Source organism: Mustelus asterias, chromosome 24 (assembly GCF_964213995.1).
Source record: "Mustelus asterias chromosome 24, sMusAst1.hap1.1, whole genome shotgun sequence".
NCBI classification, from domain to species: domain Eukaryota; kingdom Metazoa; phylum Chordata; class Chondrichthyes; order Carcharhiniformes; family Triakidae; genus Mustelus; species Mustelus asterias.
In genome coordinates this window covers 47,188,629-47,332,205 of record NC_135824.1, presented here as the reverse complement: position 1 = coordinate 47,332,205, position 143,577 = coordinate 47,188,629, and the positions used below count along the sequence as shown (strand labels likewise).

At 49.4% G+C, this 143,577-nt stretch overlaps 4 protein-coding genes across 5 annotated transcripts in view; 2 read left to right on the top strand and 2 right to left on the bottom strand.

The window, feature by feature from the left end:
- LOC144511096 (nesprin-2) overlaps positions 1-7,333 on the top strand; it is a 30,742-nt gene extending 23,409 nt beyond the window's left edge. Inside the window, exons 9-10 of the mRNA XM_078241074.1 lie at positions 2,873-2,966; positions 7,329-7,333. Coding sequence (XP_078097200.1) covers positions 2,873-2,966; positions 7,329-7,333 — 99 coding nt within the window. The remainder of the gene's footprint in view (positions 1-2,872; positions 2,967-7,328) is intronic.
- Positions 7,334-36,452: 29,119 nt separating this feature from the next.
- On the bottom strand, positions 36,453-68,664 carry LOC144511072 (transmembrane protein 229B-like). Of its 2 annotated transcripts, none has more exons than XM_078241046.1 (3): positions 68,446-68,664; positions 42,525-42,618; positions 36,453-37,789 (listed from the first exon to the last, which is right to left on the bottom strand). In XM_078241046.1, the coding sequence occupies exons 2-3, from the start codon at positions 42,555-42,557 to the stop codon at positions 37,244-37,246; spliced, it is 579 nt and encodes a 192-aa protein (XP_078097172.1). In that variant the 5' UTR covers positions 42,558-42,618; positions 68,446-68,664; the 3' UTR covers positions 36,453-37,243. The 2 variants fall into 2 exon arrangements, with proteins under 2 accessions (XP_078097172.1, XP_078097173.1); XM_078241047.1 differs by lacking the exon at positions 68,446-68,664 and adding an exon at positions 43,870-44,021.
- A 7,051-nt stretch (positions 68,665-75,715) lies between these two features.
- paf1 (PAF1 homolog, Paf1/RNA polymerase II complex component) lies at positions 75,716-113,311 on the top strand. Its single transcript, XM_078241651.1, has 14 exons — positions 75,716-75,888; positions 86,928-86,957; positions 91,171-91,263; positions 97,270-97,391; positions 98,794-98,860; positions 99,266-99,367; positions 100,380-100,485; positions 101,572-101,640; positions 103,551-103,654; positions 105,279-105,395; positions 106,355-106,483; positions 107,299-107,410; positions 111,667-111,748; positions 112,567-113,311. Exons 1-14 carry the CDS (start codon positions 75,845-75,847, stop codon positions 113,010-113,012), a joined length of 1,623 nt encoding a protein of 540 aa, XP_078097777.1. The 5' UTR covers positions 75,716-75,844; the 3' UTR covers positions 113,013-113,311.
- Positions 113,312-119,243: 5,932 nt separating this feature from the next.
- On the bottom strand, positions 119,244-131,423 carry LOC144511361 (uncharacterized). The gene is made up of 5 exons (XM_078241650.1): positions 131,341-131,423; positions 127,170-127,285; positions 125,518-125,653; positions 122,840-123,171; positions 119,244-120,260 (listed from the first exon to the last, which is right to left on the bottom strand). The coding sequence occupies exons 2-5, from the start codon at positions 127,279-127,281 to the stop codon at positions 120,184-120,186; spliced, it is 657 nt and encodes a 218-aa protein (XP_078097776.1). The 5' UTR covers positions 127,282-127,285; positions 131,341-131,423; the 3' UTR covers positions 119,244-120,183.
- Positions 131,424-143,577: the final 12,154 nt, after the last annotated feature.

Below are 143,577 nucleotides of genomic sequence, written 5' to 3'. Positions count from 1 at the left end.
AAATGACCCTGGTAATTATAGGCCGGTTAGTCTTACTTCGGTGGTCGGTAAGTTGATGGAAAAGGTCCTCAGGGATAGGATTTACGACCATTTAGAAGGATGCAGCTTAATCCGGGTTAGTCAGCACGGATTTGTGAAGGGCAAGTCTTGCCTCACAAATTTGATAGAATTTTTTGAGGAGGTAACTAAGTGTGTAGATGAAGGTAGTGCAGTTGATGTCATATACATGGATTTTAATAAGGCGTTTGATAAAGTCCCCCACAGTCGGCTTATGAAGAAAGTAAGGATGTGTGGGATAGAGGGAAGTTTGGCCGATTGGATAGGTAACTGGCTATCTAACAGAAGACCGAGGGTGGTGGTGGATGGAAAATTTTCGGACTGGAAACCGGATACCAGCGGAGTGCCACAGGGATCAGTGCTTGGTCCTCTGCTCTTTGTAATTTTTATAAATGACTTGGAGAAGGGGGCTGAAGGGTGGATCAGTAAATTTGCTGATGACACCAAGATTGGTGGAGTAGTGGATGAGGTGGAGGGCTGTTGTAGGCTGCAAAGAGATATAGATAGGATGCAGAGCTGGGCTGAAAAATGGCAAATGGAGTTTAACCCTGACAAATGCGAGGTGATTCATTTTGGTAGGACAAATTTAAATGTGGATTACAGGGTCAAAGGTAGGGTTCTGAAGAATGTGGAGGAACAGAGAGATCTTGGGGTTCATATCCATAGATCTCTGAAGGTTGCCACTCAAGTGGATAGAGCCGTGAAGAAGGCCTATAGTGTGTTGGCATTCATTAACAGGGGGTTGGAGTTTAAGAGCCGTGGGGTCATGCTGCAACTGTACAGGACCTTGGTGAGACCACATTTGGAATATTGTGTGCAGTTCTGGTCACCTCACTACAAGAAGGATGTGGAGACACTGGAAAGAGTACAAAGGAGATTTACCAGGATGCTGCCTGGTTTGGAGGGTAGGTCTTATGAGGAAAGGTTGAGGGAACTTGGGCTTTTCTCTTTGGAGCGGAGGAGGTTGAGAGGAGACTTGATAGAGGTTTATAAGATGATGAGGGGGATAGATAGAGTGAACGTTCAAAGACTATTTCCTCGGGTGAATGGAGTGGTAACTAGGGGGCATAACTATAGGGTTCATGGTGGGAGATATAGGAAGGATGTCCGAGGTGGGTTTTTTTTACTCAGAGTGGTTGGGGTGTGGAATGGACTGCCTGCAGGGATAGTGGAGTCAGACACTTGAGGAACATTTAAGAAGCGATTGGATAGGCACATGGAATACTTCGGGATGATAGAACATAGAACATAGAACATAGAAAGCCACAGCACAAACAGGCCCTTCGGCCCACAGGTTGCGCCGATCACATCCCCACCTCTAGGCCTATCTATAGCCCTCAATCCCATTAAATCCCATGTACTCATCCAGAAGTCTCTTAAAAGACCCCAAAGAGTTTGCCTCCACCACCACCGACGTCAGCCGATTCCACTCACCCACCACCCTCTGAGTGAAAAACTTACCCCTGACATCTCCTCTGTACCTACCCCCCAGCACCTTAAACCTGTGTCCTCTCGTAGCAACCATTTCAGCCCTTGGAAATAGCCTCTGAGAGTCTACCCTATCCAGACCTCTCAACATCTTGTAAACCTCTATCAGGTCACCTCTCATCCTTCGTCTCTCCAGGGAGAAGAGACCAAGCTCCCTCAACCTATCCTCATAAGGCATGCCCCCCAATCCAGGCAACATCCTTGTAAATCTCCTCTGCACCCTTTCAATGGCTTCAACATCTTTCCTGTAATGAGGTGACCAGAACTGCGCGCAGTACTCCAAGTGGGGTCTAACCAGGGTCCTATAAAGCTGCAGCATTATCTCCCGACTCCTAAACTCAATCCCTCGATTAATGAAGGCCAGTACGCCGTACGCCTTCTTGACCGCATGATAGGGAGGAAATAGCTTGATCTGGGTTTCAGACAAAGCTCGGCACAACATCGTGGGCCGAAGGGCCTGTTCTGTGCTGTACTGTCATGAGAGAACGTGAAGGTATCTGCTTTGGCAGGAAGAATAGTAAAGCAAATTGTTATTTAAATTGGGAAATACTTCAGAATGGAGTGCAGGGGGATCTGGGTGTCCTCGCATCTGAATCACAAACAGGTCAGTGCAGGTACAGCAAGTACAGTGCAGGGTGGCATAGTGGTTAGCACTGCTGCCTCACAGCGCCAGGGACCCAGGTTCGATTCCCGGTTTGGGTGACTGGCTGTGTGGAGTTTGCATGTTCTACCTGTGTCTGTGTGGGTTTCCTCCAGGTGCTCCAGTTTCCTCCCACAGTCTGAAAGATGTGCTGGTTAGGGTGCATTGACCCAAACGGGTGCCGGGTGTGGCGACTAGGGGAATTTCACAGTAACTTCATTGCAGTGTTAATGTAAGCCTTACTTGTGACTAATAAATTTTTAATTAGGAAGGCAAATGGGATGACCTTTATTGCAAAGAGTAGGGAGCTGGTCGGCAGGTTGCCCGCTCTGAATAAATTTAGCATCTATTAAGAGGGAGAATCCCACCTGATAGACACTACCAGCAGAAAACCCTCCAGGTTTTCCCACCCTGCTGGCATGGGCACTTAGTACCAATTTGGAAGACTTGCAGCCTAGGGTTTTTAATCACCAATCAAATTTAACCTTCCCATTCATTGGTTTGTGATGGTTTGATTGTGATGTCTCAATCATTGGTCAAGTTTTAACATTGACAATTCGATAGCACAACTAGTGTAGTGACGCACCTGAAAATGGTCTCTATCTGCCTGTGTGTGTCAGTGTCTGGCTGCCTCTCTTTCTCGCTGTCTGTGCGCTCCTCAGGACCACTATCTGTTTTTGTCCCCAGGTGGATGTGGCCTGCCAGTGTGACTCTGAAGTTAACCTGACCCCTGGTCCTCTGTTCATCGAGAAGCAAGTGTTCGGTGACAGGCTCCTCCAGGGTAAGGGGATTCTCTCTTTTCTTTTCTTCTCTGTTTTTTTCTCTCTTTCGTGCCCCCATCCACCACTCGGCTGACACCAAGCACTGGACTCATTGAGGTCAGATATGGGATTCTAAGGGAATGTTCAAAGTTCCTTTGGCCCACCATTCACCACAATGTCTCTGCTCCTGGCCCCAGCTTTTGTGATCCTAATCCCCAATTAGACCATGACTCTCTCTCCTTGGAGCAGCCTGAACCCAGCTCCTGTACACACGCAGGTCAGATTTGGTTGGGCCATTCGAAACACGACCGGCCTGTGCCACTTAACATTAACCCCACTCTCTTACACTCTCCCTCTGTCACCCTGGAAAGTTTTCCTTTAGAGTTCTTTATGCAAAAATCCCTTGAATTGGCACAGTGGTTAGCACTGCTGCCTCACAGCACCAGGGGCCCAGGTTCGATTCCTGGCTTGGGTCACTGTCTGTGGGGAGTCTGTACGCTCTCCCCGTGTCTGCATGGGTTTCCTTCCACATTCTGAATGTTCTGGTTAGGTGCATTAACCCAAACGGGCACAAGTGTGGCGACTAGGAATTTCACAGTAGCTCCTTTGCAGTGTTAATGTAAGACTTGTGACTAATAAATAAACTTTACGTTATTCAATTGATGACTTGAATCAAAAGGGCAATAAATGCTTGGCCTAGCCAGTAACACTCCTAGCCCAAGAAATAATTAAGAGATCTGTTTCAGGCAGCTCTCTGGGGAGGATTCTCCGGCCCCACATAGACGCAAATCCCGTTCTGGTCAGAGACTCGAGGGGCCCAATACAACTTGTGCTGGGGAGAACTCACTTTGAGATTCTTCCTGACCACCCCACCTGCGACATGATCACCCTGGGGCGAGGGCCTGAGCCAGATTAGCATCTTCAAATCCAACTTCAAACATGGAAACACCATTCAGCCCTTCGAGCCTGCTCTGCCATTCATTAAGATCATGGCTGATCGTCCAACTCAATAGCCTAATCCTGCTTTCTCTCCATGACCTTTGATCCCATTCCCCCCAAGCGCTATATCCAGCTGCCTCTTGGATACATTCAATGTTTTGGCATCAACTACTTCCTGTGGTAATGAATTCCACAGGCTCACCACTCTTTGGGTGAAGAAATGTCTCCTCATCTCCATCCTAAATGGTCTACCCTGAATCCTCAGACTGTGACCCCTGGTTCTGGACTCCCCCACCATCGGGAATATCCTCCCTGCATCTATCCTGTCTAGTCCTGTTAGAATTTTATCAGTCTCTCTGAGATTCCCCCTTCTCATTCGTCTGAACTCCAGTGAAAACAATCCTAACCTAGTCAATCTCACCTCATCCATCCCCAGAATCAGCCTGGTAAACCTTCGCTGCACTCCCTCAAGAGCCAGACAATCCTTCCTCAGAAAAGGAGAACTGCACACAACACTCTAGGTGTGGCCTTGCCAAGGCCCTGTATAATTGCAACAACACATCCCTGCTCCTGTACTCGAAACCTCTCGCAATGAAGGCCAGCATACCACTTACCTTCTTTACCCATCTGCTGCACCTGCATGCTTACCTTCAGCGACTGGTGCACAAGGACACCCAGGTCCCGCTGCACACTCCCCTCTCCCCAATTTACAGCCATTCAGGTAGTAATCTGCCGCCTTGTTTTTGCTTCCAAAGTGAATAACCTCACATTTATCCAAATTCTACTGCATCTGCCATTGATTTGCCCACTCACCCAACCTGTCCAGATCATTAAAAAGGACATAGAACAGTACAGGCCCTTTGGCCCTCGATGTTGTGCTGAGCTTTGTCCAAAACCAAGATCAAGCTATCCCACTCCCTATCATCCTGGTGTGCTCCATGTGCCTATCCAATAATCGATTGAAATTTCCTAAAGTGTCCGACTCCACTATCACAGCAGGCAGTCCATTCCACACCCCAACCACTGAGTAAAGAACCTACCTCGTACATCCCTCCTATATCTCCCACCATGAACCTTATAGTTATGCCCCCTAGTAACAGCTACATTCACCCGAGGAAATAGTCTCTGAACGTCCACTCTATCTATCCCCCTTATCTTATAAACCTCTATTAAGTTGCCTCTCATCCTCCTCCGCTCTAAAGGGAAAAGCCCCAGCTCCCTCAACCTCTCCTCACAAGACCTACCCTCCAAACCAGGCAGCATCCCGGTAAATCTCCTCTGCACTCTCTCCAATGCTTCCACATCCTCCTTATAGTGAGGTGACCAGAACTGCACACAATATTCCAAATGTGGTCTCACCAAGGTCCTGTACAGTTGCAGCATAACCCCACGGCTCTTAAACTCAAACCCCCTGTTAATAAACACTGACACACTACAGGCCTTCTTGACGGCTCTATCCACTTGAGTGGCAACCTTCAGAGATCTGTGGATATGAACCCCAAGATCTCTGTTCCTCCACATTCCTCAGAACCCTGCCGTTGACCCTGTAATCCACATTCAAATTTGTCCTACCAAAATGAATCACCTCGCACTATTTTCAGATTCTGAAGGATCTCTGCATCCTCGTCACAGTTCACCCTCCCACCCAACTTGGTATCATCTGCAAACTTTGAGATGTTACATTTTGTTCCCTCATCCAAATCATTAATATATATTGTGAATAGCTGGGGTCCCAGCACCGATCCCTGTGGCACCCCACTAGTTACTGCCTGCCAATTTTCCTACTTTGTTTCCTCTCTGCCAGCCAGTTTTCTATCCCTCTCAATACACTCCCCACCTCCCCCCACTGCCCCAATCCCATGCTCTTTAATCTTGCATGAAAATCTCTTATGCGAGACTTTGTCGAACGCTTTCTGAAAGTCCAAATATACCACATCTACTGGCTCCCCCTTGTCAACTCTACTAGTTACATCTTCAAAGAATTCCAACAGATTTGTCGAGCATGATTTCCTCTCCATAAATCCACGCTGACTCTGTCTGATCCTGCCACTGCTTTCTAAATGCTCTGCTATAAAGTCCTTGATAATGGATTCGAGAATTTTCCCCACTACCAATGTTAAGCTGACTGGTCTATAATTCCCTGTTTCCTCTCTACTTCCCTCTTTGAATATTGGAGTGACATTAGCTACCCTCCAATCTGCAGGGACTGTTCCAGAGTCTATAGAATCCTGGAAGATGACCACCAATGCATCCACTATTTCTAGAGCCACTTCCTTAAATACTCCAGGATGTAAGTTATCAGACCCTGGGGATTTATTTGCCTTCAATCCCATCAATTTTCCCAGTACCATTTCTCAACTAATATTGATCTCTCTCTGCTCTTCCCTCTCTCTAAATCTTGCATTCTCCAACATTTCTGGCATCTGATTTGTGTCCTCTTTTGTAAAGACAGAACCAAAGTATGTATTCAGTTGCTCGGCCATTTCATTGTCCCCTATTATACATTCCCCCATTTCTGTCTGCAGGGGACCTACATTTGTCTTCACCAACCTCTTTCTCTTCACGTATCTTAGTGTCAGTCTTTATGTTCTCTGCAAGCTTACTTTTGTATTGTATTTTCCTCTTAATCAATCCCTTGGTCCTTCTTTGCTGAATTCTAAACTGCTCCCAATCCTCAGACCTACTATTTTTCTTGGTCAATCTGTATACTTCCCCGGATCAGATACTCTCTCTAATTTCCTTTGTAAGCAGTGGATTGGCCCTCTTACCCATTTTGCATTTGTGCCAGACAGGAATAAACATTTACTGCAGTTCTCCCATGCGTTCCTTGAACGTTTGCCATTGTCTATCCACTGTCATCCCTATAAGTAACGTCCCAGTCTATCAAGGCCAACTCGTGCCTCATATCCTCATAGATTCCTTTATTAAAATTCAACACCCTAGCTTCCGAATCAACTACTTCACTCTCCGTCTTGGTTTTTAAAAATTCTATCGTGTTATGGTCACTCATCCAAGGGGTCTTGCACAGCTAGATTGGCAATGATTCCCTTCTCATTACATAGTACTCGGTCTAAGAGGGCCTGCTCTCTAGTTGGTTCCTCCACAAATTGGTCAAGAAAACCATTTCATATACACTCCAGGAATTCCTCCTCTATAACATTGTTGCTAATTTGATTTGCCCGGTCTATGTGCAGATTAAAATCAGTAAGAGTTTTAACACCAGGTTAAAGTCCAACAGGTTTATTTGGTAGCAACTACCATATTTGCTACCAAATAAACCTGTTGGACTTTAACCTGGTGTTGTTAAAACTCTTACTGTGTTCACCCCAGTCCAACGCTGGCATCTCCACATCAGATTAAAATCACCCATGATCACCGATATTCCCAGATCACAAGCATCTCTAATTTCATGTTTAATACCATTCCCAACATCTCCACTGCAGTTTAGTGGGTGTCATATCATAGAAATCATAGAACCCTACAGTGCAGAAAGAGGCCCTTCGGCCCATCGAGTCTGCACCGACCACAATCCCACCCAAGCCCTACCCCCCCCATATCCCTACATATTTACCCACTAATCCCTCTAACCTACGCATCTCAGGACACTAAGGGCAATTTTAGCAAACCAATCAACCTAACCCGCACATCTTTGGACTGTGGGAGGAAACCCACGCAGACATGAGGAGAATGTGCAAACTCCACACAGACATTGACCCAAGCCGGGAATCGAACCCAGGTCCCTGGAGCTGTGAAGCAGCAGTGCTAACCACTGTGCTACCATGCCGCCCTTAACCACTATGCTACTGTGCCGCCCCCCACATGTTTTTTTTTGCCCCTTGGTATTTCTCAACTCTACCCATACAGACTCCACGTTGTCAGAGCTAATATGCTTTCTCACTATTGTTAATTTCCTCTTTGACCAGCAATGCCACTCCAACACCTTTTTTCCTTTTTGCCTGTCCTTCCTAAATACTGAATGCCCTGGGACAGTCAGTTCCCATTCCTGGTCACCCTTCAACCATGTCGCCATAATCCCAATGATATCGTACCTGTTTACATCTATCAATTTTAAGCCCAATTCACCCTCCCGCTGGCAGGACTCACCACTGATCTCCCCAAAAGCAGGAGCCATTGGAGGCCCTGGGTGGCTAAGGCACAGACAACCTGGCACTGCCAAGGGGAACTGATGGGGGAGCGTGAAAGGGGGCACATCAGTGACCCCATAGCAGGGTGTTGCTCACTGGTAGCTAGGATTTTTTTGGGAGGGGGGCAGGGAGGTGGGGGGTCCAGGGAGGGAGGCCGGGGAATCCATAGGGTTTGTCTGGAGATTGGGACATCCTGTAAAAAGGGCACACTGATCTCTGAGAAGTCAGCCGTGCTGTCATCTTTTAGTCCCGCACATATGACTTTTAAGGGGCGTCTGGACAAATACATGAATAGGATGGGAATAGAGAGATATGGTTCCCGGAATGGGTAGGGGGTTTTAGTTCAGTCGGGCATCATGGTTGGTGCCAGCTTGGAGGGCCAAAGGATCTGTTCCTGTGCTGTAATTTTCTTTGTTCTATTTCCCAATGGGAATCTCCCCAAACTCCAGAAAATTGTGGATTGTGATCAGAATCGCACCACTTTTCCCACCGGGGACAACACTTGGAAATGTTTTGGGAGCATTGTGCCCCATAATGCCCTGCGTTTTAATAAAACTATTCTCTTATCTGGTTGTTTATTCAATTGTTTGATCCCTTTTGCACCGATTCTCCTACAAACAGACTCTTCATCACCATTTCCTCAATTAAAACTCTGCCAATCCTCCGAGGTAAGAAGTCTCACAACACCAGGTTAAAGTCCAACAGGTTTATTTGGTAGCAAATACCATAAGCTTTCGGAGCACTGCTCCTTCATCAGATGGAGTGGAAATGTCCTCTGAGGTACAGGTTGGACATGCCTATTGACCCCTGCCAGAAGATTTGGGGAGGTTCCTTCCATTTTGATTCTTGTAATTGTTTCCCGCAGGTGTTTGCTGTCCTGACGATACCAATGGACTTTGGGAGATGCAAAGAGGACATCAGAATCGAGCAGGACTAGCCAATCATGGTGGAGTACACCAGGGCAGGAGTAAATCATGGCCATCTTTACCCCCAGCTGTTTCCAGTGATGAACTGGCAGAGAAATTGGGGAATGCTAACGGACACTGCTGGATTTGGGAACGTTTCGATTGGGAACGCACGAGAGACCAGAATGGACAAGTCCACTCGGATTGGCTGCAGGGTCAGACACTGGGCCCAGGAGTACAAGCCAGATGCATGGAGCAGTGGCTGCAGATGTCGGAGGTTAGTGAAACTCACCAATTCCATTCATGAGCCCGTCAAATCGAATGTTTCATCATTCCACTGGGATATGGGTTCCCCACACACACACACACACACACACACACACACACTGGGGTACGGGTTCCGCGCGCTGCAGTGTCTGAGGGGAATGGTGAAAAGCAATATACTCACCAAAGGAGGATCTCTGGGGACATATTACACGTAAAGGTGATGTTTGTCAATGGGTGATGGAGTTGTCCGAAATGGACGTTGAGACAGTGTATCTGACTGGGTCCTCCAGTCATTGTGGGCTTTTCTGGAGAAAGATTTGAGAGAAATGTGGACCCCTTGAGAGCAGGGAGGATTTACAGGCCATTCAGCTTTGAAGAGAGTCAATAAGGAGAAACTGTTTCCATTGGCCGAAGGGAGTAAATAAACCAGGGTGAAATGATTTTTTTTTACAGTTATGGCTGGTCAGTCGGTGGCAGATTCCAACCAAGGAGAGGATCGGAAACCCTGTCCGGCAGATCTCTGAACTAGGAGTAGGTCCAGAGGCCCAGTCTGCAAAGTGAGACGCTGGTTGGGCGCAATGACTTTGAACCTGGTGCCTGGAGCTGAGATGTAGAGTTGAGGCTGGGGCCTGGGATCAAACCTATTAAATTCTTTCCCGTAACAGAGTAAATAGGGTAATGCAGTAGATGTAATGTACTCGACTCCAGACCCATCAACAAGGTGGCACATGGTTGACTATGGTCAGAATCATAGAATCCCTACAGTGCAGAAGGAGACCATTCAGCTCATCGAGTCTGCACCGTCCACCATCCCACCCAGGTCCTATCCTCAACCTTGTGCATTTACCCTACTAGTCCCCCTGACACTGAGGGGCAATTTAGCATGGCCAATCCACCTAACCTGCACATCTTTGGACTGTAGGAGGAAACCCACGCAGACACCGAGAACATGCAAACTTTCCATGGAGTCGGTGGGCAAGTAACAGAATACTTGTGGAGCTGAATTCAAAACCAAAACCAGAGAATAAAGATCACAGAATCTCTACAGTGTAGAAGGAAGCCCATCAAGTCTACAGCCAACAACAATCCCACTCGAGTCCCTATTCCACATAGTTACCCTGTTAATCCCCCTGACGCTAGGGTTAATTTGGCACAACCAATCTTCCTAACCCACACATCCTTGGACAATGGGAGGAAAGAGGAGCACCCAGAGGAAACCCATGCAGACACGGGGAGAACGTGCAAACTCTACACAGTCGCCCAAGGCTGGAATTGAACCTGGGTCCCTGGCGCTGAGGCAGCAGTGCTAACCCACTGTGCCATGAAGGGTAATTAGACTGGCAAATGGAGGGGGGAGGTACTGGGAGAGTAGTTGGGAGCAGAGTGAGTATGGCAAAAGATGGAGTCTGACCAATGTGTAATGGAATTTATTTGAGTCTCTTCTCTCTAACTTTTCCCCACAGTCCAAACCAAAGCGGTGTGAGACAGGAGCAGCTACATTGGGAGTGACTGCAGGAACTGACCAGCTGTGAGTAGACATGTTTGTACATTACAACACCATGGGAGACCATTTCTGGCCATTGCTTGTGCAACTCTTCAGCCCCATTCTCACCTTGTACCCCTGTTAGTTACTACAGCCAATCAATAAGAAACTAAAGACTCCTTTTATAAACGTGGCTTTGAAATTCCTTGGGATCTTACCCATGGGTCACCAGTTCTTGGGAGTCCAATCCTGATTTCTTAAACAGGCAGGAACTTCCTACATTCCTTGGGGATAGAGTGAGGGGCTGGAATGAGGGTGGGAGGAGGGGGGGGGTGATGCACAGAGCCTGAGGACCCCACTGGTTGGAGTTAGGGTTTCCAGTTGCCATTGTGTTGGAGGCTGTTAGAACTGGTTTCCACTCGGTCATGAGGTGGTCTCCCAAGATCCTCACAGACACTCAATCTGGGCAGGGTCAGCATTAGGGGGTGGTCAACGTCTGCACTGGTGTGTGCAGTCAGCACTAGACACTGGCAGATTGCATTAGCACTGGTGGACACTGGCAGGGTTGGCACTGCGCACTGGCAGATAGGGTTAGCACCAGTGAATGCTGGTGGCAGTGATAATGATCCATCAATTTTCACTCGGGTGGCAGCGGTTAGCACCACTGCCTTGGACTTGGGTTCAATGCCAGCCTCAGGACACTGTCTGTAGAGTCTGCACATTCTCCCCGTGTCTACATGGGTTTCCTCCAGGTGCTCAGGTTTCCTCCCACGGTCCAAAGATGTGTGGATTAAGTGGATTGGCCATGCTAAATTCTCCCTTCGTGTCAGGGGGATTAGCAGGGTAAATACATGGGGTTACAGGGATGGGGCCTAGGTGGAGTTGTGGTCAGTACAGACTCTGGGCCGAATGGCCTCTTTCTGTACTGCAGGGATTCTCTGATTCACTTGCTTATTCTTGATTTGTCAGCTCTAACCAGACTTTACAAACTCTCCCAAATTTAGGGGTCTCGTTCTCCTGAGTGATATCCAGGCATAAACTTGCATCAATATTGATTTGAGCTCTGACCCACTCCCCTGCCCCCCCTCCCCCCTCCCCCCTCCCCCCTCCCCCCTCCCCCCTCCCCCCTCCCCCCTCCCCCCTCCCCCCTCCCCCCTCCCCCCTCCCCCCTCCCCACCAACAACATGCTTCAACTGAGATCAAACATCACTATTAATAGCTTGACCCCAAGTTGCAATTGGTTGCTCACACTCCTCCCTGTCGGGGTAACAGGTTTATTGACCGAATCCTTGAGGTCCCAGTCACACTCACTCTGTCCCTGATCCTCTCTGCAGAAACAGAGGCCATTTAGCCCATGAAGCCTGTGATAGCTCACTCACATCAATCATTGGGAATGTTCTGGAATCCATTATTAAGGGACAGGTAACAGGGAATTTAGCAAATCCTATTAGGCATGGTCAAGTAGTTTTAGAGGCAAACCAAGCTTAACAATCCATTAATTTTCTAAGGATGCAGAGTCAATAAAGGGGAACCAGTAGATGTAATTAATTTGGATTTTAATAAGATGCACTCAAGTTTGGGAGATAATCTATTAGCATGGATAGACGATTGGTTAACAGATAAAACTAAGAAAAAACAATCAGTTTTTCAAAATGACTGGCTAAAATCTGTGGGGCAGCACAAGGGGCAGTGCTGAGGTCTTGAAGCTATAGGAAGGATGTGAACACATTGGACCAAGTGAGGAAGAGATTGACAAGAATGGTTCCAGAGATGAGAAACGTTGAGGATAGATCGGAGAGTTTGGGACTCTTCTTCTGGGAGAGAGCTCAAAATCATGAGGGTCTCTGGACAGTAGACCGGGAGAAACTGTTCCCACTCGTAAAAGGATTGAGAATGAGAGGGATGCAGATTTAGTGATTTGCAAAAGAAGCAATTGGGATATGAGATCAAACAGCGAGTGGTTAGAGTCTGGAATGCTCTCCCTGGAAGTGTGGTGGTGCCAGGTTCAAACGAGGCATTCAAGAGGGTGTTAGATGGTTTCTATTCGAATGTACAGGGGTGGGGTGGCGGCGGGGGTGCGGGGGGGGGGGGGGGGGGGGGAGATGGTGGAGGCAGGGAAATGGCACTAAGTTATGATGCTCATTTGGAGAGCTGGCACAGTCACAATGGGCCAAATGGCCGCCTGCGTACTAATTGATTGCAATAATGTGGATGAAGGAACTTAGCAATGTACACAATCTGTTGACGAAACGAAAATGGCAAAGGAAGCTGTAGAGAGCACCAGGAGTCTGCAAAAGGATAAAGGCAAGTTGATTGAGTGGTCAACATAGTAACAGCTGGAATATAATGTGAAGTTCACTATTTTTTGTTCTTCTTACCAAAGCAGTCTTAAATAGTCCAAGTATTTAGATGGTGGTTTTGAGGGATTTGGGTGTCTATGTACATGAATCAGAGTTAACATTAAAATACAGCAAGCAATCAGGAAGAATTGGAGATAGTGGGATGGCCTTTATTGTAAAGGGTTTGGTCTCCAAGAGTAAGGAAGTCTTAGCTGCAGTTGAATGCTGCCTTAATGAAACAACACATGGTGTAAGGTGTTAGTCTCCATACACAGAAGAATGTACTATATTCACCTTTGGAGGCTTAACACCAATTTTTAATTCATTCATGCGATGTAGATGTTACTGGCTGGGCCAGCACTTATTGCCTATCCCTAAAGGCAGTCAACCACATTGCTGTGGGTCTGGAGTCGCATGTAGGCCGGACCGGGTAAGGACAGCAGATTTCAACAAACAAAGAACGAAAAGAAGTACAGCACAGGAACAGGCCCTTTGGCCCACCAAGCCTGCACCGATCATGATGCTTGAACTAAACTAAAACTGTATGCACTTGTAGAGTCCATATCCTTCCATTCCCATCCTATTCCTGTATTCTAGTTGCCCCTTAAATGCCACTATCGTATCTGCTCCCAGTAGCTCCCCGGGCAGCACTTTCCAGACATTCGCATCCCCCTTTTTTTTTCAAAAACTTGTCTCGCACATCTCCTCAACTTTTCCCCACACATCTTAAACCTATGTTCCCTAGTTCTTTTCTACCTGAGGACAGAGCATCTGACTATCCACTCTGTCCATGCCACTCAATCTTGTAAACCTCTCGGGTCACCCCTCAACCTTCATTGTTCCAGTGAGAACAAACCAAGTTTCTCCAACCTCTCCTCATAGCTAATGTCCTCCAGACCAGGCAACATCCTGGTAAACCTCCTCTGTACCCTCTTCAAAGCATCCACATCCTTCTGGTAGTGTGGCGACCAGAATTGTCACAATATTCTAAATGAGGCCTAACTAAGGTTCTGTACAACTGCAGCATGACCTGCAATTTTTTTTATATTCAATGCCCCGACCAATGCAAGCATGCCATATGCCTCTACTACCTCATCCACTTGTGTTGCCACTTTCAGTGATGGGTGGACATGTACACTCCGATCTCTCTGCCTGTCAATACAATTCCTATATGCATTGGACCTTCCAAAATGCTGCATCTCACACTTGTCCATAAATATCTTGCCAGCTCTCCTCTGATCCCATGTGACTTCACCTTTTCGTACCAGTCTTTCATGAGGTACCTTGTCAAAGGCTTTACTAAAGTCCGTGTATACAACATCCACTGCCTTTCCCTCCTCTATCATCATCACTTCTTCAAACTCGATCAAGTTAGTGAGGCATGACCTCCCCTTCAAAACTATGTTGCCTCTCGCTAATATGTCCATTTGTTTCCAAATGTGAGTAAATCCTGTCTCTAAGAATCTTTTCCAATTTCCCTACCGCTGATGTAAGGCTCACCGGCCTATAATTTCCTGGATTATCCCTGCTGCCCTTAAACAAAGGAACAACATTGGCTATCCTCCAGTCCTCTGGAACTTCACCTGTAGCCAATGAGGATACGAAGATTTCTGTCGAGGCCCCAGCAATTTCCGCCCTTGCCTCCCTCAGTATTCTGGGGTTGATCCCATTGTGCCCTGGGGACTTGTCTACTTTAATGCTTTTTAAGACACCCAATACCACATTTTTTTGATATCAACATGACCCAGAATATGTGCACACCCTACCCTAGGCTCCTCATCCATCAAGTTCCTCACTTTGGTGAATACTGAGGCAAAGTATTCATTTAGTATCCTCTGGTTCCATGCATAGATTCCCTTCACTATCCTTGAGTGGGCCAACCCTTTCCCTGGCTACCCTCTTGCTCTTTACATGCATATAAAATGTCTTGGGATTTTCCTTAATCCTGTTTGCCAAGGACTTTTCATGACCCCTAACTCCCTTCTTGAGTTCCTTCCTACATTCTTTATATTCTTCAAGGGCATCATCTGCCCTAAGTCTTTTAGACCTTACAGATGCTTCCTTTTTCTTTTTGACAAGGTTTATAATATCCCTTGTTATCCAGGGTTCCCGATACTTATTTCATCCTCGCAGGTACATGCTGGTCCTGAATTCCAATCAACTGACATTTGAAAGACTTCCACATGTCGGATGTTTTACCTTCAAATAGCCTCCCCCAATCTACACTCTAGATCCTGCCTAATGTTGCACTGCAGCAACTCACCAAGATTCCTTTTAAACAACACCTTCCAAACCCACATCAACTACCATCGAGATTCTAGAAGGACAAGGGCAGAAGATGAATGGAAACACCACTTGGAAGTTTCTCCTCCAAGCCACTTGCCATCCTGACTTGAAAATATATCACTATTCCTTCATCGTCGCTGGGTCAAAATTCTGGAACTCCCTCCCTAACAGCACTGTGGGTGACACAGACTGCAACAGTTCAAGAAGACTGTCTGTGTGGAGTCTGCACGTTCTCCCCATGACTGCGTGGGTTTCCTCCCAGGTGCTCCAGTCCCCGTCCCCCCCCCCCCCCCCCCCCCGCCCCACACAGTCCAAAGATGTGTAAGTTAGGTAGATTGGCCGTGATAAATTTCCCCTTGGTGTCAGTGGATTAGCAGAGTAAATATATGGGGTTATGGGAATAGAGCCTGGGTGGATTGTGGTTGGTGCAGACTTGATGAGCTGAATGGTGGCCTTCTACACTGTTCTAAGGTGACTCGCCACCACCTTCTCGGGACCATCACAGATGGGCAATAAATGCTGGCCAAGCCAGCAATGCCCTAATCCAGTAAAATGAAAAAATACTTCCACCCATAAGACATAGGAGCAGAATTAGGCCACTCGGCCCATCAAGTCTGCTCTGCCATTCAATCTTGGCTGATATTTTCTCATCCCCATTCTCCTGCCTTTTCCCCATAACCCCTGATCCCCTTATTAATCAAGAACCGATCTATCTCTGTCTTAAAGACACTCAATGACCTGGCCTCCACAGCCTTCTGTGGCAGAGAGTTCCACAGATTCACCACTCTCTGGCTGAAGAAATTCCTCCTCATCTCTGTTTTAAAGGATCGTCCCTCTAGCCTGAGGTTGTGCCCTCTGGTTCTAGTTTTTCCTACTTGTGGAAACATTCTCTCCACGTCCACTTTATCCAGGCCTCGCAGTATCCTGTAAGTTTCAATAAGATCCCACCTCATCCTTCTAAACTCCAACGAGTACAGACCCAGAGTCCTCAACCGCTCCTTATATGTCTGTCTCTTTAGAGGACAAAGTCCTGTCCTCAATAACTGCTGGCCTTGAGTCTTCCCAACATCACCAGAACCCAGTGGTGGAATTACAGGGGAGTGTCAAGAAAGAGGGTGAAGGGTTATCAGGGTAGGCAGGAATTGAAGTTGCAATAAGATCAGGGTCCCTAAGGAGGGGGTGTGGGTCAGCTATTTAAGACAGATGGGGAGAATTGATCTTCATTCAGAGGGTTCTGAATCTCTAGAACTCATCTGCAGAGAGCTAACATTTTTTAGCATATTCGATGCTGAAAGTTTTTTTATTTCCAAATCTGAGAGAATGTATTGTGTTTGCGAATGACAGCAATGGGGTTTCGAGGGACCACCTGGTCCACTCTTGCTCCTACATGCATGATCGGATTAGTCCCAGTATCTTCCCCTCCTTGCTGTAACCCTCCAAGTGTTTTCATTTCCAAAATCTATCTAGTACCCTGTTGAAACAAATTTCAGTAGCACCATAGAATCCCTACAGTGCAGAAGGAGGCCATTTGGCCCATCGGGTCTGCACCGACTCTCTGACAGAGCATCTCATTCTGGGCCCCATCCCTGTAACACCACCTATTTAGCCCACTAATTCCCTTAAAGCTAAACATCTTGGGACACCATGGGAAAGATTTAGCATGGCCAATCCCCCTAACCTGCACATCTTTGGACTGTGGGAGGAAACTCTCAGACACGGGAAGAATGTGCAAACTCGTCAGTCAAGGCCAGAATCAGACTCCAGTCCCTGATACTGTGTGGCAGTAGTGTTAACCACTACCACCATGCCATCATACAAAAATCTTGTTTTTTTTCCATTACTACTTCTCCTTTTTACAGTGTGGAACATTCCAGCGTTGGTTCTACGCCTATAGAGTTAACTTCTCTGTAAAGAAGAGTGATCATGATAAGGAGATGCTGGAGCGATAGCATAGTAGTAAATTTTGTATCACCATGATGGGATTGGTGTTTAGGTTAAGAATTGAGTGGTGATCAGACAAGTGCTATATTTAACAGTATAAAATTAAGGGTTTGGCCATTCAAGACTTGAGTTTTTTTTCTCTTGGATGGTTGTGAGGCTTTGGACTCCTGAAAATGTGCTCGAAGTTGAGTCTTAATATCCAGAAGGCAGAAATGGATAGATTCTTGATTAGCGAGGAGGTGAAAGGTTATTTGGGGAAATGTGGGAGAAAGCAGATTTGTTTTTGTTAATGTCATAAGTAGGCTTACATTAACACTGCAATGCAGTTACTGTGAAAATCCCCCTAGTCGCCACACTCCAGTGCCTGTTCAGGTACACTGAGGGAGAATTTAGCACGGCCAATGCACCCTAACCAGCACGTCTTTCAGATTTCGGAGGAAACCCATGCAGACACAGGGAGAATGTGCAGACTCCACGCAGACAGTGGCCTGAGCTGGGAATTGAACTCGGGTCCCTGGCACTGAGGCAGCAGTGCTAACCACTGTGATCGGCCACGACTTGCAGGCAACACCTTCCAGATCACAACAGCTACAGCTAGGGGTGTGGGGTAGGTCAGTAGAGATGCGCTGGCAGATATTTCAGGAGATGTTTCATAATTTTCAGTACTAGAATATTTCGGTGAAAAAGGAGGACTCCGGGAGAAGGCTGCAACATTGGTGGATAAGTAGGGTGGCACAGTGGTTAGTACCACTGCATCTCAGTGCCAGGGTCCCAGGTTCAAATCCCAGCTTGGGTCACTGTCTGTGTGGAGTCTGCACGTTCTCCCCGTATCTGCATGGGTTTCCTCCAGGTGCTCCAGTTCCCTCCTGCAGTCTGAAAGACGTGCTGGTTAGGTGCATTGGCTGTGCTAAATTCTCCCTCGGTGTACCCGAACAGGTGACGGAGTGTGGCAACTAGGGGATTTTCACAGTAACTTCATTGCAGTGCTAATGTAAGCCTACTTGTGACACCTGTATTCTGAATCTCTCAGACAATCCAATTAGAATGCTTAATGAATATTTGTTAGATATTCACAGGTGTGTTTGTGTTGCGGGGCTGGTCTTTCTCACCAATCTGAAATCGCCTATTCCCAAAGACAATTTCCATGTTCAAATGAGAATGGCATCTTGTAACAATATGCTAATTACCTAAATTAATTGACTTTATTTGTAATAAATACAGTAGCTCATGGCCGGAATTCTCCAGTCTCTCTCCCCACTACCACTGCCAGTAAGAAGAATTTGGCGCTCAGCTGAATCTCCATTCACTGCAGTGGGACTGGAGAATCCCAGCTGCAGCTGAGGTTGGAGAATTCTGGCAAGTATAAAATTGAAAGAAAAAGCACATTAATTTCACCCAGCTAAGTGGCAGGTTGGACAGAATTTGAAAATCAGCAAGGAATGACTAAACATAATGAGGGAGAAATTGGGTTACTTGAGAGCTAGCTAGAAATATACAGAGTTTTTACAAGTTTTATGAGGGAAAAGAGTAAGTAGTGAGTTTGATTTATTATTGTCACATGTATTAACATACAGTTTCTTGCACGACAAACAGACAAAACATGCCATTCATGGAGAAGGAGAGAGTGCGGAATGTAGTGTTACAGTCATAGCTAGGGTGTAGAGAAAGATCAACTTACTGCAAGGTAAGTCCATTCAAAAGTCAGCAGGGAAGAAGCTGTTCTTGAGTCGGTTGGTATGTGACCTCAGACTTTTGTATCTTTTTCCCAAAGGAAGAAGGTGGAAGAGAGTGCATGGGGTCCTGAGTGTATGGGGTCCTTAATTGTGCTGGCTGCTTTGCTGGGGCAGCGGGAAGTATAGACAGAGTCAATGGATGGGAGCTGGTTTGTGACGGATAGGGCTACATTCATGACCTTTTGTAGTTCCTTGCGGTCTCAGGCAGAGCAGGAGCCATACCAAGCTGTGATACAACCAGAAAGAATGTTTTCTATGGTGCATCTGTAAAAAGTGTTGTTGAGTGTTGGTCCTCTAGTGAGTGACGATGGGGAATTATTAATGGGAACTAAGAAATGGTGGGAGTGTTGAACAAATAACGTGTCCATCTTCTCTGCGGAAGACAATTAACATGCCAGGAATAATTGTAAATCAAGAGGGGAGGAAGGAACTTAAAATTACATTCACCAGGGAAAAGGGGACTAAGAAAACAATTAAAAGCTGACCAGTCCCCCAGGACCTGATGGATTTCACCCTAAGGTCTTAAAAGGAGTGGCTGTGATTTTAATTATCCTAAATTCCCCAGATTCTGGAAAGGTTCCATCAGATTGGAAAAATGTGACTTCTCTATTCAAGAAAGGAGTGGGACAGAAAGGTAGGAACTAGAGGGCCGTTATCTGTCACAAATTCTAGCATGTTCCCTGTTATTAAGGTTACTGCAGGGCAGTTTAATGCAATCAGAGTCCACATGGTTTTGTGAAAGGGAAGTGTTTTACTGATTTACAGAAGCTGTTAACAAACCATGTGATAAAGGGGAACCTGGTAGATGTGATGTACTTGGCTTTCCAGAATTTAAGAGCAGGGAGCTTGTGACGGAGCTGTATAAAGCACTCGGGGCACTGCTAGAATGCTGTGTGCAACTACATTTTGGAAAGCCAAGTACACCACATCTACAGGTTCCCCTTTGTCCACATACAGTCAAACACTTCCCTTTCACAAAACCATGTGGACTCTGCCTGATTGCATTAAACTGCCCTGCAGTAACCTTAACAGGGAAAATGCTATAGTAAGGATGTGATTTGTACTGGAAAGGGTGCAGAGTAGATTCACCTAGATCTAGCCCGGGCTTAAAGCATTTCAACTATGAAGAAAGCCTGGTTCAATCAGGGTGGTTCTTGGAGCAGAGAAGGTTGAAGGGGACCTGATTGTCTTAACGTTTACACCTCATAGGGTGGTTAGGAAGAAACCTTTTCCCCTTTAGTAGAGGGACCAATAACCAGGGGTACAGATTTAAGGTCAGAGGCAGGAGATTGAGGGGATTTGAGGGAGAGTTGCTTCACCCAGAGGGTGGTGGGAATTAAACACTCAGCCTGAAAGGCTGTAGAGGTGGGAACCCTCAACATTTAAGAAGCATTGAGATGAGCATTTGAAACACTATAGCATACAAGGCTACAGACCAGTGCTGGAAAATGGGATTAGAATACATAGGTGCTTGATGGCCAGTGCATACGATGGGCTGAAGGGCCTCTTTCTGTACTGTATGGCTCTAAAAGACACTTGATAAGGTGCCACATCTAAGTTTACCACAGAGTTGTAGTGTAGGAGGTAGCATCTTAGCTAGCTAACCAATCTTCTATCCATGCCAACAGGAAGCAGAGTAGAGATAAGTGGGTCATTTTCTGGTTGGCAAGCTGCAACTAGTGGAGTGCCACAGGGATCAGTAGTGGGACTATGTGCATGAACGACTGGGATGAAAGGACCATGGTTGCTAAATTTGTTGGCAACACAAAGATAGGTATGAGTAAGTTGTGAAGAGGACTTGAGTCTGCAAAGTGATAACTGAGCACAGTCTTGTGGTGCAGTGATGGCATCTACATCTGAGTCAGAAGCTCGAGGTTTAAGCCGCACTTCAGGACTTCCAAGGCTACAGAAGCTGTGTTCATAATGTGGCCAAATGGGCTGATTAGCAGCCTGCAAATCGTTCCAATGAGCCTCTAGAGTGGGAATGTTTTCTGGTCAGTCAAACCACTGGTACTTTGCCATGGACCAATCCAATGGAAATCCATGGGTTTCTCACACTCTAAGTGCAAATACCTGAATGTAAGCGAGTGGGGTGAAAATGTGGCAGATAAAATGTGAACTTGCCCACTTTGGTAAGGCCATTTCTACAAGATATGAGTGCAGAATTAGGCCATTCGGCCCATCGAGTCTGCTCTGCCATTCAATCATGACTGATCCCCTTGCCAATCAAGAGCCTATCCATCTGTCTTAAATACATTCCATGACCTGGCCCCCACAGTCTTCTGTGGCAATGAATTCTACAGATTCACCACCCTCTGGCTGAAAAAATTCCTCCATCTCAGTTCTACAGCAATATACTATTTAAGTGGAGAGAGACAGAGGGACCTGGGTATCCTGACACGTGAATCTCAATGTATGTAGGTACAGCAAGTGATTAGGAAGGTGGATGGAATATAAAAATAGGGAAGTTTTGCAACAATTGTACAGGGTGTTTGTCAGACCACATCTGGAATACTGTGCACAGTTTTGGTCCACTTACCTAGGATACGATTGCATTAGAGAAGGTTCACTTGACCGATTCCAGGAGTGTGAAGGAGTTATCTTGCGAGTAAAGATTGGACAGGTTGGGCCTGTATCTATTGGCGTTTAGAAGACTAAGACCTTGAGGGGGCTTGACAGGGTAAATGCTGTTTCTCCTTTTTTTGGGAGACAATAGAACTAGGGAACATGGTTTTAAAATAAGGGGTCTCGAGAAGCCTCTGCTTGACTGGAGTTGATTTATTATTGTCACATGTATTAGTATACAGTGAAAGTATAGTTTCTTGCACACTATACAGAGAAAGCATACTGTACATAGAGAAGGAGAGGGTGCAGAATGTAGTGTTACAGTCATAGCTAGGGTGTAGAGAAAGATCAACTTAGTGCAAGGTAGGTCCAGTCAAGAGTCTGACAGCAGCAGGGAAGAAGCTGTTCGTGAGTCAATTGGTACATGACCTCAGACTTCTGTATCTTTTTCCTGAAGGTAGAAAATGTCTGGGGTGTGTGGGGTCCTTGCTTATGCGGGCTGCTTTGAGGCAGCGGGAAGTGTAGACAGAGTCAATGGATGGGAGGCTGGTTTGTGTGATGGATTGGGCTACATTCTCAACTTTTTGTAGTTCCTTACGGTCTTGGGCAGAGCAGGAGCCATACCAAGCTTGATACAACCAGAAAGAATGCTTTCTACGGTGCATCTGAAAAAGTTGGAGAGTCGTAGGTGACATGCCAAATTTCCTAAGTCTTCTGAGAAAGTAGAGGCGTTGGTGGGCTTTCTTAACTATAGCGTCGGCATGGAGGGGGAACCAGGACTGGTTGTTGGTGATCTGGACATCTAAACTTGAAGCTCTCGACCCTTTCTACTTCCTGTTTGATGTAGACTGGAGTTTAGGGTCAGTTGGGTGGGTGAGTGAACATGGCACTGAGGGTGGTTTCTTCACCAATTCCTGAAGTCAGTCTCTGGGAATCCTGCATGTGGGTGGCACAGTGGTTAGCACTGCTGCTTCTCAGCGCCAGGATCCCAGGTCTGATTCTGGCTTTGGTCACTGTGTGGAGTTTGCACATTCTCCCTGTGGTTGTGTGGGTTTGCTCCGGGTGCTCCGGTTTCCTCCCAGTCTGAATGACGTGCTAGTTAGGTGCATTGACCTGAACAGGTGCCAGGAGTGTGGCGACTAGGGGATTTTCACAGTAACTTCATTGCAGTGTTAATGTAAGCCTTGCATGTGAATAATAAAAACTTTTTTACTTTATGCTGGTCTCTGTCCCTAAGTTTGATTGGCTGTGATGAAATGTTTGAATAATTGGATGTGCATTTGAGCAAATTGGATCTCAGTAGATGGTCCCGAAAGTCTGCCTGGCCTGCAAGCAACCAGGATGGGTTTTTTTGCGGGGGGGGTGGATTTGGGGGAGATGAGGGACAGGGAATTGGACCAAGTTAGGGCTGGCATCAGAGGACAGTGATGGCAATTTGGGGGAGGGGGGGAATATTTCCTGCAGGTTAGTGATACTCCTGGTGAGAGAGATGGAGATAGAAATCATAGAATCCCTACAGTACAGAAAGAGGCAATTCAGCCCATCGAGTCTGCACCGACCACAATCCCACCCAAGCCCTACCCCATATCCCTACATATTTACCCACTAATCCCTCTAACCTACGCATCTCAGGACACTAAGGGCAATTTTAGCATGGCCAATCAACCTAACCCGCACATCTATGATCATATCACAGATATGATGGCCTTGTTATCAGGTGGAAACTACAGCCAGACACAAGAGCCAGTATAAGTGTGCATGCAGTATAGGCTCTAACTCCATCCCTCCTCTGTGTTGAGTGGGTAAAAATTGCAGCATGTTTAGTATTTGCCTTAATCCTGATCACTGCCGAGACTAATGCTCCCTCTGTTTTTCAGGCTTCATCCTCCATCTGCTCCTTTGGAGGGGACAGATCCACCCCATGCCTCCTTCCAGCATCTCCTGGTGGCCATTGCGCTCTCGCTGATACTTGTGCTGCTGGTTTTCCTCTTCTTTTTGCTGCCCACGGTGATACAGGAGTGTGACTGGCACCGGAAAAATACCTTTCTCCCATTTCACTTCACACTCACCTACCCTAATGGCCCACCACCAACGTAACCAGAGAGGTTTGGTTCTTCCACGTAGCCGGAGCTCGATGGTGGAGGGTCAGCGATGGAGCCTGCTCTGTGTGGATGTTGCAACTGAGCACTGACTCCTGTTGGAGACGTTCCATCGGAACTTGGCCCAACCTGCGTCCAGTTTGGGATCAGAGACTCCTCCCTCCTGGGTCACAAATGAGAGCCAGGCTGAAATGAACTGGACTGGGCCAAGTTTTGGCCAGATACTGGGACTTGAGGCTAGTAAATGTGTGAATCTAGAATGTTCTGTCATTCCCTCCCTCAGAGGCTGGTTGACCTGGTGCCTGTTTCCAACATTTGAATGTTTTTTGTTTCAGAATTCTACATCTGATTCTTGAGTCGACACAGGAGTAGAACACCCCACCATCCCAGAGGAACAAGATTGCAGAGTAATCATTCCCCCCCCCGCCTCCAAACCCACAGTGACTTGCCCATTAACAATTCCCATGGTGACTCCCTGCTCAGAATAATGCCCTAAGTACCATCCTCCCACAAGTGAACTCGTGGTGGCACAGTAGTTAGCACTGCTGCCTCACAGCACCAGGGCCCGAGGTTCGATTCCTGGTTTGGGTCATTGTCTGTACAGAGTCTGCATGTTCTTCCGGTTCTGGTTGGGTTTCCTCTGGGTGCTCCGGTTTCCTCCCACAGTCCGAAAGACGTGCATTGGCCATGCTAAATTGCCCCTTAGTGTTCCTGAACAGGTGCCGGAGTGTGGCGACTAGAGAATTTTCACAGTAACTTCATTGCAGTGTTAATGTAAACTTAAACCATTTATTAATGTCATAATTTAACAACTCTCCTCTACAGGGCATCACCAAATTACTAATCTCAGCAGGTTGATGGTGTAGGGAATGATGATCGTGTTTGGGGAGATGGTAGAGCAAGGTCAGAGCAGGTTGCTGGATGGATAGATAGAGGAAAGGGGAGATGAGAAAAGGTCAGCTATGCAGCTTATCTATAACCCTGACCACAGGAGGACTCGCCACGCCCATCAAAGGAAACTCCTCTAAGAACACCAACCACTAACCCCCTGGATCACTTTAAAATATGTGACCCTGAACAAAGGGAAACTCATCATAACCAGCAAACGAGATCCTGCCTCAAAATGTAAACCTGTAATCATTTTTTTTACTTCCCATAACTCAGAAGATTCCATCCTCTTCACACCCTCTTCATCCAGGGATTTCGACCAATCCCTCCACCCTCCTTTCCTTCCCCCCGCCCCCCCCCCCCCCCATCCACTACCCCGCACTAGAAAAAACTAACATTAATAATAATTAGGAAAAGGCCCAGGGGACTAGAAGACAACAAGCCACACTATAAGGGGCAAGGCATCAGCGGGGGCAACAGGATTGGATGAGGGTCAAACGAAAAGAGGCAAAGCGAGAAGAAAAGGGAACACATCCTCTCTATCTGATCCCAACCATGTTATGTGACACGCCCGAACCACCCCCCAACAATGCAAAGCCAACAACAGGGAAAGTAACAGACGAGAGACGAAGAACAAAAGAAAAGAGGAATCCAAAAAAAGACAACACACACACATCCCGCTCCCCAATCAAACTTGGGTGACCCCCCCCCTCTAGCCCACATATGCTGCCATCATCCCCCTGCCCACACACACAAACAGACACTGAACACAAAAACAATCCTCACCACTCACCCCCGATAAGACTTCACAAAAGGGAAAGAAATGAGCCCAGGAAGGGAATCCTGGTACCATAAAGGGGTAAGGCTATTGGATAAGAATCAAAAGGAAACTGTGGGACAAGAGGAGTACGCAACACACATTCTGCCCAAACCCTAGATCAGGGAACCTTCCAACCCACCCACTGACCCTAATCCAACAAAAAACAGACAAGAAGGCCGACAAAAAAAGGAAAGGAAAGGATCAGATCCAAAACAAGATAAAGAAAATATTCCGCCACTTACGAAGCAAACAGCCCCATAGACAGAGTCTAATCTCTACCGGCACGGTAGCACAGTGGTTAGCACTGCTGCTTCACAGCTCCAGGGTCCCGGGTTCGATTCCCGGCTCGGGTCACTGTCTGTGTGGAGTTTGCACATTCTCCTCGTGTCTGCGTGGGTTTCCTCCGGGTGCTCCGGTTTCCTCCCACAGTCCAAAGATGTGCGGGTTAGGTTGATTGGCCAGGTTAAAAATTGCCCCTTAGAGTCCTGAAATGCGTAGGTTAGAGGGATTAGTGGGTAAATATGTGTGGGGGTAGGGCCTGGGTGGGATTGTGGTCGGTGCAGACTCGATGGGCTGAATGGCCTCCTTCTGCACTGTAGGGTTTCTTTCTTTCTTTCAATTCCTACAGATAAGAGGAGTCCTCCCAACTCCCAGAACGACAAACCACTCCCCTCGACTGGTTGCCCCCATAATACTACATGTACCCAAACCCACCAAAAAGACCCATCACCCCATAAATAAAACCTCTTTACCCAAGAGCAACACCATTACCAAAAGCCTCTCACCAGCCACCTGCCCAGCCCACCATCCGCAACAACCAGGCCCCCGCCCCCCCCACCCTATACGTGATAACCAAAGCAACCTCCTAGCCCCCTCGCCCTGAATTAAAATGACACAAGGCTTCCAACCGCTCCTCGGAACCAGGGACCCCATTCAAACCAACACTGCAACAAACCTCTCCGGTACCCCTAATCTGGTAAGCCAGATCCTCTCTCTAAGAAAAGAACAGGAGTGAAAAAGACAGACCACGGGACGTGGATCCCCAGTTAAGAAGGCAGCTCCGGACCATCACCCTCTACCCCCTACAACTAAACCAAGTCAGAAGCCACCGGATCAAATGTCCGGACGTTTCGGAAACGGTCGCCCTCTGAAGAAAGCACACAGGAGAAACTGGAACAGAAGCTGGGCAAAAACCCCCAAAAAAGACCAATTACACCACCCCCATCTCACCACCCAGAGTCATAGAAACATGGGGATAAACACTTTGCCCCCCCCCCCAATCGGCCCATCGAATTTGCTCCAACAAATCTACCACTAAAAGATATGTTAACACCATTTTCCTACACAGATTCTATAAGAGAATGTTGAGATCTCAAAGACATACCCAAATATAATGGTAAAAAGTGGTAAGGCATTAGACCCCGTTTCCCTCTCTAGTGGTGCTTCACCCACTGGGGGGATTAGATTCTATCCTTCAGAAACCACCACCCAGCACCAAGGAGGGACTCACCCACCTGTCCCCACAGACACTTTGTATTGGGGTAACCACATTAGCTGTTCTCCTGCCCTCAGCAGCCACACCAGTGGCTCGCTCATTCCCTGGGGAATTCCCCAAGAAGCCGCTTCTCTCCCTTACCCCACCCACTTCTCCCGCAACAAGGACATAAGGCACCCAGACCTGGAGACTTATCCACCATCAGACACCGCCAACACCTCCCAAAAAGAACCAAGAGCCCACCACTGGCACAAAATATCTTTACAAGGGTTAAAAAAAAAGTATCCCTGCCCTACAAACACCAAGAATGGAACACAGGGAACTAGGATGCTATCGGGACTTGATGGTTTGAGTTATGAGGAGAGGTTGGATAGACTGGGACTTTTTTTCTCTGGAGTGCAGGAGGCTGAGGGGTGATCTTATAGAGGTCTATAAAGTAATGAGGGGCATAGATCAGCTAGTTAGTCAATATCTTTTCCCAAAGGCAAGGGGAGTCTAAAACTAGAGGGCATTGGTTTAAGGTGAGAGGGGAGAGATACAAAAGAGTCCAGAGGGGCACTTTTTTCACAGAGGGTGGTGAGTGTCTGGAATGAGCTGCCAGAGGTAGTAGGAGAGGTGGATACAATTTTGTCTTTTAAAAAGCATTTAGACCGTTACATGGGTAAGATGGGTATAGAGGGATATGGGCCAAACGCGATTGGGACGAGCTTAGGGGTTAAAAGAAAGGGCGGCATGGACAAGTTGAGCTGAAGAGTCTGTTTTCATGCTGTGAACCGCTATGACTCTATAACTGACCCAGGAACTAAAGATCGGAAAGGGGTTCCCACACAAAGGACACGGGGACACAACAGAGACTCAAAGGCTGAACCTAAAACACCAAACCCCACCCCATCCCCCATCCCAAGCTAAAAAAGCCCCCTCTCTGCCCTCTAACCCCAAACCACAGATAGCGGGAACACAAGCTCAGGACACACCACCCTGTTTTTTTTTCTCCCCATCTGACATCCCAAAAACAGAGACAGGCAACTACAAATCCCAGGTGGCCATGGAACACCTCAACGGCCGGAGCTGTCACTCAGAGGTGGGAAGGGGCGGATCTCAAACCCACAGAGAGTCAATGAGCTGCAACAGCTTCCTGTCACTCAAAGACAGGAAGGGGCAGGACTTAAACCCATCTATTGTGATATTAGTGTACCTTTCAGAGTTTTTTAAAAATTCATGCTCACAGCCTTGGGTGAAGTCATTGTTGGGAGGGGAAAACAACAGTGGGCAGGTCAGGTAACGGGAATTCAGTTTTAGTTTCAGTTTGGAGCGGCAGGTTTGAGTTCTCATTTGAGAAGGGACAGCAAGCTAAGAAGAAGTGTTTTCCCCCTCTCCCTGTTGTTTTTGAAAATTATGTTGGTTAGCTGAAAACCAGATCTTGTTTTCCTGAAGGGTGAGAATCTGCTGCTGTTGGGGGGCTAGACCAGAGTGTCTCTGGTGTTTTGGGAAGCTGTCTTGTCTTCAAACTGTTCGGAGTGAATCCAGAGAACTGCAGACTTCAACCAAAGGACTCAATTTCCAGCATCACGTGAGCAGTAGTCTGTGCTGTGCTAAACCTAGGAAAAGGGTCTTTTGTCTATGGGATTGGTTTGATTGGAACATTATAGATACCTTTGTTAAGGCTTATACATTATCATGATTGTTTGTTTCTTGTTTTGTAATTAATAAAACGCTCTTGCTAATTTTCCTACAATACATGTTAACTATATTCTTAAATAAACTTTGTTTGATAAAAGTGCCCAAATGGGTCACTAGAATCATACCCAAAGTGAAAAATCTCATTCTTATCCTAGCCAAATTCAAGACGCAAAACAAGATCCTGACGGGTTCCAAAGAACACTTTGTTCTGACCTGAACCATAACCGGTAGGGAGGTAGAACTTCCTTTACTCACACAGATAGCAAGGAACAAAAGTTGGGTTCAGAACACTCGCTCACCCCAAGGCTCCTTGAGAAAACAGGATCCGGAAAAGGACACAAAGCACAAGACAACAATGAGATCAACTCTCCCTTCCCTTGATAAACCGCAAGGAGGCAGCGAAACCGGTCGGGATGCAAACTAAGTCAGAAATATTAAATCTCAGTCACAGCCCTGCTGGAGAGGACAGATAAGAACGGCCGGACACTATCAGCAGCCATCCCCGGACATGGGACGGGTGGGAGCTTAAATAAACTCCAGCCAGACTTACACTCGATCTGGCAGATAAGGCAAAGGAGAATCTATAGAGCTTCTACAAATATATAAAGGGCAAAAGAGTAACAAGGATCAACAAGGTCATCTATGTGCAGATCCGCAAGAGATGGGTGAGGTCCTAAATGAATATTTCTCATCAGTATTCACTGCTGAGAAAAGCATGGATGTTAGGGAACTTGGGAAAATACATAGTGATGTCTTGAGGAGTGTACATATTACAGAGAAGGAGGTGCTGGCAGTCTTAAAGCACATCAAGATAGATAAATCCCCGGGGCCGGATGATGTGTATCCCAGGACCTTGTGGGAGGCTAGGGAGGAAATTGCGGGTCCCCTAGCAGAGATATTTGAATCATCGATAGTCACGGGTGAGGTGCCTGAAGATTGGGGGCAAATGTTGTGCCTTTGTTTAAAAAGGGTTGTAGGGAAAAGCCTGGGAACTACAGGCCAGTGGGCCTCACATCTGTGGTGGGTAAGTTGTTGGAAGGTATTCTGAGAGACAGGGTCTACAGGCATTTAGAGATGCAAGGACTGATTAGGGACAGTCAGCGTGGCTTTGAGAGTGGAAAATCATGTCTCACAAATTTGATTGAGTTTTTTGAAGGGGTAACCAAGAAGGTAGATGAGGGCAGTGCAGTTGATGTTGTCTGCATGGACTTTAGCAAGGCCTTTGACAAGGTACCGCATGGTAGGTTGTTGCATAAGGTTAAATCTCACGGGATCCAGGGTGAGGTAGCCAAACGGATACAAAATTGGCTTGATGACAGAAGACAGAGGGTGGTTCTAAAGGGGTGTTTTTCAAACTGGAGACCTGTGACCAATGCTGTGCCTCAGGGATCAGTGCTGGGTCCACTGTTATTTGTCATTTATATTAATGACTTGGATAAGAATTTAGTAGGCATGGTTAGTAAGTTTGTAGATGACAACAAGATTGGTGGCATAGTCGACAGTGAAGAAGGTTATCTCCAATTGCAACGGGATCTTGATCAATTTGGCCAGTGGGCTGACGAATGGCAGATGGAGTTTAATTTAGATAAATGCAAGGTGATGCATTTTGGTCGATCGAACTAGGGCAGGACTTACTCAGTTAATAGAACAAAGAACAAAGAACAATACAGCACAGGAACAGGCCCTTCGGCCCTCCAAGCCCGCGCCGCTCCCCGGTCCAGGATTGAATCCTGAATCCAGGATCCCCGCCCAATTTTCCAGCCTATCTACATACCAATATCCTATCCACCGAGCTGTCCCTCACAGCTACGATGCTTTGTTCATTACAACCTATTAACTCACCCCCACCCCCCTATTCCAGACCATGTGATCCCCAGGGAGAGGCGAAAACCCAGAGTGAAAAACCCCAGGGCCAATATGGGGAAAAAAAAAAATCTGGGAAATTCCTCTCCGACCCCCTGAGGCGATCGAAACGAGTCCAGGAGATCACAATGGCCCTGATCGGAAAATGCTTCCCAACCCTAGTCATTTCCACTTCCATGAACACCATATGAATTCCCTGCCCCCGAGACAGGTTCCCAACTATCCGCAGTCTCGCTCTGTACTGGCACCAGCAAGATGATCATAGAATGAAGCCTTGAAACGAGAAACAAGGAACAATTAGCCCGCGCCGCTCCCTGGTCCAAACTAGACCACTCTTTTGTATCCCTCCATTCCCACTCCGGTCATATAGCTGTCTAGATAAGTCTTAAACGTTCCCAGTGTGTCCGCCTCCACCACCTTGCCCGGCAACACATTCCAGGCCCCCACGACCCTCTGTGTGAAATATGTCCTTCTGATATCTGTGTTAAACCTCCCCCCCTTCAAAGAACAAAGAACAGTACAGCACAGGAAACAGGCCTTCGGCCCTCCAAGCCTGTGCCGCTCCTTGGTCCAACTAGACCAATCGTTTGTATCCCTGGTAGAGCGTTGGAGAGAGTTATAGAACAAAGAGATCCAGGGGTACATGTTCATGGCTCCTTGAAAGTGGAGTCACAGGTGGACAGAGTGGTGAAGAAGGCATTCGGCATGCTTGGTTTCATTGGTCAGAACATTGAATACAGGAGTTGGGACGTCTTGTTGAAGTTGTACAAGACATTCATAGAAATCATAGAAACCCTACAGTGCAGAAGGAGGCCATTCGGCCCATCGAGTCTGCACCGACCACAATCCCACCCAGGCCCTACCCCCACATATTTACCCGCTAATCCCTCTAACCTACACATCTCAGGGGCAATTTTAACCTAGCCAATCAACCTAACCCGCACATCTTTGGACTGTGGGAGGAAACCGGAGCACCCGGAGGAAACCCACGCAAACACGAGGAGAATGTGCAAACTCCACACAGACAGTGAACCGAGCCAGGAATTGAACCCAGGACCCTGGAGCTGTGAAGCAGCAGTGCTAACCACTGTGCTACCGTGCCGCCCTATTGGTAAGGTCACACTTGGAATACTGTGTACAGTTCTGGTCACCCTATTATAGAAAGGATATTATTAAACTAGAAAGAGTGCAGAAAATTTACTCGGATGCTACCGGGACTTGATGGATTGAGTTATAAGGAGAGGCTGGATAGACTGGGACTTTTTTCTCTGGAGCATAGGAGGCTTCGGGGTTATCTTATAGAGGTCTATAAAATAACGAGGGGCACAGATCAGCTAGATAGTCAATATCTTTTACCAAAGGTAGGGGAGTCTAAAATTAGAGGGCATAGATTTAAGGTGAGAGGGGAGAGATACAAAAGTGTCCAGAGGGGCAATATTTTCACACAAAGGGTGGTGAGTGTCTGGAACAAGCTGCCAGAGGTAGTAGTAGAGGCGGGTACAATTTTGTCTTTTAAGAAGCATTTAGACAGTTTCATGGGTATAGAGGGATATGGGCCAAGCGTGGGAAATTGGGACTAGCTTAGGAGTTAAAAAAGGATGGCATGGACAAGTTGGGCTGAAGGGGCTGTTTCCATGCTGTAAACCTCTATGGCCTCCAGCAGCCCTGGGATGAATGAATCTTCTACACTCCACACAAAAATAACAATTTTCTGACGGTGTCCTGGGAAAGGGCCACAGATCACTACAGTTTCACCTCAAACAATTGGGGTAATCCGGCACACATGGGAACTTATTAGGACTGCCAAACAAATCCACTGTGAAAAAGATAAACCCCTAAAACAAAAATATAGATCTCTAACTTCTCAAGCAACCTAAAAATGGAGGACACTGACCACATGGGGACTCACTACAATTAACAGAGGAGTCTAGGAAAAATGGAAATCCTGAAGTATTCAATTGCCTGAACGAACGGGAGAACCCTGGACACAGGATAGCTCGTCACAACTAACAAAAGGCCCTCCCTTAAAAATGCACATTTCTAGACTCCCCATCACCTTGAACAATGGATGGAACCCTGGCCACAGGAGGACTCAGTAAGAGTTTTAACAACACCAGGTTAAAGCCCAACAGGTTTATTTGGTAGCAAATGCCATTAGCTTTCGGAGCGCTGCTCCTTCGTCAGATGGAGTGGAAATCTGCTCTCAAACAGGGCACAGAGACACAACATCAAGTTACAGAATACTGATTAGAATGCGAATCCCTACATCCAACCAGGTCTTAAAGATACAGACAATGTGAGTGGAGGGAGCATTAAGCACAGGTTAAAGAGATGTGTGTTGTCTCCAGACAGGACAGCCAGTGAGATTCTGCAAGTCCAGGAGGCAAGCTGTGGGGGTTACTGATAGTGTGACATAAACCCAACATCCCGGTTTAGGCCGTCCTCATGTGTGCGGAACTTGGCTATCAGTTTCTGCTCAGCGATTCTGTGCTGCCGTGTGTCGTGAAGGCCGCCTTGGAGACACACGACAGCGCAGAATCGCTGAGCACAGGTGGAGAGGGTGGTGAAGAAGGCATATGGCATGCTTGCCTTTATTGGACGGGGCATAGAATATAAAAGTTGGCACATGATGTTGCGGCTGTATAGAACGTTGGTTAGGCCACATTTGGAATACTGCGTCCAGTTCTGGTCGCCACACTACCAGAAGGACGTGGAGGCTTTGGAGAGAGTACGGAAAAGGTTTACCAGGATGTTGCCTGGTATGGAGGGTCTCAGCTATGAGGAGAGATTGGGTAAACTGGGGATGTTCTCCCTGGAAAGACGGAGGATGAGGGGCGACCTAATAGAGGTGTATAAAATTATGAAGGGCATAGATAGGGTGAACAGTGGGAAGCTTTTTCCCAGGTCGGAGGTGACGAACACAAGGGGTCACAGGTTCAAGGTGAGGGGGGCAAGGTTCAACACAGATGTCAGGGGGACGTATTTTACACAGAGGGTGGTGGGGGCCTGGAATGCACTCCCAAGCAAGGTGATTGAGGCGGACAGGCTGGGATCGTTTAAGACTTATCTAGATAGCCACATGAACAGACTGGGAATAGAGGGATACAAACGAATGGTCTAGTTGGGCACATGAGCGGCGCAGGTTTGGAGGGCCGAAGGGCCTGTTCCTGTGCTGTATTGTTCTTTGTTCTTCTTTGATAGCCACCAGGGTCCCGTGACCTGCCTCGCCGCCGATGACACCGGGAGCCTGGTCCTGACTGGTTCTGTCGCTTGCATAGCCAAACTCCTCAACCCGATCACAGGCAGGGTAATTTCTGTCTTTTTCAGTTCCAAACAGCACAAAGGAATGCGTGGAGAAAGAGCAAATGGAGGATACGGATTCCAACTCCAATTCTGTGGAGTCAGTGGGACTCTTGTCGGGTACTTCCATTGATTGCTGTTGGCTTTTTGGACAGAACTATGGGGATTTGGGATGTTCCATCACAGACATTACGACACAAGTGGCAGCTTCAGGCCAGCATCGTGCTGTGGGAGGAGCAGTCCCCAATTATATACACAGGGAGCCTGGATACTCCAGCTGGGAATAACGGAATAGGACCCTGCTTCTATTTTGTTGGTTTTCGGAATTGAGGCCATGGTTAAGGGGGACGGCGGGGGGCATTTGTGCCGCTAGAGGTGAAATGCTTGGACCGGCGCAAGACGAACAAAAGCAAAAGCATTTGCCAAGAATGTTTTCATTAATGAAGAACAAAAGTCGGAGGCTCGATTACGATCAGATACCATCGTCATTCCGACCATAAACGATGCCGACTAGCGATCCGGCGGCGTTGTTCCCATGACCCGCCGAGCAGCTTCCGGGAAACCGAAGTCTTTGGAGGTTCCACCGAGATTTGAACTCGGACCGCTGGATTCAGAGTCCAGGGTGCTAACCATTACACAATCACAGCCTCAATTCCGAAAAACAACAAAATCAAATGTTGTGCGTTCACACCTGTGTGAATTTGTGTGTGTGTGTGTGTGAGAGTGTGTGTGCGCGCGCCTGTGTGTGAGTGTGTGTGTGTGTGTGTGTGTGTGTGCGCGTGCACCTGTGTGTGTGTGTGTGTGTGTGTGAGAGTGTGTGTGTGCGCACCTGTGTGTGAGTGTGTGTGAGAGTGTGTGTGTGCGCACCTGTGTGTGAGTGTGTGTGTGTGTGAGAGTGTGTGTGTGCGCACCTGTGTGTGAGTGTGTGTGTGTGCGCGCACCTGTGTGTGAGTGTGTGTGTGAGAGTGTGTGTGTGTGTGTGCGCACCTGTGTGTGAGTGTGTGTGTGAGAGTGTGTGTGCGCACCTGTGTATGTGTGTGTGTGCGCACCTGTGTGTGTGTGTGTGTGAGAGTGTGTGTGTGTGTGTGCGCACCTGTGTGTGAGTGTGTGTGTGTGCGCACCTGTGTGTGTGTGTGTGTGTGTGTGCGTGCGCACCTGTGTGTGTGTGTGAGAGTGTGTGTGTGCGCGAGTGTGTGTGTGCGAGAGTGTGTGTGTGTGTGTGCACCTGTGTGTGTGTGTGTGTGTGAGTGTGTGCGCGAGTGTGTGCGCGAGTGTGTGTGTGAGTGTGTGTGTGTGTGTGTGAGTGTGTGCGCGAGTGTGTGTGTGAGTGTGTGCGCGAGTGTGTGCGCGAGTGTGTGTGTGAGTGTGTGTGTGTGTGTGTGAGTGTGTGCGCGAGTGTGTGTGTGAGTGTGTGTGTGTGTGTGTGCGCGAGTGTGTGTGTGCGAGAGTGTGTGTGTGCGAGAGTGTGTGTGTGAGTGTGTGTGTGCGCACCTGTGTGTGTGTGAGTGTGTGCGCGAGTGTGTGCGCGAGTGTGTGTGTGTGTGTGTGAGTGTGTGCGCGAGTGTGTGTGTGTGCGCACCTCTGTGTGTGTGTGTGTGTGTGTGTGTGAGAGTGTGTGTGTGTGCGCGAGTGTGTGTGTGCGAGAGTGTGTGTGTGCGAGAGTGTGTGTGTGCGAGAGTGTGTGTGTGTGTGTATATGTGCGCACCTGTGTGTGTGAGTGAGTGTGTGCACGTGTGTGTGTGCGTGTGTACTCTCAGTTGGGACGAAACAAATGCCTGTTGAAATTCACTGTACAGGCAGATAAAATTGGTAATAGCCAAAACTGAAGAGTCTGCAGCAAACAGAACCCACTGGTACCCCTGTGAAATTGTCTGGAACCCAAACTCCAGTGACAGGGCACCCGTATTCCCCGTGAGAGTGGCACATGTGGCACCCACATCCCATCCAGCGTCAGCACGCAGGATACCGGAACTCCCGCAACAGTCAGCACGCCCGACACTGGAACCCAGCATGAACCAGCGTGCATGACACCGCACCCCAGCACAACCAGCGTGCATGACACCGCACCCCAGCACAACCAGCGTGCATGACACCGCACCCCAGCACAACCAGCGTGCATGACACCTGCACCCCAGCACAACCAGCGTGCATGACACTGCACCCCAGCACAACCAGCGTGCATGACACCTGCACCCCAGCACAACCAGCGTGCATGACACCGCACCCCAGCATAACCAGCGTGCATGACACCTGTACCCCAGCACAACCAGCGTGCATGACACCGCACCCCAGCACAACCAGCGTGCATGACACCTGCACCCCAGCACAACCAGCGTGCATGACACCGCACCCCAGCACAACCAGCGCGCATGACACCGCACCCCAGCACAACCAGCGCGCATGACACCGCACCCCAGCACAACCAGCGCGCATGACACCGCACCCCAGCACAACCAGCGCGCATGACACCTGCACCCCAGCACAACCAGCGCGCATGACGCCGCACCCCAGCACAACCAGCACGCATGACGCCGCACCCCAGCACAACCAGCGCGCATGACACCGCACCCCAGCACAACCAGCACGCATGACGCCGCACCCCAGCACAAGCCAGCACGCATGACGCCGCACCCCAGCCAGAGTCAGCACACATGACGCCTGCACCCCAGCACAACCAGCACGCGTGACGCCGCACCCCAGCAACAGTCAGCGCGCATGGCACCTGCACCCCAGCCAGAGTTGGCACGGGTGGCGCCCACACCCAGCATGTCAGTGCTTTCTGAAGAGGTTGGGTAAATCCTGGAAACAGGACCAGTGATATTCTAGGCTGGATGATGTTTTATTGCAACGACACAGAACAAGAGCAGAAACGAATAAGTCAGGCACATGCATTTCACCCCATCCCCCTCCAGACGTTTGGCCTCTGAACTCGCACACAATGTGGCTTTCATAATAACACTTGTGTTCTCCACAGACAGACCTTAACCTGTTCGCTCTGCACCGTCCTGAATGATGCGGGTGCGTCTGATTTGGACCCATTCCTTTGGTAAACCAGCAAAAGCCGTTTTGAAAGTGCGCGCCGTGGGTAACGACGCAACAGAGGGTGTGACCTTTGCATAAATACAGGCAATCATTCCCACACCCTCCTCCAACAGGTAGCAAGTCGGGCAACATAAAAACAGCAGGACATGCAGGTGCTTTGCTGGGTCTTGGAGTGGAAGAAGTAATTATAAATACTAGCTCACCCCCGTGAGGCCTCAGCCTTAGTCACTGTCGGCGAGGATAAATACTTGTTAACGGACTGTGCATGCACTGAGAGTTAGGATACCTCAGTGAGCAACGTGGCAGTACGTTTAAACCAGATTGCACTGTGCTGGAGTTGGACTGCGTTAAAAAGGCTGTTCTCCATCGCAATAAAGGGAAACGCGCAAAGAAATAACCGGTTTGTTCACTGGTTTGAGGTCCTGTTGGTTCCCAACGCCGGGAATGTGGACAAGGAGGCTCGAAACCCGGGCTGCCTTTTGAACGGAGCAGAGAAGGGGGGGCGCCTCACTCATCCTTCCCCAGCTTCAGGTGGCCCCACAGCATGGCCGGGGCGATGGTCGGGCTTCGCGGCTCCCCGTTCTCGTCAAAGCGCAAACGCAGGGTGTTCCTGATCACCAGCTTCTCCACGATGAAGGAAGCGCAGAACCAGGGGACGGCGTACTCCAGTGTCACCAGACCCATGAAGTCATAATCAAACTGGGAGTAGTCCCAGGGGCAGGCATTGAACTGACGCAGGATAAGCCCGGTGGAGAACTCCCAGGCGTAGGTCCAGAGGGTGTAGATGAGGCACCTCACCACACCGGGACATCGGTCCTTGAGGTACAGGTACATTCGCTCCACCACCATGATGGACGTGCCGTAGATAAAAAGAGCCCAAACACTGGTGACTCCTGGGAATTTCCAGTTAAAGTTGACCACAAACTCCCAGGCGGCTGTGAACATCACCTCGCAGAAGTAACCGTGGATGGCGTACAGGTACCAGCGGGAGAGGGCACTGAGGGGCTCAACGGCCCTCATCATCCTCCTGCCATCCCGAAACTGCGCGCACACCTGAACCAAAAGAGATCAAGGTTATTTCCGACCATCACAGAGAGAGAGCCAACAGCTAAAGCCATGAGGTACACGGCACGCCAAAACCAAATTCTCGCACCATCCCCCCCCCCCCCCCCCAACTCCAAATGAGAAGGTCCAACATCCCAAAACCAAATCTCCACGTCCCAGAGTCAGAGGGCTCTGAACCCCAAGATGAACCCCCATTCCCCAAATCTAGAGGAGCTTACACCCCAAAACCAAGGATAGCCTGTACCGCAAAACTTAAATCCCCATCCCTAAAACTAGAGGGCCCCACACCCGAAAAGCAATTTCCCAAATCCCCAAACCTCGCCTGGGTAAGGTGCCCTGTCAGAGACTTGGTGCAGACTCAATGGGCTGAATGGCCTCCTTATGCACTGTAGGGATTCCATGAGTCTGCATCGAATCTCCGAAATAGCACCCCAACTAAGCCCTCCCCCCGCTCCCCGCCCTATCCCCTTAACCCCACATAGTTAGCATGGCCAATCCACCTAACCTGCACATCATTTGGACACTAAGGGGCAATTTAACATGGCCAATCCATATAACCCGCACATCTTTGGATACTAAGGGGCAATTTAGCTTGGCCAATCCATATAACCCGCACACGTTTACACACTAAGGGTCAATTTATCATGGCAAATCCACCTAACCTACACATCTCTGGACACTGAGGGGCAATTTAGCATGGCCAATCCATCAAACCTGCACATCTTTTGGACACAAAGGAGCAATTGAGAATGGCCAGTCCACCTAACCTGCACATCTTTTGAGTGTGGGAGGAAACCGGAGCATCCGGAGGAAACCCACGCAGACACTATGGGGGCAATCAGTTTGGCGTCGTCCCTGGGGGTCCGTATGCCTCACAGTTAATGTATTTTTGGAAGGTGTTAGTTGACAGAGGCCAATGGTGTGATGCAATATACTTGGATTTTTCAAAAATCTTTAATTCAGAGCCACCTATTACTATTGAATAAGTTACCCACTTTGGAGATTAAAGGCAAACGTTACAAGGGGATAAAATCATTTTTGTTGGACTGTGTGGAAGTGGTCACTGTTAATGGGCAGTTATCAAATCCAACACATTCTGGCTTTCCCTCGAGGAAGAATCTTTGGATCCCTTTTACTTGTGGCTTATATTAATGACACTGATGGCCAGATCCAGCATTGTACAGCTTGAAGAATGCAGATGACATCAAAATTTATTTGGAAGTTAAGAAAACTAATCCAGGGCTCTCGAACGCACTTCTCCAGAGTGAACTCTCAACTCTAGTGCAGTGGTCCAATGAGTGGCAACTTACCTTTTAATGTGGCAAAGTGTTCAGTTCTCCACAATAATCCTAATTCACTGTACCGTATCGGTGGCCAGCCTTAAGCACACTCAACTATTGAAAAGGGGGCGGCACAGTGGTTAGCACTGCTGCTTCACAGCGCCAGGGACCAGGGTTCAATTCCCAGCTTGGGTCACTGTCTGTGCGGAGTCTGCACATTCTCCCCGTGTCCGCGTGGGTTTCCTCCGGGTGCTCCGGTTTCCTCCCACATTCTGGAAGACGTGCTGATTAGGCGCATTGGCCCAAAAAGGCGCTGGAGTGTGGCAACTTGGGAAATTTCACAGTAACTTCATTGCAGTGTTAATGTAAGCCTTACTTGTGACTAATAAATAAACTTTAAACTGTTTGGGTGTGACTGCTGCAAGTGATCAGAATTTTACGAATCATGTGGCTCAGGCAGTACAGCAAGCAGATAATGTTTTACAAGCGCTGAATGCATCCTTTTTGTGTCAGGATGTCAGCATTTATCTTCAACTCTATTAGCAGCTGGTACGCCCACATCTGGAGTGCGGGCGGCACGGTGACACGGTGGTTAGCGCTGCTGCCTCACAGCGCCAGGGACCCGGGTTCGATTCCCAGCTCGGGTCACCGTCTGTGTGGAGTCTGCACGTTCTCCCCGTGTCTGCGTGGGTTTCCTCCGGGTGCTCCGGTTTCCTCCCACAGCCCGAAAGACAAGCTGGGTTAGGGTGCATTACCCATGCTAAATTCTCCCTCCGTGTTACCCGAACAGGCACCAGAGTGTGGCGACTGGGGGATTTTCACAGTAACTTCACTGCAGTGTTAATGTCAGCCTTACTTGTGACACTAAGGGCAATTTAGCATGGCCGATCCACCCAACCTACACATCCTACACACTAATAAATAAACTTTAAACACAGTTTGGAATCCACACTTTCAGAGCGATATAACGATTATAGAGAGAGTGCAAAGATGTGTTACAAAGGAAAATGGAAGGCATAAGGGGAATACTTCATGTGGAGCGTTTAAGAATTCTTGAATTACAATCTTTGGAGAGGAAAAAACTGATTTTTGATTTAGCTGAAGTTTATAAATTGATACATGGCCTTACTACGTCCAAGCAATTGCGGCATTTTGCCAACGACAGAAATCTGGTTCACGTCTTGGAATTCGCAAATTCTGTTTTTCACGTAGAATTGTTGATACTTTGTCTGCAGTTGTTGTCAACGCTGAAAACGTAATGACTTTTAGAAGCCTTGTTAGAAACAGTAGGCGGGGTTTCAGGGCCTCGCTCGTCCCGAAACCAGAAAATCCCGCCCGAGGTCAACGGACGTTTCCACGGTCCGCCCCTCGCCCGCTCCGATTCCTGTGGTGGGCAGGACGATAAAATTCTGGCCATTGTGTGATTTCTATGTGCGTATTGTCTGATGTTGCTGCTGTTCTTGTTTTTAATACTGTGCCAGTTGTGCTTGGCACTGCGGGCAATAAAGATGAATAAAAATCCCTCAGGCACCCTACACAGAAGTTAAGACTGAGCAGAGATTCAGGTAATTTATAGGTTGAGGACAAGGGAATTCAAGGCGTAATTCAATCTCTTAAACATAGACATAATGTTCGTATTTTCCTACAATGCTTTTATTTTAAGTTATTCATGGCTGAAAATCAAAACCTATGACTATTTAAGAAGTGGGCGGCACGGTGGCACAGTGGTTAGCCCAGCTGACTCACAGCACCAGGGACCCGGATTCAATTCCAGCCTCGGGTGACTGTGTGGAATTTGCACATTTCCCTATACTGTGTGCGTGGGTTTCCTCCAGGATCTCCAGTTTCCTCCCACAGTCCAAAGATGTGTAGGTTAGGTGGATTGGCCATGCTAAATTGTCCCTTAGTGTCCAAAGATGTGCGGGTTAGGTGGATTGGCCATGCTAAATTGCCTCTTAGTGTCCAAAGATGTGTGGGTTGGGTGGATCGGCCATGCTAAGTTGCCCCTTAGTGTCCAAAGATGTGCGGGTTAGGTGGATTGGCCATGGTAAATTGCCCCTTAGTGTCCAAAGATGTGTAGGTTGGGTGGATCGGCCATGCTAAATTGCCCCTTAGTGTCCAAAGATGTGCAGGTTAGGGGGATTGGCCATGCTAAATTGCCCCTTATCATCCAAAGATGTGTAGGTTAGGTGGATTAGCCATGCTAAATTGCCCCTTTGTGTCCAAAGATGTGTAGGTTCGGAGGATTGGCCATGCTAAATTGCCCTTAGTGTCCAAAGATGTGTAGGTTAGGTGGATTGGCCATGCTAAATTGCCCCTTAGTGTCCAAAGATGTGTAGGTTAGGTGGATTAGCCATGCTAAATTGCCCCATTGTGTCCAAAGATGTGTAGGTTAGGTGGATTGGCCATGCTAAATTGCCCCTTATCATCCAAAGATGTGTAGGTTAGGTGGATTAGCCATGCTAAATTGCCCTTAGTGTCCAAAGATGTGTAGGTTAGGTGGATTGGCCCATGCTAAATTGCCCCTTAGTGTCCTAAGATGTGTAGGTTGGATGGATTGGCCATGCTAAATTGCCCCTTATCATCCAAAGATGTGTAGGTTAGGTGGATTGGCCATGCTAAATTGCCCTTAGTGTCCAAAGATGTGTAGGTTAGGTGGATTGGCCCATGCTAAATTGCCCCTTAGTGTCCTAAGATGTGTAGGTTGGATGGATTGGCCATGCTAAATTGCCCCTTATCATCCAAAGATGTGTAGGTTAGGTGGATTGGCCATGCTAAATTGCCCTTAGTGTCCAAAGATGTGTAGGTTAGGTGGATTGGCCCATGCTAAATTGCCCCTTAGTGTCCTAAGATGTGTAGGTTGGATGGATTGGCCATGCTAAATTGTCCCTTAGTGTCCAAAGATGTGCAGGTTGGATGGATTGGCCATGCTAAATTGCCCCTTAGTGTCCAAAGATGTACATAGGTTAGGGGAATTTGAGGGGTAAAATACATGTGGTTACGGGGATAGGGTTACGCGGATAGGGCCTGGGTAAGTGTTGTTGCACACTTGATGGGCCGAATGGCCTTTTTCTGCACAGTCGGGATTCTATGATTGTAAATAAAGTGAGAGTTTCTCTCCTGCAGAGGCAGAAACCGAGGTGAAAGAGCGCCACTGTGAGCAGGAGGCGTCACTACAATGTGACGTTTACATCGGCAGATTCCATTATAAATACAATGCTTGCAGAGTGAGATCTTTAATTAAAGCAAAAGACCACAAATGCTGGAATTCCAAATTAAAAACAGAAAATACTGGAAAAACTCAGCAGGTCTGGCAGCATCTGTGGAGAGAGAATAGAGCCAATGTTTCAAGTCTGTGTGACTCTTAACTTTTAATAACTTCTTTATACGATGGATTTTTATGGGGAAATAAAAAAAGTTTTTCTTTTTAAAAATACTATTACCTTTTTCCTTTTATGACCAAGATTCAAATCCATTGTGGCTGCTGATTGGACAGTGGAACATGGGATTGAGGCTCCGACCTTTCACCTGTAGGAACTGGGTCAAAATAAAGACTTGAAATGAGATGGAGCCTTTCAGAGCTTTTCCCAATGATTCATAGAGTCAGAGGTTTACAGCATGGAAACAGGCCCTTCGGCCCAACTTGTCCATGCCGCCCTTTTTTTTTTAAACCCCAATTGCTAGTCCCAATTGCCCACATTTGGCCCATATCCCTCTATACCCATCATTACCCATGTAACTGTCTAAATGCTTTTTAAAAGACAAAATTGTACCTGTATCTACTACTACCTCTGGCAGCTTGTTCCAGACACTCACCACCCTCTGTGTGAAAAAATTGCCCCTCTGGACACTTTTGTAACTCTCCCCTCTCACCTTAAACCTATGCCCTCTTGTTTTAGACTCCCCTACCTTTGGGAAAAGATATTGACTATCTAGCTGATCTATGCCCCTCATTATTTTATAGACCTCTATAAGATCACCCCTCAAAGAGTTTTACAGCTAAAAACTGTCCTTCAGTGACAGGAATTATCTCACTGCTCGCATAACAGGTGGAATTTAAAGTAGGTTATTCCTGAATTGGCCAATTAATGTCCTGGGGACCCGGGTTCGAATCCCACCATGGCAGGTGGTGGAATTTGAATTCAATAAAAAATATCTGGTATTAAGAATCTACTGATGACCATGAAACCATTGTCGGAAAAACCCATCTGGTTCACTAATGTCCATTAGGGAAGGAAATCTGCCCTCATTACCTGGTCTGTGCCACCGTGTTGCCCCTTTGTGGGTGGCACAGTGAAAGGGGCGGCATGGTGGCACAGTGGTTAGCACTGCTGCCTCACAGCGCCAGGGACCAGGGTTCGATTCTGGCCTCGGGTCACTGTTTGTGTGGAGTTTGCACGTTCTCCCCATGTCTGCATGGGTGCTCCGGTTTCCTCCCACACTTCAAAGATGTGTGGGTTAGGTGGTTTGGCCATGATAAGTTAACCCTAGTGTCAGAGGGTTTAGCAGGGTAAATGTGTGGGGTTACGGGAATAGGGCCTGGGTGGGATGGTGGTCGGTGCAGACTCGATGGGCCAAATACCTCCTTCTGCACGGTAGGGATTCTATGATTCTATGATACATGTGACTCCAGAGCCACAGCAATGTGGTTGACTCTCAACTGCCTTGGGCATCTAGAAATGGGCAATAAATGCTGACCAGCCAGTGACGCCCAGGTCCCACGAATGAATAAAGAAAAGGTAACAAGTCTATCAACTGGGCAGCCAGCGAGCGCCATTTATCACCTACTTTTGGAAGGTCCACTTAATTAAGTGCTGTTTAGGTTCTCAACTATACAGCAATGGGACCTCCCTGCGATCGAGAACCTCAGGGGTGGAATTGGCAGCCATTCAGAGATGTCAGCTGTGCATTGCCCGACACTGCCACCAGGGAGACGTGGCAGCAGCTGGTAATAAGAACATAACAACTAGGAGCAGGAGTAGACCATTCGGCCCCTCGAGCCTGCTCCGCCATTCAATAAGATCATGGCTGATCTCTTCATGGACTCAACTCCACTTACCCGCCCGCTCACCATAACCCTTAATTCCTTTACTCTTCAAAAATTTATCTATCCTTGCCTTAAAAACATTCAATGAGGCAGCCTCAACTGCTTCACTGGGCAGGGAATTCCACAGATTCACAACCCTTTGGGTGAAGAAGTTCCTCCTCAACTCAGTCCTAAACACCACCAGGTGTTCGTAAAGCAGAAGTGGAAATGAATAGGGTTGGGAAGCATTTTCTGTTCATGGCCAGTGTGATCTCCTGGACTCGTTTCGATCGCCTCAGGGGGTCGGAGAGGAATTTCCCAGATTTTTTTTTCCCCATATTGGCCCTGGGGTTTTCACTCTGGGTTTTCGCCTCTCCCTGGAGATCACATGGTCTGGAATGGGGGGGTGGGGGTGAGTTAATAGGTTGTGATGAACAAAGCATCGTAGCTGTGAGGGACAGCTCGGTGGATAGGATATTAGGATGTAGATAGGCCGGAAAATTGGGCGGGGATCCTGGATTCAGGATTCAATCCTGGACCGGGGAGCGGCGCGGGCTTGGAGGGCCGAAGGGCCTGTTCCTGTGCTGTATTGTTCTTTGTTCTTTGTTAAATCTGCTTCCCCTTATTTTGAGGCCATGCTTCTATCTTATCTATTCCCTTCATAATCTTATATGTTTCTATAAGATCTTCTGAATTCCAAAGAGTATAGCCCCAGTCTACTCAGTCTCTCCTCAACCCTCTCAACTCCGGAATCAACCTAGTGAATCTCCTCTGCACCCCCTCCAGTGCCAGTATATCCTTTCTCAAGTAAGGAGACCACAACTGTACACAGTACTCCAGGTGTGGCCTCACCAGCACCTTATACAGCTGCAACATAACCTCGCTGTTATTAAACTCTATCCCTCTCGCAATGAAGGACAAAATTCCATTTGCCTTCTTAATTACCTGCTGCACCTGCAAACCAACTCCTTGTGATTCCTGCACAAGGACACCCAGGTCCCTCTGCACAGCAGCATGCTGCAATTTTTTACCATTTAATTAAGAGCCCATTTTGCTGTTATTCCTACCAAAATGGATGACCTCACATTTACCAACATTGTACTCCATCTGCCAGATCCTTGCCCACTCACTTAGACTATCTATATCCCTTTGCAGACTTTCAGCGTCCTCTGCACACTTTGCTCTGCCACTCATCTTAGTGTCATCTGCGAATTTTGACACTCTACACTTGCTCCCCAACTCCAAATCATCAATGTAAATCGTAAACAATTGTGGTCCCAACACTGATCCCTGAGGCACACCACTAGTCACTGATCGCCAACCAGAAAAACATCCATTTACCCCCACTCTTTGTTTCCTGTTAGTTAACCCTAGTGTCAGGGTAGGGTAGAGTTAACCTAACTAACATCCTCCATCCATGCTAATACATTACCTGTAACACCATGCACCTTTATCTTATGTAGCAGTCTTTGGTGCGGCACCTTGTCAAATGCCTTCTGGAAATCCAGATTCACCACACCCACAGGTTCCCCATTGTCCACTGCGCATGTAATGTTCTCAAAGAATTCCACCAAATTAGTCAAACATGACCTGCCCTTTATGAACCCATGCTGCATCTTACCAATGGGACAATTTCTATCCCGATGTCTCGCTATTTCTTCCTTTATGATAGATTCAAGCATTTTCCCTACTACAGAAGTTAAGCTAACCGGCCTATAGTTACCCGCCTTTTGTCTACCTCCTTTTTTAAACAGTGACGTCACATTTGCTGTTTTCCAATCTGTGGGAACCACCCCAGAGTCCAGCGAATTTTGGTAAATTACCACTAGTGCATTTGCTATTTCCCCTGTCACCTCTTTTAGTACCCTGGGATGCATTGCATCAGGACCAGGAGACTTGTCTACCTTTAGCCCCATTAACTTGCCCAACACCAGCTCTTTCGTGATAATGATAGTTTCTATGTCCTCACCTGCCATAGCCTTCCTGTCATCAATTTTTGGCATGTTATTTGTGTCTTCCACTGTGAAGACCGACACAAAATACCTGTTCAATGCCTCAGCCATTTTCTCATTTCCAGTTATTACATCCCCCCTCTCATCCTCTAAAGGACCAATGATTACTTTATCCACTCTTTTTCATTTTATATATTTGTAGAAACTTTTGCGATCTGTTTTTATATTCTGAGCTAGTTTACTCTCGTAATCCATCTTACTTTTCTTTATAGTTTTTTTTGTGGCTTTCTGCTGATCTTTAAAGATTTCCCAATCCTCCAGTTTCCCACTAATCTTTGCCACTTTGTATGCATTTTCTTTCAATTTGATCCCTCCTTTATTTCCTTAGATATCCATGGCTGATTAGCCCTCTTCCTACAGTTCTTCCTTATCACTGGTATATACTTTTGCTGAGCATTGTGAAAGATCACTTTGGAAGTCCTCCACTGTTCCTCAATTGTCCTACCATGAAGTTTTTGCTCCCAGTCTACCTTAGCCAATGCCTCCCTCATCTCATTTGTTTAAGCACAAGACACTAATATTGGATTTTACCTTCTCACACTCCATCTGTATTTTAAATGCAACCATACTGTGATCGCTTCTTCCAAGAGGGTCCCTAACTGTAAGATCATTAATTATTCCTGTCTCGTTACACAGGACCAGATCTAGGATAGCTTGCTCCCTCGTAGGTTCCATTACATACTGTTCAAGGAAGCTATCGCGGATACATTCTATGAACTCCTCCTCAAGGCTGCCTTGACCGACCTGGTTTGACCAATCGACATGTAGATTAAAATCCCCCATGATAATTGCTGTACCAGTTTTACACGCATCACTTATTTCTTTGTTTATTTCTCGCCCCGCCATGATGTTATTATTTGGTGCCGATAGACTGCGCCTATCAGTGACTTTTTCTCTTTACTATTTCTAATTTCCACCCAAATGGATTCAACCTTTTTCATATATCATCTATATCATCTCTCACAACCGCCCTGATGTCATCCTTAAATATCAGAGCTACACCACCTCCCTAACCTTCCTGTCAGTCCCTCACACTTCCATTAATAACATCTCCTGAGTTCTCCTTCCTTTTAACTTTTTTCCTGATTTTTGATGTTGTTGGAACCTTCTCCCTACATTTTGTCCTTGCTCCCTCCTTCTCGAACTCTTTACATAGGTTCCCATCCCCCTGGCATATTAGTTTAAACCCTCCCCAGCCACTCTAGCAAACACTCCCCCTTGGACATCAGTCCCAGTCCTACCCAGGTGTAACCCGTCCAATTTGTACAGGTCCCACCTCCCCCAGAACCAGGTCCCAATGCCCCAGGAATCTGAAACCCTCCCCCTGACACCATCTCTTCAGCCACATATTTATCCGATATATCCTCTCATTTCTACTCTGACTAGCACGTGGCACCGGTAGTAATCCTGAGATCACTACCTTTGAGGTCCGATTTCTTAACTTTCTTCCTAGCTCCCTATATTCTGCTTTTAGGACCTCATCCCTTTTTTTACCTATGTCGCTTGTACCAACGTGTACTACGACCACTGGCTGTTCGCCCTCCCCCTTCAGAATGTCCTGCAGCCGCTCCGAGACATCCTTGACCCGAGCACCAGGGAGGCAACAAACCATCCTGGAGTCTCGTTTGCTGCCACAGAAACGCCTGTCTATTCCCCTTACAATTGAATCCCCTATAACTATTGCACTGGCACACTTTTTACTGCCCCCCTCTGCAGCAGAACCAACCGTGGTGCAACGCGTTTGGCTGCTGCTGCTTTCCCCAGAGAGGTCATTCCCCTCAACTGTATCCAAAGCGGTATATCTGTTTTACAGGGGAATGGCCACAGGAGATTCCTGCCTTACCTGCCTCTCTCTCTTGCTCCAACTGCTGGTCACCCATTCCGTTCCTGCCTGCAGAGTCTGAACACAGTAAGAAGTCTCACGACACCAGGTTAAAGTCCAACAGGTTTATTTGGTAGCAAATACCATAAGCTTTCGGAGCACTGCTCCTTCGTCAGATGGAGTGGAAATACAGTGAGCCTCACATCTGTGGTGGGTAAGTTGTTGGAAGGTATTCTGAGAGACAGGATCTACAGGCATTTAGAGACGCAAGGACTGATTAGGGACAGTCAGCATGGTTTTGTGAGTGGAAAATCATGTCTCACAAATTTGATTGAGTTTTTTGAAGGGGTACCCAAGAAGGTAGATGAGGGCAGTGCAGTTGATGTTGTCTACATGGACTTTAGCAAGGCCTTTGACAAGGTACCGCATGGTAGGTTGTTGCATAAAGTTAAATCTCATGGGATCCAGGGTGAGGTATCTAAATGGATACAAAATTGGCTTCTTAACAGAAGCCAGACGGCGTTTGCAGAGAGTTGTTTTTCAAACTGAAGGCCTGTGACCAGCGGTGTGCCTCAGGGATCAGTGCTGGGCCCACTGTTATTTGTCATTTATATTAATGATGAGAATATAGGGGGCATGGTTAGTAAGTTTGCAGATTGGTGGCATAGTGGACAGTGAAGGAGGTTATCTCGGATTGCAACGGGATCTTGATCAATTGGGCCAGTGGGCTGACAAATGGCAGATGGAGTTTAATTTAGACAAATGCGAGGTGATGCATTTTGGTAGATTGAACCAGGGCAGGACTTACTCAGTTAATGGTAGGGCATTGGGGAGAATGACAGAACAAAGAGATCTAGGGGTACAGGTTCATAGCTCCTTGAAAGTGGAGTCACAGGTGGACAGAGTGGTGAAGAAGGCATTTGGCATGCTTGGTTTCATCGATCAGAACATTGAATACAGGAGTTGTGACGTCTTGTTGAAGTTGTACAAGACTTTGGTAAGGCCACACTTGGAATACTGTGTGCAGTTCTGGTCACCCTATTATAGAAAGGATATTATTAAACTAGAAAGAGTGCAGAAGAGATTTACTAGGATGCTACCGGAACTTGATGGTTTGAGTTATAAGGAGAGGCTGGATAGACTGGGACTTTTTTCCCTGGAGCGTAGGAGGCTGAGGGATGATCTTATAGAGGTCTATAAAATAATGAGGGGCACAGATCAGCTAGATAGTCAATATCTTTTCCCAAAGGTAGGGGAATCTAAAACTAGAGGGCATAGGTTTAAGGTGAGAGGGGAGAGATACACAAGTGTCCAAAGGGACAATTTCTTCACACAGAGGGTGGTGAGTGTCTGGAAGAAAGCTGCCAGAGGTGGTAGTAGTAGAGGCGGGCACGGTAGCACAGTGGTTAGCACTGCTGCCTCACAGTGCCAGGGACTCATGTTCGATTCCCAGCTCGGGTCACTGTCTGTGTGGAGTCTGCACGTTCTCCCCGTGTCTGTGTGGGTTTCCTCTGGGTGCTCTGGTTTCCTCCCACAGTCCGAAAGACGAGCTGGTTAGGTGCAATTGCCATGCTAAATTCTCCCTCAGTGTACCCAAACAGGCGCCAGAGTGTGACGACCAGGGGAATTTCACAGTAACTTCATTGCAGTGTTAATGTAAACCTACTAGTGACACTAATAAATAAACTTTGAACTGAATGGAAGAAATGATGAGGCAACTTTGCCAAGCAAGGCGCTCCCTCCCAGTGACCAGGGGGAAGTAAGACAAGAACTCACTGATGCTCAGGGAGATGGAGGTCGACACTTTAAAAAAAGCTTCTCAATCCCTGCCTGAATGGAAGAAGAAAGGACACACTGTACACGTACAGGATCCAATCACAGAAACATGGAACTGGTGCAAGTTGTTGCTGGAGCTGAGACTCTAAGGTCATCCTTCATTGACACCCAAACTGGTGAGAAATGAGGAGGAAATAAGAGTTTATATTCGACCGACACCCTGAACCGGAAGAGAAGCGATCATAAACAGTAGCAGCGACAACCAGTGAGACAACATTAGCAGAACCAGCACCCAGCGGCAAAGCATCAACAACACATTGCCCAGCAAGTGAGACAAAGTTGGCGACCTCAAGCACAACTCCTACACCAGGAGTAACACGTACACCATCGCCTGTGCAGGGTGCGAACTCTTCACTGACAGTAATGAAAGGCAAATCTACAAGACAGAGGCATACCAAAGCAATACCATGAATAATGTTTTGTCAAAACAAACCAGGGTATAATAGACTCTTCGGGCATTTAATTAATTATAGAATCCCTACAGTGCAGAAGGAGGCCATTCGGCCCATCGAGTCTACACCGACCACAATCCCACCCAGGCCCTATCCCCATAACCCCACGCATTTACCCTGTTAATCCCCCCGACACTTAGGGGCAATTTTAGCATGGCCAATCAACCTAACCCGCACATCTTTTGGAGTGTGGGAGGAAACCGGAGCACCCGGGGGAAACCCATGCAGACACGGGGAGAACGTGCAGACTCCACACAGACAGTGACCCGAGTCGGGAATCGGACCCCGGTCCCTGGCGCTGTGAGGCAGCAGTGCTAACCACGGTGCCACCCTGCTGCCCTCTGTGCCACCGTGCCGCCCTATAATTATAAAATTTGATTGTTAATCTTGTTTAGTTAGATACAATATAAGAATGTTAATGTGTGGGGAAGGGCAGGGAAGAGGACCTGGGTAAGATGCCCTGCCAGAGTGTCAGTGCAGACTCAATGGGCTGAATGGCCTTTTCTACACGGTACGGATTCTATGGTTCAATGAAATACTTAAACATGACAAGATACAATTCTTAACTGCAAGGCTATCTCTATTAGTTCCAATTTAAGCAATATTCCTCATAGACATAAACTCCACTTCAAAATCAGTTAGCAACACACAGGCTTATGTGTTTTTACTTGTTAACAGTCCTCGAGCCTTCGAATACTCCTGGAGAGATATACAAAGAAATACCTATCTTCTAACACACAAACAGCAGCCTGCAGAGAGAGAGAGAGATACAGAGAGACACCTGTCTTCTGACACTCAAACAACAACCTGCAGAGAGAGAGAGAAAATCACCTCTTGTTTCTTTCAGGATCAAGCAGAAAAAAATCTTGCTTTTCCCTGTAAGCTTAGCTCTGCCTATTCACATGACTCTGTCTCTTGTCAATCAACCTAAACAAACCCTATTCTGAAACCCCGGGGGAAAAAAACCAAAAATTAACAAAATGCATTAGCTCAGATTAAAACAAACAGCCCATTAGCTAGGATCAATTATCCTCCTGTAATCTCAGCATGGAGCTGCCTGGTTTGCAGACAGATTGGCACCAGGTAAGCCAAAGCTGAATTTTAAACATACCCCTCGCAAGGAACATGATATAAATATATTTCTTAAAGGCACAGAATCGTCAGTATCTGCTTTGAGAAGAACAACTCCAGCCTCTCCTCATGACTGAAGATTCTTCTCCCTGGCACCATTCTCTAAGACCTTGAGATCTCTGCGGTGCCCAGAATTGAACACAATAGTCCAGCGGGGGCCAAAACAGAGATTTAGAAAATTTCTAAATTATTCTCTTGCTTGTCCAGCCACCTTCAGACACTCGTGATACGTCCACCTCCTGCTCTCTCCGGGCGGGAGTTTATGGCCTTGTTCGTCCTGAAACCGTAAAATCCCGCCCGAGGTCAACGACCTTTCCATCGTCCGCCCCTCGCCCGCTCCGGTTCCCATGGCCGGCGGGACGGTACAATTCCAGCCTCTGGCTCTGTATCCCCTGTAAAATTGGGCCGTTTTATTGCCTCTCCTTACTGTTCTTTCAAGGGATCAGGACCCCGGGAGTAGGAGGTTCAGCCCACCAAGAGCTGCTGGCCAATCAGAGGCGGGCAGGTCTGTCGCTCAGCAGCGCCACCAGGGAGGCGGTGGCTGCTGTAGGAGATGCGCCCAGGATCGCAGAGGGCCCCGGGCCCGAAAGGAAATCTGCTGTTCTTACTCGGCCTGGCCTACTTGTGACTCCAGACTCACAGCAATGTGGTTGACTCTCAACTGCCCTCTGAAATGGCCTGGCGAGCCACTCATTTGTATCAGCGATTCAAGAAGGTGGCTCATCACCACATTCTCAAGGGCAACTAGGGATGGGCAATAAATGCTGGCCGGCCAGTGATGCCCATGTCCCATGAATTAATATTTTTAAAATGGCAGGTCCAATTCAGCGAATGGTAACCCCAGGATGTTGATAGTAGGGGGGGATAATGGGCGGCATGCTGGCATAGTGGCTAGCACAGTAAGAAGTCTCACAACGCCAGGTTAAAGTCCAACAGGTTTATTTGGTAGCAAAAGCCACTAGCTATCGGAGCGCTGCTCCTTCGTCAGGTAAGTGGGAGGTCAGTTCACAAACAGGGCATATAAAGACACAAACTCAATTTATAAAATAATGGTTGGAATGCGAGTCTTTATAGGTAATCAAGTCTTAAAGGTACAGATTGTCTGTACCTTTCAGACTTGATTACCTGTAAAGACTCGCATTCCAACCATTATTCTGTAAATTGAGTTTGTGTCTTTATATGCCCTGTTTGTGAACAGAACTCCCACTAACCTGACGAAGGAGCAGCGCTCCGATAGCTAGTGGCTTTTGCTACCAAATAAACCTGTTGGACTTTAACCTGGTGCTGTGAGACTTCTTACTGTGTTTACCCCAGTCCAACGCCGGCATCTCTACATCATAGTGGTTAGCACCAGGGACCCGGGTTCGATTCCCAGCTTGGGTCACTGTCTGTGTGGAGTTTGCACGTTCTCCCCGTGTCTGCGTGGGTTTCCTCCGGGTGCTCTGGTTTCCTCCCACAGTCTGAAAGACGTGCTGGTTAGGGTGCATTGACCCGAGCAGGTGCCAGAGTGTGGGCGACTAAGGGAATTTCACAATAACTTCACTGCAGTGTTAATGTAAGCCTTACTTGTGACTAATAAATAAACTTTAAACTTTTTCCCTCCTGCCGTCAGACTTTTGAATGGACCTACCTTATATTAAGCTGATCTTTCTCTACATCCTAGCTGTAACACTACATTCTGCACTCTCTCGTTTCCTTCTCTATGAACGGTATGCTATGTCTGTATAGTGTGCAAGAAACAATACTTTTCACTGTATACTCATACATGTGACAATAATAAATCAAATCAAATCTCTCTCTCTCCTCTTTAACCATGTTCAGTCACATTTTTTGAATTTTTATAATTGGGGATACTCTCTCAATGTGCTTTTTAAACATTTATGTGATGTGGGTGTCTCTGGCTGGGCCAGTATTTATTGTAAGAAGTCTCACAACACCAGGTTAAAGTCCAACAGGTTTATTTGGGAGCAAATACCATAAGCTTTTGGAGCGCTGCTCCTTCGTCAAATGGAGTGGAAATGTGCTCTCAAACAGGGCATACAGACACAAAATCAAATTACAGAATACTGATTAGAATGCGAATCCCTACAACCAGCCAGATCTTAAAGATACAGACAATGTGGGTGGAGGGAGCATTAAGCACAGGTTAAAGAGATGTGTATTGTCTCCAGACAGGACAGCCTGCAAGTCCAGGAGGCAAGCTGTGGGGGTTACTGATAATGTGACATAAATCCAACATCCCGGTTTAGGCCATCCTCATGTGTGCGGAACTTGGCTATCAGTTTCTGCTCAGCGACTCTGCTGTGGGGGAGCACTTCTGCAGTCACGGGCATTCAGCCTCGGATCTTCGGGTAAGCGTTCTCCAAGGCGGCCTTCACGACACACGACAGCACAGAATCGCTGAGCAGAAACTGATAGCCAAGTTCCGCACACATGAGGACGGCCTAAACCGGGATGTTGGATTTATGTCACACTATCAGTAACCCCCACAGCTTGCCTCCTGGACTTGCAGAATCTCACTGGCTGTCCTGTCTGGAGACAATACACATCTCTTTAACCTGTGCTTAATGCTCCCTCCACCCACATTGTCTGTACCTTTAAGACCAGGCTGGCTGTAGGGATTCGCATTCTAATCAGTATTCTGTAACTTGATTTTGTGTCTCTGCCCTGTTTGAGAGCACATTTCCACTCCATCTGACGAAGGAGCAGCGCTCCGAAAGCTTATGGTATTTGCTCCCAAATAAACCTGTTGGACTTTAACCTGGTGTTGTGAGACTTCTTACTGTGTTCACCCCAGTCCAACGCCGGCATCTCCACACCAGTATTTATTACCCATCCCTAATTACCCCTGAACTGAGTGTCTCACCCGGCCTTTTCAGAGGGCAGTTGAGAATCAACCACATTGCTGTGGCTCTGGAGTCACATGTAGGCCAGACCGGGTAAGGGCGACAGATTTCCTTCCCTAAAGGGACATTAGTGAACCAGATGGGTTTTTCAGACAATGGTTTCATGGTCATCAGAAGATTCTTAATTCCAGATATTTTTTAATTGAATTCAAATTCCACCATCTGCCGTGGCGGGATTCGAACCCGGGTCCCCAGAACATCAGCTGCGTTTCTGGATTGATAGTCTAGCAATAATGCCACTAGGCCACCGCCTCCCCAGTGGTATTAATGTATTATTCCTTTCTGCCCAAAGTTTAAGAACCCTCAATGTCTCTCTGTACGCCATCAGTAAATGTCAATCTATCGCATGAATTGCATCTTGACAAAGATTTCTGTGGACCTCTCAGTTGCACCAACTTTTGCTGTGTCCAGATTTTCACTGAATTCAAATGTCACCATCTGCGGTGGTGGGATCTGAATCCGGGTCCCCAGGGCATTACCCTGGCTCTATGGATTAATAGTCGAGTGATAATACCACAACACCACTGTCTCCACTGCTGTGAGGATGGATGAAGATGCAAGTACCAGTTATAAACTTGCAACACACAAGGAAGCTTTGCTGAAGGCTATGCCACTTATCTATAACATAACAAGGAAAACAATGGTCTTAATGCAGGGTCCTAGGGGCATCCGGTCCGATCAGAGAAATATCTGTTTATCACTACTTTCTGAGTCCTCCTCCTTAGACAGTTAATTACCCGAGTTAACACCAAGTTAATACCATCCCAAATGTCTCTCTCTTCCAAATAAGTCTGTGGTGTGATCCTTTATCAAGTGCATTTTGAAGGTCCATATGTACCACATCTACTACAATCCCTTCATCAATCCACACGGTTAATTCAACAAATTACCATGGGGTGGCACAGTGGTTAGCACCGCTGCCTCACAGCGCCAGGATAAATGCGTGGCTGAAGGATTGGAGCAGGGGGCAGGGATTCAGGTTTCTGGATCATTGGGACCTCTTCTGGGGCAGGTGTGACCTGTACAATAAGGAACGGGTTGCACTTGAATCCCAGGGGGACCAACATCCTGGCGGGGAGGTTTGCTAAGGCTACTGGGGAGAGTTTAAACTAGATAGGTTGGGGGGTGGGAATCAAATTGAAGTGACTGGGAGAGAGGAGGTAAGCTCACAAATAGAGAAAGCTTGTCGACAGTGTGAGAGGGAGAATAGGCAGGTGATAGAGAAGGGGAGCGCTCAGACCGAAGGTTTGAGATGTGTCTATTTTAACGCAAGGAGTGTTGTGAACAAAGTGGATGAGCTTAGAGCGTGGATCACTACTTGGAAATATGATGTGGTGGCCATTACAGAGACTTGGATGACTCAGGGACAGGACTGGTGACTTCAAGTGCCAGGTTTCAGATGTTTCAGAAGGGACAGGGAGGGAGGCAAAAGAGGTGGGCGAGTGGCACTGTTGATCAGAGATAGTGTCACGGGCTACAGAAAAGATGGACACCATGGAGGGATTGTCTACGGAGTCTCTGTGGGTGGAGGTTAGGAACAGGAAGGGGTCAATAACTTCACTGGGTGTTTTCTATAGGCCGCCCAATAGTAACAGGGATGTTGAGGAGCAGATAGGGAAACAGATCCTGGAAAGGTGTAATAATAACAGAGTTGTCGCGACGGGAGATTTTAATTTCCCAAATATTGATTGGAATCCCCCTAGAGTAAGGGGTGTAGATGGGGAGGAGTTTGTTAGGTGTGTTCAGGAGGGTTTCTTGACACAGTATGTAGATAAGCCAACAAGAGGAGAGGCTGTACTTGATTTGGTACTGGGAAATGAACCTGGTCAGGTGTCAGATCTCTCAGTGGGAGAGCATTTTGGAGATAGTGATCATAATTCTATCTCCTTTACAATAGCATTGGAGAGAGATAGGATCAGACAAGTTAGAAAAGTGTTTAATTGGAGTAAGGGGAATTATGAGGCTATCAGGCAGGAAATTGGAGGCTTAAATTGGAAAGAGGTTTTCTCAGGGAAATGTACGGAAGAAATGTGGCAAATTTTCAGGGAATACTTGTCTGGAGTTCTGCATAGCAACGTTCCAATGAGACAGGGAAGTTATGGTAGGTTACAGGAACCATGGTGTACAAAGGCTGGAATGAATCTAGCCAAGAAGAAAAGAAAAGCTTACAAAAGGTTCAGGGAGCGAGGTAATGTTAGAGATCTTGAAGAGTATACAGCTATTGGAAGGATCTTAAGAAGGAAATTAGGAGAGCCAGAAGGGGGTCAAAGAACAAAGAACAGTACAGCACAGGAAACAGGCCCTTCGGCCCTCCAAGCCTGTGCCGCTCATTGGTCCAACTAGACCATTTGTTTGTATCCCTCCATTCCCAGACTGCTCATGTGACTATCCAGGTAAGTCTTAAATGATGTCAGCGTGTCTGCCTCCACCACCCTACTTGGCAGCGCATTCCAGGCCCCCACCACTCTCTGTGTAAAAAACATCCCTCTAATATCTGAGTTATACCTCGCCCCTCTCACCTTGAGCCTGTGACCCCTCGTGATCATCACCTCCGACCTGGGAAAAAGCTTCCCACTGTTCACCCTATCTATACCCTTCATAATCTTGTACACCTCTATTAGGTCTCCCCTCATTCTCCGTCTTTCCAGGGAGAACAACCCCAGTTTACCCAATCTCTCCTCATAGCTAAGACCCTCCATACCAGGCAACATCCTGGTAAACCTTCTCTGCACTCTATCTAAAGCCTCCACGTCCTTCTGGTAGTGCGGCGACCAGAACTGGACGCAGTACTCCAAATGTGGCCTAACCAGCGTTCTATACAGCTGTATCATCAGACTCCAGCTTTTATACTCTATACCCCGTCCTATAAAGGCAAGCATACCATATGCCTTCTTCACCACCTTCTCCACCTGTGCTGCCACCTTCAAGGATTTGTGGACTTGCACACCTCGGTCCCTCTGTGTTTCTATACTCTTGATGGCTCTGCCATTTATTGTATAACTCCCCCCTACATTAGTTCTTCCAAAATGCTTCACTTCGCATTTATCTGGATTAAATTCCATCTGCCATTTCTCCGCCCAATTTTCCAGCCTATCTATATCCTGCTGTATTGTCAGACAATATTCATCGCTATCCGCAAGTCCAGCCATCTTCGTGTCATGCGCAAACTTGCTGATAACACCAGTTACACCTTCTTCCAAATCATTTATATATATCACAAATAGCAGAGCTCCCAGTACAGAGCCCTGCGGAACACCACTGGTCACAGACCTCCAGCCGGAAAAAGACCCTTCGACTGTTACCCTCTGTCTCCTGTGGCCAAGCCAGTTCTCCACCCATCTAGCCACCTCTCCTTGTATCCCATGAGCCTTAACCTTCTTAACCAACCTGCCATGAGGGACTTTGTCAAATGCCTTACCAAAATCCATATAGACGACATCCACGGCCCTTCCTTCGTCAACCGTTTTTGTCACTTCCTCAAAAAACTCCACCAAATTTGTAAGGCACGACCTCTCTCTTACGAAACCATGCTGTCTGCCACTAATGAGATTGTTCCGTTCTAAATGCGCATACATCCTGTCTGTAAGAATCCTCTCCAACAACTTCCCTACCACGGACGTCAAGCTCACTGGCCTATAATTACTCGGGTTATCCCTGCTACCCTCTTAAGTAACGGTACCACATTCGCTATCCTCCAATTCTCAGGGACCTCACCATGAGGTCATGAGAAGGCCTTGGCAGGCAGGATTAAGGAAAACCCCAAGGCATTCTACATGTATGTGAAGAGCAAGAGGATAAGACGTGAAAGAATAGGACCTATCAAGTGTGATGATAGGAGAGTTTGTATGGAACCGGAAGAAATAGCAGAGGTACTTAATGAATACTTTACTTCAGTATTCACTATGGAAAAGGATCTTGGTGGTTGTAGTGCAGACTTGCAGCGGACTGAAAAGCTTGAGCATGTAGATATTAAGAAAGAGGATGTGTTGGAGCTTTTGAAAAGCATCAAGTTAGATAAGTCGCCGGGACCGGATGAGATGTACCCAAGGCTACTGTGGAAGGCAAGAGAGGAGATTGCTGAGCCTCTGGCGATGATCTTTGCATCATCAATGGAGACGGGAGAGGTTCCGGAGGATTGGAGGATTGCGGATGTTGCTCCTATATTCAAGAAAGGGAGTCGAGACAGCCCTGGAAATTATAGACGAGTGAGTCTAACCTCAGTGGTTGGTAAGTTGATGGAGAAGATCCTGAGAGGCAAAATTTATGAACATTTGGAGAGGTATAATATGATTAAGAATAATCAGCATGGCTTTGTCAAAGGCAGATCATGCCTTACGAGCCTGTTTGAATTTTTTGAGGATGTGACCAAACATATTGATGAAGGAAAAGCAGTAGATGTAGTATATATGGACTTCAGCAAGGCATTTGATAAGGTGCCCCATGCAAGGCTTATTGAGAAAGTGAGGAGGCATGGGATCCAAGGGGACATTGCTTTGTGGATCCAGAACTGGCTTGCCCACAGAAGGCAAAGAGTGGTTATAGATGGGTCGTATTCTGCATGGAGGTCGGTCACCAGTGGAGTGCCCCAGGGATCTGTTCTGGGACCCTTACTCTTTGTGATTTTTATAAATGACCTGGATGAGGAAGTGGAGGGATGGGTTGGTAAGTTTGCTGATGACACAAAAGTTGGAGGTGTTGTGGATAGTGTGGAGGGATGTCAGAAGTTGCAGCGAGACATTGATAGGATGCAAGACTGGGCGGAGAAGTGGCAGATGGAGTTCAACCCAGATAAGTGTGAGGTGGTTCATTTTGGCAGGTCAAATAGGATGGAGGAATATAATATTAATGGTAGGACTCTTGGCAGAGTGGAAGATCAGAAGGATCTTGGGGTCCGAGTTCATAGGACGCTCAAAGCAGCTGTGCAGGTTGAGGCTGTGGTTAGGAAGGCATATGGTGTACTGGCCTTCATCAATCGAGGAATTGAGTTTCGGAGTCGTGAGATAATGTTGCAGCTATATAAGACCCTGGTCAGACCACACTTGGAGTACTGTGCTCAGTTCTGGTCGCCTCATTACAGGAAGGATGTGGAAGCCATAGAAAGGGTGCAGAGGAGATTTACAAGGATGTTGCCTTGGTTGGGGAGCATGCCTTATGAGGATAGGTTGAGTGTGCTCGGCCTTTTCTCCTTGGAGAGACGAAGGATGAGAGGTGACCTGATAGAGGTGTATAAGATGTTGAGAGGTATTGATCGAGTAGATAGTCAGAGGCTTTTTCCCAGGGCTGAAATGGTTGCCACAAGAGGACACAGGTTTAAGGTGCTGGGGAGTAGGTACAGAGGAGATGTCAGGGGTAAGTTTTTCACTCAGAGGGTGGTGGGTGCATAGAATGGGCTGCCAGCAACGGTGGTGGAGGCGGATTCGATAGGGTCTTTTAAGAGAGTTTTAGATAAGTACATGGAACTTAGTAAGATAGAGGGTTATAGGTAAGCCTAGTAATCGCTAAGGTAGGGACATGTTCGGCACAACTTTGTGGGCTGAAGGGCCTGTATTGTGCTGTAGTTTTTCTATGTTCGATGGACCCGGGTTCGATTCCCGGCTTGAGTCACTGTGTGTGTGGAGTTTGCACATTCTCCTGGTGTGCTCCGGTTTCCTCCCACACTCCAAAGATGTGCGGGTTAGGTGGATTGGCCATGCTAAATTGCCCCTTAGTGTCAGGGGGACTAGCTAGGGTAAATGCATGGGGTTATGGGGATTGGGTCTGGGTGGGACTGTGGTCGGTGCAGACTCGATGGGCCAAATGGCCTCCTTCTGCACTGCAGGATTCTAAAACATTTACCCAGGTTCGTCAGATATGATTTCCCTTGAACCCAATGCTTCTCTAAGCATGAAATGCATGTCCTTTGCAGCTGCCCACTCTGAATGAATCAAACGGTTTGATGATTTGCCATTCCATTTCATAACGAGCTGAGTTTAAATTCCATACCATCAGCAACCCCACCTACTGCCCGCAGTCCAGTGAATGAGCACGACACCCGATTATCCCAATGTCCTTCCATTTTCCACACACGTCAAACTCACAGCAACCTCGGCCTTGCTTTGCATTGACAGAATCACACCACCCCTATAGAGCAGAAAGAGGCCACTCGGCCCATCGAGCCTGCACTGACAACAATCCCACCCAGGCCCTATCCTCGTAACCCCACATATTTACCCTGCCAGTCCCCCCGACACTAGTGGTCAATTTATCACGGCCAATCCACCCAACCCACACATCTTTGGAGTGTGGGAGGAAACCCACGCAGACACGGGGAGAACGTGCAAACTCCACACAGTCACCCAAGCCGGGAATCGAACCCGGGTCCCTGGCGCTGTGAGGCAGCAGTGCTAACCCACTGTGCCACATTGTGAGATCGTCTCGCTTCTCTCCAGGCCAATGGCCAGCGATGTGTGGGTGGCAGCCTCCTCCTCCGGGTGATCCTGCCAACTCCAGTTAGTTCGGAAGAAGAGGGGTCCTCCTTGCAGGGGGTCACAGTCTGAGGATTCGGGGTTAGACCATTTAGGACGGAGTTGAGGAGACATTTCTTCACCCAGAGAGTGGTGAGCCTGTGGAGTTTCATTACCACAGGAAGTAGTTGATTCCAAAACATTGAACGTATTCAAGAGGTGGCTGGATATAGCACTTGGGGGGAATGGGATCAAAGGTTATGGGGGGAAAGCAGGATTAGGCTATTGAGTTGGACAATCAGCCATGATCGTAATGAATGGCGGAGCAGGCTCAAAGGGCCGAATGGCCTCCTCCTGGTCCTATCTTCTATGATTCAATGAGGAGGCTCAAAGAGAGGGAATTGCTTGTGATCATGTGGAACAGGGAGCTGTCCGAATGGGATCATCCCGCTGGGAAAAATACAACAGTCAGAGCAAAGATTCATCACCAACACAGCCTAACCTAGAGACGGTACGGAGCAAGTTCACCAGGATGTCGCCTGGGATGGAGCATTCGAGCTATAAATGGAGATTGGACAGGCTTGGATTGTTTTTCTTGGAGCAGTGAAGGCTGAGGGGGGACATAGAACATAGAACATAACAGCGCTGTACAGGCCCTTCGGCCCTCAATGTTGCGCTGACCTGTGAAAGCAATCTAAAGCCCATCTAACCTACACTATTCCAATATCATCCATCTGTTTATCCAATGACCCTTTAAATGCCCTGAATGTTGACGAGTCCACTGCTGAGTCCACTACATGGTTGAGGTGTGTAAGATTATGAGGGCTATGGACAGGGTGAGCAGGGAACAGCTGTTCCCCTTGGTTGAGGGGTCAGTCACGAGGGGGGAATAGTTTTAGGGCGAGGGGCAGGAGATTCAGAGGGGATTTGAGAATTTATTTTCGCTCAGAGAGTGGTGGGAATCTGGAATGCACTGCCTGGGAAGATTTACAACCTTTAAAAAAATATTTGGATGTAATATAACATTCAAGGATGTGGGACAAGTGCTGGAAAATGAGATTCGCTCGACTTGAGTTAAAGTTTTTTAAGTTTTGTTTATTCGTCACAAGTAGGCTCACCTTAACACTGCAATGAAGTTACTGTGAAAATCCCCTAGTCGCCACACTCCGGTGCCTGTTCGGGTAACACTGAGGGAGCATTTAGCACGGCCAACGCACCCTAACCAGCACGTCTTACGGACTGTGGGAGGAAACCGGAGCACCCGGAGGAAACCCACTGAGACACGGGGAGAACGTGCAGACTCCACACAGACGCAAACCGGGAATCGAACCCGGGTCCCTGGCGCTGTGAGGCAGCAGCGCTAACCCACTGTGCCACCGTGCCGCAGTGGTAGATATTGCTGCAGACTCGGTGGGCCCTGTATGACCCTCTGACCTTTTTTTTTTCAAACGCAATTTTAAAATGAGGAAATAAATAAAAAGCAAAATGTTCGCCTTCAATCGGCCATGAGAGATTTCCCCGGTGTATCCCCCAGAGATATGGTGTTTCTTCCTCTGAGCCTCCGACACACACTAACTGTGCAACATGTCCCCATTTCCTGACTTTCATTCACCATTATCAGTTGACGCCAGGCTCACATCTGCTTCACCCTCTTGCCAATTTGCATTTCTATTCACGGCGATTCATTCCTCGCTCATCCACTCTTGTTTCTTTGAAGCAGAAACTTACCGGAATTCTCCGGGAGTTCACGCCCTGCCGGCCGGGAAGGAGAATCGTCAAATCTCACTTTAAGCTGCAGCGGCACCAGAGAATCCCACTGGCGTGAACAGCCGGAACATTCCGGTCTATATTCCTGCTCAACTCCACTGATCATGATTTGATAACACTTCCACCTCCACCTCTTTGTCAATATCTTTCCTCCCAGTTTGTTTTATTCTTTCATGGGGCGTGGGCGTCCCTGGCTGGGCCAGAGTTTATTGCCCATCCCTAATTGCCCCTTGAGAAGGTGGCGGTGAGCCGCCATCTTGAACCCTGCAGTCCATGTGGTGTAGGTACACCCACAGTGCTGTTAGGGAGGTTTCTCTGCTCCAGTTGCTTTCTCATTGACTCAAAATTGTGCTAAATCTGAATTTACATTTTTCTCAATCATTATTTTAAGGATTGGGGGAGGTGGGGGAAGGAGTGAGTGGGGGGAAGGAGTGGGGCGGGGAAGGAGTGAGTGGGGGGGAAGGAGTGGGGGGGGAAGGAGTGGGGGGGGAAGGAGTGGGGGGGAAGGGGTGAGTGGGGGGGAGGGGAAGGAGTGGGGGGGGAAGGAGTGGGGGGGAAGGAGTGAGTGGGGGGGAAGGAGTGGGGGGGAAGGAGTGAGTGGGGGGGAAGGAGTGGGGGGGGAAGGAGTGGGGGGGGAAGGAGTGGGGGGGGAAGGAGTGGGGGGGAGGGGAGGAGTGGGTGGGGGGGAAGGAGTGGGGGGGGAAGGAGTGGGGGGGAGGGGAGGAGTGGGGGGGGAGGGGAGGAGTGGGGGGGGGAGGGGAGGAGTGGGTGGGGGAGGGGAGGAGTGGGTGGGGGGGGAGGAGTGGGGGAGGGGGGAGTGGGTGGGGGGAGGGGGGAGTGGGTGGGGGGGAGGGGAGGAGTGGGTGGGGGGGAGGGGAGGAGTGGGTGGGGGGGAGGGGAGGAGTGGGTGGGGGGAGGGGAGGAGTGGGTGAGGGGGAGGAGTGGGTGGAGGGGGGAAGGAGTGGGTGGAGGGGGGAAGGAGTGGGTGGGGGGGAAGGAGTGGGTGGGGGGAGTGGGGGGGGGGGGAATGAGTGGGTGGGGGGGAGGAGTGGGTGGGGGGGGAAGGGGGGAGTGGGTGGGGGGGGGGAAGGAGTGGGTGGGGGGGGAAGGAGTGGGTGGGGGAGGGGAAGGAGTGGGTGGGGGGGAGGGAGTGGGTGGGGAGGTGAGGTGGGGGAGGGGAGGAGTGAGTGGGGGAGGGTGGGAGGAGTGGGTGGGGGGAGGGGAGGAGTGGGTGGGGGGGGAAGGAGTGGGTGGGGGGGAAGGAGTGGGTGGGGGGGAAGGAGTGGGTGGGGGGGGGGAAGGAGTGGGTGGGGGGGGAAGGAGTGGGTGGGGGGGAAGGAGTGGGTGGGGGGGGAGGAGTGGGTGGGGGGGAGGGAGGAGTGAGTGGGGGAGGGGAAGGAGTGGGTGGGGGGGGAAGGAGTGGGTGGGGGGGGAAGGAGTGGGTGGGGGGGGAAGGAGTGGGTGGGGGGGGAAGGGAGTGGGTGGGGGAAGGAGTGGGTGGGGGGGGAAGGAGTGGGTGGGGGGAAGGAGTGGGTGGGGGGGGAAGGAGTGGGTGGGGGGGGAAGGAGTGGGTGGGGGGGGAAGGAGTGGGTGGGGGGGGAAGGAGTGGGTGGGGGGGAAGGAGTGGGTGGGGGGGGAGGAGTGGGTGGGGGGGGGAGGAGTGAGTGGGGGGGGGAGGAGTGAGTGGGGGGGAAGGAGTGGGTGGGGGGGGAAGGAGTGGGTGGGGGGGGAAGGAGTGGGTGGGGGGGAAGGAGTGGGTGGGGGGGGAAGGAGTGGGTGGGGGGGAAGGAGTGGGTGGGGGGGAAAGAGTGGGTGGGGGGGGAAAGAGTGGGTGGGGGGGAAGGAGTGGGTGGGGGGAAGGAGTGGGTGGGGGGGGAAGGAGTGGGTGGGGGGAGGGGAGGAGTGGGTGGGAGGGGAAGGAGTGGGTGGAGGGGGGAAGGAGTGGGTGGGGGGAAGGAGTGGGTGGAGGGGGAAGGAGTGGGTGGGGGGGGGAAGGAGTGGGTGGGGGGGGAAGGAGTGGGTGGGGGGGGGAAGGAGTGGTTGGGGGGGGGAAGGAGTGGGTGGGGGGGGAAGGAGTGGGTGGGGGGGGAAGGAGTGGGTGGGGGGGGAAGGAGTGGGTGGGGGGGAAGGAGTGGGTGGGGGGGGAAGGAGTGGGTGGGGGGGGAAGGAGTGGGTGGGGGGGGAAAGAGTGGGTGGGGGGGGAAAGAGTGGGTGGGGGGGAAGGAGTGGGTGGGGGGAAGGAGTGGGTGGGGGGGGAAGGAGTGGGTGGGGGGAGGGGAGGAGTGGGTGGGGGGGGAAGGAGTGGGTGGAGGGGGGAAGGAGTGGGTGGGGGGGAAGGAGTGGGTGGGGGCGAAGCAGTGGGTGGGGGGGAGGGGGAGTGGGTGGGGGGGAGGGGGAGGAGTGGGTGGGGGGGAGGGGGAGGAGTGGGTGGGGGGGAGGGGGAGGAGTGGGTGGGGGGGAGGGGGAGGAGTGGGTGGGGGGGGAAGGAGTGGGTGGAGGGGGGAAGGAGTGGGTGGGGGGGGAAGGAGTGGGTGGGGGCGAAGCAGTGGGTGGGGGCGAAGCAGTGGGTGGGGGGGAGGGGGAGGAGTGGGTGGGGGGGAGGGGGAGGAGTGGGTGGGGGGGAGGGGGAGGAGTGGGTGGGGGGGGAGGGGGAGGAGTGGGTGGGGGGGAGGGGGAGGAGTGGGTGGGGGGGGAGGAGTGGGTGGGGGGGAGGAGTGGGTGGGGGGGAAGGAGTGGGGGGGAGGGGAAGGAGTGGGTGGGGGGAAGGAGTGGGTGGAGGGGGGAAGGAGTGGGTGGGGGGTGAAGGAGTGGGTGGGGGGGAAGGAGTGGGTGGGGGGTGGAAGGAGTGGGTGGGGGGGGAAGGAGTGGGTGGGGGGGGACGGAGTGGGTGGGGGGGAGGGGAGGAGTGGGTGGGGGGGTGGGGAGGAGTGGGTGGGGGGGAGGGGAGGAGTGGGTGGGGGGGAGGGGAGGAGTGGGTGGGGGGGAGGGGAGGAGTGGGTGGGAGGGGAGGGAGGAGTGGGTGGGGGGGAGGGGAGGAGTGGGAGGGGGGGAGGGGGAGGAGTGGGTGGGGGGGAGGGGGAGGAGTGGGTGGGGGGGAAGGAGTGGGTGGGGGGAGGGGGAGGAGTGGGTGGGGGGAGGGGGAGGAGTGGGTGGGGGGAGGGTGAGGAGTGGGGGGGTGGGGAGGAGTGGGCGGGGGGGAGGGGAGGAGTGGGCGGGGCAGGGGGGAGGGGAGGAGTGGGCGGGGGGGAGGGGAGGAGTGGGCGGGGGGGAGGGGAGGAGTGGGCGGGGGGGAGGGGAGGAGTGGGCGGGGGGGAGGGGAGGAGTGGGCGGGGGGGAGGGGAGGAGTGGGTGGGGGGGAGGGGAGGGGGGAGACACCTCTAAACTTAACCTGCTGGTGGGAGGGCGGGGCAGAGGGGCACATCTCAGCTGAACCATTTGGCGGGTTCCTTTCAACCTTCCCTGTTGGCAGAGACAACACCTGTCAACCTAACCTGTTGGTGGGGGACGGGGGGTGGGGGACGGGGGGTGGGGGACAGGGGGGACGGGGGGGTGGGGGAGGGGTGGTGGGAGGGGGGGTGGGGGGGGGGTGGGGGGGCGGTGGGGGTGGGGATGGGGGGGGGTTGGGGGGGCGGTGGGGGTGGGGATGGGGGGGTGGGGGGGGTGGTGGGGGGGGGGGTGGGGGGCGGCGGTGGGGGGGGGGTGGGGGGGATATTTCTCAACCTGACCCGCCGGTGTGAATGGTTCGGGGGAGGGAAGCGAATGTGCTGCTGCCAAGCTTGCGGATGGCACAAAAACAGGTGGGAAGGCACGTGGAGAGGATGTGACAAAGAGGGATATGGGCAGGTTAAATGAGTGGGCAAAAAACTTGGTGGATGAAATTTAATGTCGGAAAATGTGAAGCGATGCACTTTGGTGGGAAGAATAAAGAAGCTGAATATTATTTAAATGGAGAAAGACTGCAGAAAGTTGCAGCTCGGAGAGATTTGGGGGGTCCCCGTGCACAAACCACAAAAAGCTAGTGTGTAGGTTGAGTAGCTAATCGGGAAGGCAAATGGAATGTTGCCTTTTATTTCGAAGGGAATCGTGTATAAATATAGGGAAGCCTTGCTAAAACGATGCAAGGCACTGGTTAGACCACACCTGGAACACTGTGAACAGTTTTGGTCCCTTTAGCGAAGGAAAGATATACCGGAGGCAGTCCAGAGAAGGTTCACTAGGTTGATGCTAGGAATGGATGGAGTTTCTTATGAGGAGAGGTTGGGACTGTATTCATTGGAGTTCAGAAGAATGAGAGGCGACCTTATTGAGACATATCGGATTCTCAGCCCGGGGTTTTATTTTTATTAATTTGTGGGGCGTGGGGGTCGCTGGCTGGGCCCAGCATTTATTGCCCATCAATAGTTGCCCGAGGGCAGTTGAGAGTCAACCACATTGCTGTGGCTCTGGAGTCACATGTAGGCCAGACCAGGTAAAGACGGTAGATTTCCTTCCCTAAAGGGACATTAGTGAATCAGATGGGTTTTTACGACAATCGTTTGATGATTATCAGTAGATTCTTAATTGCAGATTTTTTTATTGAATTCAAATTTCACCGTCTGCCGTGGCGGGATTCGAACCCGGGTCCCCAGGACATCAGCTGAGTTTCTGGATTGATAGTCTAGCGATAATATCACCAGGCCATCGCCTCCCTGTTTGACAGGGTTGATGATGAGAGGTTGTTTCCCCGTGTGGGAGACACTGGGACCGGAGGGCATCATCTCAGAGTGAGGGGGTCGCCCATTGAAGGCAGAGATGAGGAGGAATTTCCTCTCTCCGAGGGGAGTGAATCTGTGGAATTCTTCACCGCAGAGGGCTGTAGAGGCTGGGGCGGTAAGTACGTTCACGGCTGAGACAGACAGATTGTTAATCAGTAAGGGAATCGAGGGGATAAGGTGGGAAAGTGGAGTTGAGGATTATCACAACAGATCATTCATAATATCACTGAATGGCGGAGCAGATTCGATGGGCTGAATGGCCTCCTTCTGCTGCTGTATCTACAACCTAACCTGCTGCTGCTGTATCTACAACCTAACCTGCTGCTGCTGTATCTACAACCTAACCTGCTGCTGCTGTATCTACAACCTAACCTGCTGCTGTATCTACAACCTAACCTGCTGTTGTTGTATCTACAACCTAACCTGCTGCTGTATCTACAACCTAACCTGCTGCTGCTGCTGTATCTACAACCTAACCTGCTGCTGGTGCAGCTACAACCTAACCTGCTGCTGTATCTACAACCTAACCTGCTGCTGTATCTACAACCTAACCTGCTGCTGCTGTATCTACAACCTAACCTGCTGCTGCTGTATCTACAACCTAACCTGCTGCTGTATCTACAACCTAACCTGCTGTTGTTGTATCTACAACCTAACCTGCTGCTGTATCTACAACCTAACCTGCTGCTGCTGCTGTATCTACAACCTAACCTGCTGCTGCTGTATCTACAACCTAACCTGCTGCTGCTGTATCTACAACCTAACCTGCTGCTGTATCTACAACCTAACCTACTGCTGTATCTACAACCTAACCTGCTGCTGCTGTATCTACAACCTAACCTGCTGCTGCTGTATCTACAACCTAACCTGCTGCTGTATCTACAACCTAACCTGCTGTTGTTGTATCTACAACCTAACCTGCTGCTGTATCTACAACCTAACCTGCTGCTGCTGTATCTACAACCTAACCTGCTGCTGGTGCAGCTACAACCTAACCTGCTGCTGTATCTACAACCTAACCTGCTGCTGTATCTACAACCTAACCTGCTGCTGTATCTACAACCTAACCTGCTGCTGCTGTATCTACAACCTAACCTGCTGCTGCTGTATCTACAACCTAACCTGCTGCTGTATCTACAACCTAACCTGCTGCGGGTGCAGCTACAACCTAACCTGCTGCCTGAGGCCCAGGCCCCGCCCCCCCGTCACTCCTACCTGCCGGCGATGCCGGGAAGCGGCTCCGGGGACGCGCCTCCAGCAGCGGGTTGTGCGCGCTCCGAGTTTGTCCGGGGGCGAGCGTCGCGCTCTGGATGGCGGGGGCTGTCCGGGGGCGAGCGGCGCGCTCTGGATGGCGGAGGCCCGAGCGGGGCGGTCGGGGCCGCTCCCGGCTCCGCTTCCTCCGGCCGGCGGACGGCAGCGTCAACCCGGCGTGATGACGTCACCGACATCCGGCCGCGCAACCGCAGTGAAACTGGGATGAGAAGGGGCTGGGAGTGATTGACAGGGGGAGGGGCTGGGAGTGACTGACAAGGGGAGGGGCTGGGAGTGATTGACAGGGGGATGGGCTGGGAGTGATTGACGGGGGAGGGGCTAGGAGTGACTGACAGGGGAGGGGCTGGGAATGACTGACATGGGGAGGGGCTGGGAGTGATTGACAGGGGAGGGGCTGGGAGTGATTGACAGGGGGAGGGGCTAGAAGTGACTGACAGGGGAGGGGCTGGGAGTGATTGACAGGGGGAGGGGCTGGGAGTAATTGACAGGGGGAGGGGCTAGGAGTGACTGACAGGGGAGGGGCTGGGAATGACTGACATGGGGAGGGGTTGGGAGTGATTGACAGGGGGAGGGGCTGGGAGTGACTGATGGGGAGGGGCTGGGCGTGACTGACAGGGGAGGGGCTGGGAGTGACTGACGGGGAGGGGCTGGGAGTGACTGACGGGGGAGGGGCTGGGAGTGACTGACAGGGGAGGGGCTGGCAGTGATTGACAGGGGGAGGGGCTGGGAGTGATTGATGGGGGAGGGGCCGGGAGTAATTGACCAGGGGAGGGGCTGGGTGTGATTGACAGGGGGTGGGGCTGGGAGTGATTGACAGCCAGTGAGGGGGGGGCAAGGAGTAATTGATGGTCGGAGGGACTGTAATTGATTGACTGCTGGTGAGGGGGAGGGGCTGGGAGTGATTGACGGGGGAGGGGCTCAGTTTGATTGACAGCTGGAGTGGGGGAGGGGCTGGTAGTGATTGACAGCTTGACTGGGGGAGGGGCTTGAAATGGGGTGGGGCTCAGTTTGATTGACAGCTGGAGTGGGGGAGGGGCTGGTAGTGATCAACAGCTTGACTGGGGGAGGGGCTAGAAATGGGGTGGGGCTCAGTTTGATTGACAGCTGGAGTGGGGGAGGGGCTGGAACTGGGGAGGGGCTGGGAGTGGGGTAGGGGCTTCACAGGGTGAGGGGTCTGCAGAGGGATGTTTGGGGTCAGGGCTGCATAGGGGGTGCTGGGTGCAGGGGAGGTGGGTGCTGCATTGGGTGGGGGGACCTGGTTCTGTCATCACAACATTTCAGTGTCTGCTCCAGCTCAGTTTCTGCCCCCCCCGAATGTTGATTCAGTGATGATTAAATGCCATGGGAAGTTGGTTAGATTCTCTCTTGTTGGTTATTGCCTGGCACTCATGTGGCATGAATGTTCCTTGCCATCTATCAGCCCAAGCCTGGATATTGTGCAGGTCTTGCTGCGTTTGGACACGGACTGCTTCCACATCTGAGTTGTGAATGGCGTTGAACATTGTGCAATCATCGGCGAACAACCCCATTTCGAACCTCATTAAAAAGAGGGAAGGTCATTGATGAAGCAGCTGAAGATTGGGCCTCGGACACCACCCTGAGGAGCCCCTGCAGTGATATGGCTACTCGAGCATCTCGGAGGCTGGCGATACCTCTTAACTCCCCAAAGTCTGCAAATTAAACACAATCCTGATTTGTAAATATATCATTCCTTCATCCGGGCCTGGGTGGGATTGTGGTCGGTGCAGACTCAATGGGCCGAATGGCCTCCTTCTGCACTGTAGGGATTCCATGGATTGCAGATCACAAATCTCGTGGTGCCCACATCACGAATGAATAAAACTATGTTGTTATGACCTGGTCAACACCTTGATTGACAGTTGGACTGGGGGAGGGCTGGAAGTGGGGGAGGGGCCCACTTGACAGCCAAGGTTGGACAGAAAGCTGAGGGTTTAACCTCTAACCTCCTTGGCCACTGGAGAATTTCACCCACTCCTCAGTAACTTCGACTTGGGTTTTCTGGTGCTCTACTTGGTCTAATGTTGCCTTGCAGTCAAGGACAATCACTCTCACCTCACCCCCTGAGTTCAGCTTTTCTGTCCTTGTTTGAACCGAGGCTGTAATAAAGTCTGGAACTGAGTGTTCCTGGCAGAAGCCAGACACAGTTGCCACTAGACAAGAGTAGGTGCCGTTTGATAGCACTGTCCAACAACACTTTGCTGATGATTGCGAGAGTACAGCGATGGGGCATTGATTGGATATGTTTCTTCCTGCTTTTTTGTGGACAGGGTATACATGGGCAATTGTCTACATTGTTCAGTGCATCCCAGTGCTGAAGCTGGACTGGAACAGCTTGGCTCGGAGGGCACGGCTAGTTCCAGAGCATAAGTGTGAGGTCATGCCTTTTGGTCACAAAAATGGGAAGGCGACTTATTATTACTAAATGGGGAAGGACTTCAGGGTGTTCCGGTGCAGAGGGATCTGGTGTCCTCGTTCATGAGTCATAGAAAACTAGCATGCAGGTACAGCAGATAATAAAGTGAATGGAATGTTGGCATTGATAGCCAAAGGAATAGAATATAAAGGTAAGGAAGTATTGTTACCAATATATAAGGCATTGGTGAGGCTGCACCTGGAGTATTGTGCACAGTTTTGGTCCCCTTATTTGGGGAAAGATGTCATGGCATTGGAGGCAGTTCAGAGGAGGTTCATTAGATTGATTCCAGAGATGAGGAGTTTGTCGTATGAAGAGAGATTGAACAGTTTAGGCCGATACTCCCTAAAATTTAGAAGAATGAGGGGAGATCAAATTGAGGTATACAAGATGATAAAAGGTCTGGATAAAGTAGACGTGGAGCGGATGCTTCCTCTTGTGGGGCATTCTGGGATGAGAGGTCATAGTCTTAGAATAAGGATAGCAAATTTAAAACAGAGTTGAGGAGAAACTACTTCTCCCAAAGGGTTGTGGATCTGTGGAATTCGCTACCCCAAAGTGCGGTGGATGCTGGGACAGTGAGTAAATTTAGGGAGGAGTTAGACAGATTTTTAATTGGGAATGGGTTGAAGGGTTATGGGGGGAAGGCAGCAAAATGGGGATGAGGAGCATATCAGCCATGATCGAGTGGCGAAGCGGACTCGATGGGCCGAATGGTCCAATTCTACTCCTATATCTTATGAAGGTATGAACAAGCCTTCACTGTTGTCAGGGCCCGTAGCCGTTGCAGTATCCAGTGCCTTCAGTCATTTCTTGATATCACGCGGAGCGAATCAGACTGACTGAGCACTGACACCCATCAGTATCCATGTATCTGTCCAAATGCCTTTTAGATGTTGTCAATGTCCCTGCCTCAACCACTTCCCCCGGCAGCTCATTCCACACACGTCCCACCCTCTGTGTAAAATAGTTGCTCCTCAGGTTCCCATTAATTCTTTCTCCTCTTAACTTAAACCTATGCCCTCTAGTTCTCGATTCCCCAACCTGGGAAAAAGACCCTATCCATGCCCCTCATGATTTTATACACCTCTATAAGATCACCCCTCAGTCTCCTACGCTCCAAAGAGAAAAGTCCTAGCCTGTCCAATCTCTCCCTATAACTCAGTACCTTGAGTCCTGGCAACATCCTTGAAAATCTCTTCTGCACTCTCTCCAGTTTAATATAATCTTTCCAAGGTGACCAAAACTGAACACAATACTCCAGGTGTGGCCTCATCAGCGTCCTATACAACTGCAACATAACTTCCCAACTTCCATACTCAATGCCCTGACTGATGAACGCCAGCATGCCAAAAGCCTTCCTCACTGCCCAATCCACCTAACCTGCACATCTTTGGACACTAAGTGGCAATTTAGCATGGCCAATCCACCTAACCTGCACATCTTTGGACACAAAGGGGCAATTTAGCATGGCCAATCCACATAACCTACACATCTTTGGACTCTGGGAGGAAACCAGAGCATCCGGAGGAAACCCACGCTGGCATGGGGAGAATGTGCAGACTCCACACAGACAGTAACCCACACGGTGGCACAGTGGGTTAGCACTGCTGTCTCACAGCGCCAGGGACCTGGTTCGATTCCCGGCTTGGGTCACTGTCTGTGTGGAGTCTGCACATTCTCCCCGTAACTGCGTGTGTTTCCTCCGGGTGCTCCGGTTTCCTCCCACAGTTTGAAAGACGTGCTGGTTAGGGTGTATTAGCCATGCTAAATTCCCCCTCAGTGTACCAGAACAGGCGCCAGAGTGTGGCGACTAGGGGAATTTCACAGTAACTTCATTGCAGTGTTAATGTAAGCCTTACTTGTGACGAATAAATAAACTTTAACTTTTAACTTTAACCCGAGGCCAGAACCGAACCCGGATCCCTTGCGCTGTGAACCACTGTGCCGCCCTTATTCAACATCCTGTTGAATCTGCTTGGCACCTCTTCTAGTGCAATCGCATCCCTAGATAATCCTCCCTATTGTCCTGGCCAATATTTATCCCTCAATCAACATAAAAAAACATATGATCGGATCGTGATCGCACTCTGTTTACTGTGTGTGGCTGCCATGTATCCTACACCACAGCGGTAACTGACTGCACCTCAAAATTACTTCATTGACTGTGAACTGCTTTGAAGATGTCTGGGGGTCATGAATGATGCTATTTCAATACATTCTTTTACCTCAACTTTTTTCCAATTCTGATGAGAAAAGTCATCAAAGGTTAACCCTGCTTTCCTCCCCACAGGTACTTCTTAATCTTTCATTCACTAAAGGGACCAACGGCTTCTCTTGCCATTGGCTGCAAGGGTCCAACAAGACATAAGTTTGGGCATCTCTACCAGGGTCATGGTGGGCACGGAACCCAACTTGGTGCCAGTACAGTCCCACTCAGAGAGGCAGCTGTGGGAAATGGGAATAACAGCTCCTTTGAGGTTTGACTTGTGCTGGGAAGAGCATGGAGAGAGAGAGAGAGGAAGAACTTGTATTTTGATTTGATTTGATTTGTGTTATTATTGTTGCATGTATGGGATACAGTGCACGCTATACAGACAAAGCATACTGTTCATAGAGAAGGAAACGAGAAGGTGCAGAATGTAGTGTTACAGTCACAGCTAGGATGTAGAGAAAGATCAACTTAATATAAGGTATAAGATAGCCTCTTGTAGCCCCTCAACCTGAAACTGGAGCTTCATCCCTTTGAAATAAACAAATCATAGAATCCCGACAGCACAGAAGAGGCTGAATGACTTCCTTCTGCATTGTAGAGATTCTATGACAGAGTATCCCATCCAGACCCCCTCACCCACCCCATCCCCATAACCCCACACATTTCCCATGGCTAATCCATCTAACCTACACATCTTTGGATTGTGGGAGGAAACCAGAACACCCGCAGGAAACCCATGCAGACAAGGAGAGAACGTACAAACTCCACACAGACAGTCACTCAAGGCCGCCGGAATTGAACCCGGCTCCCTGGAGCTGTGAGGCAGCAGTGCCACCATAATAATAAACCTGAGTAAGAGCACTTTCTATAGATCAGCGATGGGCAACCGAGGTGAGTGTGTGTGGGCTGCATGAGTGACCCTCCTTCATCTCAGTGGCCCACAAGATTGAAATCGGGCTTGTTCACTCACCGTGACCCCGTGAATAAGATTAAATACATTTAATACATGCCAAATATTTCTTAACGAGTTATAGAAAATGCTTAATTGTTCATAACCTAATAAAACTATTAACTTCAATTGGTATGAACAAAAGAACTATTGACACTTTGGTCACAGAGGGAGCGCACGGCTCTCACAGTCAGCCTCTTTTAGGGCCAAACAAATAAACCAACTCAAATTAACTCAGGGATGAAGTAAAAGGGGCAGCTCCCCAAAAGGAGGGGGGAACAGCCCGAACAAAATCAAAGTACAAAGGAATCTTAAAACATCAAATCATAATGTGATTATTAGGGTCGATAACGCACCCCCACCCCTGCGGTGCCCAACGGGCGCGGAAGGCGTCACCTGCACCCCTGGACACGGCTCTCACAGTCGGTGTTGTGGGCAATCAGCACACACCTCACTTCATTCGCTCTTGCTTTACGTGCGAATCGCTTCAGTCACACCGGTAAGAAATAAACTACACGGATGGAAACCAGCGGAATGTGGCAACCCCGCACCCGGGCAACGGACAACAAAATGTCTGGTGGGGGCCGCACTCAGAACCCAGCTGGGCCGCAGGTGGCCCCCAGGATACAGGTTGCCTTTCATAGGACACGGGCCTCACTGGCAGGTCAGCATTTATTGCCCATCCCTAGTTGCCCGAGGGCAGCTGTGACTCTGGAGTCACATGTAGGCCAGACCGGGTAAGGCGGGCAGATTTCCTTCCCTAAAGGACATTAGTGACCCAGATGGGTTTCTCCGACAATCGACAATGGTTTCATGGTCACCAGTAGATTCTTAATTCCAGATATTTTTTATTGAATTAAAATTCCACCATCTGCCGTGGCGGGATTCGAACCCGGATCCCCAGAACATTAGCTGAGTTTCTGGATGATAGTCTCGCGATAATACCACGAGGCCATCGCCTCCCCAGCAGTGAGGGGGCGGAGTCAGTGCACCGGGGCGGGGTTAGCGCTGGGGGGGTTGAGTGCCGCGGGGGGCGGGGTTAGCACTGTGGGGGCGGGGTCAGTGCCGCGAGGGGGCGGGGTTAGCACTGTGGGGGCGGGGTCAGTGCCGCGGCTGAAGACTCAGTCAGTGAGGGGGCGGGGTCAGTGCACCGGGGGACGGGGTTAGCACTGTGGGGGCGGGGTCAGTGCCGCGGGGGGGTGGGGTTAGCGCCGCGTCTGCAGACTCAGTCAGTGAGGGGGCGGAAACTGCTGTGGCGGAGTCAGTGTCGCGCGCAGTGACAGTCAGTGAGGGGCGGAGTCAATGTCGCACTGTGGGTGAAGGGGCGGGGTGTGCCGGGGCGGGGTTAGCGCTGCGGAGGCTGGGTCAGTGAGGGGGCGGAGTCTGCCGGGGGCGGAGTTAACGCTGCGGAGGCGGGGTCAGTGAGGGGGCGGAGTCTGACGTGGGCGGGGTCAGCGCTGCGGAGGCGGGGTCAGTGAGGGGGCGGAGTCTGCCGGGGGCAGGGTCAGCGCTGCGGAGGCGGGGTCAGTGAGGGGGCGGAGTCTGTCGGGGGCGGGGTTAGCGCTGCGGGGGCGGTGTTAGTGAGGGGGCGGAGTGTCAGGGAGGGGGCGGAGTCAACAGCACCAATGGCCGCTCCTCCCACCTCGGGTTGACGCAGCGGCGGTTGGAAGCGGCGCAATGCACTGTGGGAGCTGTAGTTCCCGGCAGCCACCAGCTCCCAGCAGACATCGCGCGGTGCGGGACCATGGCGCCGACAATCCAGAACGCGCAGCGGGATGACGGGCATCGGTAAGCCGGGGAAAGGGAGCGAGGGTGACGGCTGTTTCACATTTATATCTCTGTGTAAGGCCTTGTACCCGCCATTGGGGTTACCTTCAGCCAAATTCCGTTTCCCCGAGTTCGATTTCAACTCAACCCGATAAACAGCAGCTGATCAACAGACAGGGAACTCACTGGGTCCTAGTGCCCACCCCATTCCCTTTGACCCCCTTCTACCCCCCCCCCCCCCCATGGAACTCACTGGGTCCTAGTGCCCACCCCATTCCCTACAGACCCCCTTCTACCCCCCCCCCCCATGGAACTCACTGGGTCCTAGTGCCCACCCCATTCCCTACTGACCCCCTTCCCCCCCCCCAATTGGGAACTCACTGGGTCCTAGTGCCCACCCAGCTCCATCATTAACCCACCCCCCCCCCCCATTGGGTACTCACAGGGTCGTAGTGCCCACCTAGCTCCATCATTACCCCCCCCCCCCCCCATTGGGTACTCACTGGGTCCTAGTGCCCAACTAGCTCCATCATTAGCCCATCCCCCATTGGGTACTCACTGGGTCCTGGTGTCCACCTAGCTTCATCATTACCTCCCCATTGGGTACTCACTGGGTCCTAGTGCCCACCCAGCTCCATCATTAACCCACCCCCCATTGGTACTCACAGGGTTGTAGTGCCCACCCAGCTCCATCATTTACTCTTCCCCCCCCCCCTCCCCCCTCCCCCCCAATGGTGCTCACTGGGTCCGAGTGCCCATCCAGCTCTCTCATTCACTAAAGGGGACTCTCTGGCTTCTAGTGAAAATGATACAGAATGGGGAGGTCATTTGGCCCATCAAGCCTGGATGGGTCCTTGAAAAGGCAATTGAGTTAATCCCATTCCCTTCCTCAGAATCACAGAATTGTTACAGCACAGTAGGGAGCCATTTCTGTTATGTCTGAGCAGTGTACCTAGCCTTCTCCTCATAACCCCCTCCTCTCAACCTTTTCCAAGCAAAACAGCTTCAACTTCTCCATTCTATCTACGTAACTGAAATTCCTCATCCCTGGGCCAATTCCGGTGAATATAGAGAGAATAAGGGTTAAGAGAGAGAGAAAAGAGGAAAAAACCTTTTCACTCGGGGGGTGGTGGGAATCTGGAATGTGCTGCCTGGGAAGGTAGTGGATGCTGGAAACCTTACAACCTTTAAAAAAATATTTGGATAGGAATTGAAATATCTTAACATTTAAGGATATGGAACAAGTGCAGGAAAATGGGATCAGCGCGCCTTTAGTGGTAGTTATTGTAAGCTTAGATTCGATGAGTCAAAGGGTCTTTTCTGCGCTGTATGATTCTGACAAAAGAAAGGTAAAAAATAAACAGCTGTAAATTATTGAATTAGTCGAGAAGGAGTTTGTATGATCCATTGTACCTGTTTATGTGCTTTTGAAGAGATAACCAATCAGACCCACATCCCTGCTATTTCTCTGTAACTTTGCAACTTTTAGCCTTCGAGTGTTTATTCAATTTCCTTCTGAAAGTTGCTCTCGAGTCTGCTTCCACTGCCCTTCAGGCAGCGCCTTCCACATCATTGTAGCCGAATAAAATCGTGGTGGCACAGTGGTTAGCACTGCTGCTTCACAGTTCCAGGGACCTGGGTTCGATTCCCGGCTTGGGTCACTGTCTGTGTGGAGTTTGCACATTCTCCCCGTGTCTGCGTGGGTTTCCTCCGGGTGCTCCGGTTTCCTCCCACTGTCCAAAGATGTGCGGGTTAGGTTGATTGGCCAGGTTAAAAATTGCCCCTTAGTGTCCTGGGATGCGTAGGTTAGAGGGATTAGCGGGTAAATATGTAGGGATATGGGGGTAGGGCCTGGGTGGGATTGTGGTCGGTGCAGACTCGATGGGCCGAATGGCCTCTTTCTGTACTGTAGGGTTTCTATGATTCTATGATTTCCCTCAGCTGCCCTTTGGGTGCTTTTGCTGATTGCCCTACACCTGTGTCCTCTGTTTAGTGATCCGTCACAGTAAGAAGTCTCACAACACCAGGTTACAACACCACAGTGACCCTTCAGTCAGTGGAAACAGTTTCTCCTTCATTCATGTTCAACTTAAAGGGCATGGGTGGCACAGTGGTTAGCACTGCTGCCTCTCAGCACCAGGGACCCGGGTTCAATTCCTGGCTTGGGTGACTGTCCATGTGGAGTCTGCATGTTCTCCCCGTGTCTGCATGGGTTTCCTCTGCATGCTCTGGTTTTCTCCCACAGTCCGAAAGACGTGCTGGTTAGGGTGCATTGGCCGTGCTAAATTCTCCCTCAGTGTACCCGAACAGGCGCCGGAGTGTGGCAACTCATAGAATCTTACAGTGCAGAAGGAGGCCATTTGGCCCATCAAGTCTGCATCGACCACAATCCCACCCTCGTCCTGCTGACACTAAGGGACAATTTAGCATGGCCAATTCACCTAACTCGCACATCTTTGGACTGTGGGAGAATCCTAGAATCCCTACAGTACAGAAAGAGGCTATTCGGCCCATCGAGTCTGCACCGACCACAATCCCACCTAGGCCCTACCCCCATATCCCTACATATTTACCCACTAATCCCTCTAACCTATGCATCTCAGGACACTAAGGGCAATTTTAGCATAGCCAATCAACCTAACCCGCACATCTTTGGACTGTGGGAGGAAACCGGAGCACCCGGAGGAAACCCATGCAGACACAGGGAGAACGTGCAAACTCCCCACAGACAGTGACCCGAGGCCAGGAATCGAACCCAGCTCCCTGGCGCTGTGAGGCAGCAGTGCTAACCACTGTGCCACTAGGGGATTTTCACAGTAACTTCGTTGCAGTGTTAATGTAAGTCTACTTGTGACACTAACAAATAACTTAAATAGGTTAAAAGGGAGAGGCTGGCTAACTAACTAGACTCAGTACAACTGAAGAAATGGTAACGGAGAAACTAAGGAGACTAAAATTGGCAAACTTGCAGGATCTTACGGAAATCATTGTCTGAAGATGCCCCTCGCCCTCCCCTGCTGCCCAGGCCACAAGAAGCCATTCAAATGGGGGGAAGTGAAAAGGGATGTGGTATTGATAGGGGTCAGTATCATCAGGAGGATAGGTACTCTTCTCGGCAGCTACAATTAAGAGTTTTGAAGGTTCTGTGACCTGCCCCGGTGCCAGGGTTCAGGACACCCCCCTCACAACTGGAGGTGAGCCTGGGAGGATCCAGTCATTGTGGGTTCCTGTTGGAACCAATGCTGTTGTTTGAACTAGGAATGATATTCCGCTGAAAAAGTTTAAGGGCAGAAGTTAAAGTGCAGAACTTTATAGAATCCCTACGGTGCAGAAAGAGGCCATTCGGCCCATCGAGTCTGCACCGACTCGCCAACAGATCATCTTACCTAAACCCTATCCCTGTAACCCCAAGTATTCACCCTGCTAATCCCCAAACCTACACATCCTGGAACACTAAGGGGCAATTTAGCATGGCAAATCTACCAAACCTGCACATCTTTGGATTGTGGGAGGAAACCAGAGCACCCAGAGGAAACCCATGCAGACACAGGGAGAATGTGCAAACTCCACCCAGACAGTAATCCAAGGCCGGAATTGAACCCAGGTTCCTGGCACTGTGAGGCAGCAGTGCTAACCACTGTACCACTGTGCTGGGTAGTGATCTCTGGATTGTTACCTGAGCTACGTGCAAATTGGCATTGGGACAAACGGGTTAAAAACTTCTATACCTGACAGAGAGTGGTGTGGAAAGTGGGAACGGTTCCGTTGAAATGGGCTCTACTTCAAGCAGACTGGGACTGCGTTTTTGGCGGCTTGAATAATTAGGATTTCATAGTGGAGAAATGATTTGGTTGAAAGTTAAGTGTGGATCAGGGAAGAACATAGAGCTTAATGCATGTCATAGGGTATTGGTCATTAAGGTGACAATCATTTTTACACTATGGTTCTAGACTCCCCAACCGTTGGAAATTGTCCGTCTTCATCTACCTTTTCTGTTCCCCTTAATATCCTGAAAACTTTGATCGTATCACCTCTTCACTGTCTGAATTCCAGGGAATGCACCCTAGTTTGTGTAATCTCTCATTGGTATATTTGGATATGTGGGTTTCCATCCCGTCAACTTTAAGTCCTTAGGACTCCAACACAGATCCTTATGAGATACCATTAGTCCCAGACTGGCAATGAGAGTGTCTTCCCATTATCCCCACTCTCTGTCTTCTGTTGCTCAGCCAATTTCCAAACTGGGTCAATAATTTGCCTTCGATTCCACAAGCATCAACTAAGTCACCGCTTCAAATAAATCAATCAGGCATGATCTACCCTTTCCAAATCTATGTTGACTCTCTGATCAACTGAAAAACTTTCAAGGTGTTTAGTCACCCTATCCTTAATTACAGATTTTCGAAATAAATTGGCATGTATAAGGGCAGCACAGTGGTTAGAACTGCTGCCTCACAGCTCCAGGGACCTGGGTTCGATTCCCGGCTTGGGTCACTGTGTGGAGTCTGCACATTCTCCCCGTGTCTGTGTGGGTTTCCTCCGGGTGCTCCGGTTTCCTCCCACAGTCCAAAGATGTGCAGGTTAGGTTGACTGGCCATGCTAAATTGATCCTAGTATCAGGGGGATTAGCAGGGTAAGTGTGTGGGGTTACGGGAATAAGGCTTGGGTGGGATTGTGGTCGGTGCAGACTCGATGGGCCGAATGGCTGCCTTCTGTACGAGATTCTATGATTCTATTCTATGATATACTTGCCTTGGAGGAAGTGCAACCAAGGTTCACCAGACTGATTCTTGGAGGAGGGGATCATCCTTTGGGAGAGATTGAGTAGACTAGGTCCATATTCCCTAGCGTTTAGGAAGATGAGAGGCGATCTGATTGAAACATATAGAAAACTTTTGTACAAGCTTGTCTGAACAGATGTTGAAAGAATCTTTCTCCTAGCTGGAACGTCTGAGTTTTGTGCCCTGATGGTCACAGGCTCAGGGATGAGGGATCGACTGTTTAGGACTGAGACGAGAGATTTCTTCACCCAGAAAAGGGTTAAGAGCCTTTGGATGCTCAGTCATTCAATTTAAATCAAAGCTGGACAGATTTTTAGATGTACAGGAAATAAAGGGATGGGTTAATGTGGGTAGGTGTTACCCAGGTAGAGTATATTAGTGGGCAGATGCCAGATGACCCAGTCCTATTGCTTATGTTCAAAGTAGATGATGTTGCAGAGGCTTTAGTTATGCTCAAACTTAAAAATCATTCATGGGATCTGGCTGTCGCTGACTAGACCAGCATTTATTGCCCATTCCCTAATTGTCCCTTGAGAAGGTGGTGGTGAGCTGCCTTCTTGAACCTGAACCCGCTGTAGTCCATGTATTGTAGGTACACCCATAGTGCTGTTAGTGAGGGAGTTCCAGGGACAGTGAAGGAACGACGATATATTTCCAAGTCAGGATAGTGAGTGGCTTGGAGGGGAACTTGCAGGTGGTGGTGGTGTTCCCATGTATCTTGTTCTTCGAGATGATAATGGTCTTGGGTTTGGAAGGTGCTGCCTAAGGAGCCTTGGTGAGTTGCGCACTGTGCATCAGTGGTGGAGGGAATGAATGTTTGTGGATGGGATGCCAATCAAGTGTGTTGCTTTGTCCTGGATAGTGTTGAGCTTCTTGAGTGTTGTTGGAGTTGCACTCATCCAGGCAAAGGGAGAGTTTTCCGTCACACTCCTGACTTATGCCTTGTGAATGATGGACAGGCTTTGGGGAGTCAGAAGGTGAGTTACTCGCCACAGTTTTTTCAGCCTCTGACCTGCTCTCGTAGCCACAGTATTTATAAGCTAATACAGTTTAGTTTCTAATCAATGGTGACCTCCAGGATGTTGATAGTGGGTGATTCAGTGATGCTCATCCCATTGAACGTCAAGGAACGATGGTGAGATTCTCTCTTGTTGGAGATGGTCATTGCCTGGCATTTGTGTGGCATGAATGTTTTGGGGGTGGCAATGGTGTAGTGGTATTGATATTGGACTAGTAATCCAGAGACCTAGGATAATGCAGGTTCGAATCTCATCATGGCAGGTGTTGAAATGACACAGTGGTTAGCACTGCTGTATCACAACTCCAGGGACCAGGGTTCGATTCCATCTGCCTGTGTGATGTCTGCACATTCTCCCCATGTCTGCGTGGGTTTCCTCCGGGTGCTCCGGTTTCCTCCCACAGTCAAAAGATGTGCAGGTTAGGTGGATTGGCCATGCTAAATTGCCCCTTTGGGATTAGCAGGGTAAATGCGTGGTGTTACGGGGATAGGGCCCGAGTGGGATTGTTGTCGGTGCAGGCTCGATGGGCCAAACGGCTTCCTTCTGCACTGTAGACTTTGTGATAATAAAAATCTGGAGTTAAAAGTCGAGTGACGACCATGAAACCGTTGTGGATTGTCGGAAAAACCCATCTGGTTCACTAATGTCTTTTAGGGAAGGAAATCTGCCATCCTTACCTGGTATGGCCGACTCGTGACTCCAGATCCACAGCAATGTGGTTCATTCTTAACTGCCCTCTGAAATAGCCTAGCAAGCCACTCAGTTCAAGGGCAGTTAGGGATGGGCAATAAATATTAACCCAACCAGCGATGTCCATAATCCCATGAAGAAATTTTTTAAAATCCCACTCTGAGTGGAACGTTTGCAGCAGTCAGAATCTCTGCAGTTCCTCTCAGTGACCCAGGAGCTATCCCATGTGGACTGGGAGCTGATTCGACTCATTGTGCTGCCAACCTTTTTAACTCCTCTTTAACTATTTTTATTCTATTCGATAATGCCCCGTCTACTGCTCACCGGCAGCATCCTCCTCTTCCTACATGAAGATTGATGCAAAGTGCTTATTTACTGCCTCGGCCAGACCGTCTGACTCCACAAGATTTCCTTTCTGTGTTACCTGTCAATCTTTTCCCGTATCTCTCTCTCTCTCTCTCTCTCTCCTCCTCTCCTCCCCCCCCCTCCCTCTTTCTGTTATTCCCTGCACCTTCCATGCTTGTTACTGTGTTATCAATCTGATTCCTGATTCCAGTCTGCCTGAGCTGAACCAGGTCCAATTCTCTTGAAATTGGCCTTCCTCCAGTTGAGTCCTTTTACGTCAGTTTTTTTTTCCCCCCTTGTCATTTTCCAAAACCTGATGGTGTTGTGATCACTGTTTCCCAGAATTAGAACGTTTGCCCAGAACTAGATCAGGGATTGCTTCCTTCCTCAGACTGGAAAGGTATTGGACAAGAACTTGATTATTTTACAGATTTTGGGAGTTCCTCCCCTTTCTTTGCCCTTTGCGCTCGGCTGGGGTGAGTTGGAGGGAGTGAGGCAGGGGAGGGGCAGATGCAATTCCTTGCTGAAAGGACAAGTGTAGTTCGCTTCTAATTTTCCTATTAATTCAAAACATAGAAACTAGAAGCAAGAGTAGACCATTCAGCCCTTCGAGCCTGCTCGCCATTCATTATGATGATGGCTGATTGTCAAATTCAATGTTTCCCCTCCCCCCTTCCTCCCCAATATCCCTTGATCCCTTTAGCCCCAAGAGCTGTATCTAATTTCTTCTTGAAATCACACAACGCTTTGGCCTCAAATACTTTCTGGTAGTGAATTCCACACATTGTGTGATGTGCGGGTTGGGTTGATTGGCCATGCTTTTAAAAAAAATTGCCCTTAGTGGCCTGAGATGCGCGTAGGTTAGAGGGATTAGTGGGTAAATCTGTAGGGATATGGGGGTAGGGTCTGGGTGGGATTGTGGCGATGCAAACTCGATGGGCCGAATGGCCTCTTTCTGTACTGTAGGGTTTCTATGATTCACCACCCTCTGGGTGAAGAAATTTCTCATCGCCTCAGTTCTAAAAGGTTTACCCCTTATCCTCAAACTATGACCCCTATTTCTGGACTCCCCCACCATTAGGAACATTCTTTCTGAATCTATCCTGTCTAATCCTGTTAGAATTTTATAAGTTTCTATGAGATCCCCTCTCACTCTTCTAAACTCCAGTGAATATAATCCTAACCGACTTAGTCTCTCCTCATTTGACAGACCTGCCATCCCAGGAATCAGCCTGGTAAACCTTCACTGTACTCCCTCTATAGCACGGACATACTTCCTCGGATAAGGACACCAAAACTACACATTAAGCTGGCAGAATATGTTTTTTAAGAGATAACGAGTGTCACATCTCGAACTTTAAAAACAACAGTTTGGTTTTAGAAATAGGAGTGGAGGATTCAGTGGTAATTAATTCAGCATTGGTTACACAGCAGTTTGAGACTGCATACAATTCTGGGAACTGCATTATAGGACACAATGCTGAGACAGGTTAAATTCTCAAATTTGAGGAGGCTTTGGGACATTAGTTTTAGAGAGCTGAAGTAGAGGGGAGGCGATGACCTAGTGGTATTATCACAAGGCTATTAATCCAGAAACTCGGCTAATGTTCTGGGGACCCGGGTTCGAATTGAATCGAATCGAAATAGTTTACCGAATATTAACGATAGAGGGTTGGTAGGAGGAGAGGTACTCAATACAATTAACGTTACCAGGGAGGCAGTGCTTGGTAGACTAACGGGACTGAAGGTGGACAAGTCCCCGGGCCCGGATGGAATGCATCCCAGGGTGCTGAAAGAAATGTCAGAGGTAATAGCGGATGCGTTAGTGGTTATTTATCAAAATTCATTGGATTCTGGGGTAGTGCCGGCGGATTGGAAAACGGTTAATGTTACGCCGCTGTTTAAAAAAGGAAATAGACAAAAGGCAGGTAACCACAGGCCGGTTAGCTTAACGTCTGTAGTTGGGAAAATGCTGGAATCCATCATTAAAGAAGAAATAGCAGGCCATCTGGATAAGAATGGTTTGATTAAGCAGACGCAGCATGGATTCATGAGGGGAAAGTCGTGCTTGACGAACTTGTTGGATTTTTATGAAGATGTGACTAGTGCGGTTGACGGAGGGGAACTGGTGGATGCGGTGTTTTTGGATTTCCAAAAGGCATTTGATAAGGTGCCTCACAAAACGTTGCTGAAGAAGATTGGGTCACACGGAGTTGGGGGTAGGGTGTTAGCATGGATTGGGGATTGGCTATCCGACAGGAAGCAGAGAGTCGGAATAAATGGGTGCTTTTCTGGTTGGCGGATGGTAACTAGTGGCGTGCCGCAGGGATCGGTACTGGGGCCTCAACTATTTACCATTTATATAGACGATCTGGAGGAGGGGACTGAGTGTAGGGTAACAAAGTTTGCAGACGACACAAAGATAAGTGGAAAAGTGAATCGTGTGGAGGGCGTAGAAGGTCTGCAGAGAGATTTGGACAGGCTGAGTGAGTGGGCGAGGATTTGGCAGATGGAGTATAACGTTGACAAATGTGAGGTTATTCACTTTGGAGGAAATAATAGCAAATTGGATTATTATCTAAATGGAAAAATGTTACAACATGCTACTGTGCAAAGGGACCTGGGGGTCCTTGTGCATGAGACGCAAAAACCCAGTCTGCAGGTGCAACAGGTGATCAAGAAGGCAAATGGGATGTTGGCCTATATCGCAAGGGGGATATAATATAAAAGCAGAGATGTCTTGCTGCATCTGTACAGGGCATTAGTGAGGTCGCAGCTGGAATACTGTGTGCAGTATTGGTCCCCTTATTTGCGGAAGGATAAATTGGCCTTGGAGGGAGTGCAGAGAAGGTTCACCAGGTTGATACCAGAGATGAGGGGTGTTGATTATGAGGAGAGACTGAGCAGATTGGGTTTGTTCTCGTTGGAATTTAGAAGGCTGAGGGGGGATCTTATAGAGACCTATAAGATAATGAAGGGGCTGGATAGGGTAGAGGTGGAGAGATTCTTTCCTATTTCTTATTTTCTTACGAATCCCGCCACGGCAGGTGGTGGAATTTGTATTCAATAAAAAATATCTGGAATTAAGAATCAACTTATGACCAAAGTTAAAGTTTATTTATTTGTCACAAGTAGGCTTACATTAACACTGCAATGAAGTTACTGTGACAATCCCCTAGTCGCCACACTCCTGAAACCTGAAACCATTGTTGGAAAATCCCATCTGGTTCACTAATGTCCTTGAGGGAAGGAAATCTGCCATCCTTACCTGGTCTGGCCCACATGTGACTCCAGATCCAGAGCAATGTGGTTGACTCTCAACTGCCCTCTAAACAAGGGCAATTAGGGATGGGCAATAAATGCTGGCCAGCCAGCGACGCCCATGCCCCACAGATGAATTAAGAAAAAACAGTGGATGGCACAGACATGATGGGCCAAATGGCCTGTTGTAGTGAAAACCTCTGTGATCTGGCTAGGGTGCCTCAGTACTGTGCTCCGTAATGAAATCCTGTGTGAAAAATACCACAATCTGTGGTGGACTTGAAGTTCATGCCATTCAGATCTAATATATTTGAGTGAGCAATTGTGGTTTCAAAGGGACTGAGTAATGGTTTGCACGGTTGCATCTTGGGGCAGAGCAACAGTGACTGCTGACAAGTCATAGAATCATTGAGGTTTACAGCATGGAAACAGGCCCTTCGGCCCAACTTGTCCATTCCACCCCTTTTTATTAACCATTAAACTAGTCCCAATTGTCTGCGTTTGGCCCATATCCCTCTATACCCATCTTACCCATGTAACTGTCTACATGCTTTTTAAAAGACAAAATTGTACCCGCCTCTACTACTGCCTCTGGCAGCTCGTTCCAGACACTCACCACCCTCTGAGTGAAAAGAATTGCTCCTCTGGACCCTTTTGTATCTCTCCCCTCTCACCTTTAACCTATGCCCTCTTGTTTTAGACTCCCCTACCTTTGGGAAAAGATGTTGACTATCTAGCTGATCTGTGCCCCTCATAATTTTATAGACCTCTATAAGGTCACCCCTCAGCCTTCTAGGCTCCAGAGAAAAAAGTCCCAGTCTATCCAGCCTCTCCTTATAACTCAAACCATCAAGTCCCGGTAACATCCTAGTAAATCTTTTCTGCACTCTTTCTAGTTTAATAATATCCTGAATGTTTGCTTTCTACTTGAACAGGAATCCTCATTGTTGTTCTGTTGTTTCAGGTCCAGTGCACATCGGGCAGCACCTGAGAGGTAAGTGATCCTCCGGAGGCTCTAAGCCTTTCTCTTTTGCTGCGCAGGCTTCAAGCAACACATCCTGAGCTGATCAAAGACTGGACAGCCTGGCGCTTGCTTCCCAGAACAGAGAAGGCCAGGAGGTGACTTGTTGGAGACCTTTGAGATTATGAAGGAGGGGGGAATATGATCGGTGTCCCCACTGGAAGGCAGGATGACCGACTGTTCCTTATTTTACAAGGTTATCCTGTAAATCTCTGTAGGTTCACTAGATTGATTCCAGAGGTGAGGGGTTTGTCTTATGAAAAGAGACTGAGCAGGAGCCGCACGGTGGCACAGTGGTTAGCACTGCTGCTTCACAGTGCCATGGACTCGGGTTCAATTCTGGCCTCGGGTGACTGTCTGTGTGGTGTTGGCACATTCTCCCCATGGCTTCCCTCCGGGTGCTCAGGTTTCCTCCCATGGTCCAAAGATGTGTGGGTTAGGTGGATTGGCCATGCTAAATTGCCCCTTAGTGTCAGTAGGTAAGAAGGGTGAAATGTTTGGGGATAGGGCATGGGTGGGTTTGTGGTCGGTGCAGACTCGATGGGCCAAATGGCCTCCTCCTGCACCGTAGGGATTCTATGATTCTTAGTTTAGACCTATGCTCTCTTAGAGTTTAGAAGAATGAGAGGAGATTTAATTGAGATATATTAGATGCTGAAAGTTTATTTATTAGTCCCAAGTAGGCTTACATTCACAGTGCATTGAAGTTACTGTGGAAATCCCCTAGTCGCCACACTCCAGCACCTGTTCAGGAATGCTGAGGGAGAATTTAGCACGGCTAATTCACCTAACCTGCACACCTTTGGAGTGTGGGAAGAAACCGGAGCACCCAGAGGAAACCCACGCAGACACGGGGAGAATGTGCAAACTCCACACAGACAGTGGCCCAAGCCGGGAATCGAATCCAGGTCCCTGGCGCTGTGAGGCAGCAGTGCTAACCACTGTGACACCGTTCCACCTAAAGGGGATTGACAGGGTAGACGTAGAGAGGTTGTTTCCTCTCGTGGGGCAATCTAGCCATAGTTTTAGGATAAGGGATAGCAGATTTTAAGCAGATGAGGAGGAATTACATCTCTCAAAGGGTGATGAATCTGTGGAATTCACTACCCCAGAGCTCGGTGAATGCCGGGACATTGAGTAAATTTAAGGAGGAGATGGACAGAGTTTTAATTAGTGATGGGTTATGGAGATTGCAGTAAGAAGTTTAACAACACCAGGTTAAAGTCCAACAGGTTTATTTGGTAGCAAAAGCCACGCAAGCTTTCGAAGCTTGTGTGGCTTCCCCGGTACCACAGTAGAAAACAGTACCACTGCAGGGAAGTCCATTGTCAACTTATCCGACTACACACTTCAGCCAGATGAAATCGAAGTTCTCAGCCGAGGGCTTAATTTTTGCCCCACCACCAAAATAGACCCCATCAGTCTCGCAGCAGACACAGAGGAATTCATCAGGCGAATGAGGCTGAGGGAGTTCTTCCACAAACCCCAAGAGGCCAACAACGAACACAATGAGACAGCCAATGAACCGGAACAGCCGACAGAGAGATCCGCAGTGCATCCGAAGAGGAAAGAGTCGAATTGGACTCCTCCGGAAGGCCGCTGCCCTCGACTTGACATGTATGCCCAAGCCGTCAGGAGGTGCGTCAACACCAAATTCATCAGCCGCACTCACAAGACAGCCCCGAACATCACCCAAGCACAACGTAACGCCATCCACGCTCTCAAGACCAACCGCAACATTGTCATCAAACCAGCAGACAAAGGAGGGGCCATCGTCATACTGAACAGAACAGATTACTGCAAAGAAGTGTACCGACAACTCAACAACGAGGAACACTACAGACAGTTACCTGCAGATCCGACCAAAGAACACACCCGTCAACTCAACACTCTGATCAAGACCTTTGATCCGGACCTTCAGAACACCCTCCGTGCTCTCATCCCACGTACTCCCCGCGTTGGAGATCTCTACTGCCTCCCGAAGATACACAAGGCAAACACACCCGGCCGTCCCATCGTATCGGGCAATGGGACCCTGTGCGAGAACCTCTCCGGCTATGTCGAAGGCATCCTGAAACCCATTGTACAAAGAACCCCCAGCTTTTGTCGCGACACGACGGACTTCCTACAGAAACTCGGCACACATGGAGCAGTTGAACCAGGAGCGCTCCTCGTCACAATGGGTGTCTCGGCACTCTACACCAGCATCCCCCATGACGATGGCATTGCTGCAACGGCCTCAGTGCTCAGCGCCAACAACTGCCAGTTTCCAGATGCAACTTTACATCTCATCCGCTTCATCCTGGACCACAATATCTTCACCTTCAACAACCAGTTCTTCATCCAGACACACGGAACAGCCATGGGGACCAAATTTGCACCTCAATATGCCAACATCTTCATGCACAGGTTCGAACAAGACTTCTTCACCACACGGGACCTTCAACCGATGCTATACACTAGATACATCGATGACATTTTCTTCCTTTGGACTCATGGTGAACAATCACTGAAACAACTCTATGATGACATCAACAAGTTCCATCCCACCATCAGGCTCACCATAGACTACTCTCCGGAATCGGTTGCATTCTTGGACACGCGCATCTCCATTAAGGACAGTCACCTCAGCACCTCACTGTACCGCAAGCCCACGGATAACCTCACGATGCTCCACTTCTCCAGCTTCCACCCTAAACACGTTAAAGAAGCCATCCCCTACGGACAAGCCCTCCGTATACACAGGATCTGCTCGGATGAGGAGGATCGCAACAGACACCTCCAGACGCTGAAAGGTGCCCTCATAAGAACAGGATATGGCGCTAGACTCATTGATCAACAGTTCCAACGCGCCACAGCGAAAAACCGCACCGACCTCCTCAGAAGACAAACACGGGACACAGTGGACAGAGTACCCTTCGTTGTCCAGTACTTCCCCGGAGCGGAGAAGCTACGGCATCTCCTCCGGAGCCTTCAACATGTCATTGATGAAGACGAACATCTCGCCAAGGCCATCCCCACACCCCCACTTCTTGCCTTCAAACAACCGCACAACCTCAAACAGACCATTGTCCGCAGCAAACTACCCAGCCTTCAGGAGAACAGTGACCAAGACACCACACAACCCTGCCACAGCAACCTCTGCAAGACGTGCCGGATCATCGACACAGATGCCATCATCTCACGTGAGAACACCATCCACCAGGTACACGGTACATACTCTTGCAACTCGGCCAACGTTGTCTACCTGATACGCTGCAAGAAAGGATGTCCCGAGGCATGGTACATTGGGGAAACTATGCAGACGCTGCGACAACGGATGAATGAACACCGCTCGACAATCACCAGGCAAGACTGTTCTCTTCCTGTTGGGGAGCACTTCAGCGGTCACGGGCATTCGGCCTCTGATATTCGGGTAAGCGTTCTCCAAGGCGGTCTTCGCGACACGCGACAGCGCAGAGTCGCTGAGCAGAAACTGATAGCCAAGTTCCGCACACACGAGGATGGCCTCAACCGGGATATTGGTTTCATGTCACACTATTTGTAACGCCCACAGTTGCGTGGACCTGCAGAGTTTCACTGGCTGTCTTGTCTGGAGACAATACACATCTTTTTAGCCTGTCTTGATGCTCTCTCCACTCCCATTGTTTTGTTTCTTAAAGACTTGATTAGTTGTAAGTATTCGCATTCCAACCATTATTCATGTAAATTGAGTCTGTGTCTTTATAAACTCTGTTTGTGAACAGAATTCCCACTCACCTGAAGAAGGGGCTTAGAGCTTCGAAAGCTTGTGTGGCTTTTGCTACCAAATAAACCTGTTGGACTTTAACCTGGTGTTGTTAAACTTCTTACTGTGTTTACCCCAGTCCAACGCCGGCATCTCCACATTATGGAGATTGGACAGGAAAGTGGGATTGAGGGGGAGATGAGATCAGCCTGATGGTGTTGAATGGCTCAAGGGGCTGAATTGCCTACTCCTGCTCCTAGTTCTGATGTAACAGAGTCCGCTTTTCCCTGTCCCGGGCCGCAGGTTGCCGGCGTGCTGTTTCTCCTGTATTTCAGAAGATTAAATCGCGAGCATTCACAGTACTTGCTCTGCATGTGTCTCCTCCTGAAGCTTCTGAGCCTGGAAGGTGCAGTAGAGAGAGGTTGTGTGACTAAAAGCTGTTTCTGTTTCTTCCTCCAGGTCCGGAGTTGTGTGCAGGGTGAAATATTGCAACTCTCTGCCAGACATTCCCTTTGACCCAAAGTTTGTGACGTATCCATTTGATCCCAACAGGTAAGGCAAAGGCTGGTTCAGTCAGTCTGTAGGTTGAAATGTTCTCCATCCTCACCGATGATGCTTCCCTTTCTGCACAGCATTTACTGGAGTGGAGCTGCAGAAAGCTCCAGGGCACCAAGCTGTTGAAGGGAAGAGGGAAGAATGAGGCAGATCAGAGAAGCGAGCAGAGCACCCGATGCATTCTCTGCCAATAGACAAGAGAAAGCTGTTCCCTCAGCCAGAAGAGTAGGGCAGGAAATGACACCCAAAAACTACCCTCTGAAAGTAAACAACCCAGTTCAAGGGCAACGAGGGATGGGCACCAAATGCAGCTCTTGCCAATAACACCCACATCCAAAGAAAGAATAAAAAAATTAGTTTGAATAACTTGGACTTGAAATCACAATTTTGAGATTTGTAGATGACACCAAGCTTGAAGTATGGTGTTTCTTGCTTTTGCTGTTGCTCTCTCTCTCTCATAAGCGTGCTCTCGTGGCTGTCTGTAACTTTACATTCAGGTGGATAAGCCAGATAATTGCTTCAAGAGAGGAGGTAAAAGACTACTGCTGTGGTGCCGCCTTCATATAAGGCATTGAGTCATTGTATGTGCCATTCTCCCTCATCTAGTATCCATGATTTCTATGGATGTGGTTGGGGACTGCCCATGAGCTTTTAGGCCTACCTATAACCCTCCATCCTATTAAGTCCCATGTACTCATCCAGGAGTCTCTTAAAAGACCCTATTGAGTTTGCCTCCACCACTGACGGCAGCCGATTCCACTCGCCCACCACCCTCTGTGTGAAAAACTTCCCCCTAACGTTTCCCCAGTACCTACCCCCCCAGCACCTTAAACCTGTGTCCTCTCGTAGCAGCCATTTCCACCCTGGGAAAAAGCCTCTGAGAGTCCACCCGATCTATGCCTGTCAACATCTTATATACCTCTATTAGGTCTCCTCTCATGCTACGTCTCTCCAAGGGGAAAAGACCGAGCTCCCTCAGCCTATCCTCATAAGGCATGCCACTCAATCCAGGCAACATCCTTGTGAATCACCTCTGCACCCTTTAATCTTTTCCACATCCTTCCTGTAATGAGGCGACCAGAACTGAGCACAGTACTCCAAGTGGGGCCTGACGAGGGTCTTATATGGCTGCATCATTATCCCCGGACTCCTAAACTCAATCCCTCGATTGATAAAGGCCAGCACACCATACGCCTTCTTAACCACCTCCTCCATCTGCGGGGCCGATTTTAGAGTCCTATGGACCCAGACCCCAAGGTCCTTCTGATCCTCTGGTGTTTGAGATTTCTTTGTGAACTCCATTTGCTTTATTAGGATTGAAGTCGTATGGTGAAAGGTTAGGTCCGTGCGTTCAGAAGGGTCTGTGCGACTTAAGGCGGCATTGAGGGATGTTGTTGAAGTTCTGGTGATTGGGGAAGTGTTTCCCGGAGGGGTGCAGCATCACGGCAGAAAAGATTGGCGAGTGATGTGCAGCAAGAGGGGCTGTCATGTTGTTGGGGTCAGTTTGAGGATGTCAGTAATGCACCATATTGAAGTGTTCGGTTGGATATTAGCAAGTGAAGCATGGCTACATCTGATCCATATTAGTGCATAGGACTCAGCAAGGGAATGCACAAGGACTGCCACTGATTTCCGAAACACTGATGCTGATGCTTCTCGATTTGACCTGAGCAGTCTCTGATGGCATGTTGGCACCGTGGTTAGTACTGCTGCCTCGCAGTGCCATGGACCCGGGTTTGATTCCTGGCTTGGGTCACTGTCTGTGTGGAGTTTGCACGTTCTCCCCATGTCTGCGTGGGTTTCCTCCGGATGCTCCGGTTTCCTCCCACAGTCCGAAAGACGTGCTGGTTAAATGGATTGGTCATGCTAAATTCTCCCTCAGTGTACCCAAACAGGTGTGGCGACTAGGGGATTTTCACAGTAACTTCTTTGCAGTGTTAATGTAAGCCCACTTGTTACACTAATGAATAAACTTCAAACTAAACTTGTCTTCATCTTGGCAACTACCCTCTTCAGATGGTTCAGGAGGTTAGTGTGTGTTTCAGGGTCACTTCAAGATGGGTCAGGGTGAGGTTATGTCATACAGTATTGCCACAGGAGATCACTTTCAGGATGCACCTTATGCAGATGCTATGAAGCGACTGTTGTTTATGGGGCTTTGGAAATTTCTCTTCGTGGCGTTCAGACCCACACTCAAGGCGGACCTGATGTCAATGACGGTGGCTGTTGGCGTTGTCAAGGTAAGGTCGTTGGCGTATGGAAATTTAAGTGACTTCGTTGGTGGCACCGCTGGTGTCAACATTGAAGCACGTCAGTGTGGGTACTGAACCATGTGGTGGTCTGTTGTTGAGGATCTGGGGGAGGGGTAATGAATTTGTCAGGGCATTGAGTACAAGAGTTGGCAAATCATGTTTGCAGCTGTATAAAACCTTGGTTAGGCCGCATTTGGAGTATTGCAGGAAGTTCTGGTCACCACACTACCAGAAGGGCTTGAAAGCTTTGGAGAGAATACAAAGAGGGTTCCCCAGGATGTTGCCTGGTTGAGGTTTACAGCATGGAAACAGGCCCTTCGGCCCAACTGGTCCATGCCGCCCTTTTTTTAAAACACCTAAGCTGATCCCAATTGCCCGCATTTGGCCCATATCCCTCTATACCCATCGTACCCATGTAACTATCTAAATGCTTTTTAAAAAACAAAATTGTACCCGCCTCTACTACTACCTCTGGCAGCTTGTTCCAGACATTCCCCACCCTGTGTGAAAAAATTGTCCCTCTGGGCACTTTTGTATCTCTCCCCTCCCACCTTAAACCTATGCCCTCTAGTTTTAGACTCCCCTACCTTTGGGAAAAGATATTGACTATCTATCTGATCTATGCCCCTCATTATTTTATAGACCTCTATAAGATCACCCCTCAGCCTCCTACGCTCCAGAGAAAAAAGCCCCAGTCTATCCAACCTCTCTTTATAACTCAATCCATCAAGTCCCGGAAACATCCTAGTAAATCTTTTCTGCACTCTTTCTAGTTTAATAATATCCTTTCTATAATAGGGTGACCAGAATTGCTCACAGTATTCCAAGTGTGGCCTTACCAATGTCTTGTACAACTTCAACAAAACATTCCAACTCCTGTATTCAATGTTCTGACCGATGAAACCAAGCATGCCGAATGCCTTCTTCACCACTCTGTCCACCTGTGACTCCACTTTCAAGGAGCTATGAACGTGTACCCCTAGATCTCTTTGTTCTGTAACTCTCCCCAACGCCCTACCATTAACTGAGTAAGTCCTGCCCTGGTTCAATCTACCTCGCATTTGTCTAAATTAAACTCCATCTGCCATTCGTCAGCCCACTGGCCCAATTGATCAAGATCCCGTTGCAATTGGAGATAACTTTCTTCACTCTCCACTATGCCACCAATCTTAATGTCATCTGCAAACTTACTAACCATGCCTACGAGAATGTTGGATATGAGGACAGGTTGAAGAAGCTAGGATAGTTTTCACTGGAAAGACGGGGGCTGAGGGGAGACCTGATAGAGGTCTACAAAATTATGAGAGGGACAGACAGGGTGGATAGTCAGAGACGTTTTCCAAGGGTGGTGGTATCAATTACAAGGGGGGCAAAGGTTCAAAGTGAGAGGGGGAAAGTTTAAGAGAGATCTGCGGGGGAAGCTTTTCACGCAGAGTATGGTGGGTGCCTGGAACTCAACTTCCAGAGTAGGTGGTGGAAGCAGGCACATTAGCAACATTTTAGAGTTATCTGGATGGGTACATAAACAGGGAGGGAATAGAGAGATACGGACCGAGTAAGGGCAGTTAGTTAAGGCATCAGGATCAGCACAGGCTTGGATGCCAAAGGGCCTGTTCCTGTGCTGTACTTTGCTTTCTTCTAAGACCAGATTAATCAACAACATCAAAGTAAAGAAACCCATAGCCGACAGCGATCATAACATGATTAAAATTTCACATTCAATTTGAAGGGGAGAAATGTGGGTCTAAGACTAGTGTTTTCAACCTAAATAAAGGAAACAGGCAGCTAAAGTGAACTGGGAAACTAGGTCAGAAGTAGAGATGCAGTGGCAGACTTTTAAGGAAATTTTAATAATGCTCAACAAATATTTATTTCAGTGAGAAAGAAAGTCTCTGAGAAGAATACATCATCTGTATCTAAACAGTGAGAAATGTTTATTCTGTTGCTGGCACAGTTTTGGTCCCCTTATTTGAGGAAAGATGTAGTGACATTGGAGGCAGTTCAGAGGAGGTTCACTAGATTGATTCCAGAGATGAGGGGGTTTGTCGTATGAAGAGAGATTGAACAGTTTAGGCCGATACTCCCTGAAATTTAGAAGAATGAGGGGAGATCAAATTGAGATGATAAAAGGTATGGATAAAGTAGACGTGAAGCGGATGCTTCCTCTTGTGGGGCATTCTAGGACGAGAAGTCATAGTCTTATAGTTTTAGGATAAGGTTTAGCAAATTTAAAACAGAGTTGAGGAGAAACTACTTCTCCCAAAGGGTTGTGAATCTGTGGAATTCGCTGCCCCCAAAGTGCGGTGGGTGCTGGGACAGTGAGTAAATTTAAGGAGGAGTTAGACAGATTTTTAATTGGGAATGGGTTGAAGGGTTATGGGGAGAAGGCAGGAAAATGGGGATGAGGAGCATATCAGCCATGATCAAATGGCGGAGCGGACTGGATGGGCCGAATGGCCTAATTCTGCTCTTATACTTCATGAGCTATGAACGCAACATCCCAGACCCCACTATCATTTCCAAAAATAAAAGCAGGAGCACACTTCACACGTTCCGCAAAATACTCGCTGACTTCCCCAGCAGCCTGTATAGGTTCACCATCCATGTCAGCGTTGACATCTCTGTGATTAGGGACACTGAGAAACAAAAGCAGGCATTGGGCCCTTCGATCTGCTCCACCATTCAATAAAGTCATGGCTGATCTGATTGTGGTCTCTCATGGATATCGGTCCAACGTGTTAGCCTTTCTCCTTAGCTTAAGCCCCTCATCCCAGGAATGAGTCTAGTGAATCTTCTCTGAACTCCTAACGCATTTAAATCTATTCGGATAAGGAGACCAAAAGTATACACAGTACTCCAGATGTGGTCTCATCAGGGTCCTGTACAGCTGCTGTGAAACTTCCCTACTCTTATATTCCATTCCCCTTGAATTTCAAGGAGAGATGGTTAGAACCATAGAATCCTTACGGTGCAGAAGGAGGCCATTCGGCCTATCAAGTTTGTACCGACACTCAGACAAAGCATCTTACCCAAGCCTACCCTATGCATTTACCCCACTAATCCCCCTAACCTACATATCTTGAGACACTCGGGGGCAATTTAACATGGCCAATCCACCTGCACATCTTTGGACTGTGGGAGGAAACCCCAATGCAGACACGGGAAGAACGTGCAAACTTCACACGCACACACGCGACTGGAATCGGATCCGGGTCCCTGGCGCTGTGAGGCAACAGTGCTAACCACTGTGCCACCGTGCTGCCCTCTGTCTTGTTTAGATGGTCATTTCCTGGCACTTAAAAATTACTAGTAAAATTCATCAGCTTAAGCCTGAATTCCAATAGCTGAAGAGCTGGTGATCCGAGGGCACAGACTGAGAGTAATTTGAGAAGCATTAGATGAGCACTTGAAACGCCATGGCGTAGAAGGCTGTGGACCAAGTGCTGGAAAATGGGATTAGAACAGCTGGATGGCTGGCCCAGACACGATGGGCTGAAGGGCCTCTTTCAGTGCTATAAAATTCCATGATTCTAACAAGGAAAACCATGATTAGAACTTGGAGTGCACTGTTCAACAGGGTGGTGGATACAATTAGATAAATAGCGGAAGGAGAACTGTCGAGATACCGAGAGAGTGGGGGAAAAAATGGGACTAAATGGATTTATCTTTGAAAGAATCATTGCCGACCAAATTGTACCCTTGTCAAATTCTATGACCTCTCTGAACATTTTACCCTGTGTGCATTTCCCAGGTTTGTACAGTATAAAGCCACCTCTCTCGAAAAGCAGCATAAGCATGAGCTGTTAACGGAGCCAGACCTGGGAGTCGTGATTGATCTCATCAACCCCGATACCTACCGGATCGATAACAATGGTACGACCCAGGGTCGCTTACAGCATTGTGATGTTCTGCGTGTTTCTACCCCTTGTGGGTCTATTCTCTCTCTCCTCTTCCACCCACCCACCCCCCCAACACACACACACACACACACACCTTTGTGCCTTGGGCTCTGAAATCTGGTTCTTGCCTCTTCTGCCCCTGAAGAATGCATGGCGCTGATCACCACAGCGGTGATAAATTGCCCCACCAGCTCTGTAGCCTTAGTTATCTGAGTGGAGCTCTGACACTGGTCTGTGAGCTGGTGCCACTAGGTTGAGGCAGTAACCAAGCTTAACTACACAAACTCAGGTTGTTATAAACCACAGAGGATTAGACTGATTGGGTAATGCAGTAGAGCTGTCTTAGTGATGTTTAACTGCCCCATTATCTCTTATTCTCTTTAGGTCACATCCCTTGGGGGAATCTCGTGTGTTTAAGCTACAGGCTGATAGAGTTCTTTCGCGTGAACATTGTGCAGTAAGAGCTAAGGGATCTGCATTGATCTTGCTGTTAGAATAATAGAAGAATCATAGAATCCCTACAGTGCAAAAGGAGGCCATTTGGCCCATCGAGTCTGAACCAACAACAATCCCACCCATGCTCTATCCTCATAACCTCACGTATTTACCCTGCTAATCCCCCTGACAAATTAGCACTGGGGCAATTTAGCACAGCCAATCAACCTAACCTACACATCTTTGGAATGTGGGAGGAAACTGGAGCAGCCGGAGGAAATCCGTGCAGATGCGGGAAGAAAGTGCAGACTCCACACAGTCACCCAGGGCTGGAATTGAACCCACGTCCCTGGCACCATGAGGTAGCATTGCTAACCACTGTGCTAGTATGCCACCCCTTTGTTGACCACTTTATTCGCAAGGGCCGCGACCTAAAGAGAATAAGAGATAATGGGGCAGTTAAACATCACTAAGACAGCTCTACTGAATTGCCCAATCAGTCTAATCCTCTGTGGTTTATAACAACCCGAGTTTGTGTAATTAATTTTGGTTACTGCCTCAACCTAGCGGCACCAGCTCACAGACCAGTGTCATAGCTCCATTCAGATAACTAGGAGCAAAAACACATTTTCCAGTCATAAATGATCAGATCAAAGCGGTGGTGTTCTTGGACAAGCCTGGGCCGTTCTCAGTCACCCAGCCGTGGCGTTCAGGCTCGAATGCCGTATCAGAGTCTGACCCTGCACAATAGCGACGTTAATCTTTGCTTCGCATTCCAAAATGAATGGCTGCAACCAATTGGGGGCGCCATCCTCTAGCTGCCTGTACACCCAAGTGTTGGTAAATTTAAATAGCTTTCCCTCGTTGCTGTGAAAGACCCTGCTCCCTGGCGATTGTAGTGAGCGCTGCTGTCCTCTGATTGTGTCGTTGCCTCTCCACAGTCATCCTCGATATTGCAGACGAGAAGTTACTGGAAGAAGAAATTCAGGCACCGTCCAGCTCAAAGCGGTGAGTGATCGGAGGTCTCTCTGTGGAGTGACCACAGGCTAATCGGGAGCTGACCAGGAGTGGCTGGGGTGGGGTGACGACTGGCACTGACCAGGGGTCCAGCGACTGGGCTTGGTGACAGGTGGCCTGGCCAAGAGTGACCGGGGGAATAGTCAGCGCTGGCCGCAGAGTGACCAGGGCCCAGTTGGGGGGGGGATCGGTAGACAGTCTGCATTGGTCATAAGAGACTGTCGGACAATTAGCACTGGTTGGGAGCGGGCGGGAAGTGGGTCAGTGGGCACTGTCCGGCACGGCCTGGGCTCAGGTGGTACCAGTCAGCCAGTAGTGGCCGGAGTCCAGTGGTACTAGCTTAGAGCATCTCTCGGAGAATTGAACAGTTGTGTAACTGAGTGCCTTTCTGTTCAGGTCTCAGCAGCATGCCAAGGTGGTGCCATGGATGAGAAAGACTGAATACATCTCCACAGAGTTCAACCGATATGGCATCTCTAATGAGAAACCTGAAGTCAAGTAAGTGACGTGGGACTGTAACACTATTTGAGAGGTGCATTGGGTCTGTGGTTAAACCTTATCCTGTTAAACAGACCCCACCTGGCAGGGGTGAAACCGTGATCAGGCAGGGGACGAGGCTAGCCCATCATGCTGGGGGTGTGCTGTCCGTGGTTTGCCCAGGCTAGGCGAGAGTAAAGGATCGGGGAAGCCAATGAGGTTAAACCAAGGCTTTACCTGATGCAATTTTTCAAAGCCATCTCAGCCTTTTGGCTAAGATGAAGTGTTAGATCGAGCCCGGGAGTGGGTGCAATGCCTCATCCTGTCAGCTTGGATCTGGTTTGTCCCTCACGTGGGGATCATGATTGTACTTAATTTGAATTGGTTTTTATGATTAGAATTAAAGTAACAAAAGGTACCCAAAAAAAAAAGCAGACCCCGTCGGTGATTGAGGCAGTGTTTTCAGACGCTTATAGTTGACCATGTGTGCCGCATGCTATAATTTGAAATGTCTTCTCCAAACCATTTTGAGGTGAGCATCAAATTTGCCCGAGGCAGATGGAACTGTGGCTGGTTAATGACAGCCGGGGGCTCCTGGAACATGCTGAACCTGCTCAGCTGATCCCAGGTGGCTGCTTTAACCATCCTGTTTTTCCAATGCTGCTTCCCTTCTCCAGTAAGGCACGGGACAGCTCCCTCCTGAGGCTAAGTTACCAAACCCGGGTTCTTCCTTTTTTTGAGAAGCACCGCTTCTTGTGTCAGGTGCTGGACAGGAGGTATCAGCTCTGAAAGTTAACATTCTGAATGACAACTCCGACAGCCAATCAGTCCAAGATAGCGTGCCCCAGTATTGCTGTCAATTATAGCGATCTCACTTGCTGTTTCAGGTTAGGCGCCGAGTCTTTGCCTGCTGTGTATTTTTTTTAATGCGAGTGGCGTAGTTATTCTTGATCGCGGGTGTTGTGTTTCGGGCTGCAAGTTGCATCAGTTCTGTTACTGTTCTACCTTCACCCCCCCCATCCCCGGAAACCAGGATTGGCGTGTCCGTCAAACAACAGTTCACAGAGGAGGAGATTTACAAGGACCGGGACAGCCAGATCGCAGCCATTGAAAAGACCTTCGTGGACGCCAATAAAGAGGTAGATGCAAATATTCAAACTGGCAACCATCCTGGGAATCTCAGGCCATCCCCCAACCCTGCCACCCTGAAAGAGGTGCCACCTCCCTGCACCACCCATCAAATTTTACCCCTCCGGAAAGTGCACAAAACCATGCCCTATCCCTGCTTAGGGGTAAACCAAATTAAAATCCCCTCCTTTGTACAGGAGAGCCCAAACAGTATTTTATTCTATTCATTTATGGGTTGTGTGCCTCGCTGCCTGGGCTGGCATTGCCCATCCCTGAGGGTATTTAAGAGTCAACCACATTGCTTTGGTTCTGGAGTCACATGTAGGTCAGACCAGGTAATGACAGCAGATTTCCTTCCCTAAAGGATGTTAATGAATCAGATGGGTCTTTCTGATAATTAGCAGCCATCAGTGGATTCTTAATTCCAGATTTTCATTGAATTCAAATTCCACCAGCTGCCGTGGCGGGATTTGAACCCGGACCCCCAGAACATAACCCTGGGTCTCTGGGTCACCAGTCCAGTGACAATATCATTACGCCACTGCCTCCCCGTACATTTTTCAAGAGACTGATCTCTTTTTTAGAATCATAAAATCTACAGTGCAGAAGGAGGCCGTCTGGCCCATCGAGCCTGCACCGACAGCGATCCCATTCCCATAACCCCACATATTTGCCCTCCTAATCTGACACTAAGGGGCAATTTATCATGGCTAATCCACCTAACCTGCACATCTTTGGATATTAAGGGGCAATTTATCATGGCCTATCCACCTAACCTGCACATCTTTGGACTGTGATTAGCAATAAGCAATAATTTCTAGGCCTTGCCAACAATGCCTACATCCCGTGAACGAATAAAAAGATTCTATCAAACCAGATCACAACAGGAGGCCCCCAGCCAGCAGCAGCTGAGTGAAGAAAAGATCAGGTTCGCGGTTCGATTCTGAGCCTTTCACTCCGAGGTTTAGGTGCTGGCGTTCTGACTGAGGGTGAAATTAGCGTCTCTGTCAGTAGTATGGTTGTGTTCCCAACCTTTGTAACTGGAGAAGTGAATTGTGCTCTGCCTTGTTTACCCTGGTGTCTCTGTCGTCCTCTAGGTCACTCAACATTACAGTAAGCCTCGGGTTACCCCTGTGGAAGTGATGCCTGTTTTCCCTGACTTCAAGGTAAGAGCTATGGACGTGCTTTAGCAATGGATGTTGCATGGCCTTGACACATGACTGAATCCCCGTCTCGTTTTGTGACCTTGCCCAGATTGGGTGTAGGGTGGCATGGGGAGGTGGCAGGGATTAGCAGCAAATAGAACAAAGAACAGTGGAGCACAGGAACAGGCCCTTCGACCCTCCAAGCCTGCGCTGATCACATTTACCTATCTAGACCAACTGCTTATATCTTCTGTTCTCAGTTTGTTCATATGTCTTTCAAGATAATTCTTAAATGTTGCTAACGTAACTGCCTCAACCACCTCACTTGGCAGTGCATCCCAGGCCCCCACCACCCTCTGTGTAAAAACTTCCCCCTGCACATCTCCACTGAACCCTTTCCCCCTTACCTTGAACTTGTGCCCCCTTGTATTGTCATTTCTGCCCTGGGAAAAAGCTTCCAACTGTTCACCCGATCCACACCCCTCATAATTTTATAAACTTCTATCAGGTCGCCCCTCAGCCTCCGTCTTTCCAGGGAGAACAATCCCAGTTTCTTCAATCCCTCCTCATAGCTAATACCCTCCATACCAGGCAACATCCTGGTCAACCTTTTCTGTACCCTCTCCAAAGCCTCCACGTCCTGCACTGGCAGTGTGGTGACCAGAATTGGACACAGTATTCCAAATGTGGTCTAGCCTAAATGTTAGACGATGCCAGTGTTTTTATTTACCATCAGCAACTTTTGAGATTGTTCTGCTTGTATTGTAACTCGAGACAGCATTATAAATAAGAGTACAAAATTGGACTCGGGGCTGAGTCGTATTTTCCTTAATTCTGTTTCTTGTTAAACACAGTAAGAAGTTTAACAACACCAGGTTAAAGTCCAACAGGTTTATTTGGTAGCAAAAGCCACTTTTGGCTTTTGCTACCAAATAAACCTGTTGGACTTTAACCTGGTGTTGTTAAACTTCTTACTGTGTTTACCCCAGTCCAACGCCGGCATCTTCACATCTTGTTAAACAACCAACTTTCTCTCCCTGAAGCTACGATTCCTATTACTGCATGTGCCTCAATCTTTCAAACCAACCTTTTGTGAAAAAATCTTGCTGATCCCCGCCGTGCTACCCCCTGGATCCTTTCTCCCCGTTAACTTGGAGATTTTGTTTCACGTCATTTCCATTTTCGTTGCTCTGTTTATTCATTGCGTTTCTTTCTTTCTCTGCAGTTGGTAAGTTTGTTTATTTATTAGTGTCACAAGTAGACTTACATTAACACTACAATGAAGTGAAAATCCCCTAGTCGCCACACTCCGGCGCCCGTTCGAGTACACTGAGGGAGAATTTAGCACGGCCAATGCACCCTAACCAGCACGTCTTTCAGACTGTGGGAGGAAACCGGAGCACACGGAGGAAACCCACGCAGACACGGGGAGAACGTGCAAACTCCACACAGCCAGTGACCCAAGCTGGGAATCGAACCCGGGTCCCTGGTGCTGTGAGGCAGCAGTGCTAACCACTGCCTCCACACAGCCAGTGACCCAAGCTAGGAATCGAACCCGGGTCCCTGGTGCTGTGAGGCAGCAGTGCTAACCACTGTGTCGCCATGCCCCCCCCCCCCCCCCCCGGCCCGAGAGTGAGACTTGAAACTCCGAACGAGGAGGGGAGAATTATACCCATTTAGTTAAGCTGAGACTTTGTCAGTCAGAGGACATTGCACGTGAAGGGGTTTTGTGACCTGGAACGAACAGGTTTTCGGTCCGTCCCTGCAAGTGGCGATCTGGAAGTCCGAGAACCGATTGCGGGACAGTCGGATTAAAGCACTTCACACAGGGATCGAGGCTCGCGGTTAAAGGAACGCTAGCGATCCCGCTGTGTTTCAATCCGGATCGTAAAGGATGATTTCAAATCTCTGTACTTGCCTCCTTTCCATAGATGTGGATTAATCCATGTGCGCAGGTCATATTCGACTCTGACCCAGCGCCCAAAGAGATCGCCGGGCCCGGCGCTGTGGAGATGATGTCCCAAGCCATGATCAGGTGAGATTCTCCAGTCTGCTCGCTGCTGGGAGTTAAAGGATTTGATTTGATTTATTATTGTCACATATATCTGTATACAGTGAAAAGTATTGTTTCTTGCGCGCTATACAGACAAAGCATACCGTTCATAGAGAAGGAAAGGAGAGGGTACAGAGTGTAGTGTTACAGTCATAGCTAGCGTGTAGAGAAAGATCAACTTAATGCGAGATAACTCCATTCAAAAGTCCGATGGCAGCAGGGAATGTTGTGTTTAATGTGCATTGAGTGTTTTGCGAGTTCAAACTGAGCTTTCCTCATTAAAGCTATCGAAAATGCAATGATTGGCTGTCAAAAGATGGGATTGTGTTGATTCTTAAAGGTGTCTGGTGGAGGGCTGCAAAAGAAATCTTAGTGATTCCCATTGAAGACCATGAATGAAAAGGTTGTCATCATAGAATCCCTACGGTACAAAAGAAGGTCATTCAGCCCATTGAGTCTGCACCAACAACAATCCCACCCTGGCGCTGTCCCTGTAACCCCACATATTTACCCTGTTAATCCCCTTGACACGAAGGGGCAACTTATCATGGTCAATCCACCTAACCTACACATATTTGGAGTGTGGCAGGAAACCGGAGGCACACAGGGGGAGAATGTGCAAACTCCACACAGACAGGGACCCAAACCGGGAATCGAACCTGGGTTCCTGGCGCTGTGAGGCAGCATTGCTAACCACTGTGCCACCTATCCTTTAGGATTCTAAAGTAACTGCACTAGGTCAGGCATATAAACCATATATTAGCATGGTTAGAGCCAGTGAATATGGCCGGCACTTGAAGGAGTAAATTCAAAACCTGTCTGCAAAAGCAGGATTTCCACGTGAAGGATTGAGATGTTGCAAACCGTTACACTGATTTGTTCAGGTGTAAATTGGATAACTTCCAGAGCGTAACATTTGAATAATTGTACAGGTGATTACTGGTACAGCACATGTCCAGACTTGGCTGACTGGCAGATTGAGTATGGTGAGTGTTTAAGTTGCAGTCCCATCTTGTCTTTCCAGTCAGGAGGATGAGACAGGAAGCCACTGGGAAGGAGCTGCCCTCTGCGCAGGTGAGAGGCAACTATGTTTGCCTGTGGCCTGGGCTGCACAGGGGAAATCATCCCAAAACGACAGCCTTCTTCAGCATTAGAAGCAGGTTGAGTCTGGAGGGACTGTGCTCCCTGAGAGTGGATAGGAAGGCAGCGCTATTGAGAACATAGCAACTGGAGTGTGTCCCTCACATGTACAGCTTCAGTCAGTAACATCATAGAATCCCTCGCTCAGTCTCCTGCCCCTCCCTCCATCCCTGTCTCTCTCTCGGTCTCCTACCCCTCCTCCCAATCCCTGTCTCTCTCTCTGTCTCCTACCCCACCCCCCCATCCCTGTCTCTCTCCGTCGCCTGCCTCCTCTCTCCCCCTCCCCTTACTTCCCAGCTGAGGAAGCAAAAGATGTGTGTTGAGGATCTGTAGATGGAAACAGCAGAATATTACCTCAGCTGCTGCCCTAACAAACGGGAGCAGCGATTACGATCTGTAATTGCAGAACGCAGTGTGAAGTCTAGAAGGTTGCGATGTAACTTTATCTCTCTCTCTCTCTCCCCAGGGGTATGATGGATGAAGAAGGAAACCAGTTTGTTGCTTACTTCCTTCCAAATGAGGACACCATAAAGAAACGGAAGAGAGATAATGAGGAATGCATTGATTACATGCCCGAGGATGTGTAAGTCTGCACCTTACTGTGTTCTTGTGGTTAGAGTTCAAAGATGGTACACTGGATTGCAATAACGAGAATTCTTAAAATGAGGAAGTCTCCAAGTTGAACCAGACTTGCGTTGACTGGAACCCTGTTATACACAGGGTGGTGGAATAGGTAAATGGATACTTGAAGCATTCCCAGGACAGGTATAGCATGGGGTTAGACACAGAGTAAAGCTCTCTCTACACTGTCCCCCATCAAACACTCCCAGGACAGGTACAGCATGGGGTTAGACACAGAGTAAAGCTCTCTCTACACTGTCCCCATCAAACACTCCCAGGACAGGTATAGCATGGGGTTAGACACAGAGTAAAGCTCCCTCGACACTGTCCCCATCAAACACTCCCAGGACAGATACAGCATGGGGTTAGATACAGAGTAAAGCTCCCTCGACAATGTCCCCATCAACCACTCCCAGGACAGGTACAGCACGGGGTTAGATACAGAGTAAAGCTCCCTCTACACTGTCCCCATCAAACATTCCCAGGACAGGTACAGCATGGGGTTAGATACAGGGTAAAGCTCCCTCTACACTGTCCCCATCAAACACTCCCAGGACAGATACAGCACGGGGTTAGATACAGAGTAAAGCTCCCTCTACACCGTCCCCATCAAACACTCCCAGGACAGGTACAGCATGGGGTTAGATACAGAGCAAAGCTCCCTCCACACCGTCCCCATCAAACACTCCCAGGACAGGTACAGCAAGGGGTTAGATACAGAGTAAAGCTCCCTCTACATTGTCCCCCATCAAACACTCCCAGGACAGGTACAGCACGGGGTTAGATACAGAGTTAAGCCCCCTCCACACTGTCCTTATCAAGCATTTCCAGGGCATGCCTGGTGCAGGATTAGTTACAGTGAAGGGTTTGGGTGTGAGATGCGATGCAAGTCCCATGCTCAATGAGTTTCTGCTTTTACAGATACGAGTATAAAATATCCAGAGAGTATAACTGGAACGTGAAGAACAAAGCCAGCAAAGGCTACGAGGAAAACTATTTCTTCATCTTCCGTGATGGTGATGGAGTTTATTACAATGAGCTTGAGACCAGGTGAGCTGCAGTGTTACAGGCAGACCCTGCCACACCTTCTATTCTGGAGCGCTGGGTCTGGCAAGACCAGAGTCACTTGGATCTAAGTTAATTTACTCACATCGGCTTCCCTTGCCGCCTCCTCAAAGCTCCAAGGGGAATGGTAATTTGCTGATCCCTCGTACAGCCTCCACACCTAGCTGCTCCTCATTTATGGTGAATTTAACCTGCCCCTAATTTCTCTTGCATGCCTGTACATCAGGTCCCCCCCACCCCAAACACACCCACAGGCCATCCATTGCCCTGTGGGCAGCAGGTGGCTGCCCTTTAACCTCACTGGCAGCAGAGGGGGAGGTGCCCTTTGCCCTGGCGGGCTGCGGGGGAGCTGCCTTTTGCCCTGGCGGGCAGCGGGGGAGGGGAAGGGGGGGTTGTCCTTTGCCTTGGTGGGCGGTGAGGAGGGTGGGGGTGTTATCGACTGCCCTTTGCGCGGGCGGGGGGGGGGGGGGGGGGGGCTGCCCTGGCCAGAGGGACAGCCCTGGTGGGCAGAGGAGGGGGGTGGTCTGGCCTTTGCCCTCATCAGCCTTTGCATCCTTCTCCAATGCCTTTTCACGCTCCCTTTCACGGTTCCACTCTAAACCTGATCCAAAGTTTGGCACCATTTCCCTCTGAATAACCCTGCCCAAAGCGGCACCCTATTCCGTGTCTACACCCTGCGGCTTTGCGAAGCTCCCCGTGGTATAGTCACTGTGTCAAGGTGACTTGTGCGCGTGAGGTGCTGTTGATGTGAACCTGTAGCTGCAGCTTCCAGATGGCTGACTATGTTATCTGTTCTACAGAGTGCGTCTGAGCAAGCGTCGCGCAAAGGGAGGTCACGGAGTTCAGTCAAACACCAACGCAGTGCTGGTGGTAAAACACCGAGACATGAATGAGAAAGAGCTGGAAGCACAGGTAGGTGAAGCTACCGCAAAATCGGCAGCGTGCCGGCTAGTCAGTGCAGCCCTTCTGAAACACCGTGTGGTGTTTGAAATGCAGGGAGTGACTGTGTTGAGTGTTGCTGACCTGTTGTTTGTGGAGCATGTTCACTGGAGCAATGGGGTCCTGACATTAGGTTAGATTCCTGTCCTGGAACGGCTGATCAGCCCCAGTCTGATCATAAAACAAGAGCCTGAAGCAGCAGTCTTTCATCGCAGGTTACTGCACACAGAGCAATGTCCATGGGAAGTGGAGGTCAGTGAGGAGCAGCAGTCTCTTATTATACCATCGTAAAGTGAGGAGGATCATTTTGGACACCACACTCATATGAATCATAGAATCCCTACAGTGCAGAAGGAGGCCATTCAGCCCAGCGAGTCTGCACCAACCACAATCCCACCCAGGCTCAATCCCTGTAACCCCACACGTTTAACCCGCTAATCCCCCTAACCTACACATCTTGGGGCACTACGGGGCAATTTAGCATGGTCAATCCACCTAACCTACACATCTTTGGAGTGTGGGAGGAAACCGGAGCACCCGGAGGAAACCCACGCAGACACGGGGAGAATGTGCAAACTCCACACAGACAGCGACCCGAGGCCGGAATTGAACCCGGGTCCCTGTGAGGCGGCGGTGCTAACCACTGTGCCCGTGAGATCATCTCTTGTAAATCGACCTAGTTTACTCAGCCTCTTGTCATAGGACAACCCTTGAATCTCATAAACCAATCTCGTGAACCTTTGCTGTTCTGCCTCCAATGCAAGTATATTCTCCCTTCGATATGGAGACTGAAACCATGCCCCGAACTCCCGGTGTTCCCACGTTGGTGACCTGCGGTTAATTGTATTTCACTGAGCAATAAACAAAATCCTGCAGGTGCTGCAAATCTGAAACAAAAACTGCTGGGGCACTGAACAGGCGTCATAGAGGTTTACAGCATGGAAACAGGCTCTTCGGCCAACCTGTCCATGCCGCCCTTTTTTGTTTAAAACACCTAAGCTAGTCCCAATTGCCTGCCTTTGGCCCATATCCCTCTATACACCTCGTACCCATGAAACTATCTAAATGCTTTTTATAAGACAAAATTGAACCCGCCTCTACTACTACCTCTGGCAGCTTGTTCCAGACACTCACCATCCTCTGTGTGAAATAATTGCCCCTCTGGACCCTTTTGTATCTCTCCCCTCTCACCTTAAACCTATGCCCTCTAGTTTTAGACTCCCCTGCCTTTGGGAAAAGATATTGACTATCTAGCTGATCTATGCCCCTCATTACTTTATAGACCTCTATAAGGTCACCCCTCAGCCTCCTACGCTCCAAAGAAAAAAGTCCCAGTCTATTCAGCCTCTCCTTATAACTCAATCCATCAAGTCCCAGTAGCATCCTAGTAAATCTTTTCTGCACTCTTTCTAGTTTAATAATATCCTTTCTATAATAGGGTGACCCGAACTGCACACAGTATTCCAAGTGTGGCCTTACCAATGTCTTGTATAACTTCAACAAGATGTCCCAACTCCTGTATTCAATGTTCTGACTGATGAAACCAAGCATGCCGAATGCCTTCTTCACCACTCTGTCCACCTGTGACTCCACTTTCAAGGAGCTATGAACATGTACCCCTAGATCTCTTTTTGTTCTGTAACTCTCCCCAACACCCTCTCTTGATGGAGGCTAGATGGCCTCCATCAAGAGAGAGAGAGAGAGAGCACAAGACAGTTCACCTTTCTGATGTAAAACCTTTCTTGGAACTAAATGGTGTTAGAGAAGGGGTTATGGGGCCAATCTTACCTTCTCTAGCCGATCACTTTCTTCTGTATGTAGATAACAGCCCTTTCCCTGTTCTCTCTGTTCCCTGTTCAATTTTCACCTCCCTTATTAAAGTTTAAAGTGTACTTATTATTGTCACAAATAGGCTTACATTAACACTGCAATGAAGTTACTGTGAAAACCCCACACTTTGGTGCCTGTTCAGGTACACTGAGGGAGAATTTAGCATGGTCAATGCACCCTAACCAGCATGTCTTTCAGACTGTGGGAGGAAACCGGAGCACCCAGAGGAAACCCACGCAGACACGGGGAGAATGTGCAAACTCCACACAGACAGTGACCCAAGCTGGGAATCGAACCCAGGTCCCTGGCGCTGTGAGGCAGCAGTGCTAATCACTGTGCCACCATGCCCCCCCGCCCCAAAGATGTGCAGGTTAGGTGTATTAGCTACGCTAAATTGCCCCTTAGTGTCCCAAGATGTGCAGGTTAGGGGAATTAGCAGGGTAAACATGGGGGTTAGGGTGGGAGTAAGATGCTCTTTCGGAGAGTCGGTGCAGACTCGATGGGCCGAATGGCCTGTTTCTGCGCTGTAGGAATTCTATAGATATTGCACTCTTTGCCTTTACTGATAAACCCATTGAAAATTCAGTTCTCAGTCCGATGAACCTTACAGCCACAGATTTGTCAGGGAATTGTGCAACTTGGTTGTTCATGTTATGTCCCAGGCTCTACTTCTTTGAGCCTGGTCTTATGCAATATCCAGAGCAACATCCAAAAGATTTGAACCCACAAACACCGCAAAGAACAATCCCATCTACAAATGAGAACATCTTGAATTTAGAATGACAATTGGCTCCTGACTTCTGTTTCACTTCCCAGCTTAAAAATGGCAAAACCTTCCAGTAAATCAGCACCAAGCAACTCATCTCCAATACTATGATGTTTTGATCCGCAGAAAATTTGCACCTTTTCATTGAGTAATAAATATTTCCTCACTTCAAGTTGAAGCGAATCACATATTCAAAATGTCCAGAATTATCTGGGTCGACATAGATTCATAGAATCCCTCCGGTGCAGAAGGAGGCCATTTGGCCCATCGAGCCTGCACCGACTATAATCGCACCCAGTAATCCCTATCCCCATAACCCCACGTATTTACACTGCTAGTCCCCCTGGCATTAAGGGCGGCACGGTAGCACAGTGGTTAGCACTGCTGCTTCACAGCTCCAGGGTCCCGGGTTCGATTCCCGGCTCGGGTCACTGTCTGTGTGGAGTTTGCACATTCTCCTCATGTCTGCGTGGGTTTCCTCCGGGTGCTCCGGTTTCCTCCCACAGTCCAAAGATGTGCAGGTTAGGTTGATTGGCCAGGTTAAAAATTGCCCCTTAGAGTCCTGGGATGCGTAGGTTAGAGGGATTAGCGGGTAAATATGTGGGGATAGGTAGGGCCTGGGTGGGATTGTGGTCGGTGCAGACTCGATGGGCCGAATGGCCTCCTTCTGCACTGTAGGGTTTCTATGATTCTATGATTAAGGGAAGGTTTATCACCTAACCCACACGTCTTTGGAGTGCGGGAGGAAACCGGAGCACCCGGAGGAAACCCCACGCAGACACGGGGAGAACGTGCAGGCTCCGTACAGACTCCGTACAGACAGTAACCCAAGCTGGGAATCGAACCCGGGTCCCTGGCACTGTGAGGCAGCAGTGCTAACCACTGTGCCACCGTGCCGTATGCCATCCTGAAACTCCGTCCGTAACAGCACTGTGGGTGTACACTCGCGGGAGTGAGTGAAACAAAAATTGATTGGGTAAGTGGGTGAGATAAAGGAGATCATATCATAGAAATCATAGAAACCCTACAGTACAGAAAGAGGCCGTTCGGCCCATTGAGTCTGCACTGACCACAATCCCACCCAGGCCCTACCCCCATATCCCTACATATTTTACCCGCTAATCCCTCTAATCTACGCATCCCAGGACACTAAGGGGCAATTTAGCATGGCCAATCAACCTAACCCGCACATCTTTGGACTGTGGGAGGAAACCGGAGCACCCGGAGGAAACCCACGCAGACACGAGGAGAATGTGCAAAACTCCACACAGACAGTGACCCAAGCCGGGAATCGAACCCAGGTCCCTGGAGCTGTGAAGCAGCAGTGCTAACCCACTGTGCTACCGTGCCACATGGAGTGGGACAACTTGCTCATGTTGAGGGCAAACACTGATAGGGACTGAATGGCCTGTTTCAGTGTTAGAATGTCCAAATATTCCTGTATACCTGAATTGAAGTGACTCCCGGTGTGGTCTGTGAAATCAGATTGGGGTTAATTCGAAGGTGGTGCAGTTGGATAGTGATGAGCTGTAGGGACAGAGGAGGGTGGAGATGATAGTGCCGCCTTGCTGGGAACCCTGAAGCCTAACGCCGGAGATTATTGTCTGAATGTCTTTGTGCTCTCACCCTGCAGGAGGCCAGACGGGCCCAGCTGGAGAATCACGAGCCGGAGGATGAAGAGGAAATGGACCATGGAATAGAGATCCCGGGATCAGGTAAAGATGTTTGTCTAGACGGGGTTTCCTTTCAATGGTTACTGAAGATGCAGGCGAAGGATGTGTACGCCCTTCTTGCAAAGACATCGGCAACTTACAGCTTTCCCCCACAATAATCTGCCCCCAAGTCTCCTCTCCACCACCCATTTTGAGGGCAGGCGCTGGCCTAGTGGTATTATCGCCAGACCATTCATCCAGAAACTCAGCTAATGTTCTGGGGACCCGGGTTCGAATCCCGCCATTTAAATTTGAATCCAATAAAAAGAATCTAGAATTAAGAATCTACTGATGACCATGAAACCATCGTAAATTGTCAGGGAAAACCCATCTGGTTCACTAATGTCCTTTAGAATCCCTACGCGGCAGAAGGAGGTCATTTGGGCCCATCGAGTCTGCACCAACTTCAATCCCGCTCCCTATCCCCATAACCCCATGCATTTACTCTAGCTAGTCCCCCTGACACTAAGGGACAATTTAGCACGGCCAATCCACCCTAACCCGCACATCTTTGGAGTGTGGGAGGAAACCGGAGCACCCGGAGGAAACCCACGCAGACACGGGGAGAACGTGCAGGCTCCACACAGACAAGTTGGGAATAGAACCCGGGTCCCTGGCGCTATGAGGCCGCAGTGCTAACCACTGTGCCACCCATCTAGTGATAACACCACCAGGTCATCATCGCCTTTGGCCATTATTGCATGTGGGAGTTTGCTTTCAAAGTAGTTAATTGGCTGTAACGCACTTTTGAGACGTCCGGTGGTCGTGAACGGTGCTATATAAATGCAAGTCTTTTTCTATTTTCTCCCCCACCTCATTAGAAGACGAAAAGGACAAGGAGAGCGGCAGCGAGAAGGCAGAGAGCGCAGACGAGCACTCGGCGAGTGAGAGTGAGCGGGAGGAGGAGAAGGAGGATAAGGCGAGCATCAAGAGCAGAAGCGATGCGGAGAGCAACAGCGGGGATGACCGGCAGGCCCGCGAGGCCCGGGACGAGGAGGAGATCTTCGGCAGCGATGACGACAGCGACAACGAGGATCGACAGAACGAGAGTGGCCGGGAGGAGAGCGGCAGCGAGGACGAGCAGCAGAGCGAGGAGGAGGAGGAAGAGGAGGAGGAGGAGGAGGAGGGGCGCAGGAGCCGCAGCCGCAGCCCGTCCAACAGCGGCAGCGAGCAATCTGACACTGAGAACCAAAACGCGGCGCCAAGTGGCAGCGAGCCGGGCACGGATTCCAGCGAGAATGAGGGCAGTGGCAGCGAGAGTGACTGAACAGAGCTCCAGCCCGGTAACGGGCCCGAGTGAATTGGGACAGCATTTCGTAGATTCACAGAGACTTTGGGGTGTCGGCCACCCTCCCCTATCCTGCCCTCCCTATCTCCTTATCCAGTTGGTGAGTAACGGCAGCACAGTTCTGTATGTCGAAGCCATGAGCCACTGACCCAAGTACACAGCAGGAGATTTTAACACTTGGCTCACTGCTGATGTTTAAACTCATTTTTACCAAACGCTTGTATTAAAATTGCAACATTCTTAAACCGAGAATTAAAAACCTGCTGTGTTAAACCTGACACTGGGGAGGAGTGACAGTGGAATGTGCGCAATTAAGATACAAAAGGAGACATTTGGGGACCGAGTTCCCAGTTTCGGACCACACACACGGTTTGAAATATTCCTCTGCGCAAGGAGCTCACTCACGTACTTTTGTACTCGATTTGTTTCTGAAATTTGTACAGGGTGGACCAGTTTTACTGCTGATTCTAATTCTGGATGTGATGGGAATGTACTTGTTGCAGGTTCCAGGATTAGCCTGATTTGTTAAGTTTAATGATCGGATTTTAAACAAACAAAAAAAAAATGCTCAAGTTACTCCATGGCTTTGTGTGATTCCCTGCATCTTTTCCAGCTCTTCCTTCGCTGAGATCGGGAGGGTCAGGCCAAGGTTTTTGTCAGTTGAAGGTTAGATACCGTGAGCTGGAGGATTTCATGGTGCAGGTTCAACACCGAGAGAATGAGGGAGGGGAGGGGCAAAGGAGAGGGAGGAGAAGACTAGTGGGGAGAGGGGGAAGGGGAGGAGAGGGACGGGAGGTGGGGGGGGAAGGAGCGGGACGGGAGGGGGGGGAAGGAGAGGGACGGGAGGGGGGGGAAGGAGAGGGACGGGAGGGGGGGGAAGGAGAGGGACGGGAGGGGGGGGAAGGAGAGGGACGGGAGGGGGGGGAAGGAGAGGGACGGGAGGGGGGGAAGGAGAGGGACGGGAGGGGGGGGAAGGAGCGGGACGGGAGGGGGGGGAAGGAGCGGGACGGGAGGTGGGGGAGAAGGAGAGGGACGGGAGGGGGGGAAGGAGAGGGACGGGAGGGGGGGAAGGAGAGGGACGGGAGGGGGGGGAAGGAGAGGGACGGGAGGGGGGGGAAGGAGAGGGACGGGAGGGGGGGGGAGGAGAGGGACGGGAGGGGGGGGAGGAGAGGGACGGGAGGGGGGGGAAGGAGAGGGACGGGAGGGGGGAAGGAGAGGGACGGGAGGGGGGGGAAGGAGAGGGACGGGAGGTGGGGGAGAAGGAGAGGGACGGGAGGGGGGGAAGGAGAGGGACGGGAGGGGGGGGAAGGAGAGGGACGGGAGGGGGGGGAAGGAGAGGGACGGGAGGGGGGGGGAAGGAGAGGGACGGGAGGGGGGGGGAAGGAGAGGGACGGGAGGGGGGGGGAAGGAGAGGGACGGGAGGGGGGGGGAAGGAGAGGGACGGGAGGGGGGGGGAAGGAGAGGGACGGGAGGGGGGGGAAGGAGAGGGACGGGAGGGGGGGGAGGAAGGAGAGGGACGGGAGGGGGGGGAGGAAGGAGAGGGACGGGAGGGGGGGGAAGGAGAGGGACGGGAGGGGGGGGAAGGAGAGGGACGGGAGGGGGGGGGAAGGAGAGGGACGGGAGGGGGGGGGAAGGAGAGGGACGGGAGGGGGGGGGAAGGAGAGGGACGGGAGGGGGGGGAGGAAGGAGAGGGACGGGAGGGGGGGGAAGGAGAGGGACGGGAGGGGGGGGAAGGAGAGGGACGGGAGGGGGGGGGAAGGAGAGGGACGGGAGGGGGGGGGAAGGAGAGGGACGGGAGGGGGGGGGAAGGAGAGGGACGGGAGGGGGGGGGAAGGAGAGGGACGGGAGGGGGGGGAGGAAGGAGAGGGACGGGAGGGGGGGGAAGGAGAGGGACGGGAGGGGGGGGAAGGAGAGGGACGGATGGGGGGGGGAGGAGGGGGGGGGGAGGAGAGGGACGGGGGGGGAAGGAAGGAGAGGGACGGGAGGGGGGGGAAGGAAGGAGAGGGACGGGAGGGGGGGGGAGGAAGGAGAGGGACGGGAGGGGGGGGAGGAAGGAGAGGTACGGGAGGGGGGGAGGAAGGAGAGGGACGGGAGGGGGTGAGGAAGGAGAGGGACGGGAGGGGGGATAGGAAGGAGAGGGACGGGAGGGGGGGAGGAAGGAGAGGGACGGGAGGGGGGGGGAGGAAGGAGAGGGACGGGAGGGGGGGGAGGAAGGAGAGGGACGGGAGGGGGGGGAGGAAGGAGAGGGACGGGAGGGGGGGAGGAAGGAGAGGGACGGGAGGGGGGGAGGAAGGAGAGGGGGGGAGGAAGGAGAGGGACGGGAGGGGAGTGGGAGAGGAAGGAGAGGGACGGGAGGGGGGAGGAAGGAGAGGGACGGGAGGGGTGTGGGAGAGGAAGGAGAGGGACGGGAGGGGGGAGGAAGGAGAGGGACGGGAGGGGGGGGGAGGAAGGAGAGGGACGGGAGGGGGTGGGGAGGAGGAAGAAGGACGGGAGGGGGGGGGGTGGAGGAAGGAGAGGGACCATGCTGACCACGCTAAATTCTCCCTCAGTGTACCCGAACAGGTGCCAGAGTGTGACGACTAGCGGATTTTCACGGTAACTTCATTGCAGTGTTAATGTAAGCCTACTTCCGAAACTGATAAATAAACTTAATGCCCCCCCCCCCACAGAATACAATTAGACATCCGATCAATGTACAACTAAGACACATAACGTGTTGTTGGACCCTGCCAATACCAAAGACAGCGAAGTTACCTTTACCGACTTTAATTTCACAGTGAAAGCAAAGTTATCTGAAACATAAATTGTTTATTATCCAATTCTTAAAACTCAAGCCCACCCAGGGACTCAGTTTCTGTTTAGTTCCGAATGCCTTTGGTGTTTATGTAGTCAACAGTTTCTCACACCTCGCACGCCAAAGGTCCCCCGTTTGAAACTGGGCAGAACCATCTCAGTGACATCCTGATCCATGTTTTGTACTGGAGTTTGTGCGAGGGACAGTGATTCCAGCTCACGCGTGGCTCCTGTGTGCAGATAATTTCGTGCAAGTTGAATCCCAAAATATACCTTTTTTTAAAAAAAAAACCCATCTGGAAAAAATCAATTTTTTTTTTGCAGATTTTTACCCTGCTGAAGCAACCATTTTGTTTCCTTCTCTTTGCTCGTTTCTGTCTGTTTTTTCCAGACAGCAGCTCAGCTGCACACAACCACCTTTTTGTCTCTTTGTGTGTTTTCTTGCTCCCCATCACCATTCCCTTTGTCCCCGGGGCGACTGGACTCTTCTGTCCTCCAATCTTGCCCGCCTCCCACTCTTAACACAGACCTTCCTTTCGCCCTTAAACGCCTCCTTCCCCACCTCAAAGTTTTTCCAGCCCCGATGAAAGACTGGAAAAGTTAACTTTTTTTTTTCGCTCTCTCCGTCTCTCTCTCTGTCTCTGTCTCTTTGTATGTCTCGCGCGCTCTCTCTCTCTCTCCGCCCTTCTCTCTACACAGATGCTGCCTGACCTGCTGAGTTTTTTTTCCCCGCCATTTTCAGTTTTTATTTTGGATAATGATTGGCCGCTTATTGGTTATCTATGGGAAGGCAATGCACTGTGAGGTTGGACATGTCTGCCGCTCGATGGGAGGATGAGGTAGGGCGTTTGGAGGCAATTGGTCTTGTGGTGCATACGATCAACCAAGCATGGTGACCGTATCCCTATTTTCTTGGAGCGCTGAGCACCCAATGTTGCGACACTCAGCTGCCCTGTCGCTCTTGGAGCCTTGCTCAGTTACTGTCCTCAGTGCGAAGCATTTAAGAGTTTTTCGTAGTTCCAATGGAAGATCACAGAATCCCGACAGCACAGGAGAGGCCAATCGGCCCATCGAGTCTGCACCGACTCTCTCGCAGAGTATCTTACCTAGAGCACCCAAAGGAAACCCACGCGGACGTGATGAGAAAGCAGGGATGCACTGCTGAGGCTGTAGGAGGCTCTGGTCAGACCCCATTTGGAGTATTGTGAGCAATTTTGGGCCCCGTATCTAAGGAAGAATGTGCTGGCCTTAGAGAGGGTCGGGAATGAAAAGCTTGACATATGAGAAGCATTTGAGGACTCTGGGTCTGCACTCGATGGAGTTTAGAAGGATGAGAGGCTTACCTATAACCCTCTATCTTACTAAGTTCCATGTACTTATCTAAAAGTCTCTGAAAAGACCCTATCGAATCCGTCTCCACCACCGTTGCTGGCAGCCCATTCCACGCACCCACCACCCTCTGAGTGGAAAAACTTACCCCTGACATCTCCTCTGTACCTACTCCCCAGCACCTTAAACCTGTGTCCTCTTGTGGCAACCATTTCAGCCCTGGGAAAAAGCCTCTGACTATCCACTCGATCAATACCTCTCAACATCTTATACACCTCTATCAGGTCACCCCTCATCCTTCATCTCTCCAAGGAGAAAAGGCTGAGCTCACTCAACCTATCCTCATAAGGCATGCTCCCCAACCCAGGCAACATCCTTGTAAATCTCCTCTGCACCCTTTCTATGGCTTCCACATCCTTCCTGTAATGAGGCGACCAGAACTGAGCACAGTACTCCAAGTGTGGTCTGACCAGGGTCTTATATAGCTGCAACATTATCTCACGACTCCGAAACTCAATTCCTCGATTGATGAAGGCCAGTACAGCATACGTCTTCTTAACCACAGCCTCAACCTGCACAGCTGCTTTGAGCGTCCTATGAACTCGGACCCCAAGATCCTTCTGATCTTCCACTCTGCCAAGAGTCCTACCAGTAATATTCCGCCATCCTATTTGACCTGCCAAAATGAACCACCTCACACTTATCTGGGTTGAACTCCATCTGCCACTTCTCCGCCCAGTCTTGCATCCTATCAATGTCTCACTGCAACTTCTGACATCCCTCCACACTATCCACAACACCTCTAACCTTTATGTCATCAGCAAATTTACCAACCCATCCCTCCACTTCCTCATCCAGGTCATTTATAAAAATCACAAAGAGTAAGGGTCCCAGAACAGATCCCTGGGGCACTCCACTGGTGACCGACCTCCATGCAGAATATGACCCATCTATAACCACTCTTTGCCTTCTGTGGGCAAGCCAGTTCTGGATTCACAAAGCAATGTCCCCTTGGATCCCATGCCCCCTCACTTTCTCAATAAGCCTTGCATGGGGCATCTTCTCAAATGCCTTGCTGAAGACCATATATACTACATCTACTGCTCTTCCTTCATCAATGTGTTTAGTCACATCCTTAAAAAATTCAAACAGGCTCGTAAGGCATGATCTGCCTTTGACAAAGCCATTCTGACTATTCTTAATCATATTATACCTCTCCAAATGTTCATAAATCCTGCCTCTCAGGATCTTCTCCATCAACTTACCAACCACTGAGTTGAACACCAAACTGTAATTCTACTGGTTGGTTCCTATGTAGAGATCAGCGCAAATCCCCTGGGCTAACTATATCCTCCGGGTAAGAGGGCCCTGGAATTTGGTCCCGGAATGACAGTCTCGTTCTGACATTTCTTTCCCGGGGGGGGGGGCTGGACCAGACCTCGTCAGCTTTCCTGTTCTGATAGGTGACTGTTCAGAAAAATACCCTCCCCTCCCGCCATCCTCCCAAAGCACGCAGAACACATTCTGGCAAGGCCAGCATTTATTGCCCATCCCAAGTTGCCCTTGAAACAGAGTGCCTCACTCGGCCATTTCAGAGGGCAGTTGAGAGTCAACCACATTGCTGTGGCTCTGGAGTCACATGTAGGTCAGATCGTGTAAGACGGCAGATTTCCTTCCCTAAAGGACACTAATGAACTAGATGGGTTTTTCCGACAATGGTTTCATGGTCATCAGTAGATTCTTAATTCCAGTTTTTTTTTTATTGAATTCAAATTCACCCATCCGCCGTGGCGGGATTCGGACCTGGGTCCCCAGAACATTAGCTGAGTTAATAGTCTAGCGATAATACCACTAGGCCATCGCCTTCCCATGTTAAACAGTTGGCACAGATCATCAAATGTATTTTTACTGCAATTAAAATGTCATTATGGCCTGTTCAATGAACAGTTCATTTAGAAGTGCCAGTGCGTATCCCCATCTGAGCTGCTGTCAGTTCCTCTCTGTTCATAACTTTAACAGCAACTTCCAAACCCTTCACCCCTCCTGCCTAGAAGGACAAGCACAGTAAGAAGTCTCACAACACCAGGTTAAAGTCCAACAGGTTTATTTGGTAGCAAATACCATAAGCTTTCGGAGCACAGCTCCTTCGTCAGATGGAGTGGAAATCTGTTCTCAAACAGTGCAAACAGACACAGAAATCAAGTTACAGAATACTGATTAGAATGCAAATCTCTACAGCCAGCCAGGTCTTAAATGTACAGACAATGTGGGTGGAGGGAGCATTCAACACAGGTTAAAGAGATGTGTATTGTCTCCAGACAGAACAGCTAGTGAAATTCTGCAAGTCCAGGAGGCAAGCTGTGGGGGTTACTGATAATGTGACATAAATCCAACATCCCGGTTTAGGCCGTCCTCATGTGTGCGGAACTTGGCTATCAGTTTCTGCTCAGCGACTCTGCGCTGTCGTGTGTCGTGAAGGCCGCCTTGGAGAACGCTTACCTGAAGATCCAAGGCTGAATGCCCGTGACTGCTGAAGTGCTCCTCCACAGGAAGAGAACAGTCTTGCCTGCTGATTGTCGAGCGGTGTTCATTCATCCGTTGTCGCAGCATCTGCATGGTTTCCCCAATGTACCATGCCTCGGGACATGCCTAGAAGGACAAGGGCAGCAGACACCAGGAAATGGCATCTCCACCTCCCAAACTTTCCTCCAAGTCACTCGCCATCCTTATTTGGAAATATATCGGCATCCCTTCATCGCTGCCAGGTAAAAATCCCAAGAGTGCAGAGCATGCATCTACATCAAATGGACTGCAACAGTTTGAGAGGGCGGTTCACCATCACCTTTTCAAGTTGGGGATGAGCAAGAGCTGTCGGCCTGGCCAGCCGTGCCCAAACCCTGTGAATGAATGTTTCAGAGCAGCTTCTGGCAAATCCTGCAACTTCCTCATCTCAGTGCAGTCATTAACGTTGTCAAGTCTAATTTTCTTTCCAAGCGGAAAGCGGGTTTACGTGGATTCATTCTTAAGTTTAACTGGGACAGTGGATCCTGGGCTCGCTGCAGGAAACAGGGTCTGAGCAACATCGTGGCTCCAGGGAGAGAAGAACTGTCAAATAAAATACACACGGTAAATATTAACAGGAACTGCATCAGGAGGCAAAACAGTAAGTAGCTCACTTTCCAACAAAAAATTAGTGCAATTTGGCTCTTTGTGGTTTGGAATTGTTGCAATGGCGCCCGGGACCCTCGCTGGGCTGGCGCTGCCCGGGACCCTCGCTGGGCTGGCGCTGCCCGGGACCCTCGCTGGGCTGGCGCTGCCCGGGACCCTCGCTGGGCTGGCGCTGCCCGGGACCCTCGCTGGGCTGGCGCTGCCCGGGACCCTCGCTGGGCTGGCGCTGCCCGGGACCCTCGCTGGGCTGGCGCTGCCCGGGACCCTCGCTGGGCTGGCGCTGCCCGGGACCCTCGCTGGGCTGGCGCCGCCCAGACTGGGGTGCACTGATTTGAATCATGTTATGATGATGATGAAATCCAGTGTCCGATTTTGACGGACTGAATCATGTGCTTAGAACTGTAATGAGCCTGTGTTGAGCGTATCGGTGGAAGGCGTCCGCGTGGCTCGGTTGGCGGCACTCCCGCCTCTGAACCACGGGGTTTTGGGTTCCAGTCCCATTGCAGGGTTTTGACCACACAAAAATTAAGGCTGACACTCTGATGCAATACTGTGGGAGCCCTGCACTGTTGGGAGGTGCTGTCTTCTGAATGAGCCATTAAGCAGAGGTCACATCTGGCGGGGGTAAAAGGCACTATTTCAAAGTCAATCAACATCTCTCAAAAATAAACATCTAGTCATTATTATAATAACCAGATTCAGAAATATTGGTGGAATATCGGTGTTAGACTGTGATGCCAACAGCCAGTGAAGAAGCGGTGTGTTGCCGGATATACCAGCAGAATGGGGAGCAAGCTGGCGTTTTTTTTATTTATTCGTGGGGCATGGGTGTCGCTGGCTGGGCCAGCATTTATTGCCTATCCCTAGTTGCCCGAGAGCAGCTGAGAGTCAACCACATTGCTGTGGCTCTGGCATTAATGAACCAGATGGGTTTTTCCAACAATGGTTTCATGGTCATCAGTAGATTCTTAATTCGTGGCGAGATTCGAACCCAGACCCCCAGAACATTAGCTGAGGTTCTGGATTTATAGTCTAGCGATAATACCACTAGGCCATCGTCTTCCCGTAAAGAACAGAAAAGATAGATGAGGGGTTAAGGAACAGTTCCCCAGATTGGCAACTGGTACAAAGTGGTGCCCAGAAAAATTGACACTGGGACCACAGTCACCAAAATGGTCGGGAATCGGAAGGACAACTTCACACTCACGGGTGACACCAAACTGGGCGGGGGTATAATTAACGTGAAGGCATCAACAACATTCTGGAGGGGTGGAGTAAAACTGTAATTTTCAAATGAACTGCAGTGCGAGGTAGGAGTCCAAAGATGTGTGGATTAGGTGGACTGTCCATGCTAAATTGACCCCAGTGTCAAAGGGATTCGCAGGGTGAATGCATGGGATTACGGGGATAGGGCCTGGGTGGGATAGTGGTCGGTGCAGACTCGATGGGCCTCCTTCTACACTGTGTAGGGATTCTCTGATTCTAGGAGTTCTTGTAGGGTCCCTCCTCTGGCTCCAGGACTCGCCAGCCAGGGATAGTGCATTCATAACGTGGCCAACCAGGTTAATGATCATCCTGACGATCAGCCATACTGCAGGGGCAATGGTTAATCACTGCGCTTCGTTGCCGCACACAGCTACGGATCGATCCAATGGGGGTTCATGGTCACCAAAACCCTCTTTAGGGCAGAGCATCTGGAGGAGGAGAAGATGGTATCTTCTCGTTGGAAGAATAACATGGCCATGTACTCCTTGGAAAATAATATGGAACCAGATTGAGGAGCAGAGGGAGCTGATGGGACAGATACATATTACGAAAAGTGGAGGCAAAAGTCAATAAAGCAGTTTTAAATTAAAATCAAATAAAGCATTAGGGTTTCTGGAGGAAGGTAATTGAAGATCATTGAATCTCTGCAGTGCAGAAAGAGGCCATTCAGCCCATCGAGTCTGCCCCGACTCTCTGACAGAGCATCCCACCCAGGTCTTATTCCTGTAACCCAATGTATTTCCCCCGATAATCCCCCTAACCTGCAGATCTTTGGACACTAAGGGGCAATTTAGCATAGCCAAAACACCTAACCTACACATCTTGGGACACTAAGGGACAATTTTGTAGCATGATCAATCGATCCACCAACCTGCACATATTTTACACTAAGGGGCAATTTAGCATAGCCAATCCCCCTAGCCTGCACATCTTCGGACTGTGGGAAGAAACCGGTGCACCCAGAGGAGACCCATGCAGATGGGGTGAACGTGCAAACTCCACACACAGTCATCCAAGGCCGGTATTGAACCCGGGTCCCTGGTGCTGAGCGGCATCAGTGCTAACCACTGTGCCTTCGTGCCACCTAAAGTCGTGTTAAACGTCTATAGAGATTTGATTAGATCACACTGGTCTGCAAGTACTGCAAGAAGGAGCATTAACATCAGCACAAACTTGGTTTGGACTGAACAATTTGGAAAATCCCCCATTGCAAGTATTGGCAGAATCTAATGCTAATTCCAATTCCTTACCAGAGTCACTGCCTCTCCATGTGGCGTGGATGTCCTGATAGGTTGGAGGTTCCTCAATGTCCTTACACTGATTCTCACCAGGGAGAACTGTGCCACACAATACCATCTCCATTTGGTGAGACGGACCAAGGTGGGTTTGATAAGGTGGAGGCCCCTGCAATGTCAGGCAGTGTACAGTCGGAGGGCCGCACTGCAGTGCACACAATTCAGCTGGAAACACCGAGGCGGGCTCTGAAGGGAGGCCGAATTTTACCGGATCCCCAAAAACTGCTTCCTCGTAAGTCGGAAGAGACGCGGTCTGGGCTGGCCAATCCTCTCGCTTTGTTGTGAACCTGGAATGAGATTGGTTGTCAGATAGCATGACTCAGATCTTAAGTTCTAGCCTCCATTTCCAACTCTAGCCTCAAATGTGGGGAGGCAATGGCCTAGTGGTATTATCGCTAGACTATTAATCCAGAAACTCAGCCAATATTCAGGGCACCCGGGTTCGAATCCCACTACGGCAAATGATGGAATTCAAGAAAAAAATCTTGAATTAAGAATCTACTGATGACCATAAAACCATTGTCGATTGTCAGAAACCCATCTGGTTCACTAATATCCTTTAGGGAAGGAAATCTGCCGTCCTTACCTGGTCTGGCCTACATGTGACTCCAGAGCCACAGCAATGTGGTTGACTCTCAACTGCCCTGGAGCAACTAGGGATGGGCAATTACTGCTGGCCCAGCCAGCGACGCCCATGTCCCACGAATGAACAATAATTTTTTTTTTAATTCTCAGAGCTGCTGTCACAAAATACAATCATAGAACAGACTAGAATCATGGGGTGGCACAGTGGTTAGTACTGCTGTCTCACAGCGCCAGGGTCCCGGGTTCGATTCCGGGCTTGGGTCACTGTCGGTGTGGAGTTTGCACGTTCTCCCCGTGTCTGCATGGGTTTCCTCCGGTGTTCTGATTTCTCCCCTCAGTCTGAAAGACGTGCCGGTTAGGTGCATTGACCAGAACAGGTGGCAGACTGAGGCGACTAGGGGAATTTCACAGTAACTTCATTGCAGTGTTAATGTAAGCCTTCCTTGTGACTAATAAATATGCTTTAAACAGTTACGGCTCAGCTGGAGGCCATTCAGCCCATTGTGTCTGTGCTGGCCTTGCAAGAGTGATTTAGGTAATCCCACTCCTCCGCAGCATTCCCCACTTCTTCCCTTTAGCTTGCAATGCTTTTTCTCCGAACACCTATCCAATTCTCTGTTGAAAGCCGCACTAGAGTCTGCTTCCACCCGCTTTCAGACCATGCATTCCATTCCTAACCACCCGCTTAATTTAAATTTTTGAATTTATTCATTCATGTGGGTGTCATCAACAAGCATTCATTGTCCATCCCTAATTTCTCTTGGCTTGCTTGATCATTTAAGAGTCAACCATATTGCTGTGGGTCTGGAGTCACATGTAGTGTAGGCCAGACGCGGTAAGGACGGCAGGTTTCCTTCCCTAAAGGACATTAGCGAACCAGATGGGTTTTTCCGACAATGCTTTCATGATCATCAGTAGATTCTTAATTCCAGATTTTTATTGAAATCAAATTCCATCATCTGCCGTGGTGGGATTTGAACCTGGGTCCCCAGAACATAAAACCATAAGATATAAGAACAGAATTAGACCATTCGGCCCATCGCGTCTGCTCCACCATTCAATCATGGCTGATAAGTTTCTCAACCTCATTCTCCTGCTTTTCCCTGTAACCTTTGATCCCCATACTAATTAAAAACCTTTCTATCTCTGTCTTAAAGACACCCAAAGACTTGGCCTCCACAGCCCTCTGTGGCAATGAATTCCACAGATTCACCACTCTCTGGCTAAAGAAATTTCTCCTCATCTCGGTTCTAAAGGGTCGTCCCTTTAGCCTGAGGCATTACCCAGGGTCTAAGGATTACTAATCCATGAATATGCCACTAACTCCCCATGTGTTGCCCTTGGTTCATTATCCATTCGCCTTAAATCGGTGTCCACTGGTTCTCAACCTTCCCGAGGTGGAGATGCCGGCGTTGGACTGGGGTAAACACAGTAAGAAGCCTTAACAACACCAGGTGAAAGTCCAACAGGTTTATTTGGTAGCAAACGCCACTAGCTTTCGGAGCGTGCTGCTCCTTCGTCAGGTGGAGTGGGAGATCTTCCCAGCAGTGGGAACTGTTCCTCCCTATCTACTCTTTCTCGAACCCTAATGATGTTGCATATCGTTATCAAAGCATCTCTCAACCGCATACCCTCCAAGAGAACAACCGCAGCTTCTCCACTCTTATCAGCCTCTCTTCACTGTCTAGCCTGCACCCTCCACTGCTCCCCTCGCACCAGCTCTGCCCCACCTCTTATACTTAGACCCTAATCTAACGTCTGAAAGACGTGCTGGTTAGGTGCATTGACCCAAACAGGGGCCGGACTGTGGCGACTTGGGGAATTTCACAGTAACTTCATTGCAGTGTTAATGTAAGCCTTACTTGTGACTCATAAATAAACTTTGGTGCTTTCTGTTATCATTGTGTGTGTGTGCGCGTGCAGCGCTCGCTTCCTCTCCCCCCCTCCCCCTCCCCCCCTCCCCCCTCCCCCCCTCTCCCCTCACCCCCTCTCCCCCCCCACCTCCCTTCTCCCCCCTCCCCCCTCCCTGGCAGTTAACCTTGACTTGCCTGCAGCGTTGCACGATCACCTGGGGCGTGAAGAGGACACAAAGCATCAGCAGGAACAGGGTTGCTGACAAGCACATGGCCAGAGCTGCGACCAGGGGCATGGAGTGAATCTCTTCGTGGGTCCGGGACACCGCATCTGAAACAGGAATGTCAACGCTGGATTAGTGCTCGCTGCCTGTCTTTTCTGCCCAAGTCGAAAACCGAGAGTCGCATACTGCAGTCTGGTGACTCATCGTAGAATCCCTGCAGTGCAGAAAAAGGCCATTCGGTCCATCGACAGAGCATCCCAACCAGGCCCTATCCCCGTAACCCCACTAATATTCCTAGCCACACATCCTGGGACACTATGGGGCAGTTTAGCATAACCAATCCACCTAACCTACACATCTGTGGGAGGAAACTGGAGCATCTGGAGGAAACCCACGCAGACACGGGGAGAATGTGCAAACTCTGCACCGACAGTGACCCAAGCCGGGAATCGAACCCGGGTCCCTACAGCTGTGATGCAGCAGTTCTAGCCACTGTGCCACCGTGAGTGCGCTGGTCTGCTCCTTCCTCAGGTAAAGGCCCTTGACATTCAGGATTTCAATTATCCTAATATTAACTGGGATTGAATCAATACAAATGGAACAAAATTCTTGAAACATATTGTAAAAATTTGAAGCGACTTGATGTGACAAGTGTCCCTAAAGGGCCCCATGCTACCACACACGTTCAGGAGAACACTCTCAGCCAATGTCAAGCAAGCGCAATGAAAGAAGGGACTGAAACTGGGCAGATGGAAGGGATAGCACGGAAAGGGCAACAGGTAGACCAGAACTGAAAATTCTCACTTGGGGACAGGCCAATTTTACTATGGTGATGTGTAATTTGACCTAACTGGATGGGAAACAACTCTTTGAAGGTAAATTAGTGTCTTGGGAGGCCTTCAAGGTCGAGATACCCCAGAGAGGGTTCAGAGCCTATATTTTCTCACAAAGAGAAAGGGGTTGGGGGCTCCCAAATCCAAAGACCCCGGCTCTAGATCATGCAAGGTAGAATAAGGCAAAAAAGGGGGATGTTTATGTCAGATACCAAGAGCTCAATACTGCAGGAAGCCCAGAGGAGTTCATAAAAAGTGTTGGTGAAATTAAAAGTAAAATCAGAAAAGCAAAGAGAGGGCGTGAAAATTTTTAACGGATAAAAGCAAGAAAAGCCCGAAGATGTTTTGGTGGTTAGGTGGATTGGCCATGCCAGATTGCCCCTTTAGTATCCAAAGATGTGCAGGTTAGGTGGATTGGCCATGCTAAATTGCACCTTAGTGTCCAAAGATGTGCTGGTTAGGGGGATTGGCCATGCTAAATTGCCCCTTGGTGCCCAAAGATGTGCAGGTTAGGAGGATTAGCCATGCTAAATTGCCCTTTAGTGTCCAAAGATGTGTGGATTAGGTGGATTGGCCATGCTAAATTGCCCCTTAGTGTCCAAAGATGTGCAGTTTAGATGACTTGGCCATATTAAAATGTGGAGGTATGGGAATAGGGAGGGAGAAAGGGCCTGGGGAAGGTACTCTGTTAGAGCGTTGGTGCAGACTCAATGGGCCAAATGGCCTCCTTCTGCACTGTAGGGAATCTACTCTATGACATGGGCAGAGTAATGGAATAATGCTATGTTACCAGATTGTTGTGCAGACACATGCTCGGCCAATAGCAGAAGCGACAACCCTCTCGATAGGATGGATATGGAGCTCTTCATGATTCTGGGCAATCTGTGTCCACAGCTCCACATCAAGCTGAAAAATAATTCACACTTAATTAGAAACACTGCTTTTTTTTCATAATTATTTGTGCAATTGATCATCAACCTGTAATATTCACAACTCGGACATAAAGTCGCTCAGAGCAGGAAGAGATTGCGGGATATGAGGAGAAGGCGGAGTTGAGGGACATGAATGTGGAAAATAAACTAACCCTCTGAGTTGATCCTGACTTGAGTTTGTTGTTGACTATTTTGGAAAATTGGATCACAAAAACTGAGGGATCAGGAAATATACCATCACCTATTCTTTTCAAAACTAATTCAAAACCAATCCTGCCATGGACAGGTGGTAAAGAGAAAATCACAGCAGTTTGGCTGGAATTCTCAGGTCTTGTTGTCCCGATACTGCCACCAGCAAGAACAGAAAATCTGGTGCTCAGCCAAATCTCCATTCACAGCAGCGGGACTGGATAATCCCAGCAGGCGAGGTCGGAGAATCCCGTCTCTCTCTGTGCTATAATATGAGAAATAAACTGGGTAGCTGTGTAGAGGGAGGGAGAGAATGTGTGTAATGGGGATGGTTGGTATGGACACAGAGTGTACCCCACTCCAGCCTCTTTTTTCCACACACAATCCCACAGTGCGGAAGGAGGCCATTCGGCCCATCGAGCCTGCACCGACATCAATCCCACGTATTTACCCTGATAACCCCCCTAGCCAACACATCTTGGGACACTAAGGGGCAATTTAGCATAGCCAATCAACCTAACCTGTACATCTCTGGACTGTGGGAGGAAACCGGCGCACCCGGTGGAAACCCACACAGACACAGGGGGACCATACAAACTCTGCACAGACAATCACCCAAGGCTGGAATTGAACCCGGGTCCCTGGCGCTGTGAGGCAGCAGTGCTAACCATTGTGCTACCGTGCCACCTCCAAACACATCTGTGCTGGGATTGGAAAGGGGAATTGAGCAACGCTGCAGGCTGGCAAGGCCCTGACCCTGTGCTGCAGGGAGGGTCCCGAATCCTGTTATATGTGGGAAGTACTGCCCTCAACCTTCAGTTCTTGAGCACCATAAGTACTGAGATTCTCCCTGAACCCTGCTAAACGCTGTGTGGTGAGCCCTGCCAAGCTGGGTCTGGAGGATGTCCTCATATGATGAGGGTAGGGCAGTGGATGTTGTCTACATGGACTTCAGTAAGGCCTTTGACAAGGTCCCTCATGGCAGACTGGTGCAGAAGGTGAAGTCGCATGGGATCAGAGGTGAGCTGGCAAGGTGGATACAAAACTGGCTCGGTCAAAGAAGACAGAGGGTAGCAGTGGAAGGGTGCGTTTCTGAATGGAGAGCTGTGACAAGTGGCGTTCCTCAGGGATCAGTGCTGGGACCTTTGCTGTTTGTAATATATATAAATGATTTGGAGGAAAATGTAACTGGATGGATTTGTAAGTTTGCGGATGACACAAAAGTTGGCGGATTTGCGGATAGCGATGAGGACCATCAGAGGATACAGCAGTATATAGATCAGTTGGAGACTTGGGCGGAGAGATGGCAGATGAAGTTTAATCTGGACAAATGTGAGGTAATGCATTTTGGAAGGTCTAATACAGATAGAAAATATACAGTAAATGGCAGAACCCTTAGGAGTATTGATAGGCAAAGGGATCTGGGTGTACAGGTACACAGGTCACTGAAAGTGGCAATGCAGGTGGAGAAGGTAGTCAAGAAGGCATATGGCATGCTTGCCTTCATCAGCCGGGGTATTGAGTTTAAAAATTGGCAAGTCATGTTGACGCTTTATAGAACCTTAGTGAGGCCGCACTTGGAATATAGTGTTCAATTCTGGTCGCCACACTACCAGAAGGATGTGGAGGCTTTGGAGAGGGTACAGAAAAGATTTACCAGGATGTTGCCTGGTATGGAGGGCATTAGCTATGAGGAGAGGTTGGAGAAACTTGGTTTGTTCTCACTGGAGCGACAGAGGTTGAGGGGAGACCTGATAGAAGTCTCCAAGATTATGAGAGGCATGGACAGAGTGGATAGTCAGAAGCTTTTTCCCAGGGTGAAAGAGTTAATTACTAGGGGGCATAGGTTTAAGGTGCTAGGGGCAAGTTTTAAAAGAGATGTACGAGGCAGATTTTTTACACAGAGTGCCTTGAACTCGTTGCCGGGGGAGGTAGTGGAAGCGGATACGGTAGTGACTTTTAAGGGGCGTCTTGACAAGTACATGAATGAGATGGGAATAGAGGGATATGGTCCCCGGAAGGGTAGGGGATTTTAGTTAAGTCAGGCAGCATGATCGGTGCAGGCTTGGAGGGCCGAAGGGCCTGTTCCTGTGCAGTAATTTTCTTTGTTCTTTTGTTCTTTGTCCCCTATTCTTTAGTTTCCCCTCCTCTGTTGCCCTGGTTTTCCCCTCTTTCCCTCCCTTTTTTCCACTTCCCCTGACCCAGTTTTTCCCAGTCCATCTCCAAACATACAAGATGCACTGCAGGAACTCACCAAGGCTCCTTAGGCAGCACTTCCTAACCCATGACCACCTCCGTCTAGAAGAACAAGAGCAGCAGATACATGGAAACACCACCATCTACAAGTTCCCCTCCAAGCCACTTAGCATCCTGACTTGGAAATATATCGACTGTTCCTTCGCAGTCTCTGGGTCAAAATCCTGGAGCTCCCTCCCTAACAGCACTGTGGGTGCACCTACACCACATGGACTGCAGTGTTTCAAGAAGGCGGCTCACCACCACCTTCTCAAGGACAACGAGGGATGGGCAATAAATGCTGGCCTAGCCAGCGACACCCACGTTCCACGAATGAGTAAAAAATAGACCAACTCCTGTATCAATCTACTAAAGCTGTGGATGGAAATCAGGTTGAAGAGGTGGGTTTTAAAAGGTGGGTGGAGAGAGAGGTTTCAACAGTCCCCAAGAGACACACGCTGTCTGCTCCTGTTATCTATATACTGTGAAACCTACCCCTTTGTCACAGAACACACACTGACAGACAAGGTAATAAAAAGCGAGGGGTAATCCCACTTAGAGTTAAACACAGAGAGAGTTAGCTAGCTAGAGCGTGCTCTGTTATAGAGTTAAACACAGATTTATCATTAGCGAGTAACATGGAGTTAGTTGTAGAATTAAACAGAGTTATAAAGTTAGAGAGCTAGCTAGTAGTCAGAGAGCAACTTGTTTTAGAGTTATAGAGTTGAACACACAGAGTTAGCTAGATAGCAAGGAACACAGAGAGTTAATTAGTTAAACGCAAAGGGAATTATAGAGTTAATCAGAGAGGGAGAGTTAGCAAGCTAGCGAGTAATCATAGAACAAAATCATAGAATCCCTACAGTGGGGTAAAAGGAGGCCATTTAGCCCATCGAGCCTGCACTGACTCTCCGACAGAGCATCTTATCCATAACCCCATGTATTTCAGCCACTAACTTACACAGCTTTGGACATTAAGGGGCAATTTAGCATAGCCAATCCTGTACATCTTTAGACACTAAGGGGCAATTTAGCACAGCCAATCCACCTAACCAGTCTTTCAGTCTGTGGGAGGAAACCGGAGCACCCGGAGGAAACCCACGCGGACACGGGGGCGAACGTGCAAACCCCACACAGACAGCGACTCAAGCCGGGAATCGAACCTGGGTCCCTGGCTCTGTGAGGCAGCAGCGCTAACCACCGTACCACCCATAATACATAGAGATAAAAAGTTAAAACACTGAGGGAGTTACAGTGTTAACAGAGAGAGACAGCTAGCTAGTTCGTCGGCGAGTATCAAGTTATAGAATTAGACAGAGATAAAAGCAAAATACTGCGGATGCTGGAATCTAAAACAAAAACTGAAAATGCTGGAAAATCTCAGCAGGTCTGACCACATCTGTGGAGAGAGAATAGAGCCAACGTTTCGAGTCTGGGCGACCCTTCGTCAGAGTGGGTCATCCAAAGAGGCACAGAGAGAGGGTTAGTTAGCTAACGAGTAATACAGAGTTAAAGAGTTAAACACAGAGGGAGTTATAGTTAGTTTTTACAGGTATAGGGAGTAACACACATGGTTGCTGAGTATAACAAAAAGCGAGTTATTACCGTCACCCACACATCGGGTCCAGTCCAGTTACTGCTCAAATCTTACTTTCAGTAGCTGCCTGTCACTGAGCTGTGCTCGAACCAGACAACTGGGAAATACCACAGCTCAGGGGCTTTTAAGCTGGTGGCAACATGGAAACTGCAGGCGTCACGGAAATGGAAAGAGGAAGGAGGATGTGGTACTGAGAGGCTGGGTCTGATAATACCGTCACAGAATGATGATGGCACAGAAGGAGGCCATTCAGCCCACCATGTCTATACTGGCTCTCTGCAAGGTTAGTTTAGCGAGTCCCACTCCCCTGCCCTTTCTCCAGGCTCTATATTTTATTTCCCCTCAGGAGCTTACCCAGTTCTCTTCTGAAAACCGCGATTGAATCTGCCTCCAGCATCTTCTCAGATAGTACATTCCAGAGCCTAAACGCTCACGGTGTAAAATATATTCTCCCTCATGTCATCTTTGGTTCCTTTGACAATCACCTTGAATCATTGGTCTCTGATTCTAGGCTCTTCCACCAATGGCATAGTTTCTTTCTACCTTCTCCATCTAGACCTCTCATTTGGTTTTGAATGTCTCCATCAAACCTCCTCTCAATCTCCTGAAATCTCTCCATTCCATCCTGAAGTCCCTCATCCCTCAATTCATGCTGGTAGATCTTTCCTGCACTCTCTCCAATGCTTTCACATCTTTCCCAAACTGTGGAGCCCAGAATTGGACACAAAACTCTGGTTGAAACCGAACCAGGGCCCATCCCCCTGCCCCATTCCTGTAACTGAACTAACCCCTCCTAACCTATACATCTTGGGACACTAAGGGGCAATTTTGAATGGTAGGCCCACCTAACCTGCACATCTTTGGACACTAAGGGACAAGTTAACATGGCCAATCCACTTAACCGGCACATCTTTGGACACTAAGGGACAATTTAGCATGGCCAATCCACTTAACCTGCACATCTTTGGACTGTGGAAGGAAACTGGAGCACCCAGAGGAAACCCACGGAGACACGGGTAGAACACGCAAACTCCACGCAGACCCGAGGCCGGAATTGAACCCGGGTCCCTGGCGCTGTGCGGCAGCAGTGCTAACCACTGTGCCACCGTGCCGCTCTCATTGTATCAAGTCTCCGCTGGTGTTTGTGGCCTCCACACTGGCATCACCGGCAACCTCCTGAGTGGGTACCCCTTGTCCGCGAGGAGACATCCCCCCCAGCCGCCGCTCTCCCTCAAAGACAGCTGGGGTTTGTGGGCGACCCAATGTGTAACTGTCATGGGCACTCCTGGGAAACGGCCACACACCCTGCATGGAATGTGTCATGTGGTCACAGATGAGTTGGATGTTGAGGGAGTGGAATCCTCTGTGGTTTATGAATGATGCCACATGCCACCATGGTGACTTACGAGCTTTGTGGGGGCAGTCTATCAGATGTTGCATCTGGGCCACCCCTGCTAGGTGGGTGGAGCCCCATGGCCCTGGCGTCCTGGTTCGCTGGGTCCCGGTCAAAGTTGAACCGGGTCCCGGTCAAGATTTCAGCCCTGGCATGAATGTTACCTCCCTGATCCATTTGTGAGCAGCAGACTGGGAGATCCACAGATACCCTCTGTGCTACCCTGGAATGGATCGCTAGCTAGAACTCCACCGCGCTATGGGGCAGCGAGTGCCACAAATACACCACCCTCTGCGAGAAGTAGTTCCTCCTCATCTCAGTTTTAAATCTACCGCCTCTCAACCTGTACCTGTGGGCCGCACGGTGGCACAGTGGGTTAACACTGCTGCCTCACAGCGCCAGGGATCCGGGTTCAATTCCCGGCATGGGTCACTGTGTGGAGTCCGCACATTCTCCCCATGTCTGCGTGGGTTTCCTCCGGGTGCTCCGGTTTCCTCCCACAGTCGGAAAGACGTGCTGGTTAGGGTGCATTGGCCGTGCTAAATTCTCCCTCAGTGTTACCCGAACAGGCACCGGAGTGTGGCGACTAGGGGATTTTCAAAGTAACTTCACTGCAGTGTTAATGTAAGCCTACTGTGACACTAATAAATAAGCTTTAAAACTTTAAACTATACCTGTGGCCTCGTGCTCTAGATTGCCCCACTCGGCACAACATCGTGGGCCGAAGGGCCTGTTCTGTACTGTACTGTTCTGTGTTCTAAGAGGAAACATTTGGTCTATATTTACTTTATCAATCCCTTTTAGAATTTCATATCCCTCGATCAGATCCCCTCTCACCCTTCTAAACTCCAGCGACTATAAGCCCAAACTGTTCAATCTCTCCTTCTACGTCAACCCTTTCATCCCCGGAATCAATCTGGGGAACCTCCTCTGAACGGCCTCCAATGCCCCCACGTCCTTCCTCAGATAAGGAGACCAAAACTGGACACAATACTCCAGATGTGGTCCCACCAACACCCCAGACAATAATCCCCTCTTGCCTCACACCATTGACAGAGTGAAGGTTTTATGTTTCACTGAATTCGCCCTTCCCCAAGTGAGAGGGTCTTCATGCCTCATGAAGCAGGGTAGTTCCCCATCACTGTGACCTCCACAATGCCCTTACAGCCCGGCCTCTCCCAAAGCAAGACCTCAGAGTCGACCCCAATACTGCCCCTCTGTTGTGGCCGCCTCCCACCCAGCTTGCAGATCCCAACAAGGGAGGGCACCCAGTCAGCTACTGTTTGGACAGTAACCCAGCATGGAGGAACCGGGAGGCGAGGCCTCTTTGGCAGCCAGCACATCCCCTCGGAGCAAGGAGCGACCCAACATGAAAGGTAAGGCAAGGCCTCTGGGCAACTCACACCCTGTGTGTGTCCCCAGCATTCCCCCAGCTCATAAAGCACCCATTCACCACTGTCTGTTTCCTGTCACTCAGCAACTTTGTGGCCTTGCACTCCGAGGAGAGATGCTATCATCCCCTCCTGATACTCGTGACTCTGCCTTTGCAGCTCCAGCATCATGGGACCCAGCCCAGAGGCAAGGGGCCCAGCAGAGTCCTAGCATCCAGCATTCCTCCCAGTGCCAGTTACCTGGGAAGTCCCTGCCTCCACCACCTGTGGGTGTCAGCTGTGAGGTGCTCACCAGTGAGTGACCCAGGAGCCTGTCTACCCACCGAGGTGTGAGTATCTGCGCTGGTGCCGGGTGAGGGTGACAGCTGCGATGCGTCTTCAATGATGCCTCTTCTCTGCTACCCTCACTCCTCCCTGACCAGCTCAAGAGCACTCTCATAGAATTCTACAGTGCAGAAGGAGACCATTCAGCCCCTCGAGTCTGCACCGACCACAATCCCACTCAGGCCCTATCCCCACAACACCATGCATTTACCATAGCTAGTTCCCCTGATGCTAAGGGGCAATTTAGCATGGCCAATCCACCTAACCTGCACATCTTTGGAGTGTGGGAGGAAACCGGAGCACCCGGAGGAAACCCACGCAGACACAGGGAGAATGTGCAAACTCCACACAGACAGTGACCCGAGCCGGGAATTGAACCCGGGACCCTGACGCTGTGAGGCAGCAGTGCTACCACTGTGCCATCCGGTCTCCTCGAATGGCATGAGAGTTCTGAGCTTTGACATTACTCCACAGTCCAAAGATGTGCGGGTTAGGTTGATTGGCCATGCTAAAAATTGCCCCTTAGTGTCCTGAGTTGCGTAGGTTAGAGGGATTAATGGGTAAATATGTAGGGGATATGGGGGTAGGGCCTGGGTGGGATTGTGGTCGGTGCAGACTCGATGGGCCGAATGGCCTCTTTCTGCACTGTAGGGATTCTATGATTCTATGATACTCCGGTGGGCGTGCTTGCTCAGGCTTGCTGTGGTTGAGTTTGTCTTGTAATGACACAGAGCGGGAGAGTGTAGGTGGCAGTGTTGACATTTAAGATGGCGATGAGATGTGGCAGGCGTGGGGTTTGAGTGGGGGTTGGAGTGTGAGGAGCACAGCAGCGAGTGGAAAAGGGTGGCGCCCATGGTGATTGGGAAGAGGAGGGGGGGTTTCCTTACAGGTGTTGGCAAGGCCGGGAATCAAACCCGGGTCCCTGGCGCTGTGAGGCAGCAGTGCTAACCACTGTGCCGCTGCATCCTAGGTGGTGGGAGGGGGGGATGGTGACCCTGGTGGGATCCCTTCTCTTGGAACGGGGGTAGCATGCCCCCCGCTTCTGCTGCACTCCATCCAGAAGTCGAGTGAGGGCCCCCACTAAGTGCGGCACGGTGGCACAGTGGTTAGCGCTGCTGCCTCACAGTGCCAGGGACCCGGGTTCGATTCCCGGCTTGGGTCACTGTCTGTGTGGAGTCTGCACGTTCTCCCCGTGTCTGCGTGGGTTTCCTCCGGGTGCTCCGGTTTCCTCCCACAGTCCGAAAGATGTGCTGGTTAGGGTGCATTGGCCGTGCTAAATTCTCCCTCAGTGTTACCCGAACAGGCACCAGAGTGTGGCGACTAGGGGATTTTCACAGTAACCTCTTTGCAGCGTTAATGTCAGCCTATTTGTGACACTAATAAATAGACTTAACTCCGAGGATAGCAGTGGGGGATTCCAGGCTGCCAGGTCCTGCAGTCACTGCGGAACAGCTGCAGGGGGGAACTGTTTATATGCAACACCCCAGAGTGATTGATGCGATTGAGTTGAACCGGGTTGGGCCAATCAGAGGGGGACTGCCACAGGCACGGCATTATTCTCATGGCCGTAAAACCTTTCGTTAAATAGGCTCAAGATTCAGTCAGACATTAGGCCGGAGCCTTCGGCTTGATTCCCTCCGCTTTCCTCACCAGAACCGACACTCTGCCTAATTCTGGTAAGATCACCCCTCTCCACCAATGCTGCTGAGGCTTTCCAGTGCTTTCCGGGTGGAACCATACGGCCCTCTCACCGGCAGGATTCTCCGTTCCCGTGGAATTCCTTGGGGTTCTGAGTGTCTCGCCGTCCCGCTGTGACGGTACCGTAAAATTCCGCCGTCTGTTTTTATTTCGGATCTCCAGCTTCTGCAGTATTTTGCTTTTTATTTTAGTTAACCTTGGTTTGTCTTTAACAAACCCGGCGCCACGGTGGCACAGTGGTTAGCCACTGCTGCCTCACAGCGCCAGAGGCTCGGGTTCGATTCCAGCCTCGGGTGACTGTGTGGAGTCTGCACTTTCTCTCCGTGTCTGCGTGGGTTTCCTCCGGGCGCTCTGGTTTCCTCCCACAGTCCAAAGATGTGTAGGTTAGGTGGATTGGCCATGCTAAATTGCCCCTTAATGTCCAAAGATGTGCAGGTTAGGTGGATTGGCCAGGCTAAGTTGCCCCTTAGTGTCCAAAGATGTGCAGGTTAGGTGGATTGGCCATACTAAATTGCCCCTTAGTGTCCAAAGATGTGCAGGTTAGGTGGATTGGCCATGCTAAATTGGCCCTTAGTGTCCAAAGATGTGCAGGTTAGGTGGATTGGCCATGCTAAATTGCCCCTTAGTGTCCAAAGATGTGTAGGTTAGCTGGATTAGTGCCCCAATATGTGTAGACTAGATGGAATGGCCATGGGAAATGTGCGGGAATACAGGGAAAGAGCGGGACAGGGCCTGGGTAAGATACTCAGAGAGTTGGTGCGATTTGATGGGCCAAATGGCCTCCTTTGGCACTGTAGGGATTCTATGATTCATTTTGATCATGGTTTATCATGAATATCCACACCCTTCCCCTTCCCCCCATTATCGATTGATCTCTTTAGCCCCAAGAGCTATATCTAATTCTTGAAATTAGACAACCCTTTGGCCTCAGCTACTTTCCCTCTAAACCACACACCACCCAAACATGGAAATATATCCAAAGATGTGTTGGTTAGGTGGACAGGCCATGCTAAATTAGGTAAGCAGGGTAAATACGTGGGGTTGCAGGGATAGGGCTTGGGTGGGATTGTTGTCTTTGTGGACCGATGGGCCAAATGGCCTCCTTCTGCACCTCTATGATTCTATATTGGCCGTTCCTTCACTGTCGCTGGGTCAAAATGCTGAAACTCCCTCCCTAACAGCACTGTGGGTGTACCTACACCACACGGGGACTGCAGCGGGTTCAAGAAAGTGGCTCACCCACCGCCTTCTCAAGGGGCAGTTAGGGATGGGCATCAAATGATGGGCCCGGCCAGCGACGCCCGCATCCCTCAAATGGATGAAAAAAACCCACAAACTTCCAAACTTCAGCGCAGCGCCAAACATTCAAATTCCATGACATGTCCGCTGATGACTTCACGCATCTCGACATCAAAGCCCCAGACAGAACCTCAGGCCATTTTCCACTGTGTTTTGTGATTCTGCGTCGATCGCTACGGATCCCAAGATGTTATCAAACAACCTCCCGCTCGCCCCCCGCCTCCCCCCCCCCCCCCCGGCACCGCCCCCCCCCCCCCCCCCGGCACCGCCCCCCCCCCACCCCCCACCCCCACACCCCCGCCCCCCCCCCCCCCCCCCTCCCCGCCCCCCACCACTCAATCTTTAGGTCGGTTTTTGATAGGTTCCTCTGCGAATTAGTAGCAGAGTTAATCTGAGCTGAGAAAGCAAAGGAAACCACAACAGCAGATGGAAAGTTAACGTTAGTTGCAAAGAAAATAAACGCGGATATCGTCATTGCAGTTGCGTCAGCGTTGCATAACCTCCAAGCAGACATAATAACATCTCTGCCAAATCTCAATGGCATTCGCTCTTCTTTCAACACAGTTCCTGTGACTTTAAAACAAGGTCATTCGCCATCCCAACGCTATCATTAAGAAAGTCCACCTACGCCTCGACTTTCTCAAAAGGCTAAGGAAATCTGGCCTGTCCGCTATGACTCTCACCAGCTTTTACAGACGCACCATAGAAAGCATTCTTTCTGGATGTATCACAGCTTGGTATGGGCTCCTGCTCTGTCCAGGACCGCAAGGAACTAACAAAGGGTTGTGAACGTAGCCCAGTCCATCACGTAAACCAGCCTCCCGTCCATTGACTCTGTCTACACTTCCCGCTGCCTCGGGAAAGCAGCCAGCATAATCAAGGACCCCGTCATTATTGTTTCTTGCGCACTATACAGACAAAACATACCATTCATAGAGTACATAGGGGAGAAGGAAAAAGGAGGGCGCAGAGGGTGGTGGGTGAGTGGAATCGGCTGCCATCAGTGGTGGTGGAGGCTAGCTCAATAGGGTCTTTTAAGAGACTCCTGGATGAGTACATGGGACTTAATAGGATGGAGGATTATAGGTAGGCTTAAAAGGTCGGGATATGTTCGGCACAACTTTTGGGGCTGAAGGGCCTGTTTTGTGCTGTAGTTTTTCTATGTTTCTTCTATGTTTCTATGAATATAGTGTGATAGTCATAGATGGGAGATCCATTGAAAAGTCTGATGGCAGCAGGGAAGAAGCTGTTCTTGAGTCGGTTGGTACGTGATCTCAGACTTTTGTATCTTTTTCCCGACGGAAGAAGGTGGGAGAGAGAATGTCCGGGGTGCGTGGAGTCCCTGATTATGCTGGCTGCTTTTCCGAGGCAGGGGGAAGTGTAGACAGAGTCAATGGACGGGCGGCTGGTTTGCGTGATGGACTGGGCTTCGTTCACAACCCTTTGTAGTTTCTTGCGGTCTTGGGCAGAGCAGGAGCCATACCAAGCTGTGATACAACCAGAAAGGATGTTTCCTGTAAAAATTGGTGGGAGTCGCAGCAGACATGCCAAGTTTCCTTAGCCTCCTGAGAACATAGAGGCGTTGGTGGGCTTTCTTAACTCTCGTGTCAGCATGGGGGGACCAGGACAGGTTGTTGGTGATCTGAACACCTAGATCTTGAAGAAATTGACGAAATTAGTCTCTACATTCATGGATGGGTGTCCCTTGAGTGGGAGCATGCTGTGTCTGCTGGCACCATCAAAGCCCTCTGTGCTTGTTGGGTACAGTATGAAGTCTCACAACACCAGGTTAAAGTCCAACAGGTTTATTTGGTCGCAAATACCATAAGCTTTCGGAGCACTGCTCCTTCGTCAGATGGAGTGGAAATGTGCTCTCAAACAGGGCGCAGACACAAAATCAAGTTGCAGAATACTGATTAGAATGCGAATCCCTACAGCCAACCAGATCTTAAAGGTACAGACCTTGTTGGGTACCCCAGGGACTCAGGCTGCTTTATTGACCCCCTTTAATCACCTTTTAGTTTGATGTTTTAAGTTTCATTTGTGATTTGTTTTTGTTTCAGGCGAAAGTTAAAGTTTTATTTATTAGTGTCACAAGTCGGCTTACATTAACACTGCAATGAAGTTACTGTGAAAACCCCCTAGTCGCCACACTCCGGCGCCTGTTCGGGTAACACTGAGGGAGAATCTAGCACGGCTAATGCACCCTAACCAGCACGTCTTTCGGACTGTGGGAGGAAACCGGAGCACCCGGAGGAAACCCACGCGGACATGGGGAGAACGTGCAGACTCCGCACAGACGGCGACCCAAGCCGGGAATTGAACTCGGGTCCCCGGCGCTGTGAGGCGGCAGCGCTAACCACTGTGCCGCCCTAAGCCAGTTCCCCTTTAAGGGCTGCCCTTTTTATTTGCTCCCTCAGTTTATTTGCTTTCGGTTAATTATTTTCAACGTTAAGAGTTGAAATTGGCCAGAAATTCCAAATGAAGGTGAATTACTTTTAAGAGATGGTCAAATACTTTATGAGAAACTTGCACAAAATTTGCAATAATCCAAAATTCATTGCCGTTAAAGAAGTCAGCTTTCCACCATTGGAGAGGTTAATAGCCTTCAATAATTCCAATTTAATTCAGACCGGTATTTTACGAACTCGAAACACGAAAGGAGATGCTATTCTTTTATGGGATGTGGGTGTCGCTGGCTGGGTCAGCACTTGTTACCCTCCCCTAATTGCCCCTTGAATTGAGCGTCTCGCTCGGTCATTTCAGAGTCAACCACGTTGCTGCGGATCTGGAGTCACATGTAGGCCAGACCAGGTACCCCCCAATCCCAACCCTCTTCCCACACCAAAGTGGCGCGCCAAGGCAGAGTTTTGTCTGTTTCCATAGCCAGTCATTCCCGGAACAGGTCGCCAGTCCATCGCTAGGAGGCTTCTAGCGTGTAGTTTCCTGGCCAATTTTGTCAATTTCTTCAAGCTTCTAGGTGTTCAGATCACCAACAGCCTGACCTGGTCCTCCCCATGCTGACACTATAATTAAGAAAGTCCACCAACGCCTCTATGTTCTCAGGAGGCTAAAGAAATTTGCCATGTCCTCTACAACATTCATCAATTTTTACTGATGCACCACAGAAAGCATTCTTTCCAGATGTATCACTCCACATCAAGCGTGGCTGACCAGGAGTCTCTCCCACGCTTACTGCCAGCCATTTAAGTTTTAAGTTTGAGTTTATTTATTAGTGTCACACTTAGGCTTACATTAACACGGCAATGAAGTCACTGTGAAAATCCTTCGGCGCCTGTTTGGGTACACTGAGGGAGAATTTAGCATGGCCAATGCTCCTAACTAGCAGGTCTTTTGGACTGTGGGAGGAAACCGGAGCACCCGGACGAAAACCCACGCAGACACGGGGAGAACGTCCAGACTCCGCACAGACAGTGACCCAAGCTGGGAATCGAACCCGGGTCCCTGGCCTGTGAGACGGCAGTGCTAACCACTGTGTCACCGTGCTGCCATTGGCATGTTTGGAAGGATTTTGCAGGCTGACCTTACCCTGTTTGGCCGCATTATGAATGTACCTTCCTCGGTCGCCAAGTCCTGGGGTGGGACTCGAAACCAAAGCTTCTCGCTCAGAGGCAGGGACGTTAAACCCCACTGCATCACAAGACCAGGTAAGGATGGAAGATTTCCTTTCCTAAAGGAAATTAGTGAACCAGATGGGTTTTAACCACAATTGATGATAGTTTCATTGCCCTGATGGCTAGCTTTATATTCCATATCTATTAGAATCAGAGTCATAGAGGTTTACAGCATGGAAACAGGCCCTTCGGCCCAACTTGTCCATGCCGCCCCTTTTTTTAACCCCTAAGCTAGTCCCAATTGCCCGCATTTGGCCCATATCCCTCTATACCCATCTTACCCATGTAACTGTCTAAACGCTTTTTAAAAGACAAAATTATACCCGCCTCTACTACTAACTCTGGCAGCTTGTTCCAGACACTCACCACCCTCTGTGTGAAAAAATTGCTCCTCTGGACCCTTTTGTATCTCTCCCCGCCCACCTTAAACCTATGCCCTCTAGTTTTAGATTCCCCTACCTTTGGGAAAAGATATTGACTATCTGGCTGATCTGTGCCCCTCATTATTTTATAGACCTTTATAATATCACCCCCTCAGCCTTCTACGCTCCAGAGAAAAAAGTCCCAGTCTATCCAGCCTCTCCTTATAACTCAAGCCATCAAGACCCGGTAGCATCCTAGTAAATCTTTTCTGCACTCTTTCTAGTTTAATAATATCCTTTCTATAATAGGGTGACCAGAACTGTACACAGTATTCCAAGTGTGGCATTACCAATGTCTTGTACAACTTCAACAAGACATTCCAACTCCTATATTCAATGTTCTGACCAATGAAACCAAGCATGCTGAATGCCTTCTTCACCACTCTGTCCACCTGTGACTCCACTTTCAAGGAGCTATGAACCCATACCCCTAGATCTCTTTGTTCTGTAACTCTCCCCAATGCCCTACCATTAACTGAGTAAGTCCTGCCCTGGTTCAATCTACCAAAATGCATTACCGCACATTTATCGAAATTAAACTCCATCTCCATCCATTCAGGATAGGGCCTGGGTGGGATTATGGTCAGTGCAGGCTCGATGGGCCAAATGGTCTCCTTCTGCAGTGTAGTAATTCTATGATTCTGGAGGGGCAGTTAGGGATGAATGCTGTTCCGAGTCAGCGATGCCTACATCCCATGAGAGAGTAAAAGAGGGTAAAGGATGAATTCAGACACACCGGCCAAATTGCTATCATTCTCAGCCCCATTACTTTTCAGGTTTCTTTCAGAAAGCATTCTTTCTGGTTGTATCACAGCTTGGTATGTCTCCTGCTCTGCCCAAGACCGCAAGAGGGTCGTGAATGTAGTCCAATCCATCATGCAAACCAGCCTCCCATCCATTGACTCCGTCTACACTTCCCGCTGCCCCGGCAAAGCAGCCAGCATAATCAAGGACCCCACACACCCCGGACATTCTCTCTTCCACCTTCTTCTGTTGGGAAAAGGATACAAGAGTCTGAGGTCACGCACCAACTGACTCAAGAACAGCTTCTTCCCTGCCGCCACTAGATGGTGCCAGAAACCTGAGGCAGAGAAACATTGCCAGCTGGCCACAAGAGGGAGCTCCAAGATAAAGGATGAAAGGGGCAAGTGAGGGTAATAGATGTCAGGGGTGGCGGGGTTGGGGGGAGGGGGACGCAGAGGGGGCAGAGGGCAGATCTGGGATTGGAGTTAACCCCAGCGGGTAGAGAACAACTGGGAGCAAAGAAGGAGCATCTGGACACTACAAGACCATACAGCGTAGGAGCAGCTGGAGGCCGTTCGGCCCATCGAGTCTGCTCCGCCAGTCAATGGGATACAACAACAACTTGCATTTATAGAGTGATCGAGGTATACATCACAGAAAAAGGCCCTTCGGCCCATCGCGTCAACGGCTGGTCAAAGACAATCTACCCAACTATTCTAATCCCGTTTTCCAGCATTGGTCCATGGCCTCGTTGCATTGGCATCGCAAGTGCTCATCTAGATGCTTCTTAAATGTTGTGAGGGTCTCTGCCCCCAGCACCCTTTCAGGCAGCGAGTTCCAGACTCCCACCACCCTCTGGGTGAACACGTTTTCCCTCACATCCCCTCCGAACCCCTGACCTTAAATCTCTGCCCCCTGGTCATTGATCCCTTCACCAAGGGAATAGTTTCTTCCTCTCTACCCTGTCTACACCCCTCATCATCCTATACATCTCAATCATGTCCCCCCCCTCAGTCTCCTCTACTCCAAGGAAAACATAAGACCATAAGACATAGGAGCGGAAGTAAGGCCATTCGGCCCATCGAGTCCACTCCACCATTCAATCATGGTTGATTTCAACTCCATTTACCCGCTCTCTCCCCATAGCCCTTAATTCCTCGAGAAATCAAGAATTTATCAATTTCTGTCTTGAAGACGCTCAACGTCTCGGCCTCCACAGCCCTCTGTGGCAATGAATTCCACAGACCCACCACTCTCTGGCTGAAGAAATTTCTCCTCATCTCTGTTCTAAAGTGACTCCCTTTTATTCTAAGGCTGTGCCCCCGCGTCCTAGTCTCCC

Coding starts and splice junctions, on each gene's coding strand:
- paf1 (XM_078241651.1), top strand. CDS start 75,845: ATGGCGCCGACAATCCAGAACGCGCAGCGGGATGACGGGCATCG. Junction 75,889..86,927: donor CAGCGGGATGACGGGCATCG/GTAAGCCGGGGA, acceptor CTGTTGTTTCAG/GTCCAGTGCACATCGGGCAG. Junction 98,861..99,265: donor GCACCGTCCAGCTCAAAGCG/GTGAGTGATCGG, acceptor CTTTCTGTTCAG/GTCTCAGCAGCATGCCAAGG.
- LOC144511072 (XM_078241046.1), bottom strand. CDS start 42,557: ATGGATTTGAATCTTGGTCATAAAAGGAAAAAG. Junction 37,790..42,524: donor TTGGTCATAAAAGGAAAAAG/GTAATAGTATTT, acceptor CTTTTGGTTCAG/GTGTGCGCGCAGTTTCGGGA.
- LOC144511361 (XM_078241650.1), bottom strand. CDS start 127,281: ATGTGGAGCTGTGGACACAGATTGCCCAGAATCATGAAGAGCTCCATA. Junction 125,654..127,169: donor TGTGTCTGCACAACAATCTG/GTAACATAGCAT, acceptor TTCCTGTTTCAG/ATGCGGTGTCCCGGACCCAC. Junction 120,261..122,839: donor ATGGAGAGGCAGTGACTCTG/GTAAGGAATTGG, acceptor TTTATTTGACAG/TTCTTCTCTCCCTGGAGCCA.